The 125,832-nt window shown below is 64.8% G+C and overlaps 2 protein-coding genes across 2 annotated transcripts; both read left to right on the forward strand.

The window, feature by feature from the left end:
- The first annotated feature begins 2,841 nt into the window (after positions 1-2,841).
- COL5A1 (collagen type V alpha 1 chain) lies at positions 2,842-108,482 on the forward strand. The gene is made up of 66 exons (XM_053667719.1): positions 2,842-3,397; positions 24,179-24,346; positions 28,249-28,462; positions 29,316-29,478; positions 38,037-38,168; positions 38,650-38,793; positions 38,891-39,133; positions 39,930-40,097; positions 40,227-40,283; positions 44,213-44,254; positions 44,451-44,513; positions 47,825-47,899; positions 48,507-48,599; positions 49,807-49,863; positions 50,724-50,777; positions 51,049-51,102; positions 53,494-53,547; positions 54,033-54,086; positions 55,264-55,317; positions 56,625-56,669; positions 58,083-58,136; positions 58,748-58,792; positions 59,336-59,389; positions 59,580-59,624; positions 60,425-60,478; positions 63,558-63,602; positions 64,270-64,323; positions 67,907-67,951; positions 69,296-69,349; positions 71,123-71,230; positions 71,847-71,900; positions 73,292-73,345; positions 75,847-75,891; positions 76,024-76,077; positions 76,727-76,771; positions 77,133-77,186; positions 78,080-78,133; positions 80,268-80,321; positions 80,896-81,003; positions 82,162-82,251; positions 82,344-82,397; positions 82,933-83,040; positions 84,743-84,850; positions 85,698-85,751; positions 86,596-86,649; positions 86,750-86,857; positions 87,664-87,717; positions 87,809-87,916; positions 88,889-88,942; positions 89,709-89,816; positions 90,252-90,305; positions 90,516-90,569; positions 90,987-91,040; positions 91,641-91,694; positions 92,545-92,652; positions 92,734-92,787; positions 92,865-92,918; positions 93,665-93,772; positions 94,786-94,839; positions 95,636-95,671; positions 96,044-96,097; positions 96,815-97,070; positions 97,930-98,042; positions 100,366-100,434; positions 103,504-103,737; positions 106,167-108,482. Exons 1-66 carry the CDS (start codon positions 3,268-3,270, stop codon positions 106,311-106,313), a joined length of 5,547 nt encoding a protein of 1,848 aa, XP_053523694.1. The 5' UTR covers positions 2,842-3,267; the 3' UTR covers positions 106,314-108,482.
- Positions 108,483-114,717: 6,235 nt separating this feature from the next.
- On the forward strand, positions 114,718-121,182 carry LOC119036042 (ficolin-2-like). The gene is made up of 9 exons (XM_037127636.2): positions 114,718-115,173; positions 116,491-116,604; positions 117,374-117,427; positions 117,901-117,954; positions 118,598-118,630; positions 119,010-119,137; positions 119,464-119,593; positions 120,290-120,424; positions 120,935-121,182. The coding sequence occupies exons 1-9, from the start codon at positions 115,080-115,082 to the stop codon at positions 121,180-121,182; spliced, it is 990 nt and encodes a 329-aa protein (XP_036983531.2). The 5' UTR covers positions 114,718-115,079.
- Positions 121,183-125,832: the final 4,650 nt, after the last annotated feature.

The following is a 125,832-nucleotide window of genomic DNA, read 5'->3' on the forward strand; positions in this document are numbered from 1 at the left end:
TGGAAGCTGCGCGGTCAGAGCGCGGGCGCCCGGCTCCGGCACACTGGCCCGACCCGCCATCCAGCAAAACAGGCAGCAGTGGGCCGCGGCCGCCGAGGTTGGCCGGGGTGTGCAGAGCCCCAGGGGACCACCATGTGCATGCACGGACCACCAGGGCCGGGCCCCCGGCATCAATCCCAGGCAAGGAGGACAGCGCACCTGCCCACACAGGTGTCCGTGCTGCTGGGGCTCGTCAGGCCCAGGCGGACGAGACGGGGCGTTGTGTGCACTGTGACTCCGGGAGCGAGGTTTGGAACAGACCCCTGTTTTAATGAGGCGCAGGAGGGCGGGGGCTGCGGCCAACCTCCACCAGTCGTCCCGGGCCAGGGGATCAGCATCTTTTTCTCTGCCCGAAGGCAGACCCGGGCTCAGCCCCGGGCTTGCCACGGAGGAGCTGGTGCTTCAGGCGCGTCCCTGGTCCCCTCTGTCCCCCGTCTCCTCAGCTGTGGAGGGGGCAGTGCTGGCGTTCCCTGCTGCCCTGTGACCCTGGCTCAGCGGAGATTCGGGGCCAAGTGCCACCGAGCCCTGGCAGGTGCTCCTGCTGTCCCCGCAGCCACCGGAAAGCCATTACCCCTGCAGGCCTGGTCCACGGGCCGGGCTGCCCGGTCGGGGGACCGCTCGCTGAGCCTCCCGGTGGGTTAGGAATGGCCTCCCCACTCATGCCAGGCTGGACGACAAGGATACCCACGTCCGCCGGCGTGGCAAGCCATCGCGTCCCTGCTCCCCACGGGAGGGTCCGAGGCAGGCGTCCTGTCTGCTCGCTGCCACGAGCACCCGATCTTCTTGTTACCTGGGGGGTCAGCTCCCTGGGTGACGCCTCTGGGGGACCTTGGGTGGTGGCCCTGCTTTCAGCTCCTCATAGAGGTCAAAGTTCAGACACCCAATCTGAGTTCCAAGGGTTGAAAGGGCAGGTGACAGGCACAGTCGACTGTCAGAGGAGACCTATGTGTCCCTGGGGGAAGCTGGAACCCTGAGGGTCAGTACTCTCTTCTTTAAAAATTACTTTATTAATTTTAGAGACGGAGGGAAGAGGCAGAGGGGAGAGAGAGAGAGACTTGTTGCCCATGTATTGCTGCTCTCAGTGGTTGAGTGTCACCTGTGCCCTGACCGGGGACTGAACCTGTGCCCTCGGTGCATCAGGATGACGCTGCAACCAAGTGAGCCACCCGGCCAGGGCCTGTCCTCGCGTCTGACAACCAGGCTGCTGACGTGCCAGAGCCCCCAAGTCCGCGGGGGACGCGCGGCCTTCCCACGGGCGGTGGGCGGCAGCGGGGCTCGGGGAGGGTCGGGGGGTTCCCTCATTAAGTGCACAGGTGGGTGAAGAGCTACACCTGCGGCTTAGGGGTCCCCGACACATACCCACACACACACACGCATGCAACTCAAACACACGTTTCCAATCACGTGCATGACTTGTACAAGTTGTAAAAACCAAAAAGTCAAATAGCAAAGAGATGAAAACCCGAGAAAACACTGTCGCTTGACTTAATGTCGAACCTCGTCCCCTCGGTGTCCCACCGCCCCCCACCCCTGTTCTGGCAACGCTGGGCACCTGAGAGCTCGTGTCACAGACGATGGACGGACGGCAGCCTGCCCTGCCAGGTGGCACCCGCCACCCACCACCCAGCCTCGGGGGCAGAAGGCGGCCCCCAGCACCCCCGTCTGGTCGTGTGTCCAGAGTGGCGGGAACTGGGGGGCACTCGAGGAATTTCATGGCTAGCGTGCGGTGTCACTGTGGCCGGGGAGCCGGGGTCCCAGTGATGCTTCTGCGCCGAGGGCCGGACTGTGTGTGCAAAGGGAAAGAGGCGGTTCAGGGTTCGAAAGGCCCTCCTCCTTCCCCTCATTCCCCTCGTTTTAAAAGCCAGTGTCTTGCCCTGCCCAGTGTGGCTCAGTTGACTGGGTGTCACACTGCAAAGTCTTGGCTGTGTGCCGGGCACAACCCAGAAGGGCTGTGATCGGCCTCGGCTCTGCGTGCTGGGAGGCTCTCTGGCCTGGCAGCCCAATGGGTGGGTGGGGGTGGGGGGCCTGGCAGCCCAATGGGTGGGTGGGGGTGGGGGGCCTGGCAGGCCTCACCAGAAGGAGACCCCGCGGGGCACGGAGGAGCAAGGGCAGAGCGGTAGCACCGGGGGTGGCCATCCCTTGCTGTCATTCTGGGAAGGCCTGCTGTCAGCCCCAGAGGGTGTCTAGGGAGTCCCCCGAGGAGAGGACAGTGGGGGTGTGGGCCCGACTTCAGGGTGAATGTCCCAGGTGTGTCTCCCGCAGTCTCCCTGGGGCACCTGGTGGGAAGTGAGACCCGACCTTGCCGTGGAAGCCCAGTCTGCAGGGAGGGGTATGCCGGGGCGGGCCCTCTGGTCCGGGCTGCAGTCTTGGGCGCCCCATCTGGCTGGATGGGGAGTTCAGCCTCCACCCAGAAGAGGAGCCTGAACTCCACGGAAAAGAAGTTAGGCGGGGTGAGCTGTAACCTTTTTTTTTTTAAAGCGACGTGATCAAACCCCGGGCCCCTCCGCAATGGTTCCTGGAACTCGGCCGGGTGTGGGCACCTGGGGCAGGGCAGGGAAGCTGGAGGGGCCCTCGGACTCCGAGGCCGGGCCCTGCTCCTCGGCGCGCGCTCGCCGAGGGCTGGGGGCGCCGCGCGCGCCCGCCCCACGTCCGCTCCCGCCCGGGCCGGCCCCTTCCTCGCCGCGACTCGCCGGCTGTTCCCACCCCCTCGCCCGCGGCGCCCAGTGGGAGGCGGGGGCCGGCCTGGCCTAGCCCAGCGCCGGGCTCTGATTTGCTGCGGGCCCCGTGGATCGACAGCCAGCGCGGGTGCCTTCCAAGAGAGAGGGAGGGAGGAACTCGGGGGAAAAAGTGCGGGGCGCCCCAGGCGAGGTCGGCACTCTTGGTCCCCGCGGCTCGCGCAGGACTTCACTCGAGCGCAGCGCCCAGGGAGAGCGGGTCGCGGGGCGGCGGCGGCCAGGGGGGACGAGCAGGAGTCGGAGGGGCTGCAGGAGGCGAGGACAAGCAAGCCGAACGGGGTCCCGGCCGCCCCGCGGGCCAAGGTCGAGCCCTCCCGCCCGTAGGCGAGCGCGCCCGCCGACCGGTGCCGGAGAGCCTCCGCCACAAAGAGGACGGGCGGGCGCCTGCTCCCCATGACTTCCTGAGGTCCCGACTGCCCCGCTGAGTCCGGTGCCCGGGCCGAGCCCCCGCGCCCCCGAGCGTCCCCGCGCGCCCCAACCCGCGCCCTCCGGCATGGATGTCCACACCCGCTGGAAAGCGCGCAGCCCGCTCCGTCCGGGCGCCCAGCTGCTGCCCCCGCTGCCCCCGCCGGCGTGGCTGCTGCTGCTGCTGCTGTTGTGGGCGTCGCCTCGGAGCAGCGCAGGTAAGGGCGGTCGGGCCCCGGGGGGCGCCCGCGCGACCGCAGGATGCGGTGCGGGCGGGGGCGGCTGTCACTGGGCGCTGGCCGCTGGCCTCTCCCGCGCTTGCCCGGCGTGCACCCCTTGGCTGTGGAATGCACGGGCCGGCATTCCGAATGCCGTCAGCCCGGGAGGGGGCCTGGAGAGGGAGACGCGCCAGCACGATGTCGGGTGCGCCAAACACGCAGGCCGGGTGGGGCTGCGCGTGGGGTAAGCCAGAGGGATGTCCGCGAGGCCGGCAAACTTTTGTCCGGAAACTTTGCATTCTCTGTCCCACATCCCGGCTCTGGCCCGCAGAGCCCTGCAGAACTTCTCTCCTGAAAACCGGGAAGCGTCGCCCCCTAGAGTCACAGCCTGTCCATTCTTGGGGTGGGGGCTGCTGTGGGGAGCCCCAGTAGCCTGAGCCCCCAATCCTGCCCTTGACCCTCATGTGCGGTCTCCTTCTGCCTCCAGACCAAGCTGGCTCTTTGCTTCCCCAGGGAGCTGGGCCTCTCTGGGTCCTGGCCACCTAGGAGCTCAGGGGTGCTGGGGGCCCTGGAAGGGGGTTGACCAGCCCAGCTCCTCATCCCACCCCGAAACCCCTGACTCGCTGGGAGGCGGGTTGATGGAGCAAAGCCAGGAGATGGTCTTGGAGCCGGAGCGTGAGCAGCTCAGATGATGGACAGACGCGGGCGCTTTCTGCCTGAGGTCTGCCCCTAGAAGGAGCCTTATCCCCCGGGGGAGCGGGCAGTGCCGCCTGTGAGGCAGCCGTGACCCAGCTCCCTGATGGGACCGCATCCTTACAAGCATCCCCTTTGGCGGTTACCTGTGGGATGGCTCTCCACGCACCCTCAAACATTGGTGCCTGTGGCTCTGGAAAGTCCCCCAAGTCCCTATTAACAGGCGGGAGACAAAGCTAAGGGCTGCTGGGAGAAGTACAGGCAGGGGGATGGGGCCGTGGGAGAAGGGATCGCCTCCCCAGGCCTCCCCTTCTCCCCCGCCTGTAGTTGGAGATATGTGGGAGAATGAGTTTCCATGTTTCACTGGCCAGCGAGCTCTGCTTCCCCTTTCCCCTGGCACACAGAGTGCATGCTGGGCCACGGAGGGCCGGCGGGGTCAGGACACCCAGCCCGCCAGCGCTGGGACCTGGGGTCTTTCCCCTGGGCTGCCACCGTCGTGCCGTAGGCCTGGACCGGCTGGCTGTGCGTTTCTGCCCGGGGGTCTCCAAGGTGGTGTGCAGAAGGGCGGGGGACCCCATGCCACCCAGGGACTCAGCCCCTCTGATGGGCTTTCTCCCAGGAACTCAGGAGGAAGCCCATCAGGGGAGTCACCACCCCCAAAAGCTGGGGTTGGGTGTGGCCTGGTTTGGGGTTGGCTGTTGGCCCCCCATCTCTGTCCCCTTGCCTGCCTCCCCTGCTTCCTTTCTGAGCCCCCTTCCTCATGGAGGGGTGGCCGTGGAGGCTGAAGCCCAGACCCTGGCCGCGGAGCTGGACATTTTGTCCAAAGGACGTTAGGAGCATGTGAAGAAGCCACTTCGCTGATGGCTCCCACAGACCTCCCCCCACCGCCCAGGGTGGGACCGTTTGGGAGCGTCGTCAGTGCGTGGCCAGAGAGGGCGGCTGTCCCCTCGAGATGCTGGGAGGCGGGAACGGGTGGGCAGCCAGTCCTCTTCTTCCCCCCGTTTTAGGGTGGGCCAGGTGCTCTCTCTCTGAGTTTTCCCTGAACACGGCTCCTTCTCTACCTTCTTCTTGGCCGAGCGTGTGTAGGAAGGAAAAGTAAGACCGCATTTGGGGCCGGTTAACATTGTAACGGGCAAAACGCGAGTATGTGAAATGAAACATGACCCCAATATTTGGAAATTGAGGTCATCTCCTCCGCACACCATTGGCTGGCCCCAGTCATGTGGCTGCTTTTTGCAATAATTTGGGGGAAGAATCATCCAAGTTTGGTGGGACTTGACTGAGATCAAATGGTTAAATTTTCTCTGACTCAGTCGAGTTGGCTGGACGGACACCCTTTCCATCCTCACCTCCTCCCCACGGAAGAACAGCGGGTGGGAGGAGTGGAGAAGCCCGGCCCGCCAGCAGCCCGCTCCCGCACATCGGCCCCAGAGTTCGGAGGCCGGGAGGGCTCGGAGCTGCGGTCCCTGCCCAGTGGTGCTGACCACGCAGCAGTGGGCCTGGCGGGCGTTCCCCCCGCCCAGCCAAGGAGCGGCTTCTCCTCTGATGTTCCTGCCTCAGGGCTGTTCTTGGGGTGCTGGCCAGAGCCTGCCCGCCACCCCACCCTTCAGATATTTCTGGATCCTCACCGCGGCCATGCCCTTCACAGAGCACAGCTGAGGCCGCCCCGCCCCGGCCTTCTGGCTGTCTGGCCCGGTCTCCCATTGTCCCTGCCCCCTCCCTGTGTCACAGGCCTTTCTGGGTGGAGCGGAGCCATGTGGGGAACAGCCACCCACTGCTGCCACCCCCACTTAAGAACAGCGAGTGACAGAGCGGCCGGCCAGCTTGGAGCCCAGGGAGGGCCTGGGATGAGCCACCAGACCCCGGGGGCTCTGTTGCCGAGCCCACCCCGGAGCCCTGGGTTGGCCTCGGAGACAGGGCAGGGTTCCTGCCCCCCTGTAGGACCAACAGTTGCAAGGGTCCATGGGCACTCATCTGGCTGCTCTGAGGCCTGCACCCCCGTCACCTCATTGAGTCCTCACGCCGCAGCCTCCAGTCTGGGCAGAGCTGGCTGGTGCTCAGAGAGGCCCGGGAAGTGGGGTCCAGGGCGCGGGGACCCCAGACCCTGGTCTGTCTGACTTCTGTGCCCAGGCCTGAGGGAGCTTCTCCCTCCTTCCTGCCCTGCAAGGCCAGGCCTCGGTGCCTTCGACTTGTCGGGGTCCCACCTTCTCCTCGCACAGCCCTTGGTACGGGCTCGCCCCTGAGCCTGCCGAGTAAGGCCAGCACGGGGTTTTGCCACCTTCCTTCCTTCCTTCCTTCCTTCCTTCCTTCCTTCCTCCCTCCCTCCCTCCCTCCCTCCCTCCCTCCCTCCCTTCTTTTTTACTGGGATGCCTTCCAGGGGACCAGCTGCCTGCAGTCCCCATTCCTGGTCTTTAGCTGGGCCCTTCCAGCTGCACGGCCTGCTCGTTCCTGAAGGCTTTTGCCTTTGTACCCTGTCTGGAGGGTGTCACCAAGATCACAGCGAAGGTGGCAGGTCCCCTAGCCAGGAGCTCAGGGTCCGATGGGGGGGCACACAAATGGACATGGCTCACCTCACAGTTCGTGTTCATGCCCAGGGCCATTTAAAGCGGTCTGGGAGGGTTGGCTCCACTGGGGAGATCTGGGGGAGCTTCCTGGAGGAGGTGATGCTAAACTTGCCTTTGCCCTTCCTCACCTTCCCCTTCCTTGTATCTCAGAAATGCACCATAGCGCCTCCTTGGTGGGTGCCCGAACCCTCCTCTGGGACGTGCCTCCTGCCCGGCAGGACACGCCGGTCTCGCTGCAGGGCGCCCCTGGGCCAGGCTGCTTCCTCGGGCTGGAAAGCCCCTCGTCAACTCTGTTGGCGGGGCGCCCCCAGTGCCACACGTGTCCCGGGAACACTGTGCAAACAGAAGTGGCAGTTGGGAGACAGGGAGTCTCTGAGGGGGACCGCGTGGGGTCTGGGGGGCCCTTAACCCTTTCTCTGCCCCTGCACATGAGGCCAGGCCATTCTGTGGCCAGGCTGACAGGTGCTGACAGCTTTGGCTGGGGGCGCGAGGGACCCTGTGCTGGGTGACAGGCCACTGGGTGTGAGAGGGGACAGTCCTTGGCAATCGGTTGTGGAACCCGGGGGCGGTGTGGCAGTTGCGAAGTCCTTGAAGTCCGTGCAGACTGCTTGTCTTTCTCTGAGAGAACCTGCCGGTTGGCGGGGCTGGGGCCAGGCCCTGCCTCAGCCTTCCCGTCCGGAAAAGGCGGAGAGCTGTGTTTACTCCCTCCAAGGGGAGGAGGTGGAGACTGATTGCGGAGGGGATGCCCGGAGAGCTCGGTGAAGCGCCTGACATGTCATGAGTGCCGGACCGCTTTTTTGGGTGGCCTTTCTGCAAAAGGAGAAGGCACGGTGTCGCCGGTCCTCTCCCTGCAAGTGTCCTGGAGGAGCACAGCCAGGCAGGGGGCATCCTGGAGGCTTGGGCCACTGCCCAGACCTGGGGGCCCCACCGTCCACCAGCTGCACGGGGCTGGCTGCTCCCTGGAGACTGTGGCCCCTCACCTGCTTCCTCTGGGGTCCCGGACTGATTCCCGAGGCCACACACATGGAAGTACTTTACAAGCCCATTCGAGGTTGTACACACGCGTGTGTTTGAGCACCTGCAGTGTGGATGTGTGGGTTTGGGGGCATACATGCGTGCAGGAGCATGCCTGTGCACACACAGGCACACACACACGTGTGCTCCCACAGGGAGGGCCTGTTGTTTGGGGAGCGCGTGGCAGGATGGCGTTTCTCCGCTTACCAGGCCCCACCCTGCCTGATGGGCGACACAGACATGAGACGTGGCCACGGAGCCTGCTGGGCCACCACGAGGCCGCGGGTCCCGCCCCGCTGGGCCTGCTGGATCTGCTAATTTGCCGAGTCTTTTTTTAATCACAGGAGGGCGGTGTTATATCATGGCTTCTGCCTGCCCGGCTATTTATATTCTCCATATAACCCACTTCGCCAGTGTCAGCACTCGGCCCCATGCTTCCCTGAAGGTTTCTGGCCCAGCTGGAGATCCTGGTGTGTGCAGGCAGGCCCGGCTCTGGCCCTTCTCGTGGGCAGGGTTGCCACCACCATGGGATGTGGCGTGAGGGCCAGGGCGTGGGGCGGCGGTCGGGGCAGGGGGCCGGGGGCTGGTCCTGGCGCCTCTCCTACTGGCCTGTGCCTCGGTTTCTCCATCTGTGAGAATGGGGTGATGATGTCACTGCTGAAAGATGTTGTGAGGGTTCAGTACATAACGTGTGTGGCGCCCAGAGTCAACCTCATAGTCACTGTCACGTCCTTCCCAGGCCCCAAGGCAGCACACCACAGAGGACCTGGGGCCCGGCTCCGTGCTCCTGGCCCCCGCTCACTGGCTGGCTGGGTGAGTCACCCCCGTCTCATGAACGGTCCCGCCAGTGCCCACCTCGTGGGGTGAGTGTGAGAAGAGGTGCCTCAGACGGTGTCCCCTGGTGAGTTTACCGGATCCCTCTCTGCGACTGCCACGGTTTTGAGCTCAGGCCTGGGGCCACGTCCTTGGGCAATTGTGGGAACACCATGGTGTCCATGCCCCTCCCCATCCTCAGGCCACCCCCACTTCCTACTGAGGAACTGGGGTCCAGACGTGGGAGTGGACCTCCCCACGTTCCAACTCCCGGACACGACCGGGCGATGGTCGATGCCTCAGAGGGGGGCGTCCCGGGGTGGGCGCAGGCGGGGGCTTTGCTGTCTCCAATGCCGCTTCTGAGCCAGCCCAGCCCCAGGTGGCTGGGGAGAAGTTTGTAGGACGAATAAGTGGATGGACGGATAGACGTGTGCACACGCGTGGCGGCGGCGATGGGGTCACTTGATGTCACGTATGCCCCATCGCCTGAGCCATCATTTCACCAGCTTCGACTCACCCACTGGTTTTCCTGGCAGGCACCCAAGTCAGTAATGACCCCGCACTTGGAGGGCATGTTGCCGCTCTCTGGTGACTCAGACCTGAGGAATGGAACCGCAGACTGACCCACTTTTTTCCAGATTTCATTCTACAGACGCCCAGCCTGCTTCCCGCCGTGTCTCCGTGCGGGAAGCGGGGGTTCCCCTGCTCTGCTTCCTAGTTGTGTGTTGTCTGGGGAAACCCATTCCTTTGTTCTGGTTCTTCCTGCCGGCACCCTGGCCGCCGGGCCCCAGCAACAGCTGTTTTTTTAAAAAAGAAACACCACGAAATGACATCAAGATGTGTGTGGGGCGGTGTGTCGCGACCTCCAAGGCTCTGCCCTGGGGCTGGAAGGACAGAAGAGGTCTCACGATGCCTAAGAGCTTTCGCCTCAGTGGAAGGCCAAGCGGTCGTGTCCCCTTCGGCTGGTGTTGGGGGCCACGGGGAGTACTGCAGAGGGGTGCCAGGCCTGGGGCGGGGTGAGCTTGGCTTCCAGGAGCTTCTTCCTGTAGGAGGTTCCGGAGGGAACACCAGAGAGGCGGGCCTTGGTGTGGAGAACCCGGGAGGTGCAGGGGCTGTGCCTGAAGTGTTTGTGCCCCTCTAACGAAGCCAGGCCAGTGCTGGGCATGGGGTGGCCAGGGCACAGGTGAGCAGTAGGGGCGCCACCTGCCCCCCAGGAGCTTCTGGGGCAGAGAGGGAGTCAGACTCCTGAACAGGCGGTTGTCCCCAGTGACGTGCAAGCGGGAGGAGAGATACACCAGGAGGTAGGGGGTGCCACTGGCCAATCTGAGGGAGCCCCCCTGTGAGCCCCTGGGCCACCAGACGTTCACGGGGAGGCACCTGCCAGCCCAAAGGGGTGCTGGCCAATCAGAGAGAGGCAACAGCCAGCCCTAAGGGGTGCAGGCCAATCAGAGAGAGGCAACAGCCAGCATCAAGGGGACACTGGCCAATTGAGATGAGCCTACCTTGCCAGGGCCTGTGGCCTTTGGCGTCCACTGCGGTGAGTTGGTGAGTTGGAAGTGAGGCATTTCTCGGCACTTCCCCGCATTTCCCCGCACTTCCCCGCGTGTTTCTACTCTGGCTCCTGCGCGCATTTAGCCTCCTTGCTCTGGGGTGTTACCTGCGGAGTGCGTGTGGTCCTCACACCAACCCTGGGCCAGGTGGGGTTGGCCCCGTTCTGCCGGTGTTTCATTGGAGGCTCTGCGAGCCACGCTGGCAGGAGGGAGTGACAGTCACCCGTGTGGGACCGGTCCCCCCCAATGCAGGAAGAATGTTCTGTGTGGTGTGGGGTCCTCAGCGGCAGGCGCTTGGATGCAAGTCGTCTTCTTGGACCTGGGGGCGGGGCTTCCACAGCGGCTTCGCCTTTCCCTCGCTGTGGAGATGCCCCCCCCCCCGCACAGCAGCCAGGGTCCCCTGCTTCAGAGAGAGGTGCGCCACGCCCGACAGCGGTGAGAACGGTCTCAGACAGTGCTCGCCTTTTCGGCTGTGGCTGTGTCTAGTAAATGTCGAGGCCTTCTTCTTTGGGGGGGGCAGTGGGACACCTGCGGCTCTGGCCCACGTGGGTCAGTGCCCTGGGGAGAGCTGGCTGGCCTGGAGCCCTGCCCAGAGGGCCCCGAAAGATACCCGCCGCACAGCCCTGCACCCCGAGTTCCGTCGGTCTGGGCAGCTGGAGCCAGCTTTGGGGGGATGTTTCCGCCGGTCCTTGTGGGCTCCCTGCGGGGTGAAGCGACCATGATCCGTGTTGACTTTAGTTTTCTTCCTTCGCTCCCCGCTTTCCTGTGTTCCTTGGGGGGAATCTGAGAATCCGGTTCTCCTTTCTGAGCTGTTTCTGGGTTTTCCTCCTGGGACGGGGGACACAGCCTCCGTGTTCCTGTTGAGGCTGCTCTTCTTTCTGAACAGAGCTGCGCTGCTGTGTTCTGGTTGGTTTTGTACAGAGAAGGGCCAAGGGACATCGCCTCTTCTCACCCCTGAAGCAGAACATCACCTCGAGAGGGCCGGATGGAAATGCAGGAAACAGGATTACCAAGTGTAGTGAGTTCCGGGGAATTATTCTTGTTACCTAGGTTCGTAGTTTACTTAATGGCCGTTTGGCACACTAAGTGCTGCTCTGGGCACTCGGGGTGGTGGTGCCTGCATCCAGGAAGGGCGGGAGCATGGTGAGTGTGGGCGGAGCGATGGGAGGAGCCGTGAGTGTGTGTGGGCGGGGCCTCCAGTGCGGGTGGGAGGGGCCGTGGTGAGGGCAGAGTGATGGGCGGAGCAGTGAGCGGGTGGGTGGGGCGATGAGTGAGAGTGGGCGGGGCTGTGGGAGGTGGCAGTGAGTGCGGGTGGGTCAGTGGGTGGAGAGGTGGGCCGGCCCTGCTGAGCAAGGCCACTGTGCCAAAGGGAGGATCCGGAGACCAAGACCAAAGAGAGGGGAGGGCGAGTGGGAGGGAGGCCGGTGTCCTCTCTGGACAACCCCCCTCACCTGAGACAGGTGGACTGCAGGTTTCAGAGTACATGATGGGAGGAGGGAGGGCGCTGCAAAGAGGGAAGCGGGTGGCCCCCCTTCAAGAAGCGGTGATGCTGTGGTTTTTCTCTCCTGCCTGGGGGCTGAGGTCCCTCTTCTCCGAAGGGAAGGGAAGACTCCGTTACTGTTACTGCGCTAGGGGGCCCTGGAGGTGGGGAAAGAGCTTCAGGAGGAGGCCCTCACTGGGGCAGGGCCAGCCAGTCCTGAACACGCCCCCTGCTCTTCCAATCAGCCTGTCCTCACTCGCCCCGCAGCACCATGGGCCCCAGGGCCCCTCCGTGTGGACAGGCTCCCACCTCCCCTTCTTGGGGCAGGGCCTGGCCGATTACAAACAGCTGCTTGGCCTGGGAGCAGGGCTTACAAACATTGGGAAGGCTGTTCTCCAAGGGCTGGAAGGCACATGGGAGCTTCTTCTGCAGCCTGCAGAGCTGGGAGAGGTGGGGACAGGAGTCCATGTGACCGTCCCACAAGCCATTGGGCCCACCTACCACCGTGCGGTCAGGTGGAGACCCCCTGAGGGATAAGCAGGCTCTGGGCCTGGGGTGAGGGTCACTGGGCTCCGGTGGGCCCTCCGGTGGGCCCAGCACCCTCTGCTGAGCTCACAAGGTGATGTGCATTAGGTCAGAAAGAGCTCGTGACGCGTGAGTGGGACGGTTGGCCTGGAGGTGAAGAATAAGTCTCTGGTATGCTGTGTTTTTTAAAATTTATCCTTAGTGCTTTCATTTCACACACAGTTGTATCCTGATGACACCTTTCCAGGGTTAGAGGTGTCACCCACCTTGTACAGGTGTGAAGGCCGAGGCCCACAGGGGCCGCACCGCTGGTGTGTAGCAGCCCGGAGCATCTGAGTCCCGAACGGAATGTGGCTTTGGGAGCAGGGATGAGGCTTAGGGTCTGTGTGGGGTAGGTCTTGGCCCCAGCGGAGGCCCGGGCACTCTCTCCTTATTCCCTGGGGTCTTCCTCCCTGCAGCAGCAGGGGGCCGAGAGAGGAGGGACATGGTGAGACCCAGAGGCCATGCTCGGTGACCTCCCTGCCCTTACCTGTCTCCTCCGGCCGGTCGGTGGTGCGGCTGGGGCCTGGTCTTGTGAGGAAGCGATGCTCTTGGTCCCTGTTGCTTGGTGCCCACTTCCCAAAGCCTCCTGAGTCAGGGCCCCCCAGCGTCCCCCTCACATGTCTTAGCTGACATGTATGGAATTGAGCCCCATGTTCAGCTGTGTGCGGAGTGTGTGCAACGGGTGAGCCGTTCGGGGCTGAGTCAGTTTTTCCACTTTAGTGGGAAGGAAAGAGTGATAGAAGAGGGGTCATAGCCAGGCAGGTCTTTCCTGTTTAATGTCAGTTGACACACGATGAGAGGGGTGTGTGCGGGTCGGTGCCAGCAAGCCACATGTAGCAGACAGGGCGGGGGGCAGGTGAGGGGGCCCCCCTCTGTGAGCAAGGTGGGGCTGAGCCATTGGCCAGGCACCCCAGGAGCTAAGCCAGGGGAGGGGAGGCTGGGCCGAGACATGGACCACATCTTTAAGCCATCAGCATTTCAAAAAAGAAAAAGAAAAAAACCCAAGAGAAGCAGAGCCGAGGCCCGACTCTGGAGCCTGCCCTTCATCTGACTGGCAAGACCCTTTGAGGCATCGGAAAGCCAGGGCGAGCCTGCCGGCTTTGCCACGGCAGGTTCGCAGGCTTTCTGCCCTTTCTTTTCCCTCAGAAGGGGCCACGAGTCCGGGAGAACTGGCAACTCCTTCTGAAAGTTCGCTGTTCTGGTGGCCCCCCGCTGCATGGCCCAGATGGATTCTACTGGGAAAAGTTAGGGAACTCCAATTCATTCAGCATCACACGTCGAGGGCTTACTCTGCACCAGCAGTCCTGGGCATTTCGAGCTGTAGGTCCCATCCGTGGGCGGAACTCACAGTGAACAGTGGGGAATTCTGTTCGTTGTAATGATGTTGATGCCCCCAAGTTCAAGACCAGCAGTGGGCGTGGTCACCTAGATGCCAGGAGCAGCAGGGCACCCCAGCTCTGCTGGATGTTGTGAGGACCTGCGCCCGGCCCGAGGCCCGGGTGCTGCAGCGCTCTCCCGGCGCGGCCTCAAATACCTCACCCTTCTTCCGAGCCCCAGTTTCCCCATGGATCAGGCGGAGCTAATGACGTGTGCCTCGTAGGTCTGTGGTGGGCAGATGGGAGGTGGCCCGGCCACTCCGGGGGAGGAGGCAGGGACCTCAGTCCCTGGTGGAGGTGGGGAGGCACATGGCTGTGGGTCGGGGTGCTCGATCCGGGGCACATGGACGGCGGGCTTTGCTGGATTGGATTCTGGGCCTGGGGTGCTGCTGGTTGTCCCACGAGACCCCAGTCTGGACTCGGTGACGTGCTTCTAGTCTTCACCCAGCAATACGAACCACCCGCTCTCTGGAGGGACCCCAGGAAGATTGCCAGTTTGTGGCAGGGGGCGTGCATGTGAGAGAGACGTGTGTTCCTGAGCGGGTGTGAGCCCCCATCTGCTTTCTGGTGTCCCCAGTGCCTCGGGCACACAGCCGGCTGGGACACCAGAGCTCCCCGGTGTGCTGGCGACTTAGACACGAGACTCCCTGCTCCACACCACGACCCCGCGAGGTCAGGGAGGGTTTGTCCAGGCACCTCGGCCGACAGGGCCGCGGACCTGAGGGTTGGACGTGGCTTCCTGTGGCTCTCAAGTCAGCCCCCCTGCAGTATCTGGGCCCCCTCCGCCTGCCACCCTCCTGCCCCCTGCATCTTCCGGACAGTTCTCCCAGCTGTCACCCTGCTCCTCAGCTGTGATGTCTCCAGATGACTCTGTCCAGGCCCTTTCACCTCAGGCTCCTTCAGTTCTGGGATTCATCCTCTTACCCGGTAGATAACTTCCAGAAACCCTTTCGGCCCTGTTTTGGAATTCCTCAAATACCGCCAGCTCGCCTGCTCTTCCTCAGGCCCGGCCTCACTCTGGGCCCTTACCTTGAACCGCTCTGTTCTTCCCGGGGGTAACGGATTCCCCCTGTTCTCCCACCCCTGCACGCAGCGGCTGGGACCCCCAGCGTCACCCGCCCCCCCAGGGTGGCCACTTGGCAGAATCCGGGCTGACTCCTCAGCCGCAGGCTTCCCACTACCCAGCCTCCCCTGTGTCGAATTCGAGCCCCAGGGACAGCGCTGGGCTCCAGGCATGAGCCGTTTTCCATAAACTTGATGCCTGGTCAATATCTTGGCCAAAAAAAAAAAAAGCAACCCTCCGGGTTGGGGCAGTCTGGGCTCTTCCCAGCCACTCGTTAAAATATTTCCTGATTGGAGTTCTGCGGTAGGAAAGCAGCCGCGATAATGGCGCCCAAGACAGGCCCCCAACATCTGCTTTTCTGAGCAGCCGCCACCTCTGGGGCATGTCAGGCTTAACGCCGAGCACATTTTTCCCGGACGACTCACTGCTTTCCGTGTCTGTCTGGCCGTCCAGATCTTCCCCGTGCCGCCTGTCTTCCCAGTGCCCTGGAGGCTGCGGCCTGGCGTTGCCAGGCCGGCCGTGCCAGCTGGGCGGGCGCGGCTCTCGGAAGCCTCCCTGGCACGGGCTGGGTGCACCGTGCTCTCTGCCCCCGGGGGGGGGAGCGCCTGTGGGACCTCCCCAATGGGGACATTTGCCGTCTTTGTGCGGCTGAGCAGGAGCAGGGCTGATGTAGGACACAGCCCTTCTGGGAGAGCTTCCTGGGAGTCTCATGTCACCGTGGCCTCTGGCCCCCAGCTCTCCTCTGCCCAGGACTCACGGGGATGACAGGCCAGGCTGTGGGGCTTCCCAGCGGGGTGGGAAGGAGGTACCCCTGGGAGCCACTCTAGCTGGGAGATGGAGCCCTGCATCTGTTGGTGATCATGTCTCCACTGGGCTGCAAGTTCAGGCCCGGGTCTGTGACTCTGAACTCTGGAGCTGTGGGCGACGGGAGCAGCTCGAGCTCCGAACCTCACGCCTGTGCGTGCACACCTTCTGGGCGGCTCCTGGTCGGAAATGTACTGGACACCTGGAAACGGACCTCATCGACCTACCCCCAGGGAATGCAGCTGGATGGGGGCGTGGACTGGTGGGTGACGCTGTGGGAGGCGGCGCCACGTTCCGCCCCCACGAGTGGCGCCTCCCAAGGGGTCCATTACGCCATCGCTTGGTTCATGTCCACGTGGCTGCTTTCGAGTCGCAAATCAGGGTGTCTGGCCACTCGCGTGGCTCCGGCGATCTAAACAGCCTTCTGGTCCGGCGGGAAGTGCTGTAACCAGCTCCTCCCAGGGGCGGGCGGCCCGTGCGATGTTCTTGTACTTGAACCACAGAAAAGAGTGAAGAAACTTCCCAGCCGTGTCCTTGGCACCAGTGCCGTCCCCCAGGGTCACCTGGGCCTGGGCTCTGAAGGCGGGGCGCCCTGGGGTGGTAGGAGGAGCCCCGCATTTGGGCGGGTTCGGGAAGGATGGAGTGGACAGACTTTTGCTTATAAGAGGAAATATTCCTGTAAACTTTGTCTGTTGTGTTATTTGCTCCGGGACATGTAATGGGTCTCGAACTGTCGTCTCCAGGGGCCAGTTCCCTTCTGCCCCAAAAGCTGTCTTTTCCAACGAGAATTTCAAGCCAAACACCAGCCAAGGCCAGTGCTGAGTCAGCAGACACACTGGCCTTGCGTCCGCATTTCAGTCCAAAAGGGCGAGGGTGAGGGGACATGGGCCTGGCAAGGGGCCCCGGGAGGACCCGTGGCTCGGGGTGGCCCGTGTAACGTGTCGGGCTCTGGGAACCGTGGACGGGCCTGAGACGTGCAGCGTGGTGTGTTTCATTAAGAGCGTCCACTTCCTGCTCTGGCTGCTGTGGCTCGGTGGACTGAGCACAGGCCTACGTACCAAAGGGCTGCTGGTTCGATTCCCAGTCAGGGCACATGCCCGGGTTTTGAGCCAGGTCCCCAGTAGGGGGCGCACAAGAGGCAACCACACATGGATGTTTCTCTGTCTGTTTCTTCCTCCCCTTCTGTCTAAAAACAAGTAAATAAAATCTTTAAAAAAAATTGCTCACTCCAGGACAAGGACCAAAATCTCTGGGACTATCTCAAGGTTTCCACTTGCTGTATTATTTTATGCTACCTCCTGCTGACTTTAATCGGCATCTATTATCCCATTAATTTGTTGTCAAAGCGATGCATCCATCATAGAAATGTGCAAAGCGACAGAAAAAGTATAAAGAAGAGCATAAAAACGAGTCATAATCCTCTCCCCGTGTAACACATGCTGCCACCACGGGGGCGGCTGCGAGTCCAGCCCCACGAACTCCTTGCGGGACATTGCGACTCACTCGCTTCCCGGCGTCCGTCGGACGCCCAAATTCACACAGTCGGGTGACACGCTCCTTTGAGATCGTTTGAAGCTGGAGATGGAACGAGCACGTCCCAGGGAAGGAGGAGTCGAAGGGGACTTCCTCAGGTGGTGCAGGACCCCCGAGGCATGAGGTCTGCCCGCCCAGACCTCCGCCCCAGGACCGGCGATGAGGCAGGGCGGCTGCTCTCACCATGCCGGTTCCCCTCACAGGCTGCTGGCCGGTGTGACGAGACGAGAAAGGGAAGTAAAGGCCCGTGGGATGGAAAGAAGCAGGACTGTCTTTCTTCACAGACCACGTGACTGTCCAGGTTAGCTCTTCGGAAGGACTTACGGAAAAGCTTCCACAACTAAGAAGCAAGTTTAGCGTGGTCACGGGCGTGAGAGTCAACACACAGAAGTCAGCTGTATTTCTAGATGGTAGCACTGGTCAGCTGGAAATAGAAAGTTTTGTCTAAAGACTTTATTTACTTATATTTTTAGAGAGAGAAGAAGGGAGGGAGAGAGAGAGGGAGAGAAACATCCATGTGTGGTTGCCTCTCACACACCCCCTACTGGGGACCTGGTCCACAACCCAGGCATGCGTCCTGACTGGGAATCGAACCAGCGACACTTTGGTTTGCAGACTGAGCCACACCAGCCAGGGCTGGAAATGTCAACGGCCATTATAACAGCATCGAAATATAACTGACTTAGAGATGTATTTGACGAGACACCTACTCACTGAAGGTGATAAAATATCGCTTAGAGATGTTAAAGAAGACCCACAACAGCGGAGAGAGACCTCATTCTGATGGACAGGAAGACGATATTCAGAACTGGTCTGCGGCGTGGATTCGGTGCCACGCCAGTGAAAAACCCCAGCAGGCTTCTAAAGAATTAAACGTGGACAAAATGGCGCCGACATTTCCATGAAAGTGCAAAGGCCTGGAGTGGCCAGAGCAGTTTGGGGAAGAACGCGGACGGGCTCTGCGGTTCTGGGACGCGCTCTAAGGCTGAACCACCGAGGCCTCCGGGCGTGGGCGCGGGAAGAGATGCGCAGACCAAAGCCGCAGGGTCGCGCCCTCGAACAGAGATGCACAGGTTCCGACTGGGGCTGACGCAGCAACGAAAGGACAATCTTGGTCAGTGAAAGGCGAGCCTGGATCCTTCCTTCCTATTGTGTATACACGCTAAGGGGGCTCTGCTGACCCTAAAAGAGAAGACGCTGGTCAAGAGGGGCTCCTGGTGGACAACTGGGCTCAAGTTTGAAAAGAGAGAGATTTGTTGTTGTGCGTAGTGACACACTCACTGCTTGATCCTTGCTTGTGCCCTGACTGGGGATCGAACCCACAACCTTGGTGCACGGGGACGATGCTTCAACCAGCGGCCCCAGAGCCCCCAGTGGGCCCCAGAGCCCACAGCAGACACTGGGAAGGGTCTGGCCCAGCCTCAAGCCTGACCCCAGCCCCTCCTGACCCAGAGGCACCTCCTGGAACCTGGGTCTTGAGTGTCCTGTGGCTCCCAACCAACAGCCATGGCTGTGCTTTTGTGGTGAAGGCAGGCCTGTGGGTGGGGCCATCCAGGGGCCGCAGGGCAGACACAGGCCCCGTCCAGATGAGCACAGGTCCCCAGAGACCCTGAGTCACTGGGGGCAGGGGAACAGAGGGTTGAAACAACCTTCTAGAGAGATAAGGGTGATGTTACGCCTGACCCCACCCCTCCCTGGGCCAGGGTCTGGGGCAGGCAGGAGAGAAGTGGCCCCGTGAGAGCCCCCTGGATTGCAGGGTTAGCAGGTGCCACTGCCCTGGCTTAGGGGCCACCAAGACCCAGGGTCCTGCAGGGAAGGTCACCTCCCGCTGGGACAAGTGGAATCTGGAGGAATGTTACAGGTCCCAAGACCCAGAGAGCAGGTTCTGAGAAACCACAAGCTCCTTACAGGGCTTCAGGGAAGGGGAAGTGTTGCCCAGCACGCTGTCCCGCACAGCAGGACAGGTGGCCTGCTTGTCACAGGCGTCCTCCCCAACAGCAGGCGTTTTTGAGCATGCGTTGTTCACTTAGACAGGAGCAGAAAGTGGAGTGGAGTTCAAGTCCGAGTCCCCAGGCAGGCCCTGGTGGGCTTTCTGGCTCCAGGCCTCTCCCCAGCTCCTCCCACAGGGGCGGGGCCGTCTCCTCGCTGGCAGGGCCTGGGGGAGGTGGGGCTCTTAGGATGAGTTTCTGGCTCTTCATCATCCCCTCACACCTGCCTGTCTTGGCCCTGCTGTGCCCATGTGTGATGTTGGGTGACAGCCCCGCCCACAGGGCAAGCTCTGCCAACACAGCAGGCTCCGCCCCCTTGCCTGCTGCTGCTGGGGTCCCTTGAACATCAGTTCCTGCTGGGACCTGGCGGGGTGAATAAGTAAACCCTGGAAGTGCAGGCTGGTTGTCGCTTTGTTCTGAAGGCCCGCATGCCGCCCCTGGTTCTAGGCTCCAGGGCTGGGGGTGTGAGGCATACCCAGGGTCCCCCGTCCCCAAGTGTCCCCGGGCCCTGGGTCCAGCATTGGCTGGAGGGCCAGTGGGCCACACTCATTTGCAGCTCAAGGTGGAGACCCCAGGCCCTCGTCCCGTGTGTCCTGCTTTACTCCTTTGTCCCCTCCTGACCGCGGGCTCTGACCGTGTGCAGAGGAGCCGTCTGCGCGGGGCTGGGGGTTCCACTTGCAAAGGAAGGGGCTGCTTGGCCTGAGAGGGCCCCGGCCACTGTCATCCGTCCTTGCTCGGAGCACTGAGGAGGGGTGGGCAGAGGCCAGCCGACCTCGGAACTGCTCTACATTCCTGCCGACGGAGCCGCCCCCTCCGCCTGCTGCCCGGGCGCCGACACCCAGGCCAGCCCCCGGCAGCAAGCCTGTTCCCCGGCAACCCGCTGTGTCCAGGGCTGGCTGGCTGCGGGGTCCGCCGGTGGCTGGGACCCAGTCACTCTGCGTGGCTGTGTCAGTATTTCCTATCTTGCAGCTGTGCGGTGAGGGGGTGGCAGGCCCTGGGGGGGCACAGCACCCCATTCACCAGCATTAGCTCTGGAGGGGCCAGGGCTGCCGGCATTCAGAGGTGATCGTGGCAACAGCTGTCCACGAGGCGCAGAGGTCCTCCCCTGGGGGGGCGGGGGCGGGCCTGTCATCCATCCTGCTCGTATCTGTTGGAGCTGCTCCCGGGTGTCACCGTGGTTGTCCCTGTGTCCCTTTCCAGGGTCTTCCTGCTGCCTTTTGGCCTGTGGCTGTGGGACCTCAACTGCGAGCCCCCAGATCCCTTCCCCCACCTGCCTTAAAGCTGGCCTCCGAGCCCGCTCTGTCCCGGCTCTGCGGCAGGCCCTGCTACCCAGGGCGCTGAGGCCAAGTCCAGCTCGTCCGGCTCTGAGGGGCCTTCCCTGGCCTGTCCCCAGAGACTGGTCTCCTCCATGCCACAGGCAGGCTCCTGACTCTGGGAGCAAGGGGCGGAGATTCTGCAGTTCTCTACTTAGGTCTGAGCTGAGCTGGCCTTTCCCCGGGAGGGCGGCTCCCAGTCACAGGCAGGCTTGGAGCACAGGGGCGGGAGCAGCGAGTTTGGGGAAGTGAGGGAATGCTGGGAGCTTGGTGCCTGCTGGAGAGGCAGGGTCACAGGCCACCCAGACGTCAGAAGTCCCCCGTCCCCCCCCCCCCCATGCCTCTGGGACCCGTGCTGCGGGTCCCAGCCCTGGCACGCAGCCCGGACGCTGCAGCAAGGCACCCGGGGCCCCCTCTCACACACCAACTCCCTGGGACTCTGCCTGGTGCGAAGCACTTGCCCCCAGACCCTGACTGCAAAGGGGTCTGGGACATGTAGTTTCAGCTCCCGGGCCCTGCAGAGCAGGAAGGCCTGGGCAGACTGGAAGGGGGCCTGCTTCCCAGTGTGGGTGACCCCGCCAGGGCAGGCTCCGCAGCAGCACGGAGCTCGCTGCAGAGCACCCTGGGTGCACTGTGTGTCTCAGGCAGAAACCACCAGGCCGAGCACGGGGGCCGCACCCTTGGTTCCTCTCCTGTTTTCACCCGGCAGCCGGGACGCACGGGGCACCCCGAGGGGGCGACCAACCGGGGCCCTGCCTCGGCCGTAGGGCGGGAGAGAGCGTGGAGAAGGCACTGCCGGCCGAGCTCCGGGCACCAGGGCCATGCTGGGGGCTCCGAGTGGAGCCCCTCTCACTGGCCTCTGGCAGGACATGCCCCGCCATCACTGTGGGGGTGACGCTGGGCTCGGCACACGTGTCCCAAAACTGGGACTGTTTCCCAGTGGGGCTGTCATCCTGAGGGAGGAGCCAGGGCTCCTGGTTTCTCGAGAGACCACCACCCTTGAAGGGGACGAGGTGCAGGTGGGCGGGCGGCCCCCCTCCAGGGCAGGACGACCCACGGAGGACCCGTGCCGCCGCTGCCGGCCGTACCTCTGCGCCTGCCATGCCTTTTCTGAAACGTAAACACGCGCTTTCAGCTGCAGCCCAGGGAGGCCCTGGCGGCAGGCGGGGTGGCACTGCGCCTGGAACGGTCTGGTGGCCTTTTCAACTTGTTGCAACAGCGGCCTGTAAACAGGTTCCGTAAGCTCCTGCAGAACAGCTCTGCCGCCAGCAATCGAGAAAACAGGGCCTCGGGCCTGCACGTCTGGGAAGAGCATCACGGGCAGGATCTTCCATCTTTCCCTGGCCACCGCCGGTCTTGGCACCAAGTCTCAGAGATGAGCCAGCTCTCGGCATGGTGTCACGGCGGCAGGTGAGCCAGTGGCTGGCACGGCCGTCTCTTCCCACGGCCGAGTCCAGGCCTGGGGCTGTGCCACAGGCCTGCGCCGGCCTCTGCCTCTCATGTCAAGGGACCAGCTTTGGCGGGGGCTGCGGGAGGGGTGGCGGGGCTGCGCCTTTTGCGGGGGCTGCAGATGTGCCGGGGCCGGCCATACTTCCACAGGCTGGGCTCTGGGCAGGAGCCCGGCCCCACCCGGGGCGATCGGAGGGGTGGCCAGAGGCAGGGAGGCCATGCATACATGGGGGCCAGCCTAGACCTCGAGTGCTGGGCCCTCGCTGCCCCTGCCTCCATCCCACCGGGCAGTTTCCTCTCCGAAGTGGGAAATCCATGTCCCCAGGCTTGTGGTCTCTTCATTAAAGTGACAGAGGATGGCCGCCTGGCTGAGCTGGAGCAATGATACTTCTGGAGGCAGGGGACTGGGGACTCGGGCTGGGGACACTGCGGACGGGGCTGTGCTTCGAGACAGACAAGATCAGCTTCCCTTTCCCTCCAACATCTCTGTACGCACCCTCCCCAGCCTGAGTGTTCCCCTCCCGGCTTGTCATGGCTGGCAGGGGAGCGGTGGGCCTATAGGGTGCCCTCTGTACCACCCTCTGGCACTGTCCACAGTACCGCCCCTTGCCCAGGCCAGCCCTCTCGGGCCCAGGGCCTCTGTCTGTCTTGTCTGGACAGGCGGTGAGGCCACGTGGCCACCTGCGCCCTCATCCGCTCCGACCGTTGTGCCAAGTTCCAGGGACAGCAGCAGCTGCAGGCTTCCTGAGGAACCCATGAAGGGGGAGCCGGCACTCCGGGGGGTCCTTTCTCACCTGAATCTCCCACCCTCATTAAAAAAGTGGGACTTTGCTCTGAGTGAGTCCCAGGCACATAGGAAGGCTGGTGAGCTGGTCAGCTGAACAGTTAAGGGGGGGCCAGGGACCCAAGGGGCAAGCTGACCTTCTGGTAGCAGGTGTCAGACTCAAATGCAGCTTGGTGTAGGCATTACTGGCTTGGGTAGGCGATCACTCCTCCTTCAGGTACAGCTTGATCCAGGAGCCCAGATGACGTGGTGGGAGTCTGTTTGTCTGCGTTCTGAGACAGGTCTGCTCTCCTCATGGAGACAGCCGCCTGCAGCTGCGGGCTCGGGGTCCATGAGTGGCCACACCAGGGCTTAGAGACGCCCTCCTTCCCAAAGGAAAAGTCGTAGGATGGAGCTATTTTGGTCTGGCACACTCTTTTGCCCAACCGGGAACAAACCACCTCGGACTGGGCAGTGCTCTGTCACTCTGAGTCCTAGTGTGGATGTGTTTACTCCGCCTGGACCCCAAGGGGGCCTCTTGTTTGTGGTGACATCAGCTGAACGTTCCTCTTGAAACCGGCTTGTTTAGGGCGAGCACTTGGAGGCCATTTTGGGCGGAGCTCCGCAGTCCGTGCGTGTTTTCCGTGGGACGCCAGCGTCTCTCTCGCCCAGCTCGGAGGAGCCCTGGAGGAGGGTCTGGAAATTTCTGGAAGGGGTGCAGGGACCAGCTCCTCCCTCGCCCTCGGTCCGCAGGTCCGCAGTCCGGAGCCGTCTCCCGGGGCGGCGGGAAGGGGATAGTGCCGTAGGCCTGCGATGCGCCATCCGTGCACCGCGAGGCCTTTTGAAACACGCAGCACCTGACCACTTAGTCAGGGGTGCTTTCCCTTAGACTGTCAGGTAAAAAGTGGCGACAGCCCGCACAACAGTGGCCGTCAGCCTGATGCCCTGCCTCGAACCATAAATGCACAGGCCACAGAAGACTCACAGCTTCTGGGCCCTGTCCCGTAATAAGGTTGCGTCTGATTGGCTGACTCTTGGTTCCAGAAATCCTTATATAGAAGTAAGGCACTCGAGTTTTCAAAAAGTCACTTTGGAGGAAAAGGGGTAGGTAATTACTATTATTATTTTTTGTACTTAGTTAAAGTTACATCTTTTTTGGTGAGATTGGTAAAAAACCACGTCTTTTGGTGGGCCGCGGAATTTTAGTGATTAGTCTGTGAGCGGTGAGATGAACAGGGTTGGAGCCCCCACTGGCTGCTGCGGGGACTGCGTTTCCCCGGATCAGGGTGGGGGTGCACTGCGCCACCCACCTGCCCCCCCCCCGCCCCGCCCCCCGCCTGGCCGGCCGCCGGGAGGTGCGAGGTGCGGGACAGATGCTGTGAGCTGTGGTCTCTCCCAGGCCCAAGCCGGCCCTCCGCACGCCGCCCGCCGCCCTCCACAGCCGGGTCTACCCGGCCTTCCAGCTGCGGTTGGGGGTGGATTTCCTGAGGCTGCGGGAAGAGGCATCTGGAGCCGGGGTGTTGGGGGGATGGCATGTGGGGCACTTGCCCCCTGAGCGCCCCGGAGAAGCGGTGTCCGCTCACGGTGGCCCACGGGCGGCGGGGCACGCAGGGTCTGCTTCCGGCGGTGGACCTGCGGCGGAACCCGGGCTGCCCACCCGGACATGCGCGTTCCTCCCGAGCGGGGTCCCTGCGGGCACCCGGCACCGGCCTCTGGAGCGGCTCCCAGCTGGTTTCCGGGGCGCCTACCACCGCCCACCCGCGCTCCTGCACGAGCTCGTGGTAACCCCCACCTCCCCTTTGTCCTTTCAGCCCAGCCAGCAGATCTCCTGAAGGTTCTAGAGTTTCAAAACCTGCCCGATGGAATAACCAAGACAACAGGCTTTTGCGCATCGCGGCGATCTTCCAAAGGCCCGGATGTTGCTTACAGGGTCTCGAAAGATGCCCAGCTCAGCGCGCCCACCAAGCAGCTGTACCCTGGTAAGAAGGGCAAGGCGGTTTGCACTGGTGGGGGGGCGGGGCCGTTGTGGGCCGGGGGTGTGTCCCCTCCTCCCGCCTCTGGCCGGAGCCTGGCTGGAGCCTGCATGTAGTAGTGAGAACACGCTTGCTCCCCCAGGACACCCCTCTTATGAGCCCCGCTTGATCTCATGACAGGGAAAGCCCAGCCCCGACCTCCATCACCATCCACCAGCCAAGGTGGCGTGGGGTGCCCCCCCCCCCCCCCGTCTCCGCCCTTCCCCCAACAGGTGTATGTCCAGCGCAGAGAGGCTGCCGGCATCCCTGGTGCGTCAGGGGGATGAGGGTTCCCAGGACGAGGTTAAGGGAGCCCTCGGGGTCATGGGAAAGGACTGCTTCCAGATGGAACCTGATGGAAGCGGGGGCAGTGACACCAGACACAGGGGCCACACGTGTGCCTCCCAGGGAGAGCGCGGGCTTTGCACGAGAGTCGATTTCCAAGGGCCCGAGCTCTGCTTCCCATTATCGCCCCGGAGTGGGAGCGGCGTTAGCTGCTGCGATGGGGCATACAGGTCGCCCCTGCCACCCTCCCAGACACTCGGTCATGGGGCAGTGTGACACCAGAGTTAATCACATGCTGGGAGCTTGTCTGGATGAGTGCGGACAGGCCAGCGATTGATAACCTCTCCCCTGGGCTTCCGGGAGCCCGTCTCTCGGATTCAGATCAGAAAGGGCCCGGGGTCCGGGGGCCGCACACCCACCTCGGGAGTGTGCCGTGGTTGTCAGAGGCTGCGGCGCACCGTCTCTCTGGTGCCTTGACCATGACCCGGCCGTGCTCAGGCTCTCCTTCGACAAGCCGTGCTCCCTCTTCATCCCACGTCCCCACGGTGTGTCCCTGGAGGACACACCCCCACTGCCAGTGCCACGGGGGCCTGCTCCGGCCCCATCTCCCACCAGTCGGTGCTGCACCCCCGTCCTCTCCATCATCAGCCCTTTCTGAGGCCATGGCTCCGGGTTGGTGAGATTGTTCAGGGCACCGAGTCCCTTCAAGATCTCTTAGGGAGCCCACCTTTGGGCGCCCGAGTCACCCTGGGGTCGGCTGTCCAGCCCCGAGACTGTCTCCTCATTGCAGATGGAGGTCACTGCCAGGCCCCTGGGTCACTGCCCACGAGGACAGCGGGGTCTCGGTTCCCATACATTTAGAGATGTGCTTCTTGACTTCTTAGGGCTCGCTCGTGGCTTTGGCTGGAGTTGCCTGCTTCCTCCCCGAGTCCCCAGTTTGGAATTCCTGTCCCGGGGAGATGGAGGGTGGCCCGGGACTGTGGTGGTGGCTGTGCAGTGGGACCAGGGCCCGAGGTGCCGTGCCTGCCCAGAGCTGAGGCAGTAAAAGGCCAGAGGGCGCAAACAAGGCATCTTACCTTGGCACTGACCTGTGGTCCGTTGCTGACGGTTCCTTTCATCTGACCTCTGTCACCCAGGTCAGGGGCAGGGGCAGACACACCCACTGGACTTTGGGTCCCCACACCCATCTCCTCCTGTATCAAACTGTGGCAGGAGGGCCCTGGGGCTCTCAGAACGCGGGGCTGGCTGGTCGTTGGGGGCCTGGGAGGGATTCCCGGGCAGTGCGGCCCAGAAGTTTTTAAGTCGCTTTCCCCTGAGCTCTCAAATGAGGGCCCGGTGAGACTCCCGCGGGACCCTCTAGCCTTCACTAGCGCACGTGGGGGGAGGGGGCAGGACAACAAGTGGTGGTCCCTCGGCACAGCCTCGTGTGCGGAGCCGCGTCCGGCCTGTGGACCTGGGAGTGTCTGCAAGGGCCCTTCTGCGGGTCCCCAGGCACTGAGTTGGGGAACTCAGGAGGACGTCCTCAGAGGTCCACGAGGTGTGACTCTGTGCACCCCGACCTGATGGAACCACACAGCTTCTTTGCTGCTTGGAGTCTTGGAATAACACACCACTTGTCACCTGTTGGCTTTGCTGCCCGTCCCCCAGAGGGTGGCTGAGTCCGCTGGCATCTGGGACGCCCGTGTCTGATGGGCAGGGAAGGGACAGTGTGTCCAGTGGCCACAGCACGGGGGGCGCGGCCCCTCCTCTGTTCCCGTGTCGAGGGTGGAGGTCCTGTCTCTATTTTGTTCTCCCCCTGCTAATTGTGGGCACTGAGACTCCCTTCCTGTCCAGGATCCGAGGCCGGGCTGGACGCGGTGACGTCCCCCAGCCCCTTTGGCCCTCGGCTTCCCTCCACGGTGGGCCCGGGCTGCAGTATCAGCCGCCCTCCAGCAGAACACCCTGGCTTAGTAGGATTCAATTAAATAGCACGTGCGCACAGTAAACGCCTGCTGCATACAGCTGCTGCTCCAGGGCCCGTGGGCCTCAGCCCACGTGAACAGGATGTGACGTGTAGAATCGGTGACGGCCTCTTGCTGAGCCCTTCCCCACTGTAACGTTCCTCTGAGAAATAAAGTCCCCAGTGATGGTGGCAGCTCCATGGTCCCAGCCCATGTGCTGGCGAAGTGTGTCAGGAGCTGGCTCCTGGAGGGGACCCTGTCTCAAGTGACACAGGTGCCTGTACCTTTCCTTATTCACGCCTCAGCCTGTGCTTGGGGCCCACGGATGGACGGTTTCTCAGCCTGCCTCCGTCCCGGCCTCAGCACCTCACCCAGCTCTCCCAGCTGGCCAGTAGGGACACTGGGTTTCACTGCAGTTCTGTCCCCTTCTGCCTTCCCCCACCCCCACCCCGGCCAGATCTCGCCACCCTGGTCCTACTGTGGACACAGAGGCCACGGCAGGCTCTCTCCTCGCCCCCTGGAAGTCTTAGGACAGTCTTGGCCTGGTGCTCTGGACGCCCCCTTCACTCCAGCACGGCACCACTCTGCTCTACCAACCAGAAGCAGAGGCCCGCTGCCAGGTCACGTGGCCATTCCACCAGCAGAGGGCACCCTTGGGTAGCTTCCTCGCTGGGCCTCATGCTGGGCCATCTGGTTGACCTCTTACCTTCCGAAAGGAACAGCTGGTAATGGATCCTTTCCTCCTCCGGGCTCTGAGCCAGCTCCACTGCCCTCGCTCACACCACTGAGTACAAGCGGCAGCCACGCAGGCTCTGCCCCTTCCCGGCTCGGTGAGCGCTCCCGACCCCTGTGCGCGCTGCTCCTCCTGGCCGGTGTGGAGAACTGCAGCACCGCACACCAATTAGCCGTGTACCCGGGGTGCTCTGCGGGCCCCCAGGCTCTGGGCAGAGCTGCAGATCGTGCACGGGGGCAGGAGAGTCGAGGGGCTGCCTGGGTGGGGCGCAGGGGTCTGGAGCCTGTGGGGCAGGGCCCGCTGGGGCCTGGCTTTAAGGAGCTCCAGTGGCTCCTGGCCTGTGTTGCAGGGGGCAGCCCTGCCATCACCACGACGGGCTGCTTCCTTTGCTTGTTTCTCTCTTGGTTCTCTGTCTGTTTCTTTCCACTTCTTTTCCATTCTGCGCGTCAACCGGGAAACAGCAAAACACGTGATTCTAGTCGACCCCCTGCCTCCTGCCCCCACGGCCCTCAGAGGGTGCTGAGTAAGACGCGCCCTGCCAGGCACAGCTTTAGGCACTAACTACACGGGGTCAAAGATGCACCTGAAATGGCCCGCCCCCAGAAGCTTGAGTTCTGGGAGTTTCTCACCAGGACTTACACACAAGTGTCTTAAGGCGTCACGACAGAAGACGGCATGGGAGGCTCACAGCTAGAAGGACCAGTTAGCCTTGCATTTGACCTGAGCCTCCACGGGGTCAGGCTTGGCTGTGTGGGGGTAGATGGGGCTGCAGGAACCGTTTGATCAAGGGGCAGCGAGGGCCAAGTGCCCTGGCTCACAGCAGGTGGGCATGTTGAGTGTGGCGGTGGGGCATGGCAGGGGGCTCGGCAGGGGGCTCCCTGGCGGCCTCTCACCTCCGTCTTCCCTCCCAGCGTCCGCGTTTCCTGAGGACTTCTCCATCCTCGCCACTGTGAAAGCCAAGAAAGGCAGCCAGGCCTTCCTGGTCTCCATCTACAATGAACAGGGCATCCAGCAGATCGGCCTGGAGATGGGCCGCTCCCCAGTCTTCCTCTACGAGGACCACACGGGCAAACCGGGGCCGGATGATTACCCCCTCTTCAGGGGCATCAACCTGTCTGACGGCAAGTAAGTGGGCACCCCTCTGCGGCCCAGTCCTGCTGGGGGGTCTGGGCAGGCCCCCAAGAGCCCACGGGCAGGTGGGGCTTTCCAGCAGGCCATGCTCCACGGCAGCAGGTGCCAAGACAGAGCGCCCCAGGTGCGCCCCAGGTGGAGTGAGCCCCGGGCTTGGAGTCGGGGCGCTGGGTCCCGCTCTCCCTTCTCCCTGGCACAGCACACGGAAGCGCGCCAGGCACCAGCCTCTGAGTTCGGAGGGGACTTGGGAGGTGGTGGGGCTGTACCCGACTGGTTCTGCAGAGGATTTAAGGAGTCCTGCCAGCCAGAGACGCATTAGGTGTGGGAAGGACTGATGGAGAACAGGCGGGCCTTCCCAGGAGGTGTCAGGCACACACCTAAACTCGTCTGGTTGGGAGTCGCCTCAGTGGGGGCCCGCAGGCCTGGGGCCACAGGCCGGGAAGACCTTCAGGACCCGGTGGGTGGGTTTTGCGTAGATGCCTGGGTCCCACCCTTCCCCGTCAAACTCAGTTGCTCCATTTGCTGTCGGGGTTCAGATGGTCTGTGTAAGACCACACCCCCGCGTGTCCCTGTCTGGGCCCCACTTGCGAGCACGCTGCTGGCTTCAGGGCCTGTGGCTTCGGGCTGCAGACCTGGGCTGGGAGACAGGGTGACGGGGGCTCCCAGAGGGTGGGGGGGCCTCTTGTGGTGGCGCATGGTGTGGCTGGGACTTGTGCAGAGGCTCTGCCCCTGCGACGGTGCGGGAAATGGGTCTCCTTCCCCGGGTCCCCAGTCACGGGCCACGGGGTCCCCGTGCCCGCGCTCCACGACGGCCCCTCCACCCGCCCCGGCTACTGTTTCTCCGCAGGTGGCACCGAGTCGCACTCAGCGTCCACAGGAAAAACGTCACCTTGATCCTGGACTGCAGAAAGAAGGTCACCCAGCTCCTCGACCGCAGCGACCACCCCATCATAGACACCAACGGCATCGTGGTGTTCGGCACACGGATCCTGGACGAGGACGTGTTTGAGGTGAGCAGGGGGCCGGCTGCCCCCTGACGCTGCCCGGACGGAGCCGCTGCGGCTGCTGTCGGCAGGCCTGTCTCCTGCGTCGGGGACAGCTGGCATGCTGCCGTGGCTTCTGCTGGTCTGAGGTCTCTGCTGCCGTCCTCAGGGGCGTTTGTGGCCCGTGGGGATGGAGCGGCCCTGTGAGGACAGTGGGGGCCACCCTCATCCAAGGGGACCGATATCTGCCTTCTGGGGCCCACTTGGGCAGGACTCTGGTCTTCCGACATCTGAGGGCCATTGGGGTGGATGGGGGGGTCGGAGCTCGGCCAGCAAGTGGGGGTGTCGGAAGGGCAGGCGCGGCTGCGATTTGGGGCTGTTCTAAGTCAGTGGGGCGCGCAGTGCCCAGCCTGGGGCTTGGATCTTCTAGGAAAGCCTCAGGAGCTGGACAGTGTGGGGGGGGCCCCACCGCAGAGACCCCCGGGGGGCCCGTGCTCCTCTCCTTCACCCACTCGAGCTCAGCATCAGACAGCATGGGGGACTCACTCCCGCTGCTGGGGGAGGCAGCTGCCACCGGAGCCCAGTGCTCCCTGGTGTTGGGGTGCATCGGAGCGGGGCGCCTGTGAACGGTCAGACCTCTCGGGCCCACCTGCCGAGGGGCTGCGGCAGGCCCTGGAACCTGCATTCGGACGGCACGTCGGTGACTCCTCTGCTGGCCTCTGGCTGTTACACACCACGCCGTGGATACACGCCACTCTGTGGAAGGGCTGGAGTGTGTTTGGAGACCACCAGGCGGGGCGGCCCCCGAGGCCCCCCAGCTGTGGGATCCCAGATATCAGACAGGATGTCTTTGCTCCCCAAGTCTTCCAGGGCCCACATGCTCAGCCGAGTTTGAGTGACTGCGTTCCAGTGGCGCTGCTGGGGACTCTGGGTGGGAGAGGATGCGGGCCGACCCCCGCCCCGGTCCTGCTTTAGCCGTGCTGACGGCCGTGCAGACTCCAGTGTCCCTGGAGGCTCGTGTTTCTCCAGGTCGCGATGGGGCTGGGGGCCAGCTGCGACCTGGGGGGTGGGCTGGCCTGTGTGCGGTCCCCGGGGACCCAGGCCCCTCTCCCACGGGCCGGGGTGTCTCTGCCCCCCCCTCCATCCCACCCGGAAGGTGGGGTCGCGGACACGGCAGCTTTGTACGGATGCGGTCCGCCTGGCGCTGCCTTCCTCGGACGGATGCAGCACCCGAGAGCGTCAGCAGGCTGTCCTTGCTACCAACCCAGCGTGGAGCGGGTGGCAGAGGGGCTGGAGCCCGGCGTGGGTAACCAGGAGCGGTCAGAGCCACCGCCTGTGCGTGGAGCCGGCTGAAGGCTGGGGGGCCGGTCTGTGGCTCCTGCTGAGCCCATTGGCCCTCGGGTGGAGCGTGCTTCCTGGGACGCCCAGGCCCATGGGGCGGCAGGGCGGGCTGCGCCCGGATCCCACCGGCTCCACTAAATTTTGTCAGTTACGGCACCGCACCCTGACCACGCGCCTGACCGGAGACTGGGGATGAGCTGCAGGCAGCGGGGCGGCTTCGCGGCTCTCCGGGGAGCCTGGGGGTCGCACGGGGTGGGTCGGAGCTTTGCTGGTGGAGGTGAAGCAGGTGGCACTGGTGAGCCTGGGGATGCTCATTTGTAAAATGTGGGGACTGGTGATGACGCCCCAGAGGTGGTGGGGCGCTTGCCGGGGCTCACCCAGGAGGCTCGGGCCCCTGCCAGGGCCACTGCCGCCACCGCCCATCCTGCCGTCGGCGGAGGTTCTATGGAGGCGGGAGGTGCGCCGAGGTGGGCGGCGCGGGGCAGGTGTGACTGAATCGGCCGTGCGGTAGCTTTTCCTCGCCATGCAGGCCCCGGTGACTCCTAGGGCCTCATGGGCGTGCACTGTGACTTTTACTGGAAAGGGATAGGATAGAGCTTTATTGATCTTTAAAAATTTAGGATCCTAAAAAAATTCTGCTTCCTCGATGTTCTCAGGGAGCCAGAAAGGCCGTTTCTCCTGGGCCCAAAAGCACACGGGACCCACCGTGCCAGGAGGCGCCCTGCTGGCCTGAGATGCAGCCCCATCTGCCAGCGGGGACTGTCACGGTGCCCCTCCCGACTGGGAGTGTGTGGCCCGCAGCTGATGTCCTGTGGCCGTCCCCACTGTCACCGTTAGGGAAGGGAAGCTATTCATTGTTTCCCGAAAGAAGTGGGTCTCCCACTGAACCACTTCTCCACTGGCCTCTCACTCGGAGGCTGGGCACCGCCGGGCAGGAGTCCGCCCCAGATGCTGGAGGGCCCCTGTGTCCGGTCCCGGAGTCGGTTTGCACGAGAACGGGGGCCCTGCCAGGGAGAGATGTTTGCCGGCCACACGCTGTTCGCGCTCCAAGGGACAAGTGTCTGTGGCCCCAGGCCCCCTGGCTGTCCTTCGACCCGCCTCTGCCCGTGGGGACCGGTGGAACCCGTGACGCCTGGTGGCCTTAGCCCATTCTGTTTTCAGTCTTCTCTCCTTCACGGGGCAACGGGGTAAAGCTGGGTGGGGTGGCCTCCTATTCCCAGCCGCCCTTCACCTTGCAGCAGGTGACAGAGTTTTTATTTCTTTCGATATGAAAGAGGTTTAGCTCCCTCTTTACCCACGCCACTTCTAGAGCGGACTCTCCAAAAGGAGGGGCCGGCGCCCCGGAAACTGCCTCTCCCCCTGGAGAAGCAGCCACACTCCCCCCCCCCCCCGGAAGGGGACTCCCTCGTTAAGAGTGGGCTGGTCCCCCAGCCCCGTCCTCCCGGGAATTTGGTGGAGGGCCGTCCCTGGGCCCCTGACACTGAGCTTTGTGCTGGGCGCTGTCCCAGACAGGAATCGCCACACTCTGGAGTCTGTCGGGGACCCCGGGGTGGTCCCCAGGGTGTGGGGGGCCGCACAGAGGCCACCTCTGTTGGGAGTGAAGCACCGTCGGGGGGCAGAGCCAGGCAGGGAGGCCAGCAAGGCCCACGGCGCCTTCCTCCAGGGCAGCGCCCAGCGTTGGCCAGACGGCACCGGGGCCTCCTGGGTGCGGGGCCGAAGCAGCATCTGCATCCTTTGCTTCCTTGGCCTCCCCAGATGTGGTGTGACCCTGGCGTGACTCTGGCTCTGACCGGGTCACCCTGCGGTCCAGGGGACATTGGACATTCCAGTCCCTTCCAAAGCCACCACCTCGCTGTTCCTGGTGATTTGTGTCCCGTGTCCTGCCCCTCCTCCTGGACGTGGCTGTGCTCCGGCCTGTCGAGCAGCAAGGGTCCTGGGGCGTGGCCCCAACCCGCGGGGAGCAGGTGCTGGGCGGGCTGGCGGGCCCAGTCAAGAGGGAGCCCTTCCTCAGACCCCTCATCAGAGGGGCCCGAGGCCCCCCGGGCAGGGCGGGTCTTGTTTCTGTCAGGGTTCTGGAATGAGTACCGTGTCTCTGGAGACAGCCGGCCTGCCAGGGAGTGAGTCAGTGCTCAGTGTGAGGGGGCAGGGATGCGTTCCTCGGTGGCTGAGCCGGGTGGGAGGCCAGTCCGGGTCGGCGCTGGCCAGCGGGGTCCGCAACAGCACATCACGTGTGTGCTCAGCCCCTCGCCAGCCCTCCCGCCCACCAGGGAGGGTGAGTAACGCGCCGAAGGTCGCCCAGCAAAACTGCAGCAAGGCGGGAGGCTGGACCCCAGACCCGCCACTGCCGGAGCCAGACGGCCCTGCCCTGACGTCGTGATGGACTTCGGGTGTGACGGTCACAGCAGCCCCTGGTCTCTGTCCACCTGACCACGGGGACCGGGTCCTCAGAAACCCGGTCAGGACCTTTCCTGGCCAGTGTGCATCCGTTGTCATAGCGCTGACGGTGTCCTGCCCTGCGGGGTGTGTGGAGACAGGAACCTTCTAGGAACAGCCGGCACCAGCTGTCTGCAGGGACTGTGGCCTTCCCTACGTGACCAGTGACCTCACAGTCCCTCAGCCTGGACTTCTGTCTGGTGCAGGTGGCGGCAGCCTGCTGGCTGCGGGCCCGAGACCAGCTGGGCATCGGGAGGGTGCGGCTGCTCAGCAGGGGCCGTTGGGCGCGTGTGACACAGGGACACGGTGCCGTCTCCAGTGGATGTTTGTGCCAAGGGCACATCCCCCTGGACTCTCGCCTCGGGGGCCGGGGTGGGTGGCCAGCTCTGAGGACACGCCAGTGCCGGCCTGGGTGGCGCTGGGCGCTCACGGTCCATGTGCGGCCCAGCAGCTGGGGCGGCTGCTTCTACCCGGGGGGCCCGGCGAGGAGGGGGCCAGAGACACGCCACGAAGTCCCCAGGCCCAGCCTCTCCTGTGGCCTGGCCCAGACGGGCTGACGGGATGCCACAAGCCCGGTCCTGTGGAATGACATCACCGCGGACTTCCCGGTGTGTGGGTCCCTTGGGAGGATCAGTGCTCGGGGCTGCAGGAGGGGAGTGTCCCTGTGTGGGGACCTGAAACGCTGCAGTGACTCTGGAGGGAGGGGCGGAAGTGGGGACGGCTGTCAGGAGGGGTGGAGGGTGGGCAGCTGTCCTGGAGGAGTGGCCTGAAGCTCCAGACATTGTCCCCAGGTCTCACCAGCAGGAGGGGCGGGGGCTGTGGGCAGCTCTGGCAGTGCCCGGCCCCCGCTCACCATGCACAAGGCCTTGACCAGCCTAGGAAAACGGGGCTGCTGGCTGGTGGTGAGGACGCAGGAGCGGACCCCTGACCGAGCCCTCAGCTCTGGCCCACGCTGTGGGCACATGGGTCGCCTGACCACACTGTTGGGGGGGAGTTGGTTATTATTAGAATCCCAGTGACAGTAGCAATGACCCTTCCTGTCACTAGTTCCTCTGCTTCACAGATGGGGAGATTCGGGGGGTCGTTGAGCCCAGTCGGGAGGGGAGCAGCTGGAGTTCAGCCTCCCTTGCAAAGGGCCTGCTCACGGGTCGCAGCCCCAGTGTGTTGGGGGGGAAGCTGAGACCCCTCCGAGGAGGGGCCGTCCCAGGCTGTGGGGATTGCACCATCCCGGGAGCCCTCTCGTGGCCTTGGGAGAAAGTCTGAGGTGGGCGCAGGGTGCCCACCCCCCGAGCCTGTGTCCCGGGGCTGGAGGGCGGCCCAGCTGAGTTTGGCAGCGCCCTCGCCGGCGGTCTTCAGTGCCCCTGCTGCGAGTCTTGCTGTGAGAACATGGAAAATCCCCCTCAGATGCTCGCTCCCGCCCACGCCGTGCTGGCTTCGTGTGGAAGTTCTCAGCCCTGGGAAGGCCAGGCGCCTGGGGCCTCCGCCCGCCAAGGAGCCTGCCCGGCCTGGCCGCTGCCGGCTCAGACACCCGAGGCCTGGGGGCAGGGGTGGGAGATGGGCCGCGAGGACCCCTCTGGTGGCTGTGGGTCGGCAGAAAGACCCCAAGTCAGGTCCGACTGTCAGGGACACCGAGTGCCGGCCCTGGCCGGCAGGAGCGAACCAGGACGGTCTCCTGGCTGAGGCTGTGTTCTGGAACCTCGGAAGTGAACGTAGTCCGGGCAGATGTGAGTGTCCGCACAGGGTCCCCCCAGTCAGCCGTGTGAGAGCCGGACAGGGGGGTGCAGCGTTTCCTGCGGGAAGGACTCGGGGGCCGGAGAGTCAGCCCGAGAGAGACCACGGGGTGGCGCAGTGCCGCGTTCAGGACGGATGACCGGTGACCGAGGGTCTGGACCTCGCCCGGCCGAGGCCGAGTGTCGGCGCTGGGTCTGAGCCTCAGACCGGGTGGGCGGGACGGCGCCTTGGTGCCCAAGGCTGCAGGATCCCGCCCAGGGGGCAGGATGAGGGGGCAGCAGAGTGAACCTGGTGAACGGAACGTTCGTGGGGGTGAACGTGCAGCACCCACCCCCCCACCCGGGCCCAGCTCTGAGGCCACCCCCTCCGGAACGCCCTCCCGGGCCGCCCCGGGCAGTCAGCCGCTCACTCGGGCCGCCTCCGGAGGAAGCACCAGGAGGCCGAGACTTGGGGCTGGGAACACAGGTCGTTTGTCTTTGTGTCCATGAGCCTCGTCGTGGATGGGCTACAAATGCTGGCGAGTGGGCGAGGGGACGAGCGGTCAAAGCCGTGATGTGGGGGAGGCTGCTGAGTCCGCGTCAGGGATCGAGGGCTGTAGCTGGTGATGACTGGGGTGGAGGTGGTGGTGGTGACGGTGGTGATGGCTGCTGTTCATTTGGCCCCGCCGTGTTTGGGGCCCGGGGGCAGCAGTGCCGCGCAGACCCTCACCCTCGGTCCTGGGGACGCTGCTGTGAGGTGGATCTTGTCCTCCTCCTGTCGAGCCAGCCAGGGAGGCCCGGACAGAGGCGGCGACACACTCAGGCCCCCGAGGTGGGCAGGGGAGGCCCCTAGCGCCCGGGCCACTGGTGGTCCGTGCCTCGCCTCTGTCTGTGCTCGCGCGGAGGTCCCCGTGTCTTCCTCTGGGGAGCTCGTCACAAAGCATGTGTCCCCGCGGGCCTTCCAAGAGGGCTCCTCACTCAGCCCTGGTTTGTGCGTCTGTGACATAGGACGAGGGGAAGCTGGCCCTGGCTCTGTCCCGGAGCGGCTGTGGGGATGCACGGGACTTGTCCGTGTGGCACACAGAAGGGGACAAGGGCAGGGGATGAGGGACAGTGAGGCTGTGCTGGGCAGTGTCCCTGAGAAGGCCCTCCGGTTGGGGCTGCAGGGGACCGGGGTCTGTACCGACAGCCCCAGCACTGGGCGGGGCCCCTGCTGTCGCCCCAGCACCTCCAAGGGCAGCAGCCCGGCTGGCCAGAGGTGGAGCCGCCCACCAGTGTCCTGCAGACGCCCAGGGACAGGGCTCCCCTGCGGTTCCCACTCAGGAGAGGGTCACCCAGAGCAGAGGCACACACCAGTCCTGTGCTCGCGCACACACACACACGGGCATGTGCGCAGACAGGTGCGTGTGTCCCTACACACATGCATGGGCATGCACACACTGATATATACACACATGTGCACACTGACATGTGTAAACACACAGGCACACACATGCACACATACACATTCACGTAAATACAAACCAAACACCCTCAGACCCTGCAAGTGGGGGATGGGCTTGCAAGTTGGGGTGCAAGGCTGCCTCTGGTGGGGGGGCAACAGTCTTTCCAAGGTCGAGGCCAGGCTGCGGGAGGGCTTGGGGGGGTCAGTGCAGCCCACCTGACAGGCGGCCTGGAGCAGAGCAGCCCCGGGCGCCCTCAGGAAGGTCCAGGACCGTGCTCACCAGAGACGCCAACCCGTGGCCGGCCTCACGGAGCTGGCACCAGAGGCCACAGGCCCAGGCAGCCCACCCTCGCTGTGGGTGGTCCCCACACTTGCAGCTGGGCACTTGGGGCCATGCCTCGGGAGGCGACCTGAAGACGCTCCTGCGAGTGTCAGAGCCTCAGTTGCTGGCTTTCCAGGTGAAAGGCAGCAGTGCCAGGTCAGGGCCAGCGAGGGGCGTGCTGGCCCCCGGTTGCTGGGTGGTGGCCACAGCTCTGAGTGCAGGGGGCTGGGCTCGTGAGAGGTCAAGTCCAGGGGCTCATGAGAGGTCAAGTGCAGGGAGCTTGAATGGTGCGCGGTCGGGGTTCGAAGCGTCACCGGGTCAGGGTGTGTCTCTGGGCCTGGCCCCCGCAAGCGTGGGGGACACGGGGGCCCGAGGCCTCCAGAGGCTGCGTGGGTGGCTCCAGACTTGGGGACGGTTGGGACAGACAGTCTGGCATGTGCCCCCTTGCTTCAGACAGAAATCTGTTGGCTCTGATCTGATGTTTTGGAGGAACTGAAGGATTTCCTGAGGTCTCCCCGGGGACGGAAGGGGGGGCACTTTCCAGGGGGCAGCCCGGGGCTCAACACGGGAGGTGGGAGCTCGGGCCGGGGCTGCAAGGGCCCTTGTCAGTCCGCCTGCTTGTTCAAATGGCCAGAGCGTGTGGCTCCTGAGCACCGTGCCTCAGTTTCCCCCTCTCCACAGTGGGGTGGGGCAGTGGCTAGATCCCCACCCTCTCTGAGATAAGCATTCAAAAAAAAAGGGGGGGGCCTTTTTTCGGTGTGAAAACGCACCCAGAGATTTGTGGGAAGAACGATTTTAAACACGTACCAACCTTTTCAGGGAAGGGGGACCCCGGAAACGAAGGGGCTTCACGCCCCCTGGGGAGCTGTAGCCCACAGAGCTGTCTGTGTGGGGCCTGGGGGTTCGGAGCTCGGGGCTCATCATTCGGGGCTTTCAAACCCGAGAGTCGGGGGGCACATACGTGGAACCCTGCCTCAGGGGCCGGGGGTCCACAGGCCTATGCTGGACTCAAGGACAGTCACCCGTTCTGCCGACGGGTCACCCCCACTTCACCCCAGATTTCCCACAGAGCCTTTGGGGAGTGGGCTGTCTGGGGACCCACGCTTCGTGACTTTGGGGGCAGGCCACCTCTGCTCCTTCCTGCATCTCTCTCTGCTTTCCAGGCGCAGGGTGGACGGGTGGCCGGTGGATGGGTGGGCAGAACACCCCAGCTTCGGAGGTTTCGGGGGCAGCGGCTCCGGAGGGGAAGGCTTCTCCTCTGCGACTCCAGGCTACCGACCTGGGTGCCTCGCGGGTCCTGCGTGCGGCCTGTTCACGGGCTTTCCTCCGTCCCCAGGGCGACATCCAGCAGCTGCTCTTCGTCCCCGACCCCCGGGCGGCCTACGACCAGTGCGAGCACTACAGCCCCGACTGTGACACGGCCGCCCCGGACACCCCGCAGTCCCAGGACCCCGGCCCGGACGAATACGTGAGTGGGCCCGCCAGGCTCCCTCGGGGCGGGGGCGGGAGGACGCAGCGCCCGTGGCAGCCCCGTGTTGAATCCCCGGGGGCGAGAATTGGGGCCGAGCCACAGAGGACGTTTGTCAGTGAGCCTCCCCCCTGAGCTGCAGGTGACTTCTAGGTGAGGACACGAGGTGTCTCTGTCCCTGGCCTGAGACCAGACGGAGCTGAGTCTGGGGGGGGGGGCTGCCCAGAGCCTGTTGCATGACGGTGGGGGGGGGGCTCTGATGGCCATCTGCACAGAGTGGCAGGCCCTCTGACCCCCCAAGTCCATGCGAGGCGCTGCCCGAGCCCCACACCCTAGGAGTGTGCCCTGGGCTTCATCCCCTGCCCGGGGCCCGCTGTGTGGTCTGGGGTCGGCCGTTCTTGTCCTCCTGCCCGCACGGAGTGGCACCCGGGTTCCTGAGCTGCTGTCCTCTTTGTGTCCTCATGTGCTGGTTTCCCCCTAGTACCCGGAAGGCGAGGGCGAGGGTGAGGGCGAGACTTACTACTACGAGTACCCCTACTACGAGGACCCAGACAGCCCCAGCAGGGAGCCCACTACCACCCAGAAGCCAGTGGAAGCCGCCAAGGAGACCACGGAGGTCCCCGAGGTCCGCGGGCGGGCCCCCGGGTGGGACATGGGGGATGGGCGGGAGCTGCGGGGACAGCGGGCTTCTGCAACACCGCCCCTCTCCGCCCGGCTCGCAGGAGCTGACCCCGTCCCCCACGGCGGCCCTTCCGGTGCCCGCCACCAGAGAGGGGGCCGGGAAGGAGGAGGACCCCGGCATAGGGGACTACGACTACGGGCCCATCGAGGACTACTACACGCCGCCCCCTTACGAGGACATCGGCTATGCCGAGGGCATCGACGACCCCGACCAGGCCCCCGACCACGGCGCGGGGGCGGAGGTCCCCACCAGCACCACGGTCGGCGCCTCCAACGCCTCCAATGTAATTCCTGTCCCTCTGAGTGGGCGGGGCGGGGGAGGACCGCCAGGTGGGGGCGCTCCTCCGTTCTCCACCTGTCCCCTCCTCGGGTGTCCTGGGGAGCCCTGTCCCCAGGGCTGCCAAGCAGGGTTGGGGTCTCTGACCCACCGAGTGGGTCTGGGCACTGCAAAGGGGCAGAGCGAGCCCCATGCCCCGGTCAGGTGGCAGTGGGTGAGGATGGTGCTGCAGCCCGTGCCCCTGTGTGCGGCCTGGGCGGGGTCGGGCGGGGTCCGGCGGGAGGTGCGAGGCCAGCCCTACAGGGAGCGATGGGGGCTTCCCCATCGGGTGGACCTGGCCTATGTCCCTGCCAGTCACTGACCACATGGCGCTGGTGTGCCCGCCCCCTGGCTTGTCACCCAGGTTCCGGATTAGGAAGGAATTCGGCGACACAGAGTGGAAGCTTAAAATAGCCAAATCCTCGTTGGCCACAGAGTGGACCCGTGGGGTTCTGACGGGACCAGGCCCTCTGCCAGTGGGCGTGGGATGAGGGACACTGTTGTCCCCAGACCCTGAGGCCCGTGGTGGAGGCCTGACGTCCCCGACACCCCTGGGCGCAGCCCCAGTCAGCTGAGGCGTCTCGGCAGGTGGGCGGGTGCCAGTTTCCTCGTGGTGACAGTGAAAATGTGCGAACAGACTGCCAGGGACCCCAGAAACTCGCTGTCCCACAAGTTGGACTCCAGGCTCCAGGGAGGCCGCCATCCCTGGGTCCCTGAGGCTGTGGGCCTTCCGCCCCGGTGACCCTGTTCCCTCTTGCTCCCAGCCGGCTCCACCCCCTGGGGAGGGGAAGGACGACGCGGACGGGGAGTTCACCGAAGAAACCATCAAGAACCTGGACGAGAGCTACTACGACTCCTACTACGACCCCACCGTCTCCCCGTCCGAGATCGGGCCGGGCATGCCCGCCAACCAGGACACCATCTTCGAAGGGGTGAGGGGCGGGGCGCGCACAGGATGGCGGGGCTCCTTCCGCGGCGGCGAGCTGCCCTGCTGCGCAGGCAGAGTCACCGGCTCGCTGCCACCCTCTCATCCTCCCTCCGTCTGCATTTCTCACCCCCAGATCGAAGGGCCGCGGGGCGAGAAGGGGCAAAAGGGAGAACCCGCCATCATCGAACCGGTGAGGACACTTGCTTCTTCTCTCTCGGAAGTGGGTGGGAGCGGGTTGTCACCATGCAGGGGGGCATAGCCAGACTCGTGGGACCCCGGTGCCCTGGCCCTGGGTCGCTTCCAGGAGCCCCGTGACCCTGGGGACCGCACACACGCTCATTGCTGAGACGGGCAGGGAGTGTTCCCCACGTGGGTGCAGGCGGTGGCCGGTGGGTTTCGAGGTGTTGGGACTCTACCCTGAGGGAGGTAGAGCCCCTCTGAAGGGCGTAGAGGGCTGGGCTTTGGGCACTGCAGATGCGGGGGGCAGCGGGGGGGGGGCCCACCTCACGCTCTGCCCCCAAGGCCTGCGGTGCACCTGGAGCTGCGTGTGCAACCTGTCGGGACACTGCAGGCCGTGGCACACCGAAGTCCTGGCTGAGCACAACCCAGCCGTGCCTCGGGGCGGGGTCACCACATCTCCCCGCGTGGGGCCTTGGGGAGTGGGCAGTCCCGGTGCCCCTCATGGGGCAGGGGGTGTTGGTAGGGCGCCCTCAGCCCTGGGGTGTCCTCTGACCTCAGGGAGCTTGGTCTGGCTGGTGGCAGTAGGGTGCCCCTTTGGCCTCAGAGTGGCTTGGTTGGGGCCGCCACCCCCTACGCCTGTGGCAAGGGGCCCGTGACCATCTGGGTGGGCGGGTCCCCCATGCTGCACGTGCTGGGCGTGGGGTGGGCTGGGAGGGGAGTGGGAGGGGCCGGTGGCCGAGGCCCACCCCGCCACGTCCTCCAAGTGCTGAAGGGAGTGTGCCAGCTCCGGCCACGAGGCCGGTCAGGAGGCCAGGGCCGGGCGAGACTGTGGCCAGCACCCAGTTGCTGCCAGCGGGGCTCCCGGAGCCCGTCTGACCGTGGGCTGCGGGGCAGGGAGACCCAGTGGCCTCTACCCTCCTGGGGAGCTGGGGGCTCTTTCAGAACCTTGACCAATGGACCCCCAGAGAGGCCTGGAGCCCGTGACCAGGTACCATCTCAGGATGGCACCCCCGACGGGAAGAGCACCCTCACTGGGCCTGTTCCCAGCCAGGGAAGCACCCGAGGGGCCAGGGCCGTCTCGTGTGGCTCTGCAGCCCCCCACCCCCAGGCCTGTCCGGGGTCGGGGACCGCCACACCCGCAGGGCTGCGGGCTCTGGACATACATCTCTTCCTCGGGCTGGGAAGCCTCCTTTCCGGTGCTTTCTCTGGGTTTGAGGAAGATGGGGCTTGTTTGAGGGGTTGGGTGTGGGGGCAGGGGAAGGGTGCAGAGGTGCCCCGGGGGCCCCAAGGCCAGGTGGCCCCTTGCTCAGCCACAAGAAAAGTCCTGACACCAAGTGTCGACAGCCCACTGGGTGCAGCCCAGCCTGGGGACCGTCACAGAAGAACGGGGTGCCAGGAACCACCCCTGTCCCTCCTCCACGGTCGGAGTGGGCTCATCTCATTGGGGCACAGGGCCCAGCGGTGACGTCTCCCCAGATGGTCTCGGTCCCCTGGTGGACCTGCTGGTGACGTGGGGTGCCTTGTGGGGTGCTCCAGGGAAAGGGGCGTTTTGCCCGTGGAGTCTGGGTCTGGGCCTCTCTCTCTGGGGGGGCTGGGCTGCACCTCCGTCTGGATAAGCTTCCTGTTTGCTCACGGGGCCTGTAAAGAGAGCCCTGGGTCCCCGCACCCGGGTGGGGGGGGGCGGGCCGAGACAACAGGGAGCTCATCCGTAGGAAGCCCTTTCCGTCCTCACGGGGGAGCCTGGCCATCTGGGGTGGGCAGCGAAGGCTTCCCTCTCCTCTGGCCCGAGCTCTGCCCCCAGCCCAGTTGGAGGGCCCGTGGGCCCCTGGCCACGTCCCTGAGGGACCGTGTAAACAGTTGGAGTTTCTCAACCTGGGGCATCGCCAGCTGTCCTCAGTCTCGGCTGCCTTAAACAGATGGCCGGGTCCTGGGAGAGGCTACGTGGCCTCACCGCCGCCCGCGCAGGCCTCCCGGCCCGTGGAGGTTGGGGTGGCTGTTTCCTGTCCCCCCACCTGCCCCAGCGACCTCCCTCTGGGGGACGTGACTCACGGTTGACGGATCTCTTGGAACCAGCGCCTCCTCCCTGTCATCTCAGGGACTCGCCGCTGTCCCCATTCAGATCCGGCACCTCTGTGACTTGTCAGCAACACCAAGGGCTCCTTTAAAGGGCAGGAATCCCCCGGCCCAGAGCATCCTGGGCAGTCAGCACTGGGCTTCTGGCTGCCTGGGGACCTCGGGGACCAGGATGCCCCAGATCGGTGGCTCCCTCCCCGGGAGCGTCTGTCAAGAGGCACGCAAGTCCCCACGCCTGTCATCCCCTGTGCTCGGAAACACGGTGGTTTTCCTGTGTGCTGTTCGCACGGGGGCGGACCTCCGTGAAGTTTCGAGAGGCAGGCTGGCTGCTGTCCCCAGCAGACCTGTGAATCGGAGTCTGCACCCTGGTGGCCTGTGGACAGGGCTGGCACGCTACAGCAGGGCCCCCCTCTGTCGTCCTCACCGCCCTGGTCGGTGGTGGCCCTGGGGGTGCACCCCTGGCTGGCTTTGCCTGGGAGAGTGCAGGCACCCGCTGCTGGGCTCGCTGATGCCGTGGTGTCCAGCGTCCCCCCCAGGAGACCGCCGCCCCCCCCCCCGAGAGCCCCGGCGCCCCAAGCACGGCAGCTGGCACGCGTGGGAAGACAGCTGGGCCCCGGACCCCGCAGCCGTGTTTTCTCTCCTAATCCCGGCTCAGGCTCTGAGCCTGCCCAGCTGCCTGCATCCCGGGAGGAGCTGGCACGCAGGCTCTCGGAGTTGTTTGCACAAGCCCTGTGTGCATCTCGGGACAAATATTTCTCCGAGTGCGCATCTGTGTAAACACAGCGTCCATCCCCGCAGTGACCGTGGAGCCCTGGTGGGGAGGGGTGGGGTGTGGAGGGGCCCCCGCTGGGGCTGACCCTGTGCCCTGCTGGGCCCGACTCCTTGCTCCCAGGAAGTCACACCAGGTTGCTCAGGGCACAGACCCTTTCGCAGACAAGTCCAGGGCGTGATGGTGGTGCACGCCCCAGGAGAAGCTGCTGTGCTTCCTGGGGCCAGGGCGGGAGCAGCAGGAGGGCCCAGGGCCAGGACGTCTGGCGCCCCCATGCCATCTCGGCCACCACGAGGACCAGCAGGGAGGAGGGCATCACCGTGCCACCGGGTCCCAGGAAGACCAGACGGCACCCTGGCTGCGTCTGCAGCCAGCAGGTCCCAGAGAGGCGAGGGCCCTTCGTCCGTGCAGGGACATGGAGGGGCCAGCCCTGGCGTTGCCTGGGCAGGGGAGCAGGCCAGCCTGGGAGGGGACCGGAAGCAGAGGCCTGAGAGTGGGCAGCCAGCCGGACTCCCTCTGTCCCCTCTTCAGTGAGGAGCCGACACCCACGGTCCCCTCTGCTGCCCACACTCCCTCTTGGGGGCAGGCGATTTTGTCCCCATTTTGGGGTAAATATGGTGAGGACGGTGGGGCCAGGGCAGGGTGGGCAGCTGGAGACAGCAGCGGCCGGTGTCACCCTGGGCCGCTGATGGGTGGCAGGGCAGCATTCGCCACTGGAGGGGAGTCTGGGGCTGGAGGCTCCAGGGTGGCCTGTCTGAGCAGTGACAGCCCCCCGGGCCAGGCCTGGGGCCCCTCCTCCCTCGGGTAGCCATCGCCCAGGGCCTGCGCAGCCTCTACCCCCCAGGGAGGCGGCGGACCCTCCCCGGGCCCAGGCTCTGGGTCCCTGCTCTACTCTCCGTAAGGGGCTCACGGAGCTGCTCCTGAGGGGCCCATGGGACTGTCCTGGGCTTGCTGCTGTTCCTGCAGTGCTCGGAGGACAGTCACTGTGGCCGCACCCCACCCTCCTTGTGCCCCCCCATCCTGGCCTGGGGCCTGCAGACCCCTGCTGGGACGGTGGAGGGGGGCCCGGACTCAGATGCTGTCTCCCTCTTTTGCAGGGCATGCTCTTGGAGGGGCCCCCCGGCCCTGAAGGCCCCGCAGTGAGTGTCCTTTTCTGGTTGCATGATGTGCGGGGGGGCCCTCGGGGGTGGGCTTTCAGGAACACCCCCTAACACCTGTGGGCGGAAGAGAGGGTGCCCCTGCTCTTTGCAGACACCCCGGGGTGCAGCTGGGCGGGAAGGGCTCTCTCCTGCGGCTGCATCTTGAACACTGTTCCGATTTTACTTTTCATTCTAGGGTCTCCCGGGACCTCCAGGAACGATGGGTCCCACTGGCCAAGTGGGTGACCCCGGAGAAAGGGTAAGGCACCCCGTGCTCCACAGGCTCATCCGTGTGCCCCCCGCTCTGGGACGGGCGCTGTCCTCACCTGTGCGGACCACAGCCGCGCCGCCACCTCCTTCTGCAGGTGGCCCGGCCCCGCCCGCGCTCACCCCGCCCCTCGCCGCATCCAGTCCCTCAGGTGTTCAGGGAGGCCGACTGGGGCCTGCCCTGCTCTGGGGGCGGTGACCCCATACAAGTTAGACCAGCGGGGTGGGTCCCACAGGGGCTGCCAGCGGCCGGCTCCCAGCGCGCGCCCCGCAGCCCTGTGTCCGAGTAACAGTGACAATGGCAGCCGCCGCATGGACCCTCCCTCCCTCCAGCTCCCCCTCCGTCCCCCTCCTCCTTGGCAGCCGAGCCACGACACAGGGGAGCTTGCTCTGGAGCAGATGGCACACCCCAGCGTCTGCCTGGCCGGAGGGACGCCCCTCAGGGTCCCTGCCCCAGAGATGAGGGCCGGACGCAGGACGTGGCAGTTTCATCCTGACACCTAGTGGGCCTGCGGGGTACTGCAGCCTGGCGGTACCTGTCCGGCAGGGTTTCTTCCTTTTTCTTTGGTTCTGTGCTTCCCGTTGTCTGAGGAATGTTGGCGACTGTGGCTCGGATGAGAGCTGGTTGTGGCAAGGCTGCGGACCAGGGGTCCTGGGCACGCCTGTGTCCCAGTGGGCGGGCCCGGCGCACGGCCTGTGGATGGCTGGGTCTGGTGGTGTGGAAGGGCCGGCGGCAGGGGTGGGTCTCGGGTGTCTGGGCGACGTGGCGGGGCCTGCGGATGGAGCAGCTGGGTCCTGGGTGAGCAGTGGGACAGGGGCAGGTTCCCCTCGTTCTGTGTGGCCAGGGAACCTCAGCCTGGAGGGGCCTTGAACAGGATTCCCTGCCACTGTCTCCCTACGTCCAGAGGCTTTGGGGGCCCAGAGTAGCTGGGTCTCGCCTTGTGGCAGGGACTCAGCCGGCCGCCAGGACCCTCGTAGACGTGCCCCTGGCACCGTGGGAGTTCCAGACAAGCCAGTGGGGGCCCCGGCCTCCCCGTCTCGTGACTAGAACTCACAGTGGAGGCTGCAGCCTCAGACCCGGTGTGCTCCGAAGGTCTGCGTGAGGTGGGGGACGGCCACGTCCCCCCCCAGAGTGTCACCAGGTGGACCCAGGAGTGTGGCCGAGCACACATGTCAGGGAGAGGGGACGGCACGCACAGTAGGTGACAGACAGTCCTCTCCCGGGAGCAGGCCAGGGCGCCGTGCTGTGTCGTGTGCCTGGGTGTTGACTGACCTCTTGGTCCCAGCATTGCCCCAGGTGTCTGTCCATCTGTCCACAAGCACAGGTGTCCCACTAGGTTTCCACAGGGCCGGGCACAGGTCTGGGACTGAGGCTGTGGGTGCTTGTGGCCCAAGGGAAGACTCATGGAGTCGCACCCACCCCCTTGGTCCTGGCCTTTCGACTGAACTGGCTCCAGCCGGTGGCGGTGGCCCTGTGGTCACCCCGCAGCCCGACCTGCCGCTCCGGGTGCACGGGCCCGTCCTCCCTGTGGGCGCCCAAGTGCTCAGGGCGTCTCGGCAGAGGGAGCGGGAGGAAGAGGCCGGCGTGAGGGCCCCCGAGGATGGACTCTGTGGGCCCGGGGCTGCCCCCGGGTCCCTGCCGGCTCCCGGTGCCCCCTGGCACGCCCGCAGGAGTGCGCTCTTCACAGACGCCACGTGGACGGCACCCGTCCCCGGGGGACACCGACCCGTAGTTTTAAATTGAGGGTTTCATTCGGGGTTGACCCCGAGGCAGAAAGCTCAGTGGTGAGCGGTCATCTGCATAGGTTTCCAAGACGAGAGCTGGGCGGCAGAACGCGTTCCAGATTTCTTTTAAAACAAGTTTAAAAAGAAAAATCTGAGAACTTTTTCCGAGATGGTGGACAAGGACCGTGGGCCCGGACCGATCAGCAGTGAAGACAAGAGCGACCCTATGACCCCGCCGCCCCCTTCTGGGCCGTCCCCGAGAAGGGGCCTGGACGCCGGCGCGGCAGCAGGTGCATCCCGAACCCCGGGGCGGCCCCGGTGTGCACCGGCGCAGGGCAGGTCACACCGCAGGTGAGCCGTCCCGCGAAGGAAACTGGACGGCCACACATGGAGTGAGGCCAAGCTCGGAGGTCAACTCTGGGACACTGGTCTCATGCAAAGGGGGACCGCCTCCCGAGCCACATCCTGTCCCCCGTGGGTCAGGTGTGTGGGCTCCCGGCTTCCTCTGCACGGACAGGCCGAGACCTCCGGGGACCTCCGGGGCAGGAGCGGACCCTCACTGTGTCTGAGCCCGTGTGACGTGGCACCTCACTAGGACAGGGGTGGCAGCCCTCCAGGAAAGAGCAGGTGTGCGGGCCCAGAGGGCTCCACTCCCGGAGTTCCAGGACAGCCACCCCGGTCCTCCGTCTCCTTGGCCGGGAATCGATCTCGTTTCCTGGCTCCGGGGCGGTGCGTGCACACTGTCCTCTGTGCGGAGGACGGGAACCCACGCCCGAGTTCCCCTGGAGAATGGCAGGCGGGACTGTGCATTGGGTCGGTGCGGTGAGCTCCGGGCTACGTGCAAAACAAACTCCACTGGCCTCAGGCTTGTGGGGCGTCGCCCGCGGGAGTGAGAAGCTGAGCGAGGAGCCCTTTGCCGGAGACACTGTCTCACGGGGAAGCGCTGTGTTCGTTCAGCCCTGGGCTGACCGGAGTCAGCTGGAGAGCCCGCCCAGGAGGGGTGTCTGTCTGGGGCCCGCCTCGGAGCCGGGGCAGCCGGACGTGCGGAGTCACCGCGCGGTCCCTTCGCTCTGCCTCCCTGTGTCTCTCCGAGCAGCGGACACTTCACACTGTGTCCGTCTGAGCCGTGACGCGTGGGTCAGTGGGGCGGGATGAGTGGCCCGAACTGACAGTGGACAGGAGCCAGGCCTGCAGCAGCCCGGGGGGCACGCAGCCCTCGAAGGAATGTCCTGGAGGGGTGGGCGCCCCCGCGCTCCATCCCTGCCCACCCCCGGGGTGTCGACTCTGCCCCTGGATGGCAGCCCCCACCTTTCCTTCCGTCTGGGCTCCTCTGGGTCCACCTGGACCCCCTCCTTCCTCACCCCGCCCCCTCGGGAGCCTTTCCTTATCGTGATGCCACAGCGATGCCGTCATTTTCTGGGGTGGGTTCCGGAACATTCTAGTCCACGAGGTCCTGCACTCCTTTGTGCGTGTCCAGTGTATTACTGGCCGGGCTGTGGCTCCCAAGCTCCTCCTCCTGGCCCAGCCGGCTCTGTCCCTCTGCGCACTGACCAGGCTCTCCGGCCCCTCTGTCCACAGGGTCCCCCTGGACGCCCGGGTCTCCCTGGGGCTGACGGGCTGCCTGGCCCCCCTGGAACCATGCTCATGCTCCCCGTGAGTAACCCCAGGTGTGGGGGCGGTGGCCACTGGGCGGTGGGGCCCTGGGCTGTTTCCAAGGGGAACGATCTCCTGGCCACAGACTCACTGCACCCCGGGCCCGAGTGCACGTGCCAGGCGGCGGGGCCGTCCCCTTCACGGGAACCCCCAGCCCTGGAGAGAGAACGCGTGGTCGGTGTGGATGTCAGTGTTCTGACTGATGTGCATTTCCTGTGAGCCCGCTCTGTCTGTCTGTCTGTCTGTCTGATGCCCAGGGCGCTGGGCACAGCGCAGTGTCCCCTGGCCTGGAGCCTGGAGCTGCCCTCACCAGGCCTCCTCCGTGCGGGCGCGGGCGCGGGCCCTCGGCCCTTCCTTGCAGTAACTAGCGGCCGCGGGGGCTCAGGATGAGAGGCCGCAGACGCCAGGAAGGGCTCCCTGGACGGGGGGGGGGGGTCCCCTGAGGCTGCAGGGCTGGAATCGGCGGGGGAGGCTGGGGCAGCCCTGTGGGGCGTGGTAGGCGGCGTGCACCACGTGGGGGGGGGGGAAGCTGCCCAACCAGACCCTCCCGGGCTCTGTGGGCACCCACGTCGGTGCGCCCCTGGTGACCCTCGTCTTACACCCCCAGTTCCGGTTCGGAGGGGGAGGCGATGCTGGCTCCAAAGGCCCCATGGTCTCAGCCCAGGAGTCCCAAGCTCAAGCCATTCTGCAGCAGGCGCGGGTGAGTGGGGTCCGGGTCCTGGGGGGGGCACTGGGGGGCAGCAGGCGTGGGTGAGTGGTCCCCGAGACGGCCGGGCTGACCTAGACACCCCTGAGAGCCCCCGTGGGCCCCAAAGCACCTGGCGTGGCCTGGGCCCAGGGAACCTCTGTCCTCCCACTGCTCCGCTGTGCACATCAGCCGACAAGTGAGCTGAGCCCCTGACTGACACGGCCCCGAGGGTCGATGGCCCTCGATGTGTGAGATGCCCGCCCCGGGCTGGGGCACGTCGGTGACTTTGGCGGAGCGCCCGTACTGGGGCTTTGCAAGAAGTCGCTAAATCAGCCTCCGTTTGGCAGTATTTGTGTGGCTCGCAGCCAGCTGAGCGGCACCAGCAATGGAGTGTGGAGTGACTGCAGGACAGTTAGAGCAGCGAGTTGTCATAGCGGGACAAACCGCCCGCGAGGTGCCACATAGCGTGTAACAGACCCCGCCACCAGATGCATCAACTGGGCTGCCCGCTGGCGTGTTAGTCTGAGTGCATTTTAATAGAAGCCAGGTGGGCGACGGCTTGGACGGTTTTATAGCCCGGGTTTCCAAAGGGAAGTGGCCTCTTGCAGTGGGGGTGACACAGCCACATGCAGGGACCGCAGCAGGTGCTTTAGGAATGCAGGTGGACTGTGCCGTGGCAGGTGCAGCCGCCCTGGGGATGGGAAGGCGGGACAGGGCCTCCTGGGTGGGCAAGGGCTCTTTGCAGGTGTCGGTGGCTGCAGCTCCCAGGGCTGCCGCTTCTGGGACTGGTTTAGTTCACCAACAGCAGCAGGGCTCCCCGGCCACTGGGGGCGCTAGACGTGCCTCTCAGGATACAGTGTTACTCAGGATACAATGTTGCTCAGTTCCACAGTCCTGTGAAACCTACACCCAGCCTGCCCACCAGGGAGGCTGCTTTGCAAGCTCACCCCTCAGGGCAAAGGGCTGGGGGGCCAGTGGAAAGGTCAGCACAAGGCTCTGAACACCCCAAGCGGGTGGGGCGCCCCTCACCAAAGCAGGAGGTGTCACCCACCTGTTTGCCACCCCCGCCTCTGTTCCTGTCCTGGGTCGCGCTGAGAGCCCCGGAGGAGCAGAGGGGCGGGCTCTGGACTGCATGGGACCCCCTGCAGCGGCCGCCCCTGGCCCGGCTCCCCTCCCGTCAGCACCGGCCGTCTGTCAGCCTGTCCTGTGTTTCTTGCAGCTGGCGTTGAGGGGCCCAGCCGGCCCGATGGGTCTGACCGGGAGACCCGGCCCCATGGTGAGTCACTGGCAGCGGGAGGGGGACATGTGGTGAGGGACAGGGCGCCCCCCGATTTCCTTCCCTTTAGTCTCCCCACTCCATTCAGAGAGGGGAGGACTCGCTCTAAGCTGCCATTCACTGTCATCCCATCACTGGCACTGGGCACCTTGGGGGTGGGGGGCCCTGGGCAGGTGGGGCCTGCCTTGGCCTGGGGGCGGGGAAGCCCCCCACGCCTGCACTGGCTGCGACTGTGCCCTGTGACGCAGGGGCTGGGAGACTTCCTTTCCGGGTGTCGACGTGGGGGTCAGACCAGGTGCCGGCCCTCCTGCCCGGCCTGCCGCAAAGCTGGGTGCCTGGTGTGCTGGGCACAGGGCCCACAGATGGGACCCTCAGGGACGGGGGGTCCCTTGCAGTTTACAAGGGGACGGAGGATCTGAAGGCCCGGTGTCCCCACTGCCATTCCCCAGGAGCAGTCGGAGCCCTGACCCCCCCGCTGCCCACCCTCCCCCACCCAGTGAGGCCCAGGGCTGCCCTCCTCCTCCGGTGTCTTGCCTTGTGACAGGCCCAGAGGATGTCCACTCACTGTCCCGAGCCACGGGCTGTGACCTCATGGTCACATCCATCTTGGAGAGGGAGACACATGTTACCGTGAGCTTTGTGGCTCTTGTGTCCCCGACTGTCCAGAATTTTGTTTGAAAGTAGGAAGGGATCCAAACAGTGAGCCCTTTCCCTGTCGTGAGGGTCCCATCTGAGGTGGGCGGGTCCGAGGGTCCCTCTGGGGAGCCCGGCCGGCAGTCCCGAGTAGTTTCCTCGTCCCCCGCCCCAGCCACCCGCAGCCTCGCCCCACGAGCGGCCCTTAACCAGCCGTGTCTCCCTAGGGTCCTCCCGGCACCGGAGGCTTGAAGGGCGAGTCGGGAGACATGGGTCCTCAGGTACGTGGGCCCCTCACCTCTGCTCTTTGCAGGGGCGTCTCTGTGCTCGGGGGGTTGTAACTGGGGGTGGCGGCACCCCAAATGCTGCATTTCTTCGGGGCCGTCAGTGGCCCTCGCTCCGGGTAGCGGGTCTCGTGCCCTGTCCCAGGGGCGCCCTGGAGCCGGCAGCCGGGAAGACGAGCCACGGGCTGGGTGGACAGGCGTGGGGCAAGATTTTGCTTTTGTTGAGACTCGGACGCGCACTGACCCTTTGCCCTCTGACCCCGGACAGGGCCCGAGAGGTGTGCAGGGCCCGCCCGGGCCGGCGGGCAAGCCTGGGAGAAGGGTGAGTGTTTCTCGGGTGGTGACCGGCCGGGGCCGGCCTGGGGTCTGCCCCTGACGTGACGCGGGGGCAGGAAGGCAGCTGCTGCCCCTGTCAAAGGCACGTCTGTCTCCAAGGCCGGGCGCCCTGGCCTGGGGTGGCGAGCTGAGCCCGTGGGCGCTGTCTCCTGGGACTCAGCAGCCTCTGCCGCCCCGGCCTCCGTCCTGGGCACGTTAATTTAGTTTAATAAACAGTTTTAATCAAAGCAGTTCCCCAGGCCCTTCGGGAGAAGCACCAGAGGCAGCATTATCGGTGGGCTGTTTCCGCCTCGTTTCTGCGCAGTGGCCTCGGTGAGGGGTCCGGCTGGCGCCCAGCTCCCCCGCCGTGCTGGCCACCCAGGTTCTGTTTGCGGCTCAGTGGACGGGCCCAGGTGGCTTCTGCGGATGGCGGCAACTGAGAGAGGGTCCGCAGTTGTCCATCGGTCAAGTTCACGGACAGCGTCCAGACGAGCTAGGGGAGTCCCAGTTGACCACAGGGTGCTCTCACCCGTGTGTCTTTCCACCGGTGGGCGTTCCTAGTGCACAGAAAGAGTTTATTCTCGTTTGTATTTGTTCGGGGCTGAACCTCTTCGAGGTGCGGTGTCTGCGTACGCGGCCAGTTCCTTTCTGCTTTCAGGGCGCGCACGGCGAGGAGGAGGGATTCCTGAGCAGTTAGGGATCCTCCCAGCCCGGAGCTGATTGCTGTTAGTGAGGGGGGTGGCTGAGGAGGCCGCCTGCGGGGCCACGGGTCCCGCAGGCACCAGGCCGGGGCTGGACCATCCTGAACAGGCCAGCGGGGCCGGAATTGGGGTCCTCGGGAGAGAATGGGGTGGTTCACTTTGGATCCGGTTCTGCGGAGGGTTTTTATTTCCTTGTGCTTTGCTGTGTGTCCCTAGACACTCACCCATGTTTTGCTGTGTGTAACGTGCAGTTTTTTGCCCAACATTTTAAGGAAAAGTAAGGGTGCATGTTACACGTGGGCAGCGCTAAAACACGGGTGTGTGCATTATACGTGGCAAAATGCGGTGGTGCCACGTTTCGCTGGCCCAGGTTTCTCAGTCCAGGCGAAGCTGAGAAGGGAAAAGAGTGAGGACGGTTCGCCCTGGATTCGCCCTGGGACGGCTGCAGGGCTGCACTGCAGCGCCGGGGCCGTGGGTCCGCCCCGCGTGGGAGCAGGGCCTGTGTCCCAGAGACCCACCAGAGAAGAAACGACGGCGGGGGCGGGGCCGGGGGTCCCCAGTGACCCTGCTCCTGTGAGTGATGGAGGCATCTGGACATTCTGCCAATGCTGTGGCATCGTGAGAACTTTCCGGACCAGTGTCCCTTGGTGTCCGAGTGGGCAGTTCGGAGAAGCAGCTCCCCACTGCCCCCCCCCCCCACCTGGCGTCCTGTCTGCACCTCACCCAGTGCTTGGGCCCCTCTCCTGTGGTGACTGTCCTTCCCGGCAGCCCCGGGGCTTTAAGACGGGGTGGGGTGTGGAGCACGACCCAGCTCCTGTGGCCCCCACGGGTCCCCGGCCCCCCCTCTCAGTGCCGCCCGTCCTGTCTCCTCTGGGGTCTGAGACACGGGACGGCTGCTCTGCAGACCGTGTCTCTGCCGGTCACACGTCCCTGGGTTACAGCCGCCTTTGCTCAGTGCACACGGACCGTGGGGGCGCGGGAAGCCACTGATCTGGGCCGGCCGTGGCCCTCTGTTGGCTGACAGTTGTCATCAGCAAGTGGCCTCCCAGCTGAGTCCCTGGCCCTGTTGAGGGGACCTCGAGCTTGCCAGGCCCACGCCACCCCTCCAGTGCTTGTGGGGTGGTTACAGGGGACTCCGGTGGGTCCGTGTCCTGCCCGGCAGCCCTGTGGCCAGGCAGGAGGGACCGTGGGCTTGACCTTGGCTGTGTTCCCAGCTGGAAGCAACAGCCGTGGGAGTGGCCGTGGACGGAGTGTCTTGCTTACGGCCCGGACCTGCCTTTGGGTGGCCGTGTGGCCTCAGTGGGACAAGCCAGCCCCCGGCCTCAGTTCCCCCTTACGGACTCGGGCCCACAGCAGGCACTCACTTGCCCTCACCTGTAACCCGAGTTCCGCGCGGTGGAAGGAGCCGTGGCCGCCTGTCGGGCCACCCTCCCTCCTGGGCTGCCAGGCCTCGGGCCCCTCAGTCTCTCTCCTCCAGCTGAGGCTCACCTGCCGCCTCACGCCGCCGTCACAGACACAGAGGGGCAGGTGGCACACCCACCGGTGGTTTGGGGTGGCGAGGCCCAGAAAGGCCGGAGTCACGTGGGAGGTGCCCTCAGCCCCGGACGCCGGACCGGGCCACACAGGGCTGGCGCCGTCTCCCCGGTCCCCCGGGAGGCTGCCGCTTTGTGCCGACGCAGTGCCCGCCTGTGTTCCAGGGGCGGCCCGGCAGTGACGGAGCGCGAGGGATGCCCGGGCAGACGGGCCCCAAGGTAGGCAGCTGCCGTGGCCCTCGGGGGTCCCGGCCACTCTCACCGCTGTCCTCATGTCGGTGACGTGGAGACAAGCCGGTTGTAATGACGAATGTGGCTGTGATGACAAGTCCCGACGTCATGACACTTGCACCCACCTGGGGGTGGGGCCCGAGGGGGGTGGCCCTGTTGGGGTCACTCCGTCATGCTGGCAGGAAGTCAGGTAGCGGGTGAACGTCAAGGGCTCGTGCGACAGCTTCAGGTAGTGGAGTGGGGTGCACAAGGGGACGACTTGGGGACGAGGGCCCGCTCTCCTCTGCCCCTTTGCTGGTGTCTGGGGGGGAGGCAGGGATGTGGCCCCCAGGTGGGAGGAGGGAAGGGGAGGGGTGGCTGGTGCCACTCTGGGCGGGTCCGGGGCCCAGGTGCACAGACACTGCCCGGACGGCGTAGGGGGGAGGGTGGCCGGCACTGTGTGGTCCCTGAGCCACCCTCTGTCCTCCTCACAGGGTGACCGTGGCTTCGATGGCCTGGCGGGACTGCCGGGAGAGAAGGGACACAGGGTAAGTGCCGCCCTTGGGAGAGGCCCCGGTGGACCTTGGGCAGCGCAGGGTTTTCGGGGAGACCCTTCCGGACGGCCTCGGGCTTCCTGGGCGGCCGGGGAAGGAGCCCCTCGGGGTGGGCGTGGGACTGGAAATAAATGCGAGGGACTGCAAGGGACAGAAAGTCAGCCCGAAGGAAGTGGCCCCCTCCCCCAGCAGCTGACGGAGAGGCCATGGGGCCCGTGGCCGGAGGGCGGGCGGGGCGGGGAGCGCGCCTTCCGGAAATCCAACTTGTGCAGAGCGGCCTTGACTGCCTCGGGCCCCGTGGATGCCATGTGGGAAGGTGGGGCCGGGCCAGTGGCCACAGCTGCTGAAGAGGGTGGGGGTGCACCCCCCCCACAGTCAGCCTCACTCTGCCCCTGTTGGAGTGTCTCCACGTGACTGGTGCAGGCGGCTCGTGGGGTTTTTCTTCCTTTGACACAGATGACGCCTCTTATGTTCAGACACGTTCTGGATGTGAAGGGACACGCACATGCACACACAGTCCACACACCTGATACCACACACATGTATGCACATACAAAGTACACATGTGCTTGTACCCACATACATCCTCACAAGGTGTGCCCACACATGTGCGTGCCCACACACACTTGTCCGTGAGGTTTAGCAGTCATGTTCTCTGCTGCACTAGAAAATAGTTGTTGCGACTTAGCCAAAGCTGCATGACCCACGCCACCCCCAGCCACGGGGGACACGCAGGGAGATAGCACTGAGGCCGGCCTGTCTGCCTCTCCGGCCGACGAGCTCATGTTGAGCAGCAGCCCTGCGGGAAGCCTGAGGCAGCAGCGGCGGAGGGGCCGGCACCAGCCCCCAGGGTGCCCACAGGCCAGGGTGGTGGCCTTCTCTGGGGAGCGGTGTGGGGCGGGGGCGGTCGGGTACAGCTCAGCTCCTGCCATGGCCACCGGGGGCCTGTGTGCCTGAGGCCTTGCCAGGTGCCTGGTCTGGCACAGCTGCCCAGACACCGTTTCCCCCGGTGACCGTCCTTATGGCCGGCGCACTCCCAGGGGGTCTCCTGTGGATCCGGGAAAGCCTGCAGTGGGTCCGGGTTAGAGAAAGACCACGGGGGGACTTGGGACAGGCACACGGGACCGGCTCTGGGGCGCTAATCCTGCTCTGCTCTCTGGTGATTTCCTAGGGCGACCCTGGCCCTTCTGGCCCGCCGGGCCCTCCGGGAGATGATGGAGAAAGGGTACGTATCCCGTGCGTCCAGCTGCATCTGCCCGCCTGCCCTTCGGAGTTTGGCAGGAGAACCGCGTGTGGCCTGCTGGTGGCCATGACGTTGGTGTGTGGAGGGCGGGGCCTCAAGGATGAAGGCCCGGGCGTGTGTAGACTGGTTGCCTGTCCCTGGTTGCAGAACAAGCACCTCTCGCTCCCCGGGCAGGCGCCCCCATGGCCACTGCGGGGAGGAGCGTGAGCGAGGTGCTGAGAAACAGCAGCGCCTGGCCTGGGGCCTGAGCGGCCCAGGTGTGGGGCGGGGCAGGCGGGGCAGCTGCTGCCTGGGCGGGGCAGCTGCTGGGTTGGATGGGCTCCGTGCCCCGGGGCCTCCTCCTGGGGCTGCAGGCCACCTGTGGTCCTCAGACCCCGCGGCCGAGAAGCACACAGCGGGGACTGGACCCCCGCCCTCCGCACGCCCCGCTCACTCTGGGGGTCTAGTAGTTGTCGGTGCATTTGCAGAAGAAGGCGTGGCAGCCCCGGCACTCGGGCGGGAGCGTTGCGTCCAGGCCCGGCCGTGACTCCGCCCTCCCCAGCCCCTCCTGGCCTGTGTGGGGGGAGGGAGGGGCGGGGCCCCCTCTGGGTGTCCGTGCTGCCTGGTCCAGGGCGTGTGTTCTGTGTGCGTGCATGTGTGTGCGCACACACACGTGTGGTGAAGGGCAGAGGAGGGCGCAGCGCGGTGATGGCGTGGGGAGGGGAGGCCGGTGTCCACCAGCCGCTGCTGACCGTGCACCAGTCCCGCCGAGGCAGCGCCCACTTCCAGAGCCGGGCTGGACTTGGGTGGCTGTGCGGCCGTGTTCAGGACCCTGCCGGAGACGCTGGGTTCCCACGGGGCTGGGCCAGGGGGCCCGGTGATTCTCCCCAGGTCCCTCCCCACCCAGTTTCTGTCATTCACGGTCCCGCCTTCCACCTGCTGGCCTGCCTGTCCATCCGTCCGTCTGTCCATCCACCCATCCATCCATCTGTGTGTCTGTCATCAATCTGTCTCATTTCTATCGCTCGCTCGCTCCACTGTGCATGTTTGTCTCTGGACCTACAGCCTGTGGTCCTTCCCGCCCGCTGTCCCCTCCTTGGCGCTGTGGTCTGTGAGCCCCGAGCCATGTCCCAGCACCCCGAACCTCACGGTCGCCCGCAGCTTTCTGGGAATGAGGACTCCGGGCCTTCCCGATGGGCATGGGACTCGCAGCCCCGGCGGAGGGTGCTGACCAGCCCGTGGGAGGGGATGTCCCCTGGCACCCAGGCATCAGAGCCTGTCCCTAAAATCCCGCCCTTTCCCCTCCACAGGGTGACGACGGAGAAGTTGGGCCCAGAGGGCTGCCCGGGGAACCCGTAAGTCCACTAACTGGGGGCGTGGGGGGCTTTGTGACTTCACCGTGGGGACAGGTGTCATAAGGGGCCGCCTCTGGGCAGAATTGGGGATCGGCTTAGAGCAGCGAGAGCGAGGGGCTCAGCCGGGACTCAGAAACAAATCTGGGGGTGCCCCTGAGGGGACGAGGAGGAGCCAGGGGGAGCTGGGGGGGCGACGCTAAGGTGTCCATCTGAGCCTTCCAGGGGAGGCAGCTCAGGGCCCCGAAGGTGGTGGTGGGCGTCCAGGGACCTGAATTGTCCAGAGTCGGCCACGTTTTCTGAAAAGGCGCCCCCTTCGCCTGCCCCCGGCCGGGCACCGGAAAGCTCTGCTCCCAGAGCTGATTGCTGTTTCCGGCCCCGCCAACGTCCTGAGCAACAAAAGGACGGTAATTACTCCTCCCTCACTGGTACTTTGGAGCGTCTGGCTTCTTTTATCGATGTCCGTGGGGCCGTCCGCCTCTGGCGGTGCTAATTGAGGAGAAATATTGCCAGTGCCGTGCGGAGGAGAGTGGGGGCTGGTGCTCACACGCTCATTTGGGACTAAATTATACCCTCACTGTCTGATTAGCCACGGAGGAGGATTCATCAACACTGCCCGCTCTCTAGCACACATTTGAGCCATACCTTCTAGGTCATTAACTTCCAAAAAACACTCACAGGACTAGGCATTAAAGCAGCGAAGGCACCGCTGAGGTGCAGGGCACCTGGCCAGGGTTCTCACCACTGCGCCTGAGAACGTTCATCCTTCCAAGTCCCTGAGCCTTGGGGACAGGCTCCCTGACTCCCCGGTAGGGGGGTGGGGGCAAGGGACACAGGGTGGGCTCCCGTGGCCGCCAGGGACCCTGCAGTGTCACCAATGGGCTCTCAGGTCCATCCTGGGGCTCGTTCCCACCCGAGCACCCCACCGCCCGGGAGGGGGCTGCGCTCGGGCACAGCGGCCACCCCGAGAGGCCTGAGCCCAGGCTTCCTCTCATGCATCTGGTCATGACGTCCCCACCGGGCCCTAGTTCCTCTGTCCACCCTGACCCCGTGGGGTGACACAGTCACATGGCATTGCCAGGGGAGGGCCCAGGGCGCTGGCAAGGAGGACTGGAGGAGCCCACGCCCCAGGCCGCACGGAGTAGCTGTGCCCTGGTGGGGGGCTTGTGGGCCCGCCTGCCTGGCGAGTGGGAAGGCCCCCTTTCCCTCCGGTGCCTCCCGACCCCTCGTCTGAGCCCCCAGCCATTCCAGGGACCCCCGTGGACAGGTGGGCTGGGGCCGTGGAGCCGGGTGGGAGGGTCTGTGGGCCGCACTCCTGGGACAGCATGGAGACTGCGTGGCAGCAGGGACCCCAGACACAGTGGGGGCTGAGCGTGGTCTCGGGACCTCACCCTTCCTTGCTCTTTTCTCTTTCAGGGGCCACGTGGTCTGCTGGGGCCGAAGGGTCCCCCGGGCCCTCCCGGACCTCCTGTAAGTCCTGTTACCTGTTTTCTTGTCTGTCTCCGTTGCTGCCCTTGAGACCCGGGGCCACCTGTGGCTCACGGCACTGACTGACCGCTGGGGACACTCGCCCAGCGCCCCCGGGAGGGGCCCGCGGGTGCTGAGGCTCACCTGAGAAAGCCGCCTTGCGGCCCGTGCGGGTTTGGGGGTGGGGGCCCCGGACCCACGGGCTCTCCCGCTGTCCCCTCACCCACACGGCACGGGTGCTACAGAGAGTAACCCAGACACCACGTTGCCTCCCTGCTTGAAAGCACTTCCAGCAGCTTCTGGAAAGTTCTGGAAGGAAGTAGAAGTTCGTGGCTCTCGTGGGGGTCTGTGCGGATGGGTGTCTTCCCGGAGCCAGGCGTGGCCTGTGCACCGGCCTCAGCCCCTGGGCCCTGCTTCCTCAGAACTCGGGCCTGCCCCCAGGCAGGGAGGGGCCTGGCGGTTCCCTTGACCCCTCGCTGACCACGGCTTTGGAATTTATTTGGGGTCAAGCCCCTCCCCTTCCCCAAAGGTCGCGACACATTGTGGGCAGGGACCGGGGTGTCCTCCCGAGCATTACTTCTTCAGCATTTAGTCCCTTCTCTGACCTCACGCAGGGTGTGACGGGGATGGATGGCCAGCCGGGCCCGAAAGGGAATGTGGTAAGTCTTGGGGTCCCCACTGCCCAGCCTCACAGTAGGGGTGCTCCCAGTAGGTTTGTCATTGTGGAGACCAGTGGGGGCCGCGGGAGGAGAAGCGGCCCTGGGGCTGCAGGGGCGCCCGCCGGCACGTCAGCCCACCGAGGAGGGGCAGTGCCCTGCCTCGCAGCCCCCGCGGGCCCCGTGTCGGTTCTGAGGGTCCTGGCAGACTGAGCGTGGCAGGGTGGTTCGGGGACTTTCTGCCCAGGGGAGTATCTCCCACTCAGTCCCTTCACGAGCTTTCCTGGGGGCGGTTGGGGTGCGTTTGCAAAAACGGGGCGCTCAGGGCCCAGGGCGAGAGCCCTGCGGGTGGTGGTCCGGTTCTGCGCGGGGCCGCCTGCCTGCGCCCGCGGGGCAGCCTCCGTGTGTGGTGGGTGCGTCGGGCAGCGGAGCAGTTTCAGAGGACGGGGGGCCAAGATGGGGGGCCCAGGCCGCGATGAAGGAGGTGCGGTCTCCCCTGCCCGCTTTCCAGAGCCTCATCAGTGCCTTCGCTTTCATTTCCTGTAGGGCCCCCAGGGGGAGCCCGGCCCCCCAGGACAGCAGGGCAATCCCGGTGCCCAGGTGAGTGAGCCGGGGGCGGGCTTCTGGGCAGTGGGCCGCAACTGGCCTGGCCCAAAGCAGCCTCGGCCCGGAGGTGGCCTAGAACGCGGGGGCGGTGTCCAGACGCGAGCGCGGGGAACGGTGGGCGATGGCAGGGAGGGGTTCGGAGCCAACCGGTTCCTGACCTTTCCACCCTGCCCTTCCCCACTAGGGTCTTCCCGGCCCCCAGGGAGCCATCGGTCCCCCGGGAGAGAAGGTAGGTGGCCTGAGCTGGGCGTAGGGGCACCACTGCCCGCCTGTGGGGTGCGCTGCAGGCCAGGAGGGGCGCTGGGCATTGGCGGCTTGGGATGTGAGCCATTATCCTCCTCAGACTGTGGGGGCCACTCAGCTCGGAGCACTGAGCACTGGGGCCAAGCGGGGGTCTGGACCTGTGTCGTTCACTGATTGACAAATTTACTCACGCGCTCAATCACTCGTTCACCCCTTCATTAATTTAGTCATTCACTCGCTCACTCATTCTCCAGCTGTGGGCAGGGTTGCCCGACTTGGGGAGAGGAGCGCACAGGGTACCGGGTTGCGTTCGCACTACCTGTGCTCCTCCGAAAGCAGATTTCACTGGGCGCCCTGTTCGTCATTTGATCTGCCCTGGCTGAACGTGGCAGCTCTGAACACGCCCTTGGCCCCTGAGTTGGGTGCTGGGGGCAGAGCACCTGGGTGGGGTGAGCAGAGCGACCGCTCAGGGGTGGGTCTCAGTGCGGCACGACCCCCGGGGGGTTGTTCAGACAGCTTGATGGGCCTGGGGTCCCCCCTTCACCTGGCCGGTCCTCGCTTCACCTGGCCAGGACATTTGTTCCCATCGCAAACCCCGAGGCCCCGGAAACTGCACCTCGCTGGTGCTCCAGGTGCTGGCAGTCTCTATGCAGTGTGGGCGGAGCACCTCGGAGCATCCTTTTCAGCAAATGTTCCTTGAGGAGCAACTTGGACAAGTGACCCCGGGGGCGTGCAGAGTAGACGGGGAGCCCGGGGCACCCGCTCACGGGGTCTGGTTTGTTCCAGGGCCCCCTGGGAAAACCAGGCCTCCCAGGAATGCCCGGCGCTGACGGACCCCCGGTGAGTACCCCTGCACCCGGCCCCAGGGCCACCCCAGGGAAGGGGCTGGAACCCAGGCTCTGGGGCCAGCGACATGCCTGTGGCCCTGCTGTGGCGAAGACCCCCTGAGAGCTGGGGCCAGAGCTCAGGGGTGGTTCCAGAACGTGCTTCCACGCAGGAGTGGCAGTGGTGCAAACAGGAGCATCAGTCACTGTCTAGGGTGCGCGGGCTGGGCTGCAGTGTGGCCACGTGTGCTAGTGTGCGAAGGGAAGGCTGGCGTGTTTCCAGGGCTCCCAGGCCGGGAAGGGAGGGGGCGGAGCAGCGCATTTGCCGCGTGGGAGCCCACAGCTGTGCAGCCAAACCGGGCGCCTTCCAGAAATAGCGAGTTAGTGACAGATCCGATCTGTGCGGGGGTGCAGGCGGGGGGGGGGGCAGCGCCCGGAGCCTGGGGCGGGGCGGTGGTTCCTCTGCCCCCTCCCGCCTCCGAGTTCTCTTTCAGTGGCGGGTTTGGGGAGTTGGGGTTTTTTTGGAGTATTCGGTCGGTGATGCGTGGAGAGCCTGCTTCTGAGAGTCAGACTTGCCAAATTAATTACTTCAGACACGGGCACTTTATTGTTTTAATAATAACGCCATTAAAAACCGAGCAAGGAAGTTGAACCACATTGGTAATTCCCTGGTGACTGTGGAGTGCATGGCCACGGGGTTCCGTGTGCACGGGGCGGCGTCACTGGTCCCATCTGGACCTGGACCAGCAGGTCCCAACTGCTTCCGTCCCCGCGGGAGCCACCACAGGGGCTTCTGGGAGTTTGGATATAAAGTCAAGAATATTTTGCAATATGTTATTTACGTCCTTTCCATTGACACTTAATTGCATTTTCTAATTATAAAGTAGCACATTTTGTGCGGGGGAGAAATTAAGGAAATAAATGAAATGACAACCAAGCGGAAGCCCCCCTGACCCCGTGTCCCCGGGGGCTGGACCGGGAGGGCGGTGGAGGTGAGGCCTGCCAGCCGAGTCGTCTGTTCACTGCCTGCGACCTTCCACGTCAGCGGGGCGTTTTCTGCGCTGTGTCTGTGCGGCAGCCGGCCTGTGGCTCTGCAGGAAGGACACCCAAACCACCCCCCACCCCGACCTTACTGCACCGAGACCCCCGGCCCATGTGGAAACCTGCCACACCCTCTCAGACTCTTCGGGGAAGCGGGGGCCTTCAGGACGCCCCTTTCCGGGGTGGGGGGCCGCAGGCTGCCCCTCGTGGACTCCACGTCTCTTCCCAAAACAACAGCACAGCTTTATTTTTTTTTTTTCATTTTTTGGCTTTTCAACCACCGTAGACATTCACTGTTGTGCTGGTTCCCGGCGCACAGCACGATGGTTCGACATTCACATGATTCTCAGAGCGCCCCCCAACATCCACGGCCCCCCGGCCCCCGCGTAGTCGTCACAGCGCCGGTCCCCGAGCTGGATGCTCTGTCTCTGACTGTCCTGTCACGGCCAGTCTGCCCTTCCCACTCCCGTCACCTTTTCCACCGGCTGCCTGGCCCCCAACCCTCCGGCCACCGTCAGTCCGCCCTCTGAGTCCCTGTTTCCTTCGTCAGCCTATTTCGTTACTCGGATTCCGCGCACAGGTGCGCTCACTCGGTGCTTGTCTTTCTCTGGCTGATTTCGCTGAGCACCTTGCCCTCGGGACTGTCTGCCGGCACGTAGAGTTTGAATAGCGGGCGCCTGCTGGCCTGCGAGCCCTGCGCTGATGCAGCAGCCGGAGGTGCTTAATGCAAAGGACAAGGGGACCTCCACAGGCAGCCCGGGCACAACCGGCATGGGGTGCGGACTCAGGAAAATATTTAAAATACCCTCCTTCCCAGAGTAGTGCATGGCCACTCGGCTCAGAGAGAGGTCCTGCCCCACTCTGCCCCCAGCCCAGGTTGGTCGCATTTTGGCTTCAGCTTCGGCTTAGGAAAGAGAAGGTTGGTTAACCCCTGCTCGTGGTCCACCCGAGGCACGGGAGCCAGTACGGACAGCCATGCACCTTGGCTGGCTGGTTCGGGGGACCAGGAGGGAGCTACCCTCAAAGGGGCCTTCCAGAGCCCGTGAGGTGCAGTCCCGGCGGCGCCACGTTACAGGGAAACTGCCACGCAGGCCCATCTGCCAGCGTGTGTGCGGCGAGGGGAGCGGGGGCCCACCTCCCAGGAAGCCTCCGCACCGTGAGAGGGGTGCTTCGGAAGGACTTTCATTTTCTTTTGCAGTCGCCTAATCATGTACAAAGAGCCTGTGTTGCTTTTTTAATCAGAAAAGTGTCCAATAGAAATACTCTCAGCTTCACTAGCTTTCCGTGACGAAGGCGATGCTCTTTGCGGAATGGTGGGGGCAGGCACACCAGTACAGAGGAAGGGGTGCCGGCCGGGCTTTCGTCTTGGGGAGTCCACCCGCCTCCTTCTGGCAGGTTTCTTTCCAGTCCTTTCTGTTCGAGCCTTTGTGATAAGTGAGTTGGTGCCACCAGGCTCCCCAGGGACCACCCCCCCAGCACACACAAAGGACCTCAGTGCCCTCCCGCGTGCTGTGACATCAGGATCTGCTGTGCCCAGTGGCATTGAGTCCAGGAAAACAGGAAGTAGAAAGAGCCCGTGCACTGGCCTCTCTCCACTGCCCCGACATGGGCAGCCGGGTCTGCACACGGCAAGCACCCCGACCACTGGGCCAGAGCAGGGTGCCCAGGGGCCTGGCCCTGCTTCGTGACCTTGCTTGGCTTCAGATTCGTTTTGCTGGGTGACCTTGAGCCAGTGCCTTTGTCATACTGTCCGCGCTGACCCGCAGTTCGGGGCGGCCCCCCTCCATGGTCAACTTTGGCCGTCACCAGGGCCTGGCATGATACCCCCGGTGTAAGGGACGCAGCTGAGGGTCGGGGGCTGTGGGACTCCCTTGGGCCGAGTGGCTGGGAGGGACCGAGCCGGGCTCAGTGGCCGTCGTCCTGACTTTGAGCATTGCCTGCTTTTGTTGGGGGGCGGGAAGGAGCGGGCGGCACCCCGGCTGCTGATGGGGCCGCCGCAGGGGAGGCATACGTCCGTGGGGCACCGACTGATACAGGCCTCTCTTTCCCGACAGGGCCATCCCGGCAAAGAAGGCCCCCCTGGAGAAAAAGGAACCCAGGTGGGTGCAGCCTTGGTCCGGACCCTCCAGCCCTTCCCGCAGGACAGGCCTCGGGGCTGTGGGCCCCCCTCTGCTCCAGGACGCTCCCCGAAGACGTGACGAGCTGGTGCAGCCCTGTCCCCGATGGCTCTGACGTGGGGCCATTCCCCACGGACCCGGGTCCTCCCGTCCCTTTGGGTCCTGGGCCCTGCCCCACCCTTGGTTTCTGCACAGGGGGTTGTGGGTGCAACCTGACCTTGACCAAGCAGAAACTGGCGGCCGTGCGTGGTTGTCAGCAAGGCCCTTCCCTGGGTGGCCAGTCCTGTCCCCTCTCCCAGCCGGGAGCTGACCCGTCCCGCTCCGAGGCCCCTCGGCCAGCAGAGCATTCCTTTAACGGCAACACGGTCCTTCCGAGTGTCAGCACTTGCCCAGCCCGGCCTGCCCGGAGCTTGGTCATGCCGTCCCCCCTGGGAAGGGGCAGGAGCTCCTGCTGCAGCTCGGGGCTGGGTGCAGACGCCCGTGGGGCCCGCCCGGTGTCTCCTCTGGGGCCTGTCTGCACGCGGCAAGAGGGGGCTTCGCTGGTGGAAGGCAAGCTTCCCGCTGGTGGGCGAGGACCCGGAGGGGACTGCACGTAGCAGGCCCCCCACCCACTGAGAAGCCGCTAATGGAGTTTACCCTTTGGTTTCAGGGTCCGCCTGGCCCCCAGGGCCCCATCGGCTACCCCGGGCCTCGAGGAGTGAAGGTGAGGCTCCTGCCGCTGCGGGTCTGCCTGGCGGGGCGCGCCCGGACTGGAGCAGGACCTGGCCCTCCCAGGCTGCTGGAGGGACGCCGGGTCCGGTCCCTGGGCCTGAGCAGGGCGGGCAGATGAGCAGCTGGAACCAGGAAGGGCGGAACTCGGATGGCAGGATGGTGCCTCCTGCTGATTTTCTTTTTTAAGATTTTGTCTATTTTTAGAGAGAGGTAGAGGGAGTGAGAAAGAGAGAACGAAACATCAACGTGTGGTTGCCTCCCACACACCCCCTCCCTGGGGACCTGTCCCGAAACCCAGGCATGTGCCCTGACCGGGGATTGAACCGGCGACCTTTTGGATTGCAGGCCGGTGCTCAATCCGCTGAGCCACCCGAGCCAGGGCCCTGCTGCTTTTATTGTCTTCCTTGGCCCAGCTTCCTGCTGCTCCCTGCGGCCCCTCGCCGACCACGGGACCACGGGGCTGCGGGCCAGAGCCCGGCGTTCTCTCCTGGGGGCGGGTCAGCTGGGCTGGGCCGTTCCCTCGGCCACACTGGGCAGGCCCAGGCGGGGGCACGTCTATGGGAGATGTCTGCTCATTCACGCCCGTGTTTCTGCCGCCGAGAGGCTCCAGGAACCGTGTTACTCGGGCGCACGGCGCCAACAACGCCCTGAATGCGGATTCTGCCAGGCCTGTGTTTGCTCAGAGCCACAGTCTCCACTGGGGCCCGCTCTTGGCACTCGCTGGGCACGTGCGGCTGGAGAGGCAGGTGCCCGGGGGCGGGGCGTGCTCCGGGAAGGGCTTCTCCACCCAGGACGGGCCTGTGCCCCGCCTCTGCGGCTTTGAGAAAGCGGGCAGGGAAGCTTCCCTTCAAATGGCTTAACTGGACGTGCAGGCAAGTACATAAGGATGTACATTTGAAAAGACGGTTTAGCAAGAGGGGCCGGCACACCGTGCGCTCCTCGGCACCCCCACCGCAGAGTTCAGGTGCTCTGTCCTTTCCTTTTTTAACACTTTATTTATTTATTTTTAGAGAGGGTAAGGGAGGGAGAAAGAGAGGGAGAGAAACATCAACGTGTGGTTGCTTCTTGCGCGCCCTCTACTGGGGACCTGGCTGCAACCCAGGCGTGTGCCCTGACTGGGAACTGAACCTGCGACCCTTTTGATTGGCAGGCCGTCACTCAGCCACTGAGCCACACCAGCAGGCGCCAGGGGTTCTCGCCTTTCAAGCCCTTGTGCATGGCTGCCCGGTGGGGCAGAGGACCTCAGTTTTCTGAGTTGCCCCCAAATGAGCCTAAAATCATTGCCACCCTCAGCACCTAGACCCAGGCTTGCTTATTCCAACCCTGTGTCCATCCCGGAGCCCAGGTGGCCTGACTTCCATTTCCCAGGAAGTGAGCCGCTACAGAGAGCCCCCGCCTCCATGGGAGTGGGCGGGGGTGGGGGGTGGGGGCGGCCAGGCTCCTCTGTGCCCGGGCGTCACCCCATGCCCAGGGCACTCCGTGAGGTGGTGATTCAGAAGAAACGCCCCCTGTGTGAGTTCGGTGTCTGTTCACCTCACGTGTGCTCATGGCAGAGCGGACCCTCTGCCGGTTGCCCACATGGCAGACCCCCGGAGCTGCTTCTGCCAAGGGCAAGGTGCCTGCTGCAGGGCTCAGGTGGAGGGCGCTCTTGGCTTGTCTCGGATTCCAGCGCTCTCCCGCGTGAGCAGTCGGGCAGGCTCGGAGCCCGGGCGTGGAAGGGAAGGGGTGTTGGGTGGTGTGTGGATTGGAGACACAGACTCCTGCCCTTCCGTGCACTCGGGATGCGGCAACCAGGCAGCCGGCCTGGGCGGGCGTGGGGGCAGAGTGGTGGCCCTGAGACCCACGGCCCTCGGGCGGGGGTGGGGAGGGGCGAGCTGCACAGAGTCCCGCCTGCTTCCTGAGAAAGGGGCCCCTCCTGTCCTGCGACATCTCTGACCTTTAGACACCTTCCCCTGCCCCGTCTTGCCTTTGTCCGAGGGGCATCCTTCTGAACTTGAGGGGCTACAGAGTCCCAGCCACCCCGCACTGAGCCTGCAGTGGTGGTGCCCCGGGGTGGGCTGCCGGGAGACCATGGCTGCGCACTTGTCCCGTCCCGAGAGCCCCGTCCCTGGGCTCTCCCATCCACTAGGTGGCGCTGGCGCCCCAGCATGGGCCACTGGGGCCATCGTGGGTGTGCTGCTCCCGGGGTTCTCAGCCTGGGGGACACCTGGGGGCACTTCTGACTCTTAAGCTTTGGGAGGTTCTATCATCGAACAGGTAGAGGCCAGGGGCACTCACTGCACTGTACCCCTCATTGGGGGACAGCGCACAGGGCAGCCCCTGATGAGGAACGACCCAGCCCCGGAGTCGGCAATGCTGGCGCTGAGGGACCCTGCCCGGCCAGTCCCCTCGCCCTGGCCTCTGACGTGGGCCAGAAAACGGCAGAACTTTGGGTCAGGGGGGCCCTAGGGAGGGATTCTCCGTCCTGTGCTGTTGTTTGCAGAAGGGCGTGGCCAGGAGGAGCCCTCCCGGCAGCAAGGTGGGAGCAGATGCCGGAGGCCCACAATCCAGGGCCTCAGGGTGGCTGCACACCCCTCCTCCTTCCGGAAGCTTTTGTCGCCGGGGCTGACAGAGCCCAGGGCGCTGGTGGGGTCCACAGGGGCCCCCTGCATAGGTCAGGCTCCGCTCAGGGTCTATTTGTCTGTCTGTCCCTCTGGGTCCATCCCTCTCTGCGGAAAGAAGCTCAGAACTGCACAGTCGCTCACAGTTCTGGCCACTAGAGGGCGGCCAGCGGCCCGGGCCTCCAGGAGGTGGCCCACCCTCCCGGCTGCAGCATCAGCCGGAGGACGGAATGGCGAGGCTGGCCTCTCTCTGGGACCCCGTGTCAGCAGGCGGCTGTCAGCATCTGTCCCCTGCTGGGAGGTCGGAGCGGGGCGGCCACTTAACCCCACCGGGGGCTGAGCCTCCGGGCCCAGGGGAGGCGCTGGCACTGAGTCGGAGGAAAGAGGACACGTCCTGCCCTCACGGTTCTGGTTCAGCACAGAGCCTGCGTGTGCCCTGAGCTGATGGCACTAATGGCGATCGTTGTCGGGGTAACTTGTGTTGCCACGTGTCAACAATGACGAGGGTGAAAGTCATCGGAGGGCCCGTCGCTCCTGTGTCCTGAGTGCTACGCCTGCCGCGCACAGTCCCCGAGCTTTGGAGGGGTCCCCTCCCACCAGCACTCACGGGGCGTGGTTGTCGTCACCCCGACTTCCCTGCTGAGGGAGCCGAGGCTCACAGGAGCCGGGAGGTTGTCCGAGGCTGCCGAGCGGGGGCCCGGGGGGTTGGGGGGCCGGGGCTCAGGCCTCACGTCTGTGCTCTGCAAGCCCCAGAGAGACAGGAGGCCCTCGGTGGCCGGTCCAGAGTCGCCGGCACATGGGTGTGGGGCCGGGAGGCCGCCCGCCAGCCCTCCGAGCCTTTCCTACTGAGGTCAGGGTGCGGGAGGCTCCCGAGTCGGGGGCTGGGCACGCAGCTCACCTTGGCATTGGGGGCTGGGGCCCAGGCTCAGGAGGGCTCCTCATCGTGAGTGCTCACCCCCCTTTTTGTCTGTGTAGGGGGCGGACGGCATCCGGGGTCTGAAGGGCACCAAGGGCGAGAAGGTGAGTGTCCATCCCTCCCGGCCCCCTCCCTGCCCACACCCACCCCACAGTGGCCCTGCCCGGCCCTGCACCGGACTCCTAGGCATCAGCTCTCCAGCACCAGCTGGCGCGGGTGTCGCCCCTGAGTACTGAGGGGACTGATGCCACCCTGGGAGTCACACCATTTGCAAAGGGACAACAGCAAGTGGAGGAGGACAGGCCCTTGGAGCCATGGGTGTGCCCCCCGCTGGTCCAGGTCTGGCGCTTTGCACCCCTGCCCAAGGCCACGTCTCTGGCCGGGGGCAGCCCACAGCCCCCCACTCTTCTGCAGGGGCCAGCAGACACCCCACGCTCCCCTTCTGGGCGGGCGGCCTCTCAGGGCAGCCGGCAGGCGGGTCCACTCAGTTGTTAGACGTCTTCCCGGCAGCCTTCCGGCCACAGCAGAGGTGGGGGGGGGGTACCAGGCCTTAGGCTGCGTCAGGCAAGCTCCCCGCCCACAGCATCCACCGTTCCTGTCCCAAGGTGGCTCGTCCGGTGCCACACTGGGTCGGTCTGCACACCAGGGCTTTCGCGAGTCACCCTGCCCGGTCTCAGTTCTCAGTGGGCTGCTCTGTGGAAGAAGCCCACCGCCGCCCCCCCCCGCAACACACACAGTCTCTCAGCCCCCTCCAGAGCCCCGCTGAGCCTGGCAAAGCCCTGAGCGCAGCTTCCAAACACGTCGCCCCCGTCCTGGGAGACGCGGGGAGTGGGGAACCGGGGCCCCACCCACCCCCACCCACCCCCACCCACCCCACGGACGCTGCTCTTCCCACAGAGCCCACTGGCTGCGGTCGAGCATGTTCCCCACCAGCAGGCACTGTCCCTGCTGCTGTCCCAGGACTGTGCACAGGCTCCAGTCCCTGCATCCCCCTGCCATTGGTCCCAGGACCTTTGTCCGGCTGCAGGTGGCTTCCAGAGCTCTGGCTCGGCCACGTTTGTCCCTTAGCCAGAGACAGGGCTGCTTGAGAGGCTGCGGGTCAGGTGGCATGGGCACACCTCTTGGCCAGGACAGCTAGGGCTCCGTCCCTAGGGGCCCTGGAAGGTGGGGGCGGGGAGAGGCCACACCTCTGGGCTTCCGCGTCCTTGTGGCCGCTGCCACACCGGGCGGGGCACCGAGGGTGAGGCCTGCGGGCCTGGCGGCCGGCTGGGCACAACCAGTCCTGTCCCGTCTCAGTCCTGCCCCCGGTCCTCTTCCCAACGTGTCCTGCACAGCCTGGAGGCTCTGGGCTTGGGGATGGGAGCCGCGTGCCCAGTGGGAGAGCCATCGGGAGGCGGGTTCTCCGTCTCGACCGAGGCCCACTTTCTCTCTTTCTCATCCGCATCCAGGGGGAAGACGGCTTTCCCGGCTTTAAAGGAGACATGGGCATCAAGGGGGACCGGGTGAGTGTTCCGGGAAGGGGGGGCTGGGGCGTTCGGGGCCACAGGCCGGGGACTGCCGGGAGCCCAGAGGCCTGGCTCTCCGTCCCCTCCTTACCTGGCACTAACCTCCTGGTCACTTGGGGGCAACGTGTGGTCACCCCCTCTCTGCCCTGTGTCTTGGCCCCACCCTGGTGGTCAGTGGGGACGGTACCCTGGGTTGTAGGGCAGTTGGTGTGGTGCCTGGGAGAGAGGAAGCTGAGAAGCGCCCCTGTCCAACCTCGGAGCACCGTGGCCCCCAAACATGTCCCGGTGGTGTTTTAGGGTGAGGCCCCCCACAGCCCCGTGTTCTGCGGCCCCACGCTGGGCTCCGGAGCACCGGCGACAGCCCAGAGTTCCTGGCGAGTGAGCCGTCTGGGCCCAGAGGAAGCGCGTGGTTCTGGAGGGCAGGACGCTCGGTGACAGGTACCGGCAGACAGTCGCTGGCTGTGTCGCCCGGCAAACAAGTTCAGGGCGATGACGCGGTGACCTGAAGGAGGTCTCGGGGAGCTGGCCGGCTGCCTGCCCTGAGGGGAGCGCTGTGCGATTTCCCTTCGGGCTTCAAAGCGAGCAGGAGGGAAGGAGGTTCAGGCCCGGTGGCGGCCATGCCAGCTCCCCCACGGAACACTCCAGAACCAGAGCCGTGCCCTCGGCGCTCTGTCCGGGACCTGAAAGGCACCGGTGATCTGACCCTCCCTCTGCAGGAGGGCAGACGAGAGAGGGTCCATTGCCCAGTCACGTCCCGGTTGTGTAGCCACTGAGGACAGCTGTTTTAGAACATTCTCCGTGGGGGCGGGACCCCGACTCCCCCTATCCAAGGGGATCGCCATCTCTCTGGCAACTCAGTGCGTGTGTTTGGGGTCCATACTAGGAGGGTCCCATTTTCAAAAGCCTGCCGCCCCATGAGCCGGCGTCTTGTTGGGAAGGGTGGGGACGGGGCCCTGGAGCTGGGACACCAGGGACGAGCGTTGTCAGGTTGGCTTCTCCCACAGAGGACCGTCTGCCCAGGCCCAGGCACCCCCTCCTGTTCAGGGAACACGTGACGGGTGTCTTTGTTGAACGAGGAAAATGGGACACTTCCAAGGGGAAGGGCGTTTTCAGCCCCCCGCCAGAGCTGGGCTCCCTGTTCGCTGTCCTGTAGCTGGTCCTGGAGACCAGTGGCCAGAGGAGGGGCCAGCAGGCCCGGAGGTTAGGGCGGGCCCTCAGGCCGGACCGGGGCTCTGCTGGGGGCCTCACCAGGCCCCCAGGCTGCCCGCCTGTAATCCGGGGCAGCGGGATGAGACCCCTTTTTCTCTGGGAGGCCTCGTGGGGTTTGCTGTGGGCTGATCTGCACACAGGAAGCTGCCCAGCCCGGGGTCACCGTCCACTGCGGTGCCTCCTGGGGTTTCAGGAAGGGAAGGCTCCCTCCTCCCCGGAATGGGGAAAGCTGCATTTCAGGGCTCTCGTTGCTAAACGAAGTTATTTTGGCCAAGAGGCACTCTTTTTCCAGAAGGTGGGAGGGTACTCGGGGAGTGGCAGTGTGTGGTCTGGACCCTGGACCAGTGGCCGGCCGGCTCTGTGCGGACAGGATGCAGCATGGCCCCTCGGCGGAGCCCTGTGGTTCCCTGCACGAGGAGGCCACATCTGCTCGCTGGGGCCCGAAGGCTGAGCCGGCCACGAGGCCCTTAAAGGAGGCCTGGGATGCTGCCCTCACTCCCCGAGCAGTGGTGACCGTGGACACCGCGGGGTCTCCCTTACCTTCTCTTCTCTGCCTTGCAGGGGGAGATCGGCCCACCTGGTCCCAGAGGGGAAGATGGCCCCGAAGGCCCTAAGGGTCGTGGAGGTCCAAATGGCGACCCCGGTCCTCTGGGACCCTCTGGGGAGAAGGTATGTGACCCAGGGCGCTCGGTCCCTTCCTGGGGACACACCGTTCCCAGTGGCCCTTGGCGTCCAGGCCGGCGACCTGGTCAGGCTGAGCCCCTGTGCCTGGGGCGCGGTGGTTCCTGACATGGCCACCTGTCCCCTGTACGTCATCCTGACACTCACTCCTGCCACTGCCAGGTCCCCCCCCCCGCAATTTGTTGACAGATGAGCCTCTCTCTTCTCCTGAGTGTGGCCCCTCAGAGCACCTTGCCGGCCCCCTGGAAGGGCTCCTCCTCTGGGTGCTGCGGGGCCCGGGGTCTGAGCCCATCAGCTGCCCCTGTGGACGTGCTCTCCGGGTGCAAAGCCCTGCGCCTGCGCACCTCCTGCGCCCCCGCCCCAATGAGATGCACCCCTGAGTGGCCCCATCCTGCCCGTCTTGTCCCAGGACCAGAACTGCTTCATGGCAGAGTAAAGTCTCGACCTGATTCGGCCTGTGCCTCGGGCCACTTTGGCTTCCGAGGTGGTGGTGGGGGCAGGGAGGGACCACTCAGAAGGGCAGGCAGGGCCTCGGGGTGTGACCATGTCTGTGGGACTGAGAAATGTGTGCGGCCATGTCACTCGGCTCCTCTTCTCTCTGCAGGGGAAACTCGGAGTCCCAGGGCTACCCGGCTACCCAGGAAGACAAGGGCCAAAGGTAACTTTCCATGGGACGCTCCAGCCCCTCCCCGCCCTGTGCCCTGTCCCCTGTCCCCTGTCCCCCAGCTGTCTCTCAGGTCTGCCCTCTGAGAGACCTCCTTTCACGGGGCAGCTAGTCGAGCCTCTCAGAGAAAGGGGCCGCTGCCTGGGCCCTGGGCCGCCCTGAGGTTCTCAGGGCCTGTGGCCTGTTCAGGGTCGTGGTCGCGGGGTTCCCCACGTGCAAGACTCGTGGCCAAACCCCTCCCAGCTCTGCCCTCCCGGGGATTCGAAGGCCGTTTTCCGTAACTGGGAGAGGAAGCCTTTGTCACACAGAGTCCGCTTTGGAGAAACAGCCTGTCAGGCTTTGGAAACCCTTTAAACACTGCTTTCTTTTTAAAACCTCACTTTTTATTGTTCATGGTTCTTCCTTAAAAGTGACCATGTGGCCGCACCAGACGTGTAAGTGACCTCGAAGGAGGGTCGTGCCGTGTCTCAGGCCTGCCCCTGTGGCTCTGCTGTCCTCCGTGACCACGTGTGGCCTCGGCTCAGTCCTGGCTATGGGGGTGGGGCTGGCGACCTTGTGTTTCCATTCTGGTCACAGACATGCCCACCTCAGTCCGTGGAAGCCCATGTCCCTGCTCGGGGTGCAGATCACCCCCACGGTGCAGGGGACAGTTCGCCAAGAGGCAGGAGCTTGTTCAGTGTCCGACGGTGGGACGCTGACCACATTGTGCCGCGGCCGCCCACAGCGGTGGCACCGCCGTGTCCCGATGCAGGGGCTATGGACACGCTTTCTCTTTGGGGAGGGGAGGAGAAGAGTCTGGGAGAGGAGGGGCCATAGAGGTCAAGTTCAGGCAGTGTTTTGGACGGGCTGGGCGGCCTCGGCAGCCAAGGGGGCAGGGATGAGACGCAGCCTGGCCCTCGTGCACAGCCACCGGGCTCCGAGCAGGGCCGTCGGGAGCCTGCACCCCAGGTTTCCTCGGGTGTCTCCTGTCTGATGGCAGGAGGGTGCATGTTCGGGTCAGGATTTCAAGTCACTGGGAAGGTAGAGGCCCCTGGGGCTGGGTGCACCCCCACAGGCGGGCACGGCGCCAGGCATGGCCCGTGCCCAGCTGGTGGCGGGATTGCGGGCCTTGGAATCCCGTCTGCCCACGTGCACCACACGGGAAAGGGGGGTGTGGTCGGGGCTCCGTTTCAGTCGTTAGATCTGGGGTCTTTGGGATGCAGAGGGTCTGCTCGTGAAGTGGGTGATGGATGGTGGACAGGTGGTGGGTGGATGGTGGTGGGTGGTGGTGGATGGGGGGTAAAGGAGGCCATATTGGAGGCCATGCCCTGTAACAGGCCCCCCCACCCCCCCAGCAGACCCCCCCCAGCCCAGCGCTCACGAGACTCCCCCATCTCCTCTTTCAGGGCTCTATTGGATTTCCTGGATTTCCCGGCGCCAACGGCGAGAAGGGCGGCAGGGTAAGGACGGCCCGGCCGAGGTGGTGGCGAGTTCTGCCGCCCTCTCTCCGAGCACCGACCTCCAGTGGGCGGTGGCTGGTGGGGCCCGCACTCTAAGCAAGATGACTCCGCCCAGTGGGGGGCGTGGGGGGGCACAGGGCAAGGATGGTGGCCAACCCGGCCTCTGCTGTCTCCTCGGTGACTTGACCTCCGGCTAATTTTAAAAGGAAGGAAGAGAGAGTTTTCTGTTGCTCACTGTGCAGCCAGAGCTGCTGTCCGAGTTCCAGAGGCTCCCCTCGGGTCACTCGAGCGCTGCCCCTGCCGGGCTCCCCCGAGGTGCCACGCACTCCGTTCCCTTTGTCGTCACCCTGAGTGAGCAGCCCAGGGTCAGAGGGTCAGTGCCCAGCGGCACTGGGGCGGGGCCCGGGACTCACCACCGCCGTGGAGCTGGGCGAGGTCTTGCCCCTGACGGAAGGTGCCAGGCCACATTCAAAATGCCCTTCCCAGAGTCCCAGAGGGGCCTCCTGCAGTTTGGGTGGGGACCGTGGGGAAGGCTGAGGAACAGGAGCCTGCGGCCTGGGTGCTGGAGCCCGACTGCCACCCAGCTGGCCACCGTGGCCCCAGGGAGTGGACTCAGGTTGGAGCAGATGCCCCCTGCGCCCAGTGTCTCTACGGCTCAGTCTCCAGGGAATAGCTGGCCGGTGGCCGGGGGCCAAACCCAAGTCCCGGGTCACACAAACCTGCTGCCCCCTCCCCACACCAGACGCCCCATGGGTGGAGCCGGTGGCTGCGATGGGGACGCCTGTTGGCCCCGTCCTGGCTTTGAGAGGCACGGGTCCTGGGGTGAGTGACAGCAGGTTCACCAGGAAAAACACCAGGGGCCCGAGTGCCCCTCCGCAGCTGGCGTGACGTGAGCTGCGCGGCCACCCATCACTGCGCAGGCCCCAGCGGCCCTGCCTGGGGAGAGCCACCCCGTCTCGTCCCCTCCAGCCACCAGGACGCTCCTCTCCCCTGTGGTGGCTTCTCGCCAGGAGCAAGGCTGCCTCCGGGACCCTGTGAGGATCGGGCGGGAGCCCCCAGGCAGAGTGTGAAGGAAGCTGGATCATGGCGCCTTGTCCAGCGATGTCAGTCGCTGGGACCCAAACTCTCTGGTTTGGGTTTGTTTACAGAGAGGACGGGGCACAGGGTGTCACTGGGGAGCACGGGCGGGGTCGTGGCTGAGACCCTCTGGCGCCCGAGCCTCACACTCAGGGGGCACAGGTCGGAACCGAGGGCCGTTTGTGCTGCCTCTTCACACCGCGCTGGGCCACAGTGGCGCCGGCTAAGGGCGGAGGACGCGAGCCGCGCACGGGCAGATGCCAGGGACTCACAGCTGGTCACAGGGTCCCGGCTGGTGGAGCCCATCGGGAGGACGCGGCTGCCTCTTCAACTGTGCAGACGTTTTTCTGAAGCCGAAAGCTCTGGCGTCACTAAAAAGCAGCGTAATCACCTCGTAATCACAAACAGTCTTACTCAGTTTTCTTTTAAAAGATTTTTAAAGACTTTGTTTATTTTTAGAGAGGGGGGAAGGAAGGAGAAAGAAAGGGAGAGAGAAATATCAATGTGTAGCTGCCTCTAGTACGCCCCCAACTGGGGACCCAGACCACAGCCCAGGCATGCGCCCTGAGTGGGAATCAAACCGGCGACCCACCGGTTCCCAGGCCAACACTCAATCCACTGAGCCACACCAGCCGGGGCTTGATTTCTTCCAAAATGAGAGACTAGCAAGTGGGTTGGTTCCAGGTACAAGTGGATGGGAGGTGGTGAGAGGAGACAGCAGGGCCACGAGCAAGCAGCCCCTCCTGCAGCTCAGCCCTCAGAAACCGGGAAAGAGTCCCGGAGAAGGACCCGGGAGGTGGTGGACATGGGGCCGGTCAGCCCGCCGCCTCCCGGGGCCGCGGGTCTGTGGCCGATCGGCCCTGGCGCTGCTTCAGAAGGGGACGAAGCCTCTGTTCGGTTCTGTGGTTGGAAACTCGAGTTGACAACAAGGGAGCCTCAGGCCTTTTAGGAGAGAAGCGGATGACCCCTGGATACAGGATTCGTGCGCCAAATTGCCAGTGTGCTGGTCTGCGGCGCCTGTTGAAAATTTAATGGCTAATATTCTTACTGTAGCAAAAGTAAATTATGTATGAAGCGGTTGACTTTCCTCTCTGTTCTTGCAATAATGACTCCCCACTCCTGGCGGGAGCGCAGGGAGGAGGGAGGTGGGGGGTGGGGACAGACGCTTCCAGGGGAGAAACCAGATAAGGGCCGTGAGCATCCATCAGACCACAGGGAGAAAATTGGATTTCAGCAAAGCCTCGTGCATGCTGAGGGCGCCCTGAACCCCCCTCCCTGAAACTCTCCAACTGAAAAAACATAAAAGGTGAAGTGGGGTCCTTCCTGGTTTCTGATTTCAAGGTGTCTCTCCATGAACCAGGAGAGGCCACCATGCAGGCAGTGACAGGCGGTGACTGACCAACGTCCTCCTTTTCTGATTCTAGGGCACGCCAGGGAAGCCGGGACCGCGGGGGCAGCGAGGCCCAACGGTAAAACCCCTTTGGGTCCGGAGGCGGTACAGAAACTCGGGCAGGCTGCAGGGGGCGGCCCCGGGCGCCGGGAAGGCGGTCTCCGGGAGTCTGGGGGGCGTGAGCTGACCTTCCTCTTTCCCTTCTGACCAGGGCCCGAGGGGTGAAAGAGGCCCCCGGGGCATCACCGGGAAGCCCGGCCCCAAGGTATGTTTCCACCGCCCCTGCTACCCACAGGGAGTGACCGAGGGCCATCGGGCCTTCCGCCTGTGAGACAAGGAAGACGGAAGCGTTCTCGGGGAATTTAAGGGGGAGCTGGTCACCTCCAGCGGCCTGTGGGCGGGCTGGGTCAGACCGAGTGGTGGGCTGAGGTGAGGCCGGGGCAGGACCGGGCCCCAGGAGGCCAGGCCAGCTCGGACAAATGCCCCATCCAGTTCTGGGGGGGAGGCCTCAGTTCTTCCCTTGAAAAATGGGTTTGAAGGCTGCTGAGACCTTTGCCAGAAATCTAGAAATTCTTGCCACCGTGGGTGAGCACCTGAGCCACATCTGCCCCCAACGAGAGGCAGGACACCAGCTCCCGACTGTCAGTGTGGAAGGGACCTCAGCCGTGCAGGGCCCGTCCTGCCCTGGACATAGTCCCAGAGCGAGTTCCCGCCACAGAGATGGGCCTCCCGTTTGGCTGAGGCCCTGGCCTGGCGCCTCACTACCCGAACATACCCACCTGGAGGCCACAGTGCATCCGTCCGTGCCGAGCATGGGGACAGACAGCAGGGCACGGGACAGTGTGGCCAGAGTCTCCGTCAGAAATGGTGACAGTGACAACAAGCAGCTTTCCTCCCTGTCCCCCTCCATCTAGGGCAACTCTGGAGGGGACGGCCCGGCCGGCCCTCCGGGTGAGCGGGTAAGCGCCACGGCCCTTCCTGCGGGGCGGGCCAGGGAGAGGGACCCTGCCCAAGGGGGGAGGTCTCCCCAAGTCCGGAGGGGGAGTGGTGGCAGCTGTGCTGGAAGTCAGGTCTTGTCTTGGGGGGTGGCCCCTGGACTGGGGGTGTGGGGGTGGCCGGGACACTGGGTCCTCCACGCCATGTGGCCCGAGGGCCTGTGCCCTGTGGCCTGTGGCCTGGCTGTCCAAACCCCTGACCGACCCTCCTCCTGTGCTCTGGTGAGGAAGGCGCTGATGCCCTGGGCCTGGGCCTGCGCTCAGAGGGGGACTCTGGAGGATGGGGCGAGGGGCTGCTCTCAAACTGGCCGTTCTCTGTCCCTAGGGACCCAACGGACCCCAAGGTCCCACCGGATTTCCTGGACCCAAGGGCCCCCCTGTAAGTAGCATGTTTTCCTGGCTTGGCTCCCCTGATGTCAGGCTTTTCTGGAGATGCCCATCAGGCCCTCCCGCACTGGGGCACCAGTGCGCTCTGGGAAGCCGGACCCCCCTCCCCTTCGGACGGCCGTGTTCTCCAGCTGCGTCCCTCGTGAGGGTCCTGGGGCTGCGGTCGCAAAGCAGCACAGCCGGTCACTCGGCACGAGGGAGGGTTCCCTCTCACAGTCGGAGGCCAGAGGGCCGACACCCAGGCCCGGCAGGGCTGGCTTCTCCCGGGGCCCCGCGGGACTCCGTGCCACGCCCCTGTCCCAGCTGCTGGCCGTCCTCAGCCTGCAGACACACCACCCTGACCTCTGCCTCTGTGTCTTCATGTGGCCTCTCGGGGCCACCTTCTCATGCAGACACCAGTCACCGGGCGTAGGGCCCCCATCTTGACTGGATGACACAAGCAAACACCCTCTTTCCATGTGAGGCCGCCCCTGCAGGCCCTGGGGTCAGGGACAGCAGTCCCAGTCCCAACAGGCGTGGCGTGTGTCTCTGACACCCCTGTGGAGGGAGGGGACATCAACCAAGGGGCGGTTTTGCCAGCGGGTGCACCTGAGGGCAGTGGTCCGGAGGGAGCCGAGTTCCGCCTTGGGTGGACCCGGGCCCGTCCTCTGGCGCCCCCTGCTGGCTGGACCTCAGGGAGCCGGTGACAGCTCCCTGCCTCAGTTTCTCCCCCTGGGCCATGAGGGTGACCGGGTGCGCGGCTCCTATTGGTGCTTTGTCGCCAGGAACGATGGGCTGGTTACCTCAGAAATGAAGCGGCGGTTTTGCTCCCCGGGCAGCGTTAGGTCCCCAGGGCACGAGCTTGTCAGGACGGAAGGAAACTCTGTCCCTTTGCTTCCTCCCCAGGGCCCCCCAGGCAAGGACGGGCTCCCGGGACACCCCGGACAGAGAGGCGAGACCGTGAGTACTGGTGGTGCGAAGGGGGACCAGCCTCGCTGCCCTGCTGGCCTGGGGGGGCGGCCTATCTGGGGGGGGGGCCCTGCAGGCCCCAGCCAGCACACATGACATCTCCGTGTGGATGGCAGGTGCTGGCTTCCAGGGTCACATGTAAGCACGTTACAACACACACACACAACACCACGGGCACCCTGGGACGCGTGTGGCCAACCTCCCCTCCTTCCAAGTGACCTGGAGCACAGCTCCTGGAGCGGCACTTTTCCAACGGCAAATCGGGGGGAGGTGCCCCCATTTCTGGCCCAGTCGTGCAGTGACTTCAGGCTGTGAAAGTGTCCATGAAGGGGTGGGGACCCGGCACCAGTCCCGGCCGCGTCTGGCCGGCTCCTTATATCTCAAGGTTGGTGGCAGGTGCCCGGCGCGCTCCTTGTCCTGCCTCTGTTGTGGTGAGGACAGGTGGCCCGGCGGGCCAGACCGGGGCACCAGACACCCTCCTGCCTGGCGTCTTGGCCGTTGCAGCTGACCTCTGACCTTGCCCTCGCCTTTAGCAGTGGCCATGGCGGGCTTCGGCACCTGGTTAAAGGAGTGTGACATTCCTAGTTTTTAGACAAAGCGTTTGTCGGAAGTGTGATCATGCCCTTGCCCTTGAGCAGCATGGGATCTGGTCCAGCCTCACACTGTTGTGCACATGTCCCGGGGGTGGGGGTGGGCACACCTGGGACCTGGAGGCTCCAGGCTGAGACCGTCCTGGACTCACTGGCCTGGCCACCTCCTTATAACTGCGTCACCGGCGATTTGGCCTCCACGGCCATGGTCCCCGGGTCAAAGGTCTCTGCAGCTTCTCACAGAAGCAGCAGCCCCCCCCACCCACCAGTGAGATTTCAATGTCGTATTTAATATATTCTCTGGTGCCGGCTTAAAAAAATTCCCTTTGTCTCTTTGGCTCACTGTGATGGAAGGTCATTTAATTACACTTCCCCGTGTCCTGCTGCGTGGCACCTGGTGGCTGCCTCGTGGAGATTTCTTTGCTCCATTGTCTGTAGAAAAAAAATTAAAGCGTTGGCCTGGGCTGTGCCCAGGTTTCTCCAGAGCTGTTCTGGGGAGACAGAGGGAGGTTGGCACGGCCCCGGCTTTTCTCTGACTTAATCGGAACGAGGCTGGCAGGGCGGCTGAGCCGCTTGTCCTTGCCGGGAAGTAAGCAAGGTATTTCCGGCTGCCTCTGCTGCGCCGGCCACCCCACAGACGGAGGACAGCCCTCTCCAAAGCCAGCCCGGACTGACGTCTCCTCCTCGGAGTCCAGCCCCGCTGTCCAGAAAGGCCCTCAGGGTGCTGGCTCCGTCCACCCTCTAGAACAGAAGCAGTCCAGGTCGTCCCTTCTCCTGAGCCCAGGGCCCATTCCTCAGCTGGAGCGAACCCCACCCTCAGCAGCCACAGGTGGTCCCAGGCCACGGCCCACACAGAGGGGCCTTCTTCCCCTTCCCCCAGAGGCATTGAGCCCCCCCCCCAGGTTTCCGTCCCGGTAAATGCAGAGGATGCTGCTCCAGAAGTGCACCAGGCCGCCCGGAGTGGCCAGGGCCTGCGCAGGGGCCTCGTCTCCCGCCGCCCGCCCTCGGGTCCAGCGAGGTCCGTAAAGCAGCCGCCTCCCTCTGCAGACTCTGACTGGTGTCTGGGCGTCCCCGCCGCGGCCAAGGCGGGTGGGCGGGCACAGCCGGCACCGGCAGTGGCGTGGGCGGTTACGTAGGCACCGTGCATGGAGCAGAGAGGACACTGTGGAGACGCGCGCAGGCGCCTGCTGTGAGACTGCCCGGTTGCACCGGTGGCGCTGGGGACAGAGGCAGTCAGTCTCCTCCGAGTCGCTTCTGAGCCCCCAGGTCCAGCTCCGGCCGCCACCACTGGTGCCGCACCCGCCCAGATGCGTGGAGTGACGCTCTGAAGAAGAGCCACGCTGGGACCACCTCTCCGCACAAAAGAGCAGCTGCGGGAAGTGGCCAGTGGGGCCGACGTGCTGGCCCGGTCACCTCTGGGGCTGAGCGCAGATTCGGTGGAACTAGGGAAACCGGCCCATCCCCCATGAAGTCTGGGACGTCAGGGGGTGGGGGCCGCTACAGCGGCGGCTCAGCATGGCCCCCTCTCTTCACAGGGTTTCCAAGGCAAGACCGGCCCCCCAGGTCCGCCCGGCGTGGTCGGCCCTCAGGTGAGATGCAGCCTCCCTGGGTCTCTGGGGTGCACACTGTGGGGGGGGCACAGCTCAGGTGTCGGTGCCCCCAGGACTCGGAAGGTGTCGGTGCTGCTCATGGAGATGGAAGCCTTGTGGTGCCCGTCCACGTGCTCCCCGTGGGCGGGGGCGGGGCCAGGTCAGCTCTGCCCGTGCCCTTGCTGTTGCCCACAGTGCCCACTGGCCTGCGGCTCTCACAGCTCTGGGGTCCTTCAAGGGTGGTTTGCAGCCAGGACCAGCGCTTAGCCCAAGGGGTGGGGCCAGTCACCCTGTCTTCTGGAGCTCACAGTTCACGTTCCTTGCCACCCTCCTTTCCCTGTGACACCCGGGAAATGCAGGACCAGGGCGTGGCACCACCTCCTCCGGCCGGTTGGCTCTGATCTTTTCCTTCCCAGACTTGCACGAGAATGGGAAGACTGGCAAAGCCACGTGAGGGCGTGGGCCTGCCGTGGGTCCTCAGCCTCCTCTGCCACGGCTGTCCCCTAGGGTCAGGAACAGAGGGTGACTGCCCCGTGCATCCCCTGATGTGTGGCTGACGCCAATTTCCCCGCAGGGTCCCACAGGAGAAACTGGTCCCATGGGCGAGCGTGGCCACCCCGGGCCCCCCGGGCCCCCAGGTGAACAGGGGCTCCCAGGCCTTACCGGGAAAGAAGGGACAAAGGTGAGTCACACGGACCGTCCACGCCAGACCAGAGGTTCCCTAGGGGGCCCTTTGGTCTGTTTCCCGCTGCTGTTCGCCGGCGGACACGCAATTTCTCAGGCAGGAGCTCCTTACGCCAGCCCACTGCCCGGGCCGTGAACTTGGCTGCACTTCTGCCTAATTTGAAAGAGGACTCGAGGGGACCCACCACAGGGCTGGGCGTGAAGGGTCTGGGCTCAAACCCTCCTTGGCCTTCTGCCCCGGGCCACGTCCTGTCCCCAGCTGTCCCATCTGCTCCCGGAAACATGTGAAACGCTCTGACACCTCGTGCATCTGTGTTGACTAGAAGGGATGCGTTTCTGCTCCCCCCCCCCGCCCCCGACCCTCAGGGGGCTGCTCCTCCAGCCTGGGCCCTGTGGGTGGTCCCAGTTCCTGTGCCTTAGCTCGGAAATGAGCCCCCTTCCCTCTCAGTCTCTCGGTGAGAGACACGGGAACACACGCTCTCCAACCTCTCATTCGGCCACACGCAGGGGAGTGAACTGAACAGGGAAGTGAGGTGGGGCCGATAAAGACGGTGGAAACGTTAAGGCACACACGTGTGCGTGTGTTTATATGTATATGTGAAGGCACACGTGCTCGAAAAATAGACGTGTGTGTGCGTAGCGTGTATGAACAGACCACAGGCACAGGTACAGGTGTGGGTCCCAGGCCGGCGGAGGCCCCTCTGAGTGCGGAGAGGGGGCCCCGGAGGAAACACTATAGGGGCCCGGCTTTAATGCAGCTTCACGAAGGCACGGGCTCGGGTGGCGCACCCTTCAGAAAGCCCGGCCTGGGGCCTGCACGGAGGGTCCCCAGTGCTGGGTGGGTTCAGGGCAGGGCTTCCGGCCCTGTGGCTATGGGTTCCCCTTCCAGGGACCCCAAACCCCTGGGAAGGCAGACGCGGGCCGGAGCATCGGGGGAGGCACAGGCGGAGTCGGTCCCCAGGACCCCGCACAGAGGCCTGACAGCCGGCCCCCCAGGCCTGTGTGTGGGCGCCGTTCAGGGCGCAGCGCTGCACCAGCGAGTCAGTCCAGTCAGAGGTCAGACTCCTTTCAAGCCGAGCGGCCGGGAAGCCCGCACGGGCCCCGTAGTTCTAGTTTTGGGAACTGTTCAGAAACCAGCCTGTGGCTTTGATTTCAGGGGGACCCAGGCCCCGTCGGCCTCCCTGGGAAAGACGGCCCACCAGGACTCCGCGGCTTCCCTGGGGACCGAGGGCTCCCTGGCCCAGTGGTGAGTGAGGGGCCAGGAGGGGGTGGGGTGGACACTGCCCAGCCCGGGCCTCTCCCGGAGGCGCCCCTGACCGCACTCTTGTTGCTTTGCAGGGAGCAGTCGGACTGAAAGGCAGTGAGGGCCCCCCCGGCCCGCCAGGCCCCGCGGTGAGTGGCGTTGCTCTCTATCCAGCTCAGAACGTACTGGGCGGGGGGATGGGGGTCCCACTGTGGGTCCTTGGAAGGCCGTGGTGGAGCGGTGGGCTTGGGAGGGGTGTGGACAGTGTGTCCTGAGCTGGCAGTGGGGTGAGGAAGGCCCTGGGAGCAGGCTGTGTGAGGGGCGGTGGAGGACTGGGCAGTTCGAGGGGAGGGCTGAGGGCCCCGCCGGGCCTGCGACGGGCACAGAGCAGCTGACCCACTTCGTGAGGCTGGGCTGGGGGTGGCCGTGACCCCCGTTGCCTCTGAGGGTGGGCTCTCCCCATGCCTGGGGCTGCCCAGGTGGGAGGGCCACCCCCAGGGCCGCGGGTCAGTCTGCCTGTGGACTAAACGGTCCCTCAGAATGCAGACCCTCCGATGCCGGCGGGACCGGGAGTGTCGGCAGAGGGCCCAAGGGGCCGCGTGGGCTCCAGGCTGAGGGCCGGCGGTGTGGCCCATGGGAGCCCGGTCCCTGCCGCTCTGATATGAACCTCTCTCCCCTTCCCAGGGGTCTCCGGGGGAGCGAGGTCCGGCCGGTGCTGCGGGGCCCATTGGAATTCCAGGGAGACCAGGGCCCCAGGGACCTCCGGGGCCCGCCGGGGAGAAAGGAGCGCCTGTGAGTACCTCACGGGATGGGGGTTCCCCGGCCCCCCACCATGGGTGTTTCCCTGGGGCTTTGCAGGAGGTGGGAGGGGTGAAGTTTGAGACAGCCCCCGGGAATGAATGTGTGTTCCCGACTGAGGCCCAGGGGGCGGGTCCCCCAGGTTGGCCAGGGGCCTCCTCGAGTCTCTGGGGCCGGGGAGCACCCCGGGCAAGGGTCTGCCCGTCACCCCTGCCATGTGCACCCTGGCACGTGCAGACGCAGGGAGGGGCTGGGGACGTGCGTCCAGACATGGCCTCGGCCTCCGTCTGGTCCAGGCTCTGGTGCCACTCCGTGTGCGCCACCCCTTCCTGCTCTGCGGCGGAGTGAGGACTGCGTGGGGGTCGGTCTGGTTAGGAAAGTGGGGGTTCCTTGCACGGTTTGCTCCAAGAGGCTCATGGGTGGAGAGGGGGCCCGGCCGCCTCCCCCGGTGAGAGCTGCCCACTGAAACCACGTGGGGACTCCTGGGCCACTGGGGATCTGCTCGTGCGTGGTTGGCAGTTGGAGGGCACCTGCTTGTCTCTGGTGAGGCCCCAGGGGACCCTGGTCCGGCTGACTCCGTCGGAAGCCCGGCGCCTGGTGGGCCTTTGGCACACACAGCTCCCACAGTGCAGTTGGAAGTGGCTTGGCTCACTGTCTGAAGAGAGTGAATATTTGAGCTGAGGTCCCTTGAGAAGGACCGTGTCCACAGAAAGCTCGTCATTCCCCAGAGCAGCTGCAGAGAGGAGAAGGGTCGTGGGAAAGGTCAGGTGTCTCCCAGCGAGGCTGCCTGACCAGGGGTGCAGGGCGGAGGGCCCCCCCGCACTGGGGCCTGGCATTGCGGGCTCGGTGCGGCGGGAGCGGAGGGCGGCAGGGCTCCTGGGGGGAAGCACCGTGCGGTAGAGGCCGTTGAGTCGTGACCCTGCATGAGTGGCCCCTGTCTCGTTCCGTGTGCCTGCTGGAGGGAAGTGGTGGCCAGCCCAGGTGCGAGCATTGCAGCCCCTGAGTGTGACCCGCTGAGTAGCAGGAGGGGGCGGAGCGAGAGCGCAGTGAGGGGCTTGACAAGGAGCCGCCTCCGGGAGGGCGAGTCGGGGCTGTGAGGGAAGGAAGGCAGGTGCGCGGCGGGCGTGTGTGTGACGTGTGGGTGTGCACGTGAGAATGCATGTGCACGCATGAGTGGGTGCACATGACTGCATGTGGGCATGTGAGGATGTGTGTGCACAGGGTGTGTGCATGAGCCTGCGTGTGCGTGAGTGTGTGCGCACAACTATGCAGTGTGTGTGTGTGAGAGAGAAACTGCATGCAGGTGTGTGTGATGTACGCGGACCAGCATATGCGCGTGCGAGGTGTGTGCGTGCCGTGTTTGCCGGCGGTGTCTGCAGAGGACGGGGCGGTGACGGTGAGGAGGCTGGGACTCCGCCCTCCCGGCCTCCAGGCTCAGGGGGCCCAGAACACAGCTCAGAAGTCTGCTTGTCAGGGGTGAATCCTGGCTCTTCCGCCTGCACCTTGGCGTCCCCTCTGCAAACGCAGCCCTTCCGTGGCTGGGTGTGGGTGGGGTGCACTGAGTGGGGTGGGCTCTGAGGGTCTGGCTGGTGTCCTCAGGACAGTGGACACAGCCACTCCCTGGAAACTGCCAGCCGCCTGCCCGAGGGCCCCTCTCTGGGGGTGCGCTGTGTTTGACCACAGGTCTCCGCTGTAGGGCGAGAAAGGGCCACAAGGCCCCGCTGGCCGAGATGGTCTCCAAGGCCCCGTGGGGCTCCCTGGTCCGGCCGGCCCTGTGGGGCCCCCTGGAGAAGACGGAGACAAGGTAAGGAGAGCCGGGCGGCCACTTCAAACGAGGGGTGTGGGCGACGTGGGGCCCCGGGCGCCCCCTGCACAGGGCCGACGGTGTAAACGGTGGTAGTGAGGCCCCTGCTGTCCGTGAGACACCGTAACCGGTGCTGCAGCTGCCCGACGATGGGCCCCGGGGAGCTTAGGGACTGCCTCCCTCTTGCGTGGGGTTCGTGTGGAGCCGGCAGAGCCGGGGAGGAGCTCCCGCTCCCCCGAATCCATCCACCTCCTGAACCCGCCTCCGTGAGTTTGGCTCAACTTCGGTTTTTAAGCGTCCCCGTGGCCATCAAGCCCTCTCACTGGGGACCCCTGGTGGCCCCTGTGGCCGCTGCTCTGTGGGGCTTTATTCAGTAAAGACACTGGACCCAGCTCTGCTGCTGACCAGGCCACTTCCAGTGAGGGTGGCCAAGTGCTCTCTGGCCTCGCCAGTGGCATTTCCGACGCTGTCACTTTGTGGCAGACGACGGCAGGCCTCTGAGGGGGGAGCCGGCCCTGCGCCGAAGGGGCTGGGGGGGGGGCTGCGGTCACTCCTCTGGGTGCTCAGTAACCGCCGCATCTGCCATTGTCGGCCGGCCGGACGGGCCGAGCAAACAGTTTCGCTGCGATTTCAATCCACTCGAGTTCTGTGTCACATCCGGTGGAGGCTTCGTCCCCTTTCGCTGTCGTATTAAAAAGGAAACCGAACTGATGGGAGCATTTCCTCCCGGGGAATCTGCAGAGCCCCCCGGAGAGGCCGGCCCACTTACTCGAAAAACGAGTTCCCGGGAGCAGGCGCGGTCCAGGTGGCGTGGTGGGGGCTGACGGTCTCCCACATCTTCCCGCAGGGAGAGATCGGGGAGCCGGGGCAGAAGGGCAGCAAAGGGGACAAAGGAGAACAGGTAAGGACCATGCGGGGCTGCGGGTGGCGGGGCTGTCGCGGCACAGGGCCATGCACTCGGGGCAGGACGAGCAGTCTGCCCACGTCCGTCACCGTGACTGGCGGAGCAACGCTCACAGCTGAGAGCAGATGGGACAGCTGACGTCTTCGGTTCCGGTCGTGACCCCGTGCGTGCGTGTGCACAGATGTGACACGCCGTGTGCCCATCCACCTGGGCATGGACCCCTTGCTGGCCCAGGAACAGGGAGCAATGGTGGGTTCTGGGAAGTGGAGGAAACCGAGGCTTTAGTGCCAGAACCGGGGGCTCCGCACAGAGGTGGCAGCGGGACCCGACGCCTCCCCTCACCCCGTTTTCTCATCTGTTAAACGCTGGTGTGTTTTCGCACAAACCCTGTCCAGGGTCACCAGCTCCCCAGGCAGCAGGTGGTCCTATCCCTGCTGGCACCTCCGCCTGGGCCGGGCGGCTCCTGAGGACAGCGTGCTCTGCCCGCTTGCTCCCCTGCCCCCCACACTCCCTGTGCTGGCAGTGAGGGTGTTTGGGGACACGCCCAGGGACAGGGAGTCACTGTGTCCGGTCCCGGCTCAGCCACGGGTGAGCTGCGTGCTCCTGGTCCGCGACGGTAGCCCGGGGCCCCGATGGCCCAAGTTGTGGGAGCTGCGCTGAGGCCCGGCGGCCTCCAGCAGGACTTCCATGGGCTGGACTTCTGAGCACCACCAGCTCCAGAGCTGCAGGACGGCCACCTGTGGGGACTGAGCCCGGGACGCCGGTCCCCTGTGCTGCCCAGCCCCTCTCCCTGGGCCTTCGCTGGGACTCAGTGAGCAACTGTGCCCGCCTCTCCCCGCAGGGTCCGCCTGGGCCGACGGGTCCTCAGGGCCCCATCGGGCAGCCAGGCCCCTCGGTGAGTATCTTCGGCCGGGGACAAGCATGCAGCCCCCCACCCCCGGAGCTGGCGGGCACCGGGGACTGGTCCTCACCCCTGTGCCATGGTCTCCCTGCAGGGAGCTGACGGAGAGCCGGGGCCTCGGGGCCAGCAGGGCCTTTTCGGGCAGAAAGGTGACGAGGGTCCCAGAGGTTTTCCCGGGCCCCCTGGACCCGTGGGGCTGCAGGTAAGTGTGGAGTTTGTGTGGTGGCTGGTGTCCGCCTCAGGTGGCCCCCCCGTCCTTGCCGTGCCCCCTTCCGTCTGTGAGAGAGTGAGGACACTGCAGGCCCCCAGCTCCCCACGCGTCGGCAGCGCCGCCAGTGCCTAGCCCCAGGTGCACCCACGCTGGCTTCTCATCTGTGGCGTTTGTTTCCACGGTGACAGGAGAAACATCGGAACCACTGATAAATTGTAGGAAAGGCGACAAAAACGGCTTCTGCACAAACCGCCTAGAGACGGCAGCCGTGCGCACTTGGGCGCATTCCCTGTCCCTCCTCGCCAGTGCGTGGAGTCCCGCGCCCGTGTGCACACACACACGCGCACACACACGTGCACACCCATGGCCGTTGGGTTTTTGCGGATTCCCATCCTGTCCTGTGGGTGGGGGGTTCCGACTCTGCTCTTCCCACCTGCCTCCCGTCTTGCGTTGTGTCAAACGTCACGGAACGTTCTTGGCCCGCGGCGGCAGTTGTGTTTCTCTGCTGAAGTGTGATATTCGGTCGCTGCACAGCACTGTGGCGGCCGCAGCGGGCCCCTCGGGCCGTGGTCCCTTGGGGCGCTGCAGAGGCACCCTTGCCCTCCATCTTCCCGCATCTCCTCGGGCTGATTCCGAGACCCAGGGTCCCAGGGTGCCGTCCTGTTGGCGATGGGCTTAGAGGCATCTTTAAGAGGCTCCTGACGCTTACGGCGGGCGGTGCCAGGAGCCCCAGAGACACCCACGTGTGCTGGCCGGGGCCGCGCCGCCCTGCTCACCCCGGCCCCTCCTGTCCTCAGGGCCTGCCAGGACCCCCGGGAGAGAAGGGCGAGACAGGAGACGTGGGTCAGATGGTAAGTGCCCCGGGGACCTGGCCATGGCGGCCAATGTCTGTTTCTGTAAAAATCTGCATTTCTCTGTGTTCAATGGCGCTTCTTCTCCTAGGGCCCGCCAGGTCCCCCCGGCCCCCGCGGGCCCTCTGGAGCACCAGGTGCGGACGGGCCCCAAGGTCCCCCCGGTGGAATAGGCAATCCTGGCGCAGTGGGAGAGAAGGTGACCTGCACCCCGTAACGTCATCACGTCTGATGCGTGTGCACGTGTGTGTGTGTGTGTGAGAGAGAGAGAGGAACCCAGGGCGGGGGTGTTGTGCGTCCAGCTGGTCCATGGAGAGGTGCAGGTGCCCTGCCTGGCTGTCTCTGTCCGATGCGGTTTGACAGTTAGAGGGTCCGGGCAGTGGGCCTGGGGCTGTGACCTCTTGCCTGTGGCAGCTTCGCAAACAGTGACCCACCAGCAGAGGCCATGGCTGCAGGGTTCGCCCGAGAGGGGGACCTGTGTATCCCGCGGAGTCTGTGGACCCTGGTCCGCACTGCTGGCCCTGGGGCTGATGGGCGCGCCTGCTCGTGTGCGCACACCTGTGTATGCCCACCTCTGCGCACGTGTGGACAGAGGGCGTAACAGTGCCCACATCCAGCCCCACTGCACGCTCAGGAGATCTTGAGGCCCCTAAAGTGCTCACCCTCGCTCCTGGGGCCCAGAGGAAAAAATGGTGCTTCTGTCCATTTGCATTCCCTGGACACCATTTCCAGAACTTTCAGATGCCATTCCATTGAGGAAAGTGCTCCATTTCCTACACCTGCAAACCAGCCACCGGGCTGCCCCTGCTCACGCCCGTCTTTCTCTCAGAGCCCCCCACCCCCCACGTAGGGCCCAACCCCGGGACACCTGCCACCCCCCCACCTGGCCCGGCTGTCTTTGCCCAGTTGGCCCCCATGGGCAGCGCCCCGTGCCCCAGCCTCTCCTCGCTGTTCTGCAGAGCTCACTTGGGGGCCACCAGGTGCCCCAATGTACTCTGCTCGGCCTTGTCCCTGACCGTGACCACCAGGGTCTTCACGGGCCTCCCCTCCCCTCCCGGGGGCCCTCAGAGGACAGCGGTCACAGTCTTGTCCCAGCCCCTCCCTGGTGCCAGACCTCTGGGGGGCTGTGACTCGTTCTTGTCCTTCCCTGACCACTCCGCTCCCTCCTCAGGGTGAGCCCGGCGAGGCTGGTGAGCCCGGTCTTCCTGGAGAAGGCGGCCCCCTGGTGAGTACGGGGCTCAGTGGCGGGGCTGGTGGGGGGCCCATGCACAAACAGGGGCCCGCATCCTCTGGTGGCTGCTGCATGGGGCGCTGCAGAGAGGGAGCATGTGTATGTGCACATGTGTGCCGTGTGTGCCCCTGACGTGTGCATGTTTTATGGGGAGTATGTGTTTGCATGTGCACGTGTGCACACGAAAATGTCAGCAGCGGGCAGCTGCGGCCACAGCTGCAGGCGGCTCTGCCGTCCGTGGGGTCCAGGCCCTTCTGTAGACGCCACAATGTCTGGTGGCCGTCCCCTCACCAGCCCAGGCTAGGTCACCCTGACCCCCGCAGGGGGTCACACATGGAGTACTCCAGGCCTGCCCATGCGGGTTCTGGGAAGTGGCTGGTGGATGAAGGTCCCCTGGGTGTCAGGCGACTCCCTCCACCTGCGAACCCCAGGGAGAGCGTCCCTACAGGGTCCGTGATGCCCGCTGCCCCGTCCCGGGGCCCGTCTGTCCCATCTAGAGGCAGTCTAGGCCTCAGAGGACCCTGGAAAACCAGGGGGTCCCCCAGCTGCCCGGTGGTGCCAGCAGGGCTGGGCTGTCATGGGGAGCCCAGGCGGCTGCTGAGACCCACGCTCCCAGCACCGGCCCACCGCTGGGCCCCGATGACCCGGGAGAGGGCTGCGGTCCTCCCGTGTGATACCACCCAGGGGCGCCCCTTGGGCCAGCGCCCCGGGGAAGCTGTGTGGTCGGCCCTGGGCACACAGGCACCAATCTTCCCCACAGGGACCCAAAGGAGAAAGGGGAGAGAAGGGCGAGGCGGGCCCTTCTGGTGCTGCCGGACCCCCTGGACCCAAAGGCCCCCCCGGAGACGACGGTCCCAAGGGCAGTCCCGTGAGTAGCCCTCCACAGCACCCGGAGGTGGGTGGGGGCCGCACTTAGACTGCCCTCACTCACCTGCGGGTGCAGAGCTTCCCGACCACCACGCGCCCTGGGGAGGCGCCCAATTTAGAGGTTGGCGCCCGGCTGCTCAGCGGGCACAGGTGGCTGGGCTCCGTGCCCACCCCCTCCCTGCAGCTGCCACGGCCCCGAGCCCCAGAATGGGAGGTGTGGCCTCCGGAGCTCAGGAGGCCGGGTCCCGCCTGCCCCCTTCCGGGTGCGACGCCTGGCTCGGTCGGGCGCTGTCCCAGCAGGGGATCTCGGGCTGCTGAGAGCCCCGTGGGCTCAGCTCTGGGAACGTCCGGGGGGTAGTTGGCAGGGAGGCAGCCTTTACACAGCGGCAGCTGGGCCATGTGCTGAGGGCCGGACCGGCCTCTCGTTTTGTTTTAGGGCCCCGTTGGTTTTCCTGGAGATCCCGGACCACCTGGAGAGCCCGGCCCCGCGGTAGGTGCTGCCGAGCCTTTGCCACCCCCATTGCTTCCTTCTCTCTCTGGGGCGCGGCGCCCGCACGGCACCACGTTCCGGCAGTCAGCTGGGCAGACGCGCCTCTCTCTGGAGCGTGCTGCGTCCCCGCCCCACCGGGAGGGACTGGGGCTTAGCGTGCAGACTGGGTGCTGTCCAGGGCACTGAAGGGACTTGACTTTGTCCCCACAGGGCCAGGATGGTCCCCCTGGTGACAAAGGGGACGACGGCGAGCCCGGGCAGACGGTGAGTCGGGCCTGGACTCTGGGGTCGGGGAGGGTGGTGGTGCCCTCTGGGGAGCTGCCCCCACTTTGCCCATGTCTAAGGAGAACCCAGACCCCGTCCCCGGTGACGTCGGTCCTGGACTGAGACGGGGCCCAGGCTCCCTCTGAGGGTCTATCCAAAGCAGGGGCCCTGATCCCAGCGGGAAAATCGCGCCCCCGCCAGAACTGCCGGGCATGGAGGTCGAAGCCGAGACCGGCAAGGCCAGGTCACCTGGGACCTGGTGTACCGGCTCCAGGGGACGAGGGGTCAGGGTCGGGCGGCAGGGTGGGGTTGACAGAAACTCAGTGGGTGGCGGTCCCAGCCTCCATCTGGGGCAGGTCCGCCCACCTGCACCCCGCAGACCAGTCCCTGAAACCTGCCTTCTTCCTCTGCCTCCAGGGCTCCCCGGGCCCCACTGGTGAGCCCGGCCCATCGGGGCCTCCGGGAAAGAGGGTAAATGACTCTGCAGACCCGGCCTCTCCTGCCGACTCGCTGCATGCAGCCTGCCTCCCCACCCCAACCCCCCGCCCCTGGCACAGTCCTGGGAAATGGCTCTGCGTGACGTGCGGGCCCCCTTGGCCCCCTGCCCCTTCAGCAAGGTTCTGACCTGCTGGGTCGACGCACCCGCACCTTTCCGGGGAAGCCGAGTGCCGACCTCACCGGAGTGGCCCCCGTGGGGGAGAACCACCCACAGAGCTGGAAATGCCTTTCCCTCCCCGGGGGCCAGGACGCCCCAAAGTCGAACGTGCCGCACGGTGTTTCTTTGCCCGTGGAGTGACCAGCCTTTGCTGGTGTCACAAAGCCCTGAGCTGCCGTGCGAGACCAAGTAGAGGTGGCTCCCCCGAAACTCACGGCCGCCAGGCGCCCCCCCCGACCACACACCGTCCGTCCCAGAGGCCTTTGCCTGCCTGGAGTCCTTCCGGCTCGTTCTCAGGGCATGACCCAGGCCCAGCCTCCACGAGGCTCCCCGCCCAGGCCTGACCCCGCAGACCCGGTGCTCCCCGCTCGGCTTCCGCAGCCAACTCACCGTGTGCGTTTCTCTCACCGACCCAGGGTCCCCCCGGGCCTGCTGGCCCCGAAGGCAGACAGGGGGAGAAAGGAGCCAAGGTAATGTGCTCTCGGCCCGGCCATAATGGCGCGCACAGAGCTTCCTCAGAGAGCCGCTGCCTGCGGGCGACTTGGGTGGGAGGTGGGGACAGGGTTGACTGAGGGAAAGGCAGCAGTCAACCGGGAGCTGCAGCCCAGGAGGCCTGGCTGCCCCTGCAAACCTGGGCTAGACCATCAGTCTTTTCCAGATTGGAAGTGGCTCGTGGGTGGCCTCGGTCACTAGGGTGCCAGTCTGTCCCCCACCAGCCCACGGGAGGGGGAGCGGGTACTGCTGCCAGGAAGGCCGGGGTGCCGTGTGACGTCGGGCTGGCGTTTGCCCCCCACGCCTCTGCTGTCTCACCTGTGGGGCAAGGTGACGACGGTGCCCAAGGCAGGGGGGTTCTGAGAGGGCAGAGTGCCGGGACGCCTGTGCAGCGAGCTTGCAGCCGGGCACCCGGAGGACTTGGGGGCCGTCCCCAGGACTCTGGTGTGCTATCAGCCTCCTCCTGGAAATACCCTGTCACAGCTGGACTGTGGTGGCCGTCGCCAGCCCTGAGTCTGCTCAGGAAATGGTGGCTGTGTCCATGCACGCTCAGGGCCACTGTAACCGATGCGGTGGCCACGAAGGCCGTCGTTGGCACGGTCACCGGGGGTCAGGGAGCCTGCTGGTGCAGAGGATTAGCAGGACAGAGATGGCTGGGCCACTGCCACTGGAATGTGGGAAAGGGGGCCAGCCCCCAAGGTATCTGGGGGTGTTTGGGGGTGTCTGGGGCTCTTGCCAAGGCTCCTGAAGTTCCCGAGCAGCATTCAGGGCTGGGGGGCCAGGGCGTCAGCACGTGGGACCCACTCTGTTCTCCTCGTCGCCCTGCAGGGAGAAGCTGGCTTGGAAGGCCCTCCTGGGAAGACTGGCCCCATCGGCCCCCAGGGGGCCCCTGGGAAACCCGGGCCTGACGGCCTGCGAGGGATCCCCGGCCCTGTGGTGAGTGAGCGGGGCGGCCGGGGAGGGAGGCAGGGGGGCACGGGGACAGCGGGCTCATGCGCAGGGCCGGCTGTGTTGCAGGGTGAACAAGGCCTCCCGGGATCCCCAGGCCCCGACGGCCCCCCTGGCCCCATGGTGAGTGACGTCCCGAGGAGCCCCGGCGGCAAGGGCGGGGGGCTGGGCAAGAGTCTGACCCCACCCCTCCCCCACAGGGTCCTCCAGGACTCCCTGGCCTCAAAGGGGACTCTGGCCCCAAAGGGGAGAAGGTGAGTAGCACCGACGCCGCTGCTCCACGACTCGGCCCCTTCGCGCCCCGTGGCTTCAGGTGTCCCCGTGTTCGTCGGGGCCCAGGCTGCACCGCGGTGACAGTCGAAGGGCGTCCAGGCCCCGAGAGGAGCCGCTCGCTGTGTCGTGGGGTCTCCGATCCTGCCCACGGGGACGGGAGCCTGCCAGGGGAGGGGGGGAGGTGTCATCTCTCACGGGGCGGATCGTCCTTGGAAGCGCGAGGCCCACCGACAGGCCCAGTAACTGTGCAGAAGGAAGGCGGCGCGGGGTGTCTCTCTGTCCACTCTGACGCCCAGCCCGCCCCCAGCGCACCGAGAGCGGGAGGACCCCCCAGGACTGTCTGGGGGCTCGCAGGAAGCAAACTGTTCCCGTGACCACGTGCGGAGGGCTTTTCTTTGAAACAGACCAGGACAACCATAATCCCTGCAGTGTCTGGGCCTCTCCCCCGCGGGCCCACGGACCCCGGCCCTGTGCCGGTACCAGCGGAAAGGACAGAGGGCGCGTCTCAGGGACCGTTGTCACTCAGGAGCCCTCATCCCTGGGGCCTGCATCTGTGACTGCCTCTCAGGGTTCCATGTCAGACCAGCCGTGTGTCCCCCAACCCGCCCTTTCCGTTCCAGGAGGATGTCGGTGCCTCGGTGGCACCTGCGACGTGGCGTGCTGCCCCGCATGGCGGGATGCGAGGCTCTGCCACGGCCGCCGCCCTTCACATCTCTGTTTCCCACAGGGTCACCCCGGCCTGATCGGACTCATCGGGCCCCCCGGGGAGCAGGGCGAAAAGGGGGACCGCGGCCTCCCCGGCCCGCAGGGCTCCTCCGGCCCTAAGGGCGAACAGGTATGTGGCGTGGTGGCCCCAGAGAAGCTCCGTGTGGGCAGCCCTCTGCCCACAGGCCGGGCACTAGAGCCAGGACCGGGGCCACTCCAGGTCCCTCCGGTCCCAGTGGAAAGCGCCGGCTTCCCCAGTCACGGGGAGCCGGACGGTCTGCAGTGCGGCCCGGCCCCGACCGCGTTCCCCACCCGAGGACCGCAGGCCTCATCCCTGCCCGTCAGCCACAGGGCGCACGCAGGCACCCGAGCTGTTCCCAGCCTGACCCGGACGGGGACGGACAGGAGGGGACGGAGACCGCAGGGCAGGGAACAGAGTGGAACCGTCCTCGGGCCGAGCGAGGTCGTGGGTAGCACCCTCAGGGACCCCGGCTCATCTGCCACCATTCTCCCCGGGGCCTTGACCATCTTCCCACCGTCCCGTGTCCCAGGCCATGGTGGCACTCTCAGACGAGGGCCACCTAGAGGTCCTGACAGTGAGAAAGGGGTCCGGGGTGCCCGCCACCGAAGGGAAGCCCCCGTCTGTGCCTTCAGCCCACGTGGTCCCCGGCAGCGACGCTGAGGGAGGGGCCGGCGGAGGGTCTCTGTGGTCTCCCGGCCACCCACGGCCTCTCCCCCCCAAACCCCCCGCGTCCATCTCCATCCCCGACCCCCAGTCCCCCTGCCTGCTCCTCGGACGTAGGGAGGGAAGCCCCGGGCTTCGCCTCGGGGTGGCTCTCCAGAGGGCTCTGTCTCAAACTGGGCCACCAGAAGAGACGTCTTCAAGCGCCCTCACCGTCCCTCGGCCCTGTCGAGGCCAGGGGTCCCTTCCAGCCGGCCCGGGCGGCAGTGCCCGGGAACGGTCAGCCTCCTAGCCGAGCGCGGGCCCCGTACGGCGGGCGTCTCTCCACACGGGGCAGCCAGCCCTGCGTTGGAGGGCAGCTGTTAGGGGGACGTGGCTGGGGACTGCGAAGTGGCCGTGTGGACAGGAATGTCAACGGTCCCTCCTTGTACGACAGTAACTGGGTTTCCGCTCCTTCACAGGGCGTCTCTGGTCCTTCCGGCCCGCTCGGCCCCCCAGGCCCTCCCGGCATGCCGGTGTGTATGGGGGGGGCTGGGTGCTGCTGGGGGAGCGGGGGGGCAGCGTGGGCCTCCCTTCGGCAGGGGACCCTAGAGCAGTGTGAGGCTGGGGGGCAGGGCCCCGGGAGGGCTTGCCTGTTCGCTCTGCATGGGGCTCCAACGGACAGAAGCCAGGAGGCAGGGTCCTGGGCCCTGGTGTCCGGCGAGGGAGGCTGGGCAGACGGCCCCCATCTCTGGGTGGTCAGCGAACGTGGACTTTCCCCTGCGGGCGTGTTGGGGCAGTGAGCCTCCCGTCACCCCAAGCACGGCCAGCCCGGACCACACACGAGGAGTGGGGGCCCTGCCTCTAGCCCCCGCCCAGGCCCCCCATGTTGTGGGGAGACCCAGCGCTGTATCATCTTCCCCATGGCCACCCGGGCCCGGGTCCATGTGGCCTGGGCACCCCTGGGCGACCCGAAACTGCCTCCCGGCTGCCCCCAGGGCTGGAGGGCTTCACGTCGGGGCCGGAGGCCGGCACAGCCTCTCTGCCCTCCGACTCTGGCTGCCGGAATGGGACTGCCCGGCCGGGGAGGTTTTGGGGGTCGGGGGCCGACCTATGGCGGATGGGGCCTTCCCTGCCCCATATGGGCGCACACCAGCGCACCCCGGCCCCTCCCCACCTCCCCAGTTAAGCAAGTGCAAGTGTGGACCCCTGGGAAGAGGGACACGGGCTCGAGGAGGGGCAGTGACCAGGCCCAGCGTGCGGGGTCCTGGGCCGAAGGCAGGCGCCCAAGCTGAGGGGCTCTGCCGCTGACCTCCGCCCTGCTCCCCACAGGGTCCTCCTGGTCCGAAAGGTGCGAAAGGATCCTCGGTGAGTGGGGGGCCACCTGCTGTCTGGGGGAGGGGGTGCCCCTCGGACGACCCCCGCCCCGACTCCCCTCCTTCCCCGATTCCTCTGGGTCGGCGGGTCCCTCCAGCGTCCCCTCTCGCTGAACTCATCGTCCGCCTGTCGTCTCGGACCCAGGGCTTGGGCTCTTGCTCCCACCTCCCAGAAAGGGCCTTGTCCCCCTGAGACCCCATCTCGGGGCTACGAGGGGAGCGGGAAGCCGGCACGGTCCCCGGCACATTGGACTTGTCCCTCTGACTTCTGCAGACAGGCTGCCAGGGACCCTTCAGCACCTGAGGGGGACTGTGGTCGCAGCAGGCCCGGTGGTCAGAGTCGTTCTCTTTTCTCCCCCCACAGGGTCCCACTGGCCCGAAGGGCGAGGCTGGCCACCCCGGTCCCCCCGGCCCGCCGGTGAGCAGCCTCGGAAGCCTGGGGAGCGGGGGTGGGGCCTCCCGACGCCGAGGGCATCGTGGGGGAGCCGTGTGCGGTTCCCTTTCCAAAGCCTGACAGAGCCCGTGGCCAGCGCTTTGGCGGGTGCTGCCCTCGGGAGGGAGCGGAGGGACGTGTCACCCCCGGGAGCTCCGCCGGGAAGCGTGCTGGCCGGAGAGGGAGGAGAGGGAGGGAAGAGAGAGGGAGAAGCACTTCTGTGAGTGCACGCGTGCCTGAGTGTGCGCTGCACGTGTGTGGGGCAGGCCGTGCTGGACGGGGCCCCCTGGGCAGTGGTGGGTGCTGGGGGCCACTGCCCTGCAGCAGGGCAGCTGGACAGCTGGACTCCTGTCCTTGTCCTTGGCTGGGCCTCATGACGCAGCCTCAGGACATGGGGCTTCACCAGCATTAGTGCAGCCCCACTGCGTGCAGCCCCACTGCGTGCAGCCCCACTGCGTGCAGCCTGAGTCGGTGGCGGAGGCAGGAGGAGGTCTGGGGGCTGTGAGTCCAGCTGAGGGCAGACGTGGGGACACTGGGCCAGGCCGCAGGTGCCTGGATGCGGTCAGGGCACAGCGCTCGGTGCAGGCCAGGCCCGGCAGTGGGCGTGGGTGCGGAACACTCCGGAGGCGGGGCAGGGAAGAGAGGCCTGCTGAGAGGGGCGGCTGGGTGCAGCGACGGCTCCCGATCCCCTCGCACCCACAGGGCCCCCCGGGCGAGGTCATCCAGCCCCTGCCGATCCAGGCATCCAGGGCGCGGCGGAACATTGACGCCAGCCAGCTGATGGACGACGCGGAGGGCGAGAGTTACGTGGACTACGCGGACGGCATGGAGGAGATCTTCGGCTCGCTCAACTCCCTGAAGCTGGAGATCGAGCAGATGAAGCGGCCCCTGGGCACCCGGGAGAACCCCGCCCGCACCTGCAAGGACCTGCAGCTCTGTCACCCCGACTTCCCTGACGGTAGGGACCCTCCTGGCCCTCGCCCAGCCTCAGCGTTCCTCTCCGCGCGGTGGGGGTGCCCGGTGTCTGCCCCGTAACCTGACGGGGGCCTCACACCGAGGGAGGAGACTGGGTCCCGGGAGGCCAGGCCGGGGGGCCCCACGGCCAGTCCCGGTGTGGCATCAGCGTCGCCCACAGGCCCTGCCCCGAGGCCGTGTCCCCATCTGTCCCGTGGGAGTGTTTACACGCCAGAGGACAGGGCGGAGACAGACGGGGCATGAGTGGGGCGGGCCGGGCACGGGCCAGCCCCGTGGTCAGAGCTGGCCGCTGCTGTCACCGTCCGACGCAGGGTCGGTGTCCGTACCAGCACCGGCGTTCGTGCGGGTTCTAGGCGGGTACCTGGGAGTGTGCCCTCAAGCTCCAGAGCGTTGTGAGCCCGCAAACCTCTCCTGTGCTCACTGTGGGAGACCACACGCTGCCACCCGCCAGAGACATCGTGGCCTGGCCTGCTGTCTCCCCGGGAAGCCGGCGGCCCTCCTACAGCACCAGCAGCCCCGCGGTCTGGGCAGCTCTGACCCTAGCTGCGTGAACTCCCGAGTTCCCGGGAGCACCTCCGTGTTTCCGTCCACCGCTGGGGGGCCCCCCACCTCCCCCGTTAACAAGCGTGTGCCCCATGGACCCACGTCCAGCTGTGTTCTTGGGGCTGGGGCTGCCCACGTGTCTTTGGGGACCCAGTCAGAAGAGCAGAACACGCCCCACAAGCCCCAGGAAGGCTGTGCTGGTGACACCTGAGCCTGGTGTGTTAGCCGCTGACCTGAAACGGCAGCTGCTTCTGCAGCTATCAGGGCGCAGGCCTCACGCCCCCTCCCCCACGACACAGGTGAATACTGGGTGGACCCGAACCAAGGTTGCTCCAGGGACTCCTTCAAAGTCTACTGCAACCTCACGGCCGGAGGCGCCACCTGCGTGTTCCCAGACAAGAAGTCCGAGGGGGTGAGTGTCCACCCGCCGGCGCCCCCTTCGGGGAGGGGCCGGCTGCAAACCCGAGGCTCTGCCTGTGCAAGGAGCCCGGGGACGCCCCAGGAGAGTTGTCAGCAGTGGGGCCGGATCACGCAGCCCAGGTTACGGCCGTGCGCGGGCGCTGGCTGGGCATGTCCCCTCCACCCCGGTGCCGGGCTTCCGACCACGGCGGGCCAGCTCCCTCCTAAAGCGAGGCCCTTGCTGTGACCTCAGACCCCCCTGGAGCCCATGAGAGGACTTGGGGGCAGAAGTGGCCCCGATGCGTCCCTGAGCAGCTGGTGTTTGCCTGAATTCTCCTGTCATTTACTTTTGTGGCCGTGCCTCTCTCCCTCCCCGCCTGTCCCCATGCCCCAGGTGCCATCAGAACTCAACTTGGCTCAGCAAAGAACTCCCGTTAGCAAGGTTCCAACCCCCTGTGGTTTTGTGGGTGTCAATTTAAGTGACCTCAGGTCTTTCAAAAACTTCCCCTCGGTGGCGGGAGTTGATGTGTGTGGGCAGTATGAACGTGTGTGTGAGTGCCTGTGCACAGGTGGTGTGTGTGCACAGACGTGTGTATGTGGCACGTGTACACGCACAGGCATGTGGGCGGTGTGTGTGCAGACAGGCATGTGGATGGTGTGCGTGTACAGACGGTGGCCATGACAGACATGTGGTGCTTGCTGTCAGGCATGAGTCGGAGGCAGGGCCCACCATGCCCAGGACAGGTGAAGGGGACCTGCTTTCTAACAGGCAAGGCCAGGGAGTTGTTGACCACAGTGCCTCTGTGTCTGCCTGGACAAACCCTGTTCTGTCAGTCCCTCTTGGTGGCCGGGTCCCGGAGCCCGTGTCTGCAGTGAGCACTCAGGCTCCAGCCAGCAGGGCGGGCAGCCTGCCGTTCTGGCTTCCCAGCGGCCTCAGGCCCAGGCAGTGTCCTCTGCAGAGGGAGCAGCCTGTCCCCTGGGCCTGGGCCCATCCCTAAATCCCCCTGTAGCCAGGGGAGCTCGCTAGAGCAGAGGCTCCGCTGGAGCAGGGACAGCCTGAGGGCCTCTTTCATGTGTGTGCTGCGCCCACCCAGTCCCACCAGCGGAGCCCTGGGGCTGGAGAGGATCTGAGCTCAGGACCTTCCACCTGCCGAAGGCCCGGGAGGAGGGGCAGGCCCAAAGGATGCTGCTTCTCGTCTGTTATGTCACTGTCCTCTGCAGACGGCCTAGCTGCCAGACACTAGCCACCCTGACCGGGAGCCCTAGCTGGGCGTGAAGCAGGCAGATGGCGGGCCGGGATCCGAGTGACCCCACGGCCCCGCCTCCCCTGCACACACACCCACCAGCCCGGTGTCTGCGGGCTGGCGGCCTGGGCTCAGGCCACAGCTACAGCCTGGTGTGGGTAGACGCCCTCTGCCCGGTCCCCTGGGCGGCGGGAGGAGTGGGGGTTGTAGGCAGAAGCTGGGGACAGGCGAGCAGCTGTCCGCCCCTCACAAGGCCACCCTCTGAGCCTGTCTGCACAGCCACAGATTTGGAAACCAAAGCAAGGGGCCCGGACACCCTCCTCCACCGGGGGGACCCCTTTCCCAGCTCCTGCCCGAGGCCAGCTCAGAGGCGAGCTAGGAAATGGGGACAAGAACACTGACCCGGGGCCCAGGCAGAGCCCCTTGGGACCCAGTGACGGGCTGGCCCAGGTTCTGTCCTGCAGTGGGTGGGCCCACGGCAGCTGGGGCTCTGCCCCCCCCACCCCAGACCTGTTGCATAGCCCCTTCCGGGACGTCCCTCCCTCCCTCACTCGTTCCCCCACTCACGACCCCACAGCAGGACTGTGGCCCCTGCAGAGAGCAGATGGGCACCCCCCACCAGCGGGCCAGGCACCGTCCCCCCTGAGGTCGCCTCTGCTCCGTGCCAGCCCCTCAGGGGCGTGGGAGGCGCCCAGGGGAGGCTGCTGCTGCAGACATGGTCCCAGAGCGAACCCCCCACCACACACAGGGTCCGGGCACACCCACACGCCGCACGCAGCCCCCTGGTCTACGTGGGGCCTGTCGGGCTCGGCTGCCCACTCTGCGCCTGGGCGGGGCTGTGCGGGCGGGGCCCACTCATCCTTCCCTGAGCCCGTCCGGAGATGGCAGCCCCTGCATCGTAGGCATCGTCACCCCGGCCTGGGACCGCCCACTCGGTCACGCGTTCACTGGGTCCACGAGCTCAGTCCAGCAGCGCCGGCCAAGCTGGCAGGCGGGGGAGGGGCGTGTGTGGGGGGCGGGGCGGGCCTCCGGGCGGGAGAAGTAACCCTGTCCTTGTTTCTCTCCTTCGCACCTGCCCTGCTCTGCCTTCAGGCCAGAATCACTTCTTGGCCCAAAGAAAACCCAGGCTCCTGGTTCAGTGAATTCAAGCGCGGTAAACTGGTAAGGCGGCCTCGGCCCCCCGGGTGTGCGTCACAGGGCACCCGTTTCCTATCTTGCAGAGTAGGATGGCCCGCTGGCCCAAAGAGCAGCCCTCCACCTGGTATAGTCAGTACAAGCGAGGGTCCCTGGTAAGTGCTGCCGGCACTGCCCGCTTGGCTTGCCACACGGCCTGGCTCCGGGCTCTGCATGGGGCCGTGGCCGCCGTGGCCGGGCCGCTCTCACCACTCTGGCCTGACCGCTGCACAGCACGTGACGCCGGACACAGCCTCGTGCCCGCCCCGCCCCACATGGCAGCTCCTCTCAGCCTTTCCGTTCAGTCCAGGGCCCTCGGTTGCCAGGCACCCCAGGGACCGGGACCAAACACAGCAGGGAGGACAGCTTTGTCCTGCTCGGTCCTGGGGGCAGATCCCAGGTCACCGAACCACGGGGTTCTCTCTGGGACCCCTCCTGCCAGCCCAAGGGGCTGTCCGGACTGCAGAGCTGCCCTGGGCATCTCAGTGGTGACCCGTATGGCTACACAGGTCCCTGTTTGAGCTTCTGGGAGCCTGTTCTAAGTGGCCCTCCCCTGAAATGAGAAGGCCCCACCCTTTGAAAGGACAGAGGGAGACTCTTCTGGTCGGTAGGACAGGGAGCCAGGCCAGCTCACTCTGGGCCGGCGGCTGCTCCTGGCAGCGGAGCCCTGCCCCCCGCAGCCCCGGTTTGGAACTAAGTTCTGGGTCCTGTGCCTTCTTCCTAGCGAGTTAAGTGCCCGAGCTTCCAGAATGTGACCTGTTGCCAGACCACTACAGTCCCCCTCGGCCTCTGGTGGTCACTCCCTTGGGCCAACTAGCCCGTACTAAGCAGCCTATGAAGGAGACCATTGTCACTTGGAAGCCAGCTCTTGGGCTCCATGGCCTCACCCCTGACTGTTGCCCCGGACGCCGCCGCCCAGCCTGTCTGCAGGGCCCAGAGGTCCAGGCCCCCCTGCAGACGCTCGGAGCGGTGGCTTCCAGGCGGTGTCTGCACTGTCGCATGTCTGAGCGCCCTTCGTTCCTAAACCCTGAGGCACCTTGTGGCTGATCATTAACATCTCACCCCCGGTGTCGTTACTCCCGAGGCCCCTCAGGTCCTGGCAGGCCCTGCAGGTTGGCACTCACCTCGCGCATCCGCAGAGATCTCCTCTCCGGCTGCCTGCCTGTCTACTGCCCCGTCCCCACCCCCCACCCCCTGGTGCTTCCCCGGAAAGGGCGCTGCACACAGAGAACCAGAAGTGGGTGCCCGCACAGGGCAGCACCCAGTGCCCAGGGGCTGGAGCCGGGGGGGCCAGAGGGTTGGGGGGAGCTACCGGGGCCAGGGGGCGTCCCTTCTCGCTGGTGGGCCCAGCCTTCCGCAGGCATCAGGGACGGAACCTTTGTCCCCCCCACCCACCCACCAGCCCCCTCGACTCCTCCCTGTCCCACAGACAGCTGGCAGAGGGTGGGAGGAAGGGACGGTGCCGGGAGACCTCAGCTTGCCTTTCGTATTTCCCCGCGTGATTCCTGGCCATTGTGACATTGCGAGTGGACAGGACAGAAGCGCAGTCCCCTTGAAGGAACAGGGCCTCTGTCTGGGCCAGGTGGCCCCGGACTTGCCACGCGAAGACAGTAGCTCAGGGGCCTGGCCCACGCGGGGCTGGCGGGATTGCTTCCCGCACGGGGTCCCACCTGGCGCCTCAGGTCCGCTGTGTCCAGCCTGCCCGCTGCCTCCCTTGCACGCGCCTGTTCTCGAGTCAGTCATGGGTCTTCCCCAGGAGCACCTGCCAGCCCAGGCTGCGGTTGGTATTCCGTCCTCTTCCTCCAGGCCCTCACAGGGGGCCTGGGGCCATGTGAACAGGCAGCGGGGGCGGTGGCCGGTGGCTCTGCGCAGCCCCTGTGCGGTGGGAAGGAGCCGGTCCAGCCGGTCCAGCCCCGTCCAGCCGTGATGACAGTAGGGAGGAAGCAGGCAGGGGCCCTGGAAACTCCCCTCTGGGCTTCCTCGCGGCTCTTTTGGGCTGGGCTGGGCTGGCATCGGATGTGACCTCTGCCCAGTCACAGTGGGCGTCTGAGCAGAGAGGGCTTTCAGGACTCGGCCTGGGTGGGAGGAGAGAGGGGCCGCCTCAGGGTGGAGAGGCAGCTGCAGTCCCCAGCAGCATCCAGCGTTCGGAAAGCTGGAGCTCACAGGGACCAGGGAGACGGGGCCTTGTCTCTCGGGACGCCCCACGCCAGCCCCGGGCCCCCTGAGCTTAAGAGCCCAGTTGGGGAGGCCCCTTGAGGACAAGTGCACAGGCTCTCCCTGACGCCCTGCCCTGGGGCTGTGGGCAGAGCCGGTGCCCCGCTGCAGGAAGGCCTCTCCTCGCGCCCCTGGGTGCTGCGCCAGGGGCAGGCAGGGGTAGGAGTGCTGGGCGCTGCCCCGGGGCTCCCCTGTGGCTCCAAGAGGGCGCCGGTCACCCCAGTCTTGTCGTTCACGGCCGGGTGGCCCGTGACTGCCCCTCGGGGCAGCCTTCCTGCCTGCCAGCCCGAGTTACTCCCTGGGGCCCCCACCCTCTGTATGTCCCGTTCTCCCAGCCCCTGGCCCGAGTCCCGGGACTCGCAGGTTGCTGGCCCTCAGCCAAGGTTTTCCTTTATTAATACAGTGTAACGAGCCCTTCTGGGGGCCTCGGGCACCATGAAGGGGACGGCCTTGCCCTCAGGTGCTCACAGTCCAGGCCCCTGTGACACAGGCCCCTGATTTTGGTGCTGGTGCCCAGGCCTTGCATCCTGGCAGGGAGGGTGGTCACCGAGACCAGCCAAGGTTGGGAGTGAGGGCACTTAACCCAGAGGGGCTTCCTGGAGAAGGAGGCGCAGGCATCGAGCCCTGACGGATGAGTAGGACCCAGCCAGGCCCAGAGGGGTGGACGAGTTACTCAGGTTTCTGAAAGAAGTGAGTCCCGGGGACCCCACCCCCGGCCAGCGCATTGGGGTGCTCGCAGGTGGTGCCCCGGTGGCTCACTCAGCAGAGGGGCGAGTTCGTGGGCGGAGCTTGGGAGATGCCAGTCAGGGCCTTTGTCAGAGCTCGTGCCCCCTCCCCCCGCAGCTCTCCTACGTGGACGCGGAGGGCAACCCCGTGGGCGTGGTGCAGATGACCTTCCTGCGCCTGCTGAGCGCCTCCGCCAACCAGAACGTCACCTACAACTGCCACCAGTCGGTCGCCTGGCAGGACGCCGCCACGGGCAGCTACGACAAGGCCATCCGCTTCCTGGGCTCCAACGACGAGGAGATGTCCCACGACAACAGCCCCTACATCCGCGCCCTGGTGGACGGCTGCGCGGTGAGTGTCTGCGCCACGCCCCCCCCCCCCAACTGGGCGGTCCCGCCGCAGGGGCCCTCAAGGCCAGGCCTGTGTGGGATTTGAACTTTTCCCTCCTGTCCCCGGAGGAGGACCGGTGCGTGCTGACCCGGCCAGTGTCCTGGGGCGGGTCTGCAGGGGCCGGCGGGCGGTGCTGACCCAGGGGGCTGGGCAACAGGTCGGGCGCCAAGGGCTGTGCCCTTCAGCCCGGAGAAACTCCCATGAAAGCGTCTGGTGATGGCCCCCAGGCCCCTTTGGGGACGAAAGGGGGTGACCGGGCACAGGGCGAGCGTGAGGCTGGGGTGCAGGGAGAGAAGATGGTCACAGCACCTGCCTCCCGGGCAGTTCGTGGTGCACAGCTGTCAAGCGCAAAAGGAGCCGAGAGTCCCCTCTCCTGGGCTGATTTTCAGGCAGCAGGGCCGCTTGCGAAAGGCAGCGGTGTGGCGGGAGGTGGGGGGCCCCAGCAAGGAGAGGCAGCCTGGGGGACTGAGCCTAGATGGGCCTTGGAGCTTCCCAGGATGACCCTCGGTGTGGCCTGTCCCCACCACCTGGTGAAGGGGCGGAGTCTCTCTGAAAAGGTGGAGAGTACGTGACTCTAAACAATAACCCTGCCCCCCACGGAGCCTGGGCCCTGCAGGTGGGCTGCAGAGGGAGCTCCAGGCAGCCTGGGCCGGGCAGACGTGGACAAGGGGTGCCGTGACGGAGCCCAGCGTGCCAGTGCTCTGCTCACCCCCACCCAGAGCTTCAGCCACAATTCGGAGAGTGAGGCACCCCCCCCACCATGGGATTAGCGGAGGGGTCTGCCCAACTCGTGTTCCGATTGGGGCCCACAAAACTGGGGTTCCCCCGGGGATTCTTCCTGTGGCTGTGTGACCCAGGGGCGGCTGCCAGCGTCCCTGCCCCTGGAGAGGCATCCGTCGCTGCGCAGCAGGCCCGGGAGCCATGTCACGCCCGTCTGGTGTCTGTACAGCTCCTCACCCTCGGGACCGGCCGGTGGTGGCGGCGGCTTCTGCCTTGGGAGCAGCAGCCTGCACACTCCGCCTGCCTCTGGGCGGGCAGGGAGGCCGGGGTCAGCTGCCTCCCAGGGCGTCGCCCCAGAAGGGGCACGCATGGCCGTGATTTGGGGGTCCGCCGTGTCCCGCCAGGCTGCGGCCATGCTCCTCAAAGCTGATGGCACTTTCGTGTCTGAGTCCCCGTGACGGGTCCCACGGGACACGGTGGCTGCAAACCACATAGGTCCCGTTGACTGAGACGCCAGCGGCCCAGTGCAGGGTCTGGACCCCACCCCAGACCCCTGAGCCCAGACGTGGGCCGTGCCCCTTTCGAGTTGTGCTAACAAGTCCCCTGGGGGCTCGTGGCTCTGAAAGGCCCAGCCCACTTCGAAATAAGCCCCAGTGGCCGAGCCCGTCTTACCAAGTGAGGCAGGGGCATGGGGGCAGGGTCTGGGGTGAGGGCCTGTGACCGGGAGGGCTCCAGATGCCTGGGCGGGGCCTCCTGGGAGCTCTCACCACCCCTCGCAGGTGTGGACCGTGTCCAGGCCAGAAGCCTGAGCTGTGGAGTGTGTTTGGCACCTGTGGCTGGAAGCCAGCCACCCCCGAATTCGCTCCTTCCAACAGCGACCCTTTGTTGTCCGACCCCGTTTCCGAGGGTCAGGCCTGGGCGGGGCTCTGCCGGGGGACCACACACCAGACCCCACAGCGTGGCGGCCGAGACCACACACGTTGCTTCCTCATGGCTCCCAGCCCAGGAGTGGCCTCCCACTGTCTGGCCGGGCGCTCACATGGGGAGAGAACCAGCTTCTCCTGGGCTGCCTCTTCCAGGGCGTTGATCCCATCCCCAGGGCTCCGCCCCTCACAGTCGGACTTGGGGGGCACAGCGCTCAGTCCCTGACAAGGTGCCACGAGGAGAGGCTGGCCTGGGCAGGAAGGTCAGCCGCGCCTCCCCCTGCAGGAGTGGCCAGAGGGACAGGGGGGGGCGGGGACCCTCGTTTTGGGGACGTGAAGGAGGCGAGCCTCACCTGAAGTGGGGGTGGTCTCCTGCACCTGCCCTCCCTGGTTCTGGGACACAGGGCAGACGCCTCCCCCGGGGCAGTTCTGTCACTGCGGGGGCTCACCCTCCCCACCGGTCAGGGCAAGCTGAGGGTGAAGTGAGAGGTTTGGGAGGATCAAGCCCACGGTCTGCGCCGGGGGAGGTGCTGACCCCCGGCAAGCCGCGCCTGCCCTGCTCTGCCCTTGCCCTCCCTGCCTTCGCTGACCCCACCCCCCAGACCAGACAGCCCCAGGCTCCCTCCTCTTCTCGTGCAGTGAGTCCTCTTCTGATTGGCTCTGAGGACCACTTCCTGGCGGGGACGGGGAGGGGCAACCCCGCGAGGCCCCGCCCACTCTGACAGGCCCCGCCCCCGTCCCCTGCAGACCAGGAAAGGCTACCAGAAGACTGTGCTGGAGCTCGACACGCCCAAGGTGGAGCAGCTGCCCATCGTGGACATCATGTTCAGCGACTTCGGAGAAGCCTCGCAGAAATTCGGATTCGAAGTGGGGCCGGCTTGCTTCCTGGGCTAGGAGCCGCCGCCCGGCCCGAGACCAACCTCGTGACCTCAGCGCGCCGCCGCCCGTGGGTGTCCTGGACAGCGAAGACCCCTCGTCCCGCCCCCGACCTCGTCTGCACCTCGGCACCCTGCGGGCCGCACCCGAACCAGAGAGAGCAAAGGGAAAGAGCCGTGTCCACACCCCGGAGCCGAATCACATGACCTAGAAGTCCCACAGCGCCCCGGGCCCGAAGGCCGCTCTCCCCAGCCCGGTTTTGTCTGCGCCGCAGCCCACGGGGACAGGAACCGGCCACAGGTCTTGCCACCAGACTCACCGGCCACGCCGGTGGAGGGGTCACAGGGCTGCGGCTGTGGTATTTGAAGATGATGTTTTTTAAAATTCAACTTGAAGATGTGTACTTCCCCTGACCTTCAAAAAGCGTTCCGAGGCAGGCCGCGTAAAGGCCCCCGCCCTCGCCTGAGCCTCCCGTCCCGGAACTCAGCCCGTCACAGGCCAGATGCCCCCTCGTGTGCCTTTCTGATGGATCAAAGGTGCTTCTGTTTTGTGAGTTGTGAGTAGATGTTTGTACTGTCCTAAATGTTCAGTGTCCCTGACTTTCAATCACGCAGGTGGCCCCAGCCCCGTCCCAGTGGGAGCAGGGACGGGCTGGCGTCCCCTCTGGCTGCCCTCCGGTCTGGTCAGGCCGGGAGCCCCGCGTCCGCCCTGGGTGAGCGGCGCCATCAATTGGAAATCGGCCCAGAGCCGCGGGAATTCATGCCGCCATTGGAAAAGCAGGTGCCAGAGCTCTTTTTCTGACAGTTTTTTGATGAGCGCTGGATTTTTTTAATGGGGAGGGAAAGAACGTCACACTCTGCCTTCTGTGCGAGCTCTCAGACGGAGACACGCAAGTTCTCCGCGATTAAGTGAAAATTGGTGCTTATTTCACTCTCTCTGTGGTGCTACCTGTCCTGACGCTTTGAAGGTGGCCCTGGGCCTCCGTCTCCCTCCCTCCTCCACAGTCCGGTGTGTGCCCAGGCCACCGAGGCACGTGCGTGTCCCCTCCCCTCCCGCCGGGCCCCCGCCCGCACGCCCAGATCATGGTGTGGCCGAGCTGACGCCAGTGACCAGCGCCCGGTGGTACTTCTGTGATTTGAAACCCCACAGATACCACACAGGACACTCCCACACCGTCCACGGCGTCACAACCGCAGCCTGCATCCTGCTGCCAAACGTCTGTGGTGCTAATTACCGCGTTTGTCCCAAAATGGCTCTGAAGCCGCTCGGTGGTCCCCATACCTTCCGGGGGCTGGTCCGGGGCAGCCGCAGGCAGAGACACGTGCGCTGAACTCTGTGAGCCTCGGCGGGGCTGCTGGCGGGGCCCCGGCCCTCGAACACCGCCTGGATTTCCACCAGCAACACCCGGGTGCGGCCCTCGGTGCCCGGGAGCCCGGGGCTGCCTTGTGTGGGTGAGGAGGGGTGTCCTGTGGACTGTGAGAAGCCTCCCACCTTCCACGACGGGAGGGGTCCGGCCCTGCACGGCCCCCTCCGGAGGGGGCTGTCCTGCCCCCCACCCCGCTGCGGAGGTCCCGGCACGGCCACCCAGGACACACAGACTGCCGCCCACGAGGATTTCCCCAGTGCTCATGGGAACCCAGCCCCACTCTTGCCAAGGGGAAGCCTGGTGAGGAGGGACTTCCGACCCCGCCACCGCCTCAGCCCCGCCTTCGAGAAGAAAGCCGTGCCCGCCGCGGTTCCGCTAGGTCATGTGATTCCGATTTGATCTTTCACCCCGTCACTTTCTTCCTCTGTCGGTCCCTTCCAAGCTGTTGTGATTTGTACTGAAGTCAAGGACGTGTCTCGTTCCCCCCGGACCACTTAGCTGCGGTATATTGCAATAAAGTTACTTCTATATTTGCAGAAATTCTCTTGGTGTAATTTTATTTCATTGTCTCCTAATCTATATAATTGGACACACGTTGACAAAAAGGGAAACCAGCACACAGAAAACCTGTGGTGACGATTCACGGAGGTCAGCCGCGTTCCAATCCGTGCCAGACGGCACCGTGCGTGCCTCCCGAGAGCCCGGTGGACGGGTCCGTGAGCTCTGACTGTAATGCCCATGAGGGGGCATTTGGAAATATTTTAAATCTGTGTAAGAGAAGGATCGTTGTAATAGTTTCCAATAAATCACGTTTACTGTTTCCACCGTAAACACATGTGATTGGCTGTCTTCTTAAGTGTGAGCAGGGCCTCCCGGCCTCTGGCCTGTGTGTGACTCCGGGCACAGCCCAGGCCAGCTGCCCACGAGTGGCCTGCTGGGACACCGTTGCTCCCTGGGTGTTGTCAGCCTGTGGCTGGGTGCCGGCACGAGGCTTCCTGCGGACGACCCATGATGCCGGGGCGTGCGTCACCCCGGGGGGGGGGGGCGTGGTGCTCGGTGTCCTGGGGCAGCATGTCCCCAGGGCAGGGCAGTGCTGTCCCGCTGTCCAGCCCCGTGGGCTGCGTGGGACGTGTGGCTGTCCAGGCCCTGACCCCGAGCGGAAGTGACACGTGGCTCTTTCTCGGAACTAGTGGTTCCCCGCCATGTGCCACCAGCCTGGTTCTCCAGAGTGGCTGCCCCCCACCGGGTTCCCGGGGGAACCCTGGCCCCCTGTCACAGACGAACTGACAGCATGACCGAGAAGGGTCCTTGCCGCGGTCTGGCCGCAGCGGGTCAAGGGGTTCCACAGGTGAGGGTAGGCGTCGGCGCTGGGTAACAGACGACAACACGCCTCAAAGGACAGTGAAGCTCTGTTCCGTTTATTGCAAGTACAAGCAGGCTTTTATATTTTCATTTTAGGTAGTGATTAACATTTGCAGTATAACATGATCATTTAAGCAGAAAAAATCAATACAAAGGTAATCAGTAAAAGTACGAAAGTTCCCATAGATTAAGTTATAAGGATCAAAGATTATTTTAACTAGGAGAGTCATTAATCAGACAATTAGAAGTATCCTATTGTATGTTAAAGTTTCTCAGAATTTGGCATAGGGCAAAAGGATATGCTAGATTGAGTAGAGATAATAGGAAATTTATTATAAGGCCTTTGTGATGTCTAACTTAGCTATCCATCCTTTTCTGTCTAAAATGTTTCTCTGTGTACTATAAACTCTGACTCTTCAGTAACTGTTTCTACGTATTTAGTTTGTAATAACCAGCCAGCTTTTGTTATTTCTTTGCCTGTCTAGTCGATATATATTCTTATTCAAGGTAAAGGAGGGGCTCTTACTCTAACAACTATTAGACATACAGGGATTTTATTCTCTGGTCAAGAAACTATTTTGTACAACTTCATTGGAATTATGCGAATCAATGAACCTGAAATACAAGTGTCTAACAATCCCACCACCTTCTGGTCACCCAAACAAACATGTAAGGAGAGACAGACAGGAAATCCAGCCACAGGTGCCTCTGCCTTGCAGATCATCTCAACCGTCCTGACCATATCCCTGGGCTGTGGGTCTATACAGTTTTTACTTGTCTTCTTGGAAGACCCTTGGTATCTGTGGGTGAGGAACAGTCGTGGGAAAGTCTTTCTGATCTGTTCTTCCCTCAACTGTTGGCAGCACAACCTGTGTTTGCAACAACAACCTGGTTATTTATTAACTGGCCTTAACTGTTGATTTAAGAGCTCTAACTTGTTTTTCTTATTTCTGGTATACTATGGCGGTCCTGATCGCTTTAAGTTGCTCAAACCAGGGTAATTTATACAACTTGACATGTTTTCCCTTATAGTTAACAATTATATCACCCTGGCTGTCGTACCCCCCTGTATAAGGGAGAGGGGAATCTGTGGAGATTTTTCCATCCTTTCAGGCAGTTCCGTGGGGAATACTAATGTTTTCCCCTGAACTGTCCCTTCCTCTTGGGTGATTTTCACAGGAATAAGTAAGCACAGTACAAAGTCTATATTCAGTAGCAAGAGTAAAATAATTAAAAGAAAACAGCCAATTGTTAACCCATTTTGGATGCCACGTTCTTTTCTGGGCGTTTTAGATATGTCTAAAATTGACTCGGGGGGGTAAACATGCCCTCCTGGTTGACCTGTGTACTTGTCTATGCCCTTCCTTATTTCCTCTTTTGCTAGGGGTTCTAATTCTTTTATTTCTTTTTAATATTTGTTCTCTCGGGCCAGTATGTAAGGTACCGTGGCCCGGAGAAATATCTTATCAGGCTTTTTCTAACTTTCTATTAATTCTCTAATATTCATATTTTGCTTCCGGATTTCTTCTGGTGTGTTACTATGGTTACTTTCTTTGTTCCAAGAACTCTCTAAATCATCTGGAGTCACATCACTCAGTGTGCTTTCTAAAGTACTATTACTTTGTTCAATGAACAGGGTTGATGTATTTTCTGAAATATTACTTTGTTTAGTGAACAGGGAAAAATATTGTACTATTTGGATCACAGCAATGGTATTCAAAATAATCAGGGCGGAAGAGGTCAAAATCCCCAAAGCAAGAACAATCACAGTGGGTATAGCAGGACCCTCCATGCCACGTCCACCAGGTTGGAAAATGCTTCTTTGAAGTCTTGGACCTCCTCTCCTGACTTTGTCAAGGAAGGGATCCAACTGTGGACGTGGCAGGTCCTCATGTGGCACCTGTTTGGATGCTAAATGGACGTGGGGACCCTGCCTGCCTCAGCCAACCAGGGGCCCTCCTGACCTCCAGGTCCAGGACAGGCTGGTGGCTGAGCGGTGGCCGCACTGGGCACTGGCGGTGGACATTGTCCTGCTGGGGGAGCCACATCATCTCACCTTCTGGGGGGTCAGGAGGGCGGGGTGGTGTAGGACCCTCAGGGTCGGACTCCTGCAGGGGGCCTGCTCCTCCCTTCATTTGTGCAATAACCATTTATTGACGGCCTGCTCAGTGTCGGGCACTGCACCCCCCAAAAAAAACAGGGTGACAGGCACCTCCGATGGGCACAACGTGGAAGTGCTGGTGTGCAAACATGGACATGAGGACTCGAGTCAGGGCTCCTGGCTTCACCGTACGCCTGTCCCCCCAACAGGCCCCCCAGCCCACAGTGTGAGAGGGGACATTGACCCTGCAGCCTAAGTCCTCCCGATGGATGCGTCAGGAAACAGGGCCTGAGGCCTGGACGGCCCAGTTGTGTGGCCACTCCCACGGCTCCTCGGCCCGGAGGAGCTGACCGGGCTTGGAGCCCCTTCCGTCCGCCCGCCACAGCTGGGAAGGGCTTGCGGCCCACGGCACGGGGACGGCCCACCAGCCAGTCCAGGCACGGGGGCCCGTGTTCATGGCCCCCTGAGCAGATACTTCAACAAAAGCCACACGCACAAAACATTCTGTTTTTTCTTGTCTTTCCTTTATTTGTTGACACATGGATATCATGCAGACTCAGGAGGAGTCGAGTAATTTTCCAGCACGTGTGGGGAGCAGCCGTGTTTGATGGTGCCGGGGTGTCGCTGCCCTCTGGGGCACCCTCAGACCTGCTGGGAACCAGACACCGCTAGGCCAAGGGGCCTTGGTGGTCGGGGGCATCACAGTCCCTTTCACTGGGGGTCACGTCAGCCCCACGGTGGCCTTCCAAGGGCTGAGTGTAACTTTAGGGCTCTGTGAGTGTACTGAACTCCTTAACCAGGGGCACGGGCTCCTGGCCGCTGGGTGGACGCCAGTTGAGGAAACCAGGTGGAGGTCCTGATTCGCCCACGGGCCTTGTACTTGCCGCCCGAGCCTTAAAAGACTCATTAAGGGGGCAGACTGAGTGAAAACACCTACCAGTGTCTGTTATTTGTTACTGCGTGGCAAGTCACTCCAAAACAGGCTCGGAACGACACACACCTGGCACCTCACGTTGCCGAGGGCGGGGCGCCAGGACTCACATCACCTGGGCCCTCGTGCGGGGCGGCTCCCCCAACTGCCAGCACGGGCCGCGCGCAGCGCACCTGGGACCGGAGTGCACGAGGAAGCGTGGCCGAGTGGCCGGCGGGCCGGGAGCCGAGAATGGGAAACACCTGGGACCCCGGGGACAGCTTCCGACAGCGCCCTCTGCCGGGGCCCGGGCTCCACAGCACCGCCACCCCTCCCCGGTCACCAGCAGGCCACCTTCCCCGGGGTCACTGGGGTCACTGGGGCTGAGTTCAGGGCTGGCCAGAGGGAAGTGGGGAGGGCAGGGCAGTGACTGCCAGCCCAAGCCGCCCCTGCAGGTCTCCAGGCCCTGGGCAGCTGGACCTCGGGACAGGGGCCGGGAGCCCCCACCCGGGACCCCCGGGCGTTCACACATCAAGTCACAGAGTGGGTTTCAGGTTCCGGCCTGAGGGACCTGGGGCTTTCTCAGTGGGCCACACCGAGCTGAGTTTGCAGAGGGCTTGCTGTCCGCCTTCCCCCCAGGAGTCAGTCCGCGGGCTCAGGGACCTGTCTGCGCCACCCCCCACGGGTCACCGGCACTGACCTGTGCTGGGCACCCAGCAGGTGCTCAGCAAACACCCTCCCCTGTTGCTGGTGAGGCCGGTACATCAGGAAGCCCGGTCTCTGTCCCTCGGCCCCAGGGCTGCTTTCAGAGTGCCTGCCAGGAAGGAACCCCGAAATTCGGGAGCAGGGGCACCCCTATGTGCAAGGCAGCTGAGCACAGGCCTTTCCTTTGTGATCGCTGTCCCCAAGTCAGCCCTTCACCTGCTCCAAGAGCGGCCTTTCGGCCCCAGGGGACCCTCCTGAGATGACCCACCCTTTATAGAGATGTCGTGAACTGGGCCCCAAGCTCCAGCTTCTAATCCCGTCTCCACAGTTGGGGGGTGGGGAGTGACTAGCAGGCGGGTGAGGGGCAACTCGGCAGAGGGAGGGAGGGGACAGAAGGCGGCCCGAGCGCCCCATGGAGCTGGACTCCGACCTTGCTGCCCGAGTCCAGACTGTGAGGCCCCAGCAGCCTCTCTCCTTCTTGGTCCCCCGTGTCCCCATCTGTAAACTGGTTTCTCCCCCAGGGTGTCCTGCCCCGAGTCTTGCTCTGTCCCGGGCTCAGAGAGGACCACTCTGCATGTCACCGTCTTTCTACAGGAATTCAAATGCAGCCCGCTCGGTTTATTAAAACATTAACTTCAAAAGTCCAGCGGTCCCTTCCCTAAGCTTTTAAGTCTGACCTGTAAACCTTACTCCACACGTAACAGGCGGACTTTAACAACCTGCTTCCAGAGGCCTGTGAAAATAATCCTTGTTCCATTCACTGACATAGTGCGTTTAACAGCTACAAGCATTTTCACTGCATTTACAACAGGAACAGATTGAGACCGGTGTCCTGGTGTCCCAGGTGGGTCCCTTTCTCAGACCATCCTGCATGTAAGCAAATTTCTAGAAACTGAAGAACATGAGCCTGGGAGGAACTCACGTAAGGGTCCCCCAAACAATCGATGCAGGGAGACCCGCACATAAGTCACTCCCCTGTTCCGTGACTCACGCTCACATTTTCCCGTGTGACCCGGAGACCGCTCCCAGAGGCCGTCTGAAGCATCGCCAGCCCTCGAAATACCAAACCCAACCCCTGCCCGCCACTGGGGGGGCCAGTCCCTGGGAGACAGGGGCTGAAAGGAGGAAAGGGGCTCTATTCCCCGGCCAGCAGCCTGAGAGATGGGGGGCTCTCGCCCCCTAAGATTGTCTTAACCGCTGGAGCGAGGGCGGGCAGTTGGGAGGAGGAAGGAAAAAACAGAGCGAAGGGCCAGGGAGGAGGGCGTCGGCCCCGTCCGTTCACAGCACCCGGCGGGGGCGAGCCAACACCTCAAAGCCGGTGTCTGAAGGTCGGAGTCGGCCTCTTCAGAAGTCACTGCCCGCGACGCTTGAGCAAACAGGTGGCCGTTGGCAGTTCTAACAGGTGGCCAGTCAGCAGGACCCTGGGGGCCCTGGGCCCCCTGACCGAGTCCAGTGGGCACATGAGCCGGGCGTGTTAATGAGCTTCTTTGTTTTCTCTGCTAGTCTCAGACGACTGGGTCTCTGTTAAGCACTCGGCGGGGACAGGAAGCTACTTGTCCTCTCTCCGATGTCCAGCTGTCCCCTTCCCAGGCCCCCTGGGGACCCTGACGTGGAACCACTGGGACCTTGATCCTCATGGGGTCGGACTTGGGGTCAGAATTCCAATGTCACACCCAGACAAGAACTGGGGATGGGGCCCCACACCTGCCACCTCTGTCTCTAACTGGACTGGCCACCAAGTTAGAGCTTCTAGAATTAGCCATGGTCTCTGGGGTGTGGAGGGGGGCACCAGCAGCCAGGTCCCTGCTGGGAGCAATCCAATGGCACCTCCCCCGCCCCCCCCCCACTCCAGGATGAAGCTGCCTCTGCCTAGGTCCCAGCCCGGCCCCCCGGGACGTCCCGGGGCCGCCCCCTTTGCCTGCCTCTGGCCTGGCTGCAGTCCGAAGTCACCCCGCCCCTCCCTTCTGACCTCCCAGACCCCAGGGGATGTTTCCAACCCTCTGCGGACTTGAAGCCACCGTAAGAAGATGGTGTCCCCCAGTCCCGCCAACCCTGCCGTCCCGAGATGTCCGTGCAGAACCTTCTCAAAAGACACCGGCGGGCGGGGGGCCCTGTCCCTCCTCACTGGGAAGGCGGTGATGTTTCTGTCAAGGGGAAGCCCCAAGGAAGCTCGTTACATGGGGAGTGGCCGCTCAGGGTCCTCTGAGGCCACGCCAACTCTAGTGGACACCTCGGGCGGGGGAGGACGTGCCCTGCCCCCAAGGGTGACAGACGGAGCCGGGGGCAGGGCTCCACAGCACCCATAAAGGCGGGAGCTGCCCGAGGCAGGCAGGACCCGAGATGCAGGTGAGCCCAGCAGCTGTGGCCTGGGGACCCGTCCTCCTGGTCATGGCCTTCCTGTGCCCTGCGGCCTCGACGACGGACACCTGTCCAGGTGAGTGAGACTGCAGGTGAGTAGGACCCGACAGGGGTCGGTCTGAGAGCCGACAGCCTCTGCTCACCGAGAGGCACCGAGTGCCCTCTCGGATATTCTTCTCCAGACTGTGAGTTTAAGCACCGTCTGCGGGGGCCCTGCCTCAGGGCCCTGGGGGGGGCGGTGGCACCCCATCCCAGCGCACAGGCGAGTGAGGGGGTGGGGAGGGCGACCCCTGCCCCAGGGCCGGCTTTGCATTGCCACCAGCCCTGGGAGACGGCCCAAGAACACACATACGCAGCCCTGTGGGACTCCCAGGCGGAGGCCTTCGGGGACAGGCAGACCCCACGGTGTCCCAGAGGTGGCAGGGTGAGGGGCTCGTCATCCCCACGGGCTCCCGACCCCCTTCCCACACCCAGCAGTGCCCTGAGCCCGGTGCTGCCTCCGGGGGTCCCAGGCGTCCCGCAGCGACATGCCTGCATGAGGTTGGACTGGGAGAAAGAATTCCCGCCGCGTGAGCGGAGAAAGGCCCAGAAAGAGCCGGGGAGGCACTTGTGGGGCCCCTCCCTGGGTAAGAGCACAGGGGGTTCCCTGCCATCTACCATGTGTCTCATTTTCCAACTTCCACAATGACCAGCCGTCTGCTTTGATGAGCAAAACGTAAGCACATGAAAATGTGGAGTCTGCGCTGATTGGCGAGGCCCAGGGGGAGGACAGGCCACCATGCGGGGTGGGGCCCTGCGTCTCCCCGAGGTCCCAGGTTGTCTCCTCTGAGGCGGACTCAGTTTGGGGACCCACACACTTAAACTCTAAGGGGCAGGCAGACCTCTGGCTCCGGTTTTGCCAGGCTGGCCTTGCATCCTTGGAACACAGGGTCCTATGTGGACCCCTTCCAGCTCAGGCAGGCCGAGGCCACAGGCCCAGAAATGGGGTGACCCAATCCCCCAACTTCCTTACAATATTTGCTAGTTACTGAAAGGACCCGCCGCCGATGAAGCTCCGTGTAAAGGTCGGGAGTGACGCCAGAGCCCGGGAAGTTTCCACGCCCGGCCCACTCCTCCCGAAGCCCGGTTTCTGTCCTCACACTGCAGCCCGGGCCAGAAGCCCAGGGGCCGTGGTGACTTGAGCAACAACAGGAGGGGAGCTGGGTTGCCCTCGAGCAGGGACGACTCCAAGGCCCGGCCCCACCCCGCACCCCCACCCTGCCTGCCTGCACCCCAGGGTGGGAGGGGCGAGGGCACACGGGCCCTCTGCAGAAGTGGGTGGCAGCAGACGCTGCCAGTGGCAGGTGCCCTTGGGCGGGGCGCACACCCTGACGGCAGGTGTGCTTCTCTGCAGAGGTGACGCTGCTGGGACTGGAAGGCTCCAACAAACTCAGCATCCTCCGGGGCTGCCCGGGGCTGCCCGGGGCCGCGGGGCCCAAGGGAGAGGCAGGCGCCGCTGGAGTGAGAGGTGTGTGCTCCGGGTGGGGGAGGGGCAGGGCACTGAGCTCCCACCCTCGCCTGGTTAGACCTCCAGCTGGCCTGTGTCCTTGCGGGTCCCAGGTGGGGCTGTGGGGCTGGGCCTGCCCAGCGCCAGTGTCCACCCAGGCCTGGAAGTGAGGGCCAGGCTCTCAAGGATTTTCTGGGCTCACATCGGGGCCTAGTTTCCTGGGACATCGGACCCCGTGCCGGTTCACCAGGCCTGGGGTGTATAAGCGAAAAGCAGCTGCGGGGGGACATCGCCTGGGAGGCAGGACGCACATTCCAAGGGCGTCCAGGCTCAGGGGCCTCCGTGCAGGAGACCCGGGAGGCCAGTGGCCCCGACCTCTCTCTGGAGACGGAGTAGAGCCCGGGGTCTGGGACACAGTGCAGAGTGGGCGACCACGGCGTGGCGGACTCACCATGTCCTGTGGGGACCTGGTGACAGGGTCTCCCAGGACGTGGTCCCTGTCCCAGGTCCATGACTAGGTAGTGGAGCTCCGTGCAGGGAGATGGACCTGGCCGGGTACCCAGAGTCGAAGGCTGGGACCCAGGCCGTGCCCCGAGGAGCTGGCCGACCACTCTGCACCACGCGGTTGCTGTGGGGTCACCACCTGCCACAGTCACCAGTGGGCTGTCCCGGGCAGTGATGCTGAGGACCACTGGGGCTGGGAGGGATGGGGCTGGACCACACCCTGGGAAGATCCCCTGAAAAGTGTTGGGGTGCATTTTCCTCAGTGCCGTGTGTTTGGAATTTGCAGGAGAACGGGGTTCCCCTGGAGCACCTGGAAATGTGGGGCCAGAGGGGCCCAAAGGTAACCACATGACAGAGAGCAAAGACCCCTTGGGCGGGGCCCCGGGTCTGTCTGCAGGGAAATGAGACAGACAGACAAAGTGTCAGAGAGAGAGAGAGACAGGGAGAGTGAGCGGAGGGAGGGAGGGACAGAGGGACACACAGGGAGCCTGCTGCATTTTCTACTTCCAAGGCACCTGGGCCTGGGGTGGGGGAGGGGCGCAAACTGAGTCCTGGGCCCAGGGAATGGGTGCTGAGCCGGCTCCCCTCACCCAGGCAGGACCTGGGCCTCAGGGTGCTCCCCCCTGCAGGGGTCCCCACACATTCCCACCTTCATGAGCCCACAACAGGGCGATGCGTGGGAGCAGCAGGCTCCTGGCCCTTCCCACCCACCCCCTGGGAAAGCAGAGCTGTTGGGTGGTTCCCAGAGCAGATGGTCCGTGTCCCCCGACACGGCGTCCTGGCATCAGGGTCCCGTTGTCCTGTCTTCTCCAGGAGACCGTGGGGAGACCGGTGCGCGTGGAGAGAAGGGTGATCGTGGACAGAAAGGTGGGCCCCTCTCGCCGTCCTGGGGGTTCCCGGCAGGCTTTGTGCTGGGAGGTCTCCACAGAGGACTCAGTGAAGCCCACCATGGTCCCCCGGGGAGGGTCTGGTGTCCCTGCCCCTCCAGGCAGCAGGTGCAGGTGTGGGTGCAGTCAGTGAGGGCTCTGAGCCCAGTGGGGACCCGCGTGGTAGGCACGCTGCTTTGCTGCGTGAACGTGAACAATGACTTGTTTTCTGAATGACCCTCATTCATAAACATATTTACAAAGAATCCAAAAAGGTGACAGATCTGTCCACAAGTAAAAAGTGCAAGTTTGGGGCGCAGACCCGCAGGCCTGCCCCTGGCACTGCGCCCACCACAGACTGCTGGAGACAGGGCTGAGCTCCGGTGGGCGGGGACGGCCCGGATGAGACGGCCGCACCGAGGTCCGGTCCCTGCCCTGAGGGGCAGGGCTGCCCTTCAGCCCCAGGCTACCTGGGACTCAGGGGCACTGAGCTCATGGGGGTACAGCTTGGCACCCCGGAGACAGAGTCTGGGGCCCACTCATTAGGACAGGAGCTGTGTGTCCGTGGAGCCAGGAGGGCAGAAGAAGATGGGGATCCTGATTTCTAGACGTGTGACATGCGTGTCCTCTCTCACAACCCACAGGAGACTCAGCACAGTCCCAGTCCTGTGCCACAGGTGACTGACCGTGCCGTCATCCGGTGCCTGAGCTGGACCTGCTCCTGGCTGGGGGCAGCCGACCAGACAGCCAGCCTCGCAGGCTGGTGGGGCAGGACCTTGAGGGCCCACACCCATGTCCACTCCTCGGCTGCTCGAGGGGCAGGCAGCTCGTGCTTAGAGAACCTCATGGAGCCCAGGGAGTGTCCCTGGGGGCGGAGACACTGTTCCCAGGAAGGCCCGGACCCTGGGGACCAAGATGGGGCGCGGGGCTACGTCAGTGCCCTCAGAGCCCTCCCTGCCCCTTCAGACCCGCGCTGCCCCTGCTTCTCCCTCCTGCTCCCCACCCCAACCCTGCCCAGGGCCCGGCCCCAGCACCCACCTCCCGGTCCCCTCCCAGGACCTCGGAACTGCAAGGAGCTGCTCACCAGGGGGCACCTGCTGAGCGGCTGGCACACCATCTACCTGCCCGACTGCCGGCCCCTGGTGGTGCTGTGTGACATGGACACAGACGGCGGGGGCTGGACCGTGAGTGTCGGGGGGGGTCGGGTGGCTGCGCAGGCCGGGGTGGGGGACCGCTGTGGCCTTCGTCCCACTGTCCAGCTCCCTGATGTCTCGGCGGCCACCCCCTGTTCACCAAGGACAGAGAGAACCAGACAGTGGGGTGAGGTCCAGGGGTGGCTCCAGCTGTGTAGCTTTGGGCGTGTCCCCCCCCAGCCTCCACTTCCTCCCGTGTCACCGGTGGGCACCGTCCGAGTGCCCCTGGGTCTGTGCTGAGGCCCAGGTGGCTGAGCGGTGGTGCCAGGCGGTGCCGACTGACTGTGGGGCTGCCCCCCAACCTCTCGCCCCCACAGGTGTTCCAGCGAAGGAGCGAGGGCTCCGTGGACTTTTACCGGGACTGGGCCGCGTACAAGCAGGGCTTCGGCAGCCAGCTGGGGGAGTTCTGGCTGGGCAACGACAATATTCACGCCCTGACTGCCCAGGGTAGGCCCAGGGCCGGCCCTACGCGGGTCTGGAGCCCCGAGACCCACCCAACCCTGACCTTAGCCCTAGGCCACCTGGGCTGAGACAGCCGCCCCTCCAACACAGATGCTGTCGGGGACCCACGGGGACCCGCATTCCCTTTGATGCTGAGCGTCCGCGTCAGAGCGGGTGGGTTGTCAGGGTTCGGCCCGACGCCAGCCCTGACCTTGCCCCCCACCACATCGTGTCCCCTGAAGTCGGGGCTCAGGCACAGGGAGGCTGCCCCCATCCTGTCCTGCCAGCCCCTGTGGGGACCCGCCTGGTCAGTCTGGAGCCGGGACAGCCTCTTTGTCCCCTGGCTTACCTGCCAGGGTCAGCCTGTCGCCGGGCCCGCCCTTTTCTCCCTCCCTGCTGTCCCACGACCCTGTCCCAAGTCCAGGCTCCCAGGCGAAGGACCCAGCAGTTTCCCGTCCTGGGCTGTGAGTGACGTCACTGCCCGTGCTGGGTCACCTTCTCCCAGGAGCACAAGTGGCGGTTTGGGGCTGGGAGAAGGGCCTGTGGGAAGGGCGCTCCCATATCCCTTACTAGCCCAGGACTTTCTCTGTGACCCCGAGGACCCTCCCCCTGGACACCGAGTCCCCAAATTCCCTAAAAATGTAGCCAAGTCCCAGAGGCAGAGGGTCCCTGCCGCTGGCACCTGATGGCCTCTGTTCACAGGAACCAGCGAGCTCCGCATCGACCTCGTGGACTTCCAGGGCGGCTACCAGTTTGCCAAGTACCAGTCGTTCAAGCTGGGGAGCGAGGCCGAAAAGTACAAGCTGGTGCTGGGCGCCTTCGTCGGGGGCAGCGCCGGTGAGCGCCCGGCGGGCGGTGTGGGGGCGCCAGGGCGAGCCCGCTCACTGTCCAGACTCTGCGTGTTCCGGGCGACGTGGGGTGGTGGCTTCTCCTCGCCCCAGTCCCTTCATCCATGCGTTGTCACAACACGGCCCCCGTGCGTGTCCCCACGAGGGTGACACGGGTGAGAAGCCCAGTGCATGGTGGTGCCGTGCCTGACCACCATCGGAACGACCATGGGAGCGGACGATGCGTCAGCCCGTTCTGTGGCGCCTCTGCAGTCCCGGTCGTCCCCGACAGAGTGGCCTCCCCTCTAAGTGGCAGGGTGTCTGCCAGCCGGCGGGCGCAGACCGGGTGAGGGGGTGTGGAGGCCGCCATGCTGGCAGAGCAGGGGTTTCCTGGGGCCATGTCAGCGGCCCCCTTGGACTGTGCGGCGGGGCCCAGCGCCCAGCTGGGCAGCTCTGGCCTGGGCCCGGACCCAGGACCCTCCGGCTCGGAGTGTGAACGTCCGCTCTTCCTTCTGAGCAGGGGACTCCCTGACGACCCACAACAACCAAGCCTTCTCCACCAGAGACCAGGACAACGACCAAGGCTCTACGAACTGCGCCGAGCAGTACCAAGGAGCCTGGTGGTACAATAACTGCCACTTGTCCAACCTGAACGGCCGCTACCTCGGGGGCTCCCACAACAGCTTCGCGAACGGTGTCAACTGGCAATCAGGAAAAGGGTACAATTACAGCTACAAGGTGTCGGAGATGAAGGTGCGGCCCACCTAGGGCTGCGGGCCGCCCCGCGCCTCTTCCCCCGTCCCACACCCACAAAGGCAGGGGACGCGCGTCCCTGGCCGTCATTGCCATGGAAACGAAGAGCTTTATCCTGTCCCCGGGCCCTCCTCGGGGACCCTCAGCTTCGTGCCCTTGACCGGCGGCCAGCCCTTTCTCTCCCGCCTGCCCGGATCGGAGTGGCTGATACCCCCCTCCTCGCCCACAGCACGAGTCCTCAATAAAGGCAGCGGCTCCCTGCGCAGGTCCCTGCGTGCCTACCCATGCTCCTCTGTGGCGTGGCCTAGGGCAGGGCGGTCTAAGTGGGCAGTGTCTGGTGGTCTAAGGCATCACGAAGCAGGGCCCGTGGTACTTACGTGCCAAGGAAGTTCGAGGACACACAGCCACCGTTGTCCCCTGTGGCCTGCCCTCCCCGGCAGCCTTCCAGCTGCAGGCAGAGCAGAGCCTCGGAGACAGGGATGAGCAGACCGCGGGCGGCAGTCCCTACCAGCCAGGCGTCCAGTCCCGGTTCCAGCCTCCTGGGCACTCCGGCTCTTCCCACGGACCTGCGCGCCCAGGCCCTGGCTTCCCAGGGTGGGTGGGGGAGGACCTGGTTCGAAGGAAACCGTGTGCCTGCAACACCCCTCCCCAAATCCAAACTCACACGCAGCGAGGAGGGGGCAGGTCTGGCCTCACCGGGAGCGTCCAGGGCGGAGCAGGCGTGCAGGAGTGGGGCGCCCTTTCTGCCGGCAGGACGGCCCTGCGGGGGGCCTCCGTCACTCCCCAGCCCCGTGAGCCACAAAGAACACTACCGCACCTGCACCCCCTTTCCTGCAGGCCAAGGGAAGCCCTCTTGGGAGCACAGGGGAATCTGTGTGCACTCAGGAGGGGCCCCCAGTCTCACAGGGGGAACGAGGTGCCTCCCATAGCCCAGGACAGGCGGTCTCTGTGGGCGACCAGAGGGGCACCGCCTCACGGCCTGCCCGGCTGGGCGGGCTTCTACACTGCGGGGCATGTGCAGGGGGGTGTTGGCAGAGCCTGCGTGGACCCCCAGCAGGACAGGCCTGTGGCGCCCGTGCTGGGTCCCAGTGGAGAGCCCCTGGGCCGGGGGCCAGCCTGCTGCCTCTCAGGGCCACTGCAGACGCTGTGCCAGCAGCTGTGGAAGAACAGCATTGCCTGATGAGTCGTCGGGGCCTGTGGCAGGGGCCCCACAGCCCGAGGGGGGCGGAGAGCGAGGGAGCTTTGTTGGATGAAAGTGCTGCCCCCAGCCATGGCCCGTGTGGCTCAGTGGGTTGGTGCGTCACCCCGTAAACCGAAAGGTTGGGGGGTGTGATTCCCTGTCTGGGCACATGGCCAGGCAGTGGGTTCGATCCCCAGTTGGGGCACGTACGAGAACCTGGCAGTGCTGATCTGTTCATCAAGAAAGACCAGCAAGAAAGTCCAGCAAGAAAGACCAGCACCTGGCAGTGCTGATCTGTCCAGCAAGAAACCAGTCCATGTTTCTCTAAGAGCCATGACAATGTTCTCAGGGGAGGTGGGACCTGCGGACCTGCCCCGTCTGGCCAGGAGTTCCCAGGAGAAGCAGGGATGGGAGGGCTGGGCGAGCGGAGCCCCCTGCAGGCAGGAAGGGCCAGAAAGCCCAGGGACTGAGGTCTGCAGGGGAAGAGGGTTCCTGGGCGGTCCTAGAGCCCAGCCAGAAAGAGGCGGGGCTTTTCAAAGCCCGCCCGCCCCCAAGGCCCTTGGAGTATGGAGGACTCCCCTAGTCTGTCCATCCTTCCTGCCCCCCACCCCCAAGGGCTCTCAGCCAGCCTTCCTGTGGCAAGGTGATAGGCAGGTGGGGGGGTAAAGAGTCAGAAATCCAGGGTGAGGTGTCTTCAGGGAGAGGGCACGAGGAGCCAAATGACAGAAGGGTCTGGTTTCCAGGGCTGAGGTGGGGGGGGGGACCCAGCCCCCGCCCAGGCCCCTGCCCAGGCCCCCCACACGGAACCACGACTCTGCAAGCGCAGGCCTGTGGTGCATTCCGGCCCTGACATGTGAGGGTTGCTTGTTAAAATTGCTGGCTGTCCGTGACCTCTACAAAGAGGTGGCCCAGGTGAGGACTGGGATGCGGGGAGGACAACTAGACTTCCGTCCTGGTCCTGAAACCTCTAGGCTTGGAGACAGCGTTGCCCCCAGTCAACTTCGTTTGCCCCATTTGAGCTATTTAATTTGGTTGTCACTGTCACAGTGATTAACCGGCCATGTGGGTGGGGATGGCCGGTGATCTGGTCCCTGGAGCCCCCAGGGCACCCACCAAGGGTGAGGCAGAAGTCCCAGCCAGGAAGGCATGAGAGCCAGGACCACCTGGCAGTGTCCATCTGTGCCAAAGCTGGGAACACAGCCCCCCAGAGTCCTGCGCCATCCACAACAAGAGGGCCACTCTCCATTTTAATGGGGTTGAAACATTAATCAGCCAGTCTGAGATTCAGAAAACAAGGGGCAGCCGCTCTGGGTCCTGGCCTCCTGCAGGGCAGGGGTCAGTGCCTCTGAAGCTCCTGACAGGCTGGGTGGGCCCTTTTTCAAAGCCCCAAGGGCATGAGAAGCCCACCGCCATCTTGGACAGCGTACAGGGTGGCCTAGGACACTGTAGGTGCCACCAGCAGCTTTTCCTCTTGTCACGTCTGCCTGGGGCCCTGCTTCCTGGCAGTGCTGATCTGTCCAGCAAGAAGCCCAGAGTCGCTCCCGATGTCCCACCCAGGTGCCCAATCTGAGAGCAGCGCTGGGCCCACAGCCCCGTATCTCCCGGCAGTGCCGGTGGCGAGTCTGGTTTGCACTGCCGGCCTGGCTGCCTCGTCCCTCCCAGCACCTGCCATCTTCAAGTAAGTGTGGCTCTGCGGCCAGACGGTCCCAGCCCATCCCAGGCTCGCCCTGAAGCCAGCCCGCCGTGGTTCCCAAGCCCAAACGCCGATCAGAGCCGCCTGGGGGGTCCGGAAAACAGCACACTCGGGGGGCCCACCCCAGACCCACAGAACCCACGTCTCACAGCGACTCCCGGGATCTCTTCGGGGAAGGCTTTCTGTGATGCTCGTGATGAGCCGAAGGAGGAACAGGTGGAGGGGACAGCCAAGCCCGTCCCCAGCCCCAGGTCCAGGCTTCCATGGGTCCCCCCCCACCCCATCCCCAGTCCCTCAGAGGCCTGGGCACGGACCATCCAAATCAAAAGTCGATTCGAGGATTAACAAACCACTGAATCAGCATCCAGTCAATTACAGCTCTGTCCTCGTGCCTTAGAGAAACTGTTGCTTGGGACTTCGGGCCAAGATGGAGGCGTAGATGGACACACTGTGCCTCCTCCCACAACCAAAAGAAGGACAACAACACATTTAAAAACAAAAAAATAACCAGAACTGCCAGAAAATCGAACTGTATGGAAGTCCCACAACCAAGGAGCTAAAGAAGAAACATTCATCCGGACTGGTAGGAGGGGTGGAGACGGGCAGCCGGGCAGAGAGGACTCTCAGCGAGGTGGCGGCTAGAGGACCCGGTCAAGGTGGCAGCTGGTAGACCAGGCGGTTTGTGTGCAGATAAACCGGGAGGAGCACCTGGGGAGCAAGACCGACCTCACACTCAGGGTCCCCGGTGGGGAAATAAAGCCTCAAACCTCTGACTGGAAAACACCTGTGGAGGGTGTGGCAGTGGGAAAAGCTCCCAGCCCCTCAGGAAAGTTTGTTGGAGAGACCCACAGGGTCCCAGAATGTACACAAGTCAACCCACCTGGGAATCAGCACCAGAAAGGCCCAACTTGCTTGTGGGAAGCGGGAGAAGTGATTGAAAGGCACAGAGAGCGGAGCAAGTGCCACTGTTCCCTCTCGGACCCCTCCCCCACACACAGTGTCACAACCTATGTGTGTTGCCCCACCCTGGGGAACACCTAAGGCTCTTCCCCTTACTACATAACAGGGGAGCTGAGATTAAAAAAAAAATGGTCCAAATGAAAGAAGAGATTAAAGCTCCAGAAAAAATACAACTAAGCAATGAAGAGATAGCAAACCTACCAGATGCAGAGTTCAAAACACTGGTAATCAGAATGCTCACAGAAATGGGTGAGTATGGTCACAAAATAGAGGAAAGAACAAAGGCTATAAAATGTGAAATAAAGGAAAATGTGCAGGGAACCAACAGTGAAGGGAAGGAAAGCAGGACTCAAATCAACAGTTTGGACCAGAAGAAAGAAATAAATGCTGAACCAGAACAGAATGAAGGAACAAGAGTCCAAAAATAATGAAACAGGCTTAGGAACCTCCAGGACAACTTTAAATGTTCCAACATCTAAATCATAGGGGTGCCAGAAGGAGAAGAGGAAGAGCAACAAATTGAAAACTTGTTTGAACAAATAATGAAGGAGAACTTCCCCAATCTGGCAAAGGAAATATACTTCCAGGAAGCCCAGAGAGTCCCAAAGAAGTTGGACCCAAGGAGGAACACACCAAGGCACATCATAATTATATTAGCCAAAATTAAAGATAAAGAGAATTCTTTCCTTAAAAGCAGAAAGAGAAAAAGAGTCACCTACAAAGGAGTTCCCATCAGACTGTCAGCTGATTTCTCAAAAGACACCTTATAGGCAAGAAGGGGCTGGAAAGAAGTATTCCAAGTCATGAAATCAAAAGACCTACAACCAAGATT

The sequence above is a fragment of the Artibeus jamaicensis genome, unplaced genomic scaffold (assembly GCF_021234435.1).
Source record: "Artibeus jamaicensis isolate MK-2021 breed Jamaican fruit bat unplaced genomic scaffold, CSHL_Jam_final contig_471, whole genome shotgun sequence".
Lineage (NCBI taxonomy): Eukaryota > Metazoa > Chordata > Mammalia > Chiroptera > Phyllostomidae > Artibeus > Artibeus jamaicensis.

Bases quoted from the DNA above. Each gene is read 5' to 3' on its own strand.
- COL5A1 (XM_053667719.1), top strand. From the start codon at position 3,268: ATGGATGTCCACACCCGCTGGAAAGCGCGCAGCCCGCTCCGTCCGGGC. The intron at 50,778-51,048 runs GTACGTGGGCCC...GACCCCGGACAG, and splicing joins CGGGAGACATGGGTCCTCAG to GGCCCGAGAGGTGTGCAGGG. The intron at 51,103-53,493 runs GTGAGTGTTTCT...CCTGTGTTCCAG, and splicing joins CGGGCAAGCCTGGGAGAAGG to GGGCGGCCCGGCAGTGACGG.
- LOC119036042 (XM_037127636.2), top strand. From the start codon at position 115,080: ATGCAGGTGAGCCCAGCAGCTGTGGCCTGGGGACCCGTCCTCCTGGTC. The intron at 116,605-117,373 runs GTGTGTGCTCCG...TGGAATTTGCAG, and splicing joins AGGCGCCGCTGGAGTGAGAG to GAGAACGGGGTTCCCCTGGA. The intron at 117,428-117,900 runs GTAACCACATGA...TGTCTTCTCCAG, and splicing joins GGGGCCAGAGGGGCCCAAAG to GAGACCGTGGGGAGACCGGT.